Below are 144,179 nucleotides of genomic sequence, written 5' to 3'. Positions count from 1 at the left end.
ACTCAACCCTCAACCAACAACCCAATTTCTTACAGTATGTCGATTGAAACAATAGCTTCACTTGCATGTATGTGTGTGTGTATATACATATTTATATATCACACGGAACCCCTCCAGGATTAATATATATATATATATATATATATATATATATATATATATATATATATATATATATCAAACCAAAGTGCCCTAAGCATTTCAGAAGGCACTCAACAGCGTTTTACCATCAGGCATTAAAATGCAGTTTGTCTCCCTGCTCCAACTGTAATTATTTTTGCCAACGTGTTTCGAGGCTGCAGGGCCTCTTCCTCATGGGCTGCTGGAACATTCATTAAAGGCTCACATCAACTTATTTCTGGCGTTCTTTATTTCTTTTCGTAGCCCCCAGTGGGCGTTTGCTTAGTATAATTATCCTAGTGCATAATGGGACATGGAGTCCGTAGTGTGGGCTAAAATTTCACTTTTGTAAGTTCAATGTTCGTTCCACATTTCAAAAGCAATTATTTATTACCTTACTAGGCATCGGAGCAAAGAGACTCACTAATTAGCATATAAAACGCTGTGCTGCAATAATGTCGAACAGTCCAACATCTCAGCCTCTGCTACTGGCGATGGTGCTCCTCTGCACGACCGGGCCGCCGTGTGTAAGTATCGTCTGGGGGCTACGAAAAGAAATAAAGAACGCCGGAAATAAGTTGGTGTGAGCCTTTACTGAATGTTCCAGCAGCCCATGAGGAAGAGGCCTTGCAGCCTCGAAACGCGATGGCAAAAATAATTACAGTTGGAGCAGGGAGACAAACTGCATTTTAATGCCTGATGGTAAAACGCTGTTGAGTGCCTTCTGAAATGCTTAGGGCACTTTGGTTTGAAATACTTACACACGGCGGCCCGGTCGTGCAGAGGAGCACCATCGCCAGGAGCAGAGGCTGAGATGTTGGACTGTTCGACATTATTGCAGCACAGCATTTATATGCTAATTAGTGAGTCTCTTTGCTCCGATGCCTACTAAGGTAATAAATAATTGCTTTTGAAATGTGGAACGAACATTGAACTTACAAAAGTGAAATTTTAGCCCACACTACGGACTCCATGTCCCATTATGCACTAGGATGATTATACTAAGCAAACGCCCACTGGGGACTACGAAAAGAAATAAAGAACGCCGGAAATAAGTTGGTGTGAGCCTTTAATGAATGTTCCAGCAGCCCATGAGGAAGAGGCCTTGCAGCCTCGAAATGCGTTGGCAAAAATAATTACAGTTGGAGCAGGGAGACAAACTGCATTTTAATGCCTGATGGTAAAACGCTGTTGAGTGCCTTCTGAAATGCTTAGGGCACTTTGGTTTGAAATACTTACACACGGCGGCCCGGTCGTGCAGAGGAGCACCATCACCAGTAGCAGAGGCTGAGATGTTGGACTGTTCGTGACCGTCCTGTTTTCAACAGACACGGTCGCTCCAGACGCTGCTCCCCGCTCCTGTCTGCCTGCTGAAGTACCCCTGCTTCCCCACCTCGCTCCTACGCAAGTACCCACAGAGTGTAACTTTACCTACCTTAAGGAAGGAACCTCGCTGTGTCTTAGCGCTCCGCCTGCATTATAGCGCTGCTGTTGATTACCTGGCATCTAGAGTGTTGTAGCGCTGCTGCATTGGTGTGTCTTAGCGCTCCGCCTGCATTATAGCGCTGCTGTTGATTACCTGGCATCTAGAGTGTTGTAGCGCTGCTGCATTGGTGTGTCTTAGCGCTCCGCCTGCATTATAGCGCTGCGGTTGATCGCCTGGCATCTAGATTATTGTAGCGCTGCTGTCGCTGTTGTCTGCCTGATCTCACCGGTGCCTCTGTTGTTCAGATTGCGCAATTCGACTTCTGTGCCCCATTCTGAATAGATATCGGCTGAGGCCATTTTGGGATCGCTGTTGTTGTTGTTGTTTGCTTCCTGTGCCTTCCCCGACCAGTCCCCGCCCAGCTCCCGCCTCCCTGCTGACCACCCCTCGCCCCTCCCCCCTCTCCATCCACTTATGACAGTTGTAGATTCGCGCAGCGTCCACGCGCAGCGACCGCGCCCCAGCCGCGCCGAAGGTGCGCCAAAGGTAAGCCCGTCTACGCCCGTCCGTGCCTGGACCGCGCCCAGCGCCAGACCCCCTGCCCCTCGCGCTGCCCAGCCCTCCCGCATTTCCTACGATGCCGCCACCCTCCTATCCCTTGACCCCGGTCGCGCCCCCAACTGCGTCCAAGCCGCTCCTGGACACACCCATGGACCTTTCTCTTGCCACTCCTGCAAATTCACCGGCATCGACAACATCTCCGCTACGACCACAACACAGATCCCCGACCCCAATCACCTACAATGCATCCTTCTCAACACCCGATCAGTCCACAGGCACGCCATTGACCTATGGAATCTACTAGACACCATCTCTCCGGACATCGCCTTCCTTACGGAAACATGGATGAATCCTTCCTCCGCACCAGACCTCACCATTGCCATCCCTGAAGACTATAAGATCACTCGCAAAGACCGTACCAGCCACACAGGAGGAGGAATCGCCATCGTCCATAAGAAATCAATCCGCATCTCAACCAGCTCTGACGCCAACCTCGCCAACTCCGAACACCTTCACTTCCAGATCCACATCGACCCCAAAACCACACTCAGAGGCACTCTCCTCTACAGACCACCAGGACCCCGCGCAAAATTCAGTGAAGACATCACGGACTTCATCACTCCACACGCACTCCCCTCCAAAGACTATATTCTTCTGGGAGACCTCAACTTTCACCTTGAAAAGATCAACGACCGCAACACCGCCACCCTCGTGGACAACCTCGCCAACCTCGGACTTAAACAACTAGTCACTTCCCCCACCCACATCGCAGGTCACACACTCGACCCCATCTTCACATCCAGCAATCATGTCTCCTTCAGCCACACCACGGACCTCCTCTGGACTGACCACAGCTGCGTTCACTTCACCTACAACAAACCAAAACCCAACATCCACCTCCAACCTACACTGCAAAGAAACTGGAACAAAATCACCACGGACCAAATCTCCGCATCGCTCCTTCGAAACTCCCCAGCCCTCTCTTCCAACGCTAACGAAGCCGCCGCCAACCTCACCCTATGGTTATCCAACACCGCCGACACCTTAGCACCACTGAAAAAACGTCAAAGCAAACCTGGCAGCAAGAAAGCCTCATGGTTCAACGATGATCTCAAGAAGTCCAAGAAGCTCTGCCGCTCCCTTGAAAAGGCCTGGAAAAAAGACCCAACCACCAGCACCAAGGACGCCTTCAAAAACGCCTCCCGCACTCACCACCAACTGATCCGAAAAGCCAAGAAAACAGCATTCAAGGATCGACTTGACAACAACGCCCACAACAGCAAGGAACTTTTCAACATCGTCAAGGAATTTTCCAATCCCTCGGCCAACTCCAACGACATCACCCCCTCTCAAACCCTCTGCGACTCCCTAGCCTCATTTTTCCACAACAAGATTGCAGACATCCACAACAGCTTTGAAAACCAACCCGGAAACCAACCCACCCTATCATTTGCTGATCATCTTCCCCCCGTGAACACCCTTAACGACTGGAACCCAATCTCCACTGAGGACACCATCCGCCTGATGAACTCCATCCACTCAGGATCCCCCACAGACCCATGCCCTCACCACATCTTCAACAAAGCAGACTCCGTCATTGCACCACACCTCCGAGACGTCATCAACTGCTCCTTCAACTCCGCCACCTTCCCGGAAGACTGGAAACACGCTGAACTCACCGCCCTTCTGAAAAAACCAACAGCGGACCCCACCGAACTCAAAAATTACCGCCCCATCTCGCTTCTTCCATTCCCGGCCAAAGTCATCGAGAAAGCTGTCAACAACCAGCTCGCCGCCTTCCTCGAAGCCAACAAATCCCTTGACCCCTCACAATCTGGCTTCCGAGCAAAACACAGCACTGAGACCGCCCTCATCGCAGCAACAGACGACATTCGAACTCTACTGGACAAGGGAGACACCGTCGCCCTCATCCTCCTCGACCTCTCCGCTGCCTTCGACACAGTCTGCCACAGCACCCTTCTACAACGCCTCAATAACATCGGAATCCAAGGAAAAGCACTTGAATGGATCACCTCGTTCCTCACCGGAAGAACCCAGAGAGTCCGCCTTCCTCCATTCAAGTCCGAGGCCTCTGAAGTCATCTGCGGCGTACCACAAGGATCCTCACTCAGTCCCACCCTCTTCAACGTATACATGAGCCCCCTCGCGGCCATCGCACGCCAACACAACCTCAACATCATCTCTTACGCGGACGACACTCAACTGATCCTTTCTCTCACCAATGACCCCAGCACCGCCAAAACTAACCTACACGAAGGAATGAAAGAAGTTGCCGAATGGATGAAACAAAGCCGTCTGAAACTGAACTCAGACAAAACAGAAGTCCTCATCTTAGGTACATCCCCCTCTGCATGGGACGACTCCTGGTGGCCGGAAGCCCTCGGAAAAGCACCCATCCCGACAGACCACGCACGGAACCTAGGCATCATCCTGGATTCTTCACTCTCAATGAACAGACAAGTCAGCGCCGTATCCTCTTCCTGCTTCAACATTCTTCGCATGCTCAGAAAAACTTTTCGCTGGATCCCCTCCGAAACAAGGAAAACAGTCACCCACGCTCTGGTCACGAGCCGACTGGACTACGGAAACACCCTCTACGCGGGCACTACCGCAAAACTCCAGATGAAACTCCAACGAATCCAAAACGCCTCAGCCAGGCTCATATTAGACATCCCACGCAACGAACACATCTCTGGTCACCTTAAAGACCTCCACTGGCTACCCGTCAATAAGAGGATCACTTTCCGACTGCTCACCCACGCACACAAATCACTCTACGACATCGGACCAGATTGCCTCAACTCACGACTGTCCTTCTACACCCCTTCCCGCCAACTACGTTCTTCCAGCCAAGCCATCGCCACTGTACCTCGCATCAACAAGACCACCATGGGAGGCAGATCCTTTTCATACCTGGCTGCTAAAACATGGAACTCACTCCCCGCTTACCTTCGACTTACCCAGAACCACCTAACGTTCAGAAAGCAACTTAAAACGTGGATATTTGACAAGTAATCCTCCTCCCCTTCATAAGCGCCTTGAAACCCTCTGGGTATGTAGTGCGCTATACAAATTCTATGACTTGACTTGACTTCGACATTATTGCAGCACAGCGTTTTATATGCTAATTAGTGAGTTTCTTTGCTCCGATGCCTACTAAGGTAATAAATAATTGCTTTTGAAATGTGGAACGAACATTGAACTTACAAAAGTGAAATTTTAGCCCACACTACGGACTCCATGTCCCATTATGCACTAGGATGATTATACTAAGCAAACGCCCACTGGGGGCTACGAAAAGAAATAAAGAACGCCGGAAATAAGTTGGTGTGAGCCTTTAATGAATGTTCCAGCAGCCCATGAGGAAGAGGACTTGCAGCCTCGAAACGCGTTGGCAAAAATAATTACAGTTGGAGCAGGGAGACAAACTGCATTTTAATGCCTGATGGTAAAATGCTGTTGAGTGCCTTCTGAAATGCTTAGGGCACTTTGGTTTGAAATACTTACACACGGCGGCCCGGTCGTGCAGAGGAGCACCTTCGCCCGTAGCAGAGGCTGAGATATTGGACTGTTCGACATTATTGCAGCACAGCATTTTATATGCTAATTAGTGAGTCTCTTTGCTCCGATGCCTACTAAGGTAATAAATAATTGCTTTTGAAATGTGGCACGAACATTAAACTTACAAAAGTGAAATTTTAGCCCACACTACGGACTCCATGTCCCATTATGCACTAGGATGATTATACTAAGCAAACGCCCACTGGGGGCTACGAAAAGAAATAAAGAACGCCGGAAATAAGTTGGTGTGAGCCTTTAATGAATGTTCCAGCAGCCCATGAGGAAGAGGCCTTGCAGCCTCGAAACGCGTTGGCAAAAATAATTACAGTTGGAGCAGGGAGACAAACTGCATTTTAATGCCTGATGGTAAAACGCTGTTGAGTGCCTTCTGAAATGCTTAGGGCACTTTGGTTTGAAATATATATATACATATAAATATATATATATATATATACATATATATATATATATATATATATATATGTATATATATATATATATTCACTGAAAAAACCATAGGTTATAGACCATATATAGTTAGGAATTAGCATTTACAAAACCTTGAAAATTCACTGAAAAAACCATAGGTTATAGACCATATATAGTTAGGAATTAGCATTTAAAAAACCTTATTTTACTCACACAAAACCATTGAAATTCCATATATAGTTAGTTGCACTAACTATATATCGCGCACCCGCAATCCACTGCTGATCATGTCACATATTACATCATTCATGACATGGTCAGTGACATCACTGATGACATCACTGATGACATCTCAAATGACATCACTGATGACATCACTGATGACATCATCCAGTGACTGTGTGTTTCTGTAAAGTTTAAATATGTTTTAGATATTGAAGAATGAGTAGATGTATAACTGTCTGGACGAAGGATTTAGTAGGTGCATGACTGAATGTATGAGTGAGTGATTAAATGTGTCTCACTGAGTGCATGGGTTAGTGACTAAACTGTCTTAATTTGTGCATCATTATGTCTGTTGTTCTGTAAACTACTGCATGTGTTGATCAGTAGCTATATGATTAACTATATGGGTTATTGATTGATTGTCCAAGTATTTGTATGGGAGACTGAGTGTGTGTGTGGCTGGCTGGGAGGTGTGTGACTCTGTGCAGATCAATGTGTACTTGTATCAATGATTGTATAAGAAAGTAAGTATGTGTTACTATATGTTTGAAAATGTAAGGTGCTCTATGTTTAACTGTATAGACAAGAAAATGGAAGTGTGATTGATTCTTTACAGGACTGACTAGGTGTGTGAGTAACTCCATGGATGAGTGGCAGAGTGTGAGTGTCTGTATAGGTGTATGAGTGCATATGATAGTGTTGTAAAGATGAGTGATTGTATGTATGAATGATTGTATGGGTGAATGAGTGAATGTGTGTGTAGACGTAGGAATCAGTGAGTACCTATGTAGTAACTAGTATTGGTGTGTCAATGGTTTCAAAAATTATACTCTGTATTTAACACTGGGTGAAACAGAGGTTATATTAAAATGTGAGGAGATGCATTGTATTGTCACATGAATGATATCATCAGTGATGTGGTCATTGATGTCAAATGAGATGTCATCAGTGATGTCATCAGTGATGTCATTTGAGATGTCATCAATGATGTCATCAGTGATGTCACTGACCATGTCATGAATGATGTAATATGTGACATGATCAGCAGTGGATTGCGGGTGCGCGATATATAGTTAGTGCAACTAACTATATATGGAATTTCAATGGTTTTGTGTGAGTAAAATAAGGTTTTTTAAATGCTAATTCCTAACTATATATGGTCTATAACCTATGGTTTTTTCAGTGAATTTTCAAGGTTTTGTAAATGCTAATTCCTAACTATATATGGTCTATAACCTATGGTTTTTTCAGTGAATTTCAATGGTTTTTTAATAGCAAATATCATAAGCTGTCGAATGTCAAGTACGTGGTAAGTGAAAACATTTTCGTGTTTATGCACACTGATCTGCTTTGAATGGTGCCCCCCCCCCTCATTTCTATTAGGAGTACTCTCTCTTTGCAGATAGTGAAAGGTAGTTAACGCAGGCCTTTGCCCCCGTTGTAATCCGTCGTGCCTGCTTCTCTCTCCATTTGATTGATTGTTATCCAAGTATTTACTGTTTTAGAATTAGTTCTCTTTGGTTCATTCTCTATTTACAAACAAACACAGAGTCGCAATACTCTGTTTAGTCTTTGCAGATAACGAAAAATCGTGTAAAAAAAAAGAAAAGGAATCGAGCAAAATCAGTAGGCCACTAATGGGATCTCTTTTTGACCTCGCTAAAATAGAAACATTAGGAACAACCCCTCATGACAAATACAAAACTAGTGAGATGAACTGAACTCCACACAATGATGGCTGCAAAACAGCTCGGCTCCGCCACCCACCCCGCCCAAAATAACGATAAAGAGCGGCTGCCATGATTGGTTGCGGAATGGCCACAACGGAGCTACGAAATGGTGCTGCTCTCATGCTAACCCCAGCTTCGGTCTGAAACATCCAGAAACACTGTAGACTACCAATTCGATCAGTTCCGGTAGCGCCCCAATGTAACCCGGTAGAGAAGAACTAGCCCTCCCCTCTTTGACTGATGGTTCTTGTTGCCTGTCCCTTCTGTTGTCATTTAACAGAACTATTTAGCCTGCTGAAAGGGGTTGTGTTTCGACCGCTGGTTGGTGGAGACATTTTGACTATATTCTGGACCTGCGTTGTCGCGTAATGCGTCATATGACGCGCCGCGTTAGCGCATCCGGAAGTCATCCGGGGCGCGCAGCGCGTAACGTAAGCATAACAAGTCATGTGACTTGTTAATAAAACTTTTCATTGGTTCATTTTACTTTTCTTATTCTAATGATGAAAGCCTTGGTCATATCACCTAAAAATTACGCTTTTAATTACTTCCGAACATTATTTTCTCTTAAATATATGTTATAATGTTCCAGGCTAATGTACTTTCCCGGAAATTTTACAACTGTCCTGCAAGTAAAATATATTCTTTTTTCGAGAAAAAGAGCGTTTCTTCGTCCCATGACGGACCCGTTGAGCAAAAGAGGGTCGACCTGCTGTCTTAGTCGCCGATACGCCTGAATATGAGATTCTTATCGATCACTTTATGTTGCAGGAATAGAAAACACAACAGCCCTTGACCATTTATCTTTACTGCGTTCCTTCGTATTATACCTTTTACCCTTCATGTAATTGGTCTGCTTTATTTCACTTGCCTTTTAATGATTCTAAAACAGTGACTATTATTAAAAACTTTACCAATGTATACACTACTACCATGTTTTCTTTTAAAAACCTTTATTGTGAAAATTTCATTATACAAATACGAGCCTATAACCACGTGGGCCTGCCACGGAGCAAACTGTAATCGTATATGATGAATAGACATTTACACTGTAGAGGAACGTAACGGGCGGGCCATTAGGTTGCAAAAACTAAGGTGTCTAACAGTTACGGAATCGGTGGACGTACATTTTATAATTAAAATACGACAGGGCCAGTTACAATAAAATTATCTAGATATACATTTGCGGGCAAGTACCATGGGTGACGTTAATTCGAATTTTCAACAGTACAGTAATCAATAACACATCAGAACTTAATATCAATAGGGATGTCGAAATATTCAATCAATTCTCGTCCCCGCCCGCCATGTGCTTCAAAACTGCATACGTATCTCGTGATTTCAAGGTTCTGCAACCAGTACACAACAAGGAGTTACGAGTCCCATTTATTCCGGCGCCATTTTGGGCGAGGACGGGCAGGTCCAGGATATAGTCAAAATGTCTCTACCAACCATCGACTATGATGATGTTCATATGCTGTATTTATTAGAGTAACACTCATCTGCCCACATGAAATTAATTTACCACAATCTAAACATGTCATTTTAATCTTTCCAAAGTTCTTCTAAATATTTGGGACCGTTTCCCTTGCCTCTGAAGCTCTCAGTGCCACTTCTTTGATGAATGTACTAGCAGGTCAGGGGTTCTCCTCCAAATCTCTCTTTTATGCAGCACTATAATTAATTGGTGCCACCTCTCCATATGACGATGCATGGTATAGTTACCACAACTATATTTTTTTTCGGTTCCTCTGGAGAGTTCATCGTGGCAGATGAAGCGTGTAACATACCGGGCATTTACCTTTTTTTGCATGTACAGGAAAGGAAAAAAAATCGAGCGTCCGAGTTCTAAGGTGTCCCAGGGCCATTTTAGTGGACCAGGCCCAAATCCAAAGAACAGGCCGCCATTTTGAGAGTCCTCTTGCAGCCGCCTGTCGCTGTAGCATCAAGAGCGGCCGAAACTCAGCTGAATGGCAACTGAAACGGTAAAGGGGCGCCCCACTACATTTCAGCATTGTAGGATGACCACACCAGTACAGCAACTTGCTAGACATCACCTCGGTGCCATCCGGATCTCGGCGCCCCACTGCAGATGAAGTGCCTCTCAACTATGAAACCACCACGGTGACATCCGGATCTTGGCGCGTTGTGCTGCCTTTGGCCTATTCGCACATCGGTCCGCTACTGACGCCATCTCACAGGCTAATGGGGTGACCCACGCCGAGTTTCAGCATTGTAGGATGACCACACCAACTTGCTAGACATCACCTCGGTGCCATCCGAATCTTGGCATCTCAACGCCTAGTGGTATCTTCCATACAGAAAATATTGTTACGCTGCCTTTGGCCCCATTCGCACATCAGTCCGCAACTTAGACATCACCTCGATGCCATCCGGATCTTGGCATCTCAGCGCCTTGTGGTGTCAGTCAGAAAATATTGTTGCGCTGCCTTTGGCCCCATTCGCACATCAGTCCGCTACTGACACCATCTCACAGGCCAATAGGGCGCCCCACGCCGACTTTTACCATTGTACGATGGCCACACCAGTGGCACAACTTGCTAGACATCACCTCGGTGCCATCCGAATCTTGGCATCTCAACGCCTAGTGGTATCTTCCATACAGAAAATCTTGTTACGCTACCTTTGGCCCCATTCGCACATCGGTCCGCAACTTAGACATCACCTCGGTGCCATCCGGATCTTGGCATCTCAGCGCCTTGTGGTGTATTCTCTTCAGAAAATATTGTTGAGCTGCCTTTGGCCCCATTCGCACATCCGTCCGCAACTTACACATCACCTCGGTGCCATCCGGATCTTGGCATCTCAGCGCCTTGTGGTGTCTTCTACTCCGAAAATATAGTAGAAAATATTGTTGCGCTGCCTTTGGCCCCATTCACACATCAGTCCGCTACTGACACCATCTCACAGGCCAACAGGGCGCCCCACGCCGACTTTTACCATTGTACGATGGCCACACCAGTGCCACAACTTGCTAGACACCACCTCGGTGCCATCCGGATCTTGGCATCTCAGCGCCTTGTGGTGTCTTCAAATCAGAAAATATTGTTGCGCTGCCTTTGGCCCCATTCGCACATCGGTCCGCTACTGACGCCATCTCACAGGCCAACGGGGCGCCCCACGCCGACTTTCAGCATTGTAGGATGGCCACACCAGTGCGGCAACTTACTAGACACCACCTCGGTGCCATCCGGATCTTGGCGCGTTGTGCTGCCTTCGACCTATTCACACATCGGTCCGCTACTGACGCAAACTCACAGGCCAACGGGGTGCCCCACGCCGACTTTCAGCATTGTAGGATGGCCACACCAGTGCGGCAACTTACTAGACACCACCTCGGTGCCATCCGGATCTTGGCGCGTTGTGCTGCCTTCGGCCTATTCGCACATCGGTCCGCTACTGACGCAAACTCACAGGCCAACGGGGCGCCCCACGCCGACTTTCAGCATTGTAGGATGGCCACACCAGTGCGGCAACTTACTAGACACCACCTCGGTGCCATCCGGATCTTGGCGCGTTGTGCTGCCTTCGACCTATTCACACATCGGTCCGCTACTGACGCAAACTCACAGGCCAACGGGGTGCCCCACGCCGACTTTCAGCATTGTAGGATGGCCACACCAGTGCGGCAACTTACTAGACACCACCTCGGTGCCATCCGGATCTTGGCGCGTTGTGCTGCCTTCGGCCTATTCGCACATCGGTCCGCTACTGACGCAAACTCACAGGCCAACGGGGCGCCCCACGCCGACTTTCAGCATTGTTGGATGGCCACACCAGTGCGGCAACTTACTAGACACCACCTCGGTGCCATCCGGATCTTGGCGCGTTGTGCTGCCTTCGGCCTATTCGCACATCGGTCCGCTACTGACGCAAACTCACAGGCCAACGGGGCGCCCCACGCCGACTTTCAGCATTGTTGGATAGCCACACCAGTGCGGCAACTTACTAGACACCACCTCGGTGCCATCCGGATCTTGGCGCGTTGTGCTGCCTTCGGCCTATTCGCACATCGGTCCGCTACTGATGCAAACTCACAGGCCAACGGGGCGCCCCACGCCGACTTTCAGCATTGTAGGATGGCCACACCAGTGCTGCAACTTGCTGGACACCACCTCGGTGCCATCCGGATCTTGGCGCGTTGTGTTGCCTTCGGCCTATTCGCACATCGGTCCGCTACTGACGCCGCCTCACGTGCCAACGTATTTTCTCCTAATTTTACACCCTATGCCGCATAACAGGTCATGTGACTTGTTTATAAAACTTTTCATTGGTTCATTTTACTTTTGGTTTCCTAATGATGGAAGGCTTGATCATGTGACCTAAAAACAACACTTTTCATAGGATGAAAACTTTTTTTTTCCCCAAACGATGAAAGCCCCACCTTGTTTCTGGATGTTTCAGACTGAAGCTGGCGTCAGCATGAAAGCACCACCATCTCGTAGCTCAGTCGTGGTCATTCCGCGAGCAATCATGGCAGCCGCTCCCCACCAGAAGCCTGCAGGAGTCGGAGCCCCCAAAACTTTTGATGAATTCTCAAGGCGGAGGGGACGCTTTCGAGAATGAGGTCCAAGACCTAGCAGACAAGCGTCCGATTTCCAAGGTGTCCCAGGGCCATTTCAGTGGACCAGGCCCAAAAAGGAAACAGCCTGCCGCCATTTTGAGAGTCCTGTGACAGCCGCCTATCGCTGCACCGCAAGAGTGGGCGCAACTCAGCTGAATTGCGGCTTTTGACACAGTGGACCAAAAACGGACGGAATGGCAACTGAAACGGTAAAGGGGCGCCCCACTACAACAGACGAGACTCCACCTGGAGAGGCCCGTTCACGCCGCCTCCCCCGGGGCGCTCCACGCCGTTATTCGGAGCAGCATTGTAGGATACCAAAACCAGTGCGGCAACTTACTGGACATCACCTTGGTGCCATCGTTCTGCTGCCTTGGAACTATTCGCGCAACAGTTTGCTACTGATGACCCACCCCCCGCGACGCCCCATGCCGTTATTTGCTGGGTGGCAACTTACTAGACATCACTTTCGTGTCATCTAGATTTCGGCGCGTTCTGCTGCCTTGGAACTATTCGCACAACAGTTTGCTACTGATGACCCACCCCCCGCGACGCCCCACGCCGGAAATCTGGACGTTGTGCTGCGTTGGGACTATTCGCACAGCCGACCGCTACTTCGTTGTTTTTCCCTAAAAATGTTTATATGTTATTACTATTTTTGTTTTCTTGTATATATTTATAAATTATTAAAGTTTTATAATCTTACTACTTTGTCGGAGTGCTATATATTTTTAATGTGACACATAATTGTAAAAACTTTGATGTACAAACAGTCATCCCTGGAATCTTCCGCTTCAGGCTCGGTCCCCTCCCCAATCACAATACAGGATGGTTTTCAGATAATAGCAACGCTTCTGCTGTGACGGATCTCATCGAGTGTGGGCCTTGATCTACTATAACTCCTTTGAAGAGGGGTGATTCTTTACAGCTGTGGCCATAAACTACATCTGCAGGGCTAGCTGATACCCTAGGACCAGCCTGGACAATCGGACACAGAGGAAAAGGAGTGTCAGAGGGTGCGGTAGTGAATAGGGCGAAAGGGAGGTGTCGGGCGGGCACAGGGTGTGATTCTCAGGGAACAGCAGCGCAGATGGGGGAGGTTTATTACCCATGCATAAGACAGAGAGCGGGGGTGACCACTGCCTGGGGGAGATGCTTGCGAGGGTGGGGAGCCATGCTAAGGATCGACAGCGTGCACAGAGTGGGTCTGGTCAAGGCATCTAAAATGGCTGCCGTGCACGACAAAAGTGTGGCATTTGAAAAAAGACAAGATGGCGCAGACAATGTTTTTCAACACTTCCTGATTTCCTTCGAATCGAACGTTAACAGACGTTGGGGCATATTACCAAAGTTAAGCGATATTTATCCCTAACGATGCTTAGCAACGATTTTTTTACCGTCAGAAATTATCGCAGATAAACCTTGCTATTATCAAGGTTTATCGGAAATACGATAAAAAACGACCGCAATGCATTAATATCGCTGAAAACTCAGCGATATTCATGCATTACCGAGCTAATGCTCTTAGCCATGTTATCCACCTCCCATTGGATAACATGGCTAAGAACTGCTCAGGGCAGGTGGTAGCTTTTAGAGATATTCGCCCTTATCTCGAATATTTCCAAAAGTTGATAATAGGAGATAGCGATGTTAGCGACTGTTTCCAGTCGCTAACATCTTGGCATGCCCACTTTGCATGTCATTAGTGATAAATATCACTCACATGCAAAGTGGGGCCCAAGATGGTCGCTATCTTCTACTAGCCGTCGCTAACTGGTGTTAGCAACAGCTAGGTAATACACATATAATTTTATCTCCGCGAAGCGGAGCGCTGTTACAGATATATATCTTGTTTCTGAACGTTAATTTCTCAAAATGCACTGAAGCACATATATTGAGACCTAGCAAAGGCACATCGGGCTACCAGTCCCTACAATTTTGCCAAGTTTCGTGCAAATCCATTCAGCTGTTCGATCCTACCGAGAGACAAGATGGCGGCCGCTACGGACTGTTTGGAATGTTTACAGACACCGGAGAGCCAATGAGCTTCGCTTCGCAAAGCTCCGTAACGCGAAAAGTACGCGAAGCGGTGCGCTGTTACAGATATATACCTTTTTTTGAACGTTAATTTCTCAAAATCCACTGGAGCACATATATTGAGATCTAGCAAAGGCACATCGGGCTACCAGTCCCTACAATTTTGCCAAGTTTCGTGCAAATCCATTCAGCTGTTCGATTATTATTATTTTTATTTTTTTTTGCCCCGCGGGCCCTTTTAAAACCTCCACATCAAACCTAGGGGGTGACCGACAATGTACTATGCCCCCTTATGGTCATTTGCCCCTTCGCTTTGGCCTCCTCTTGTCTCTCGATCCTACCGAGAGACAAGATGACGGCCGCTACGGACTGTTTGGAATGTTGACAGACGCCGGAGAACCAATCAGCTTCGCTTCACAAAGCTCCGTTGCGCGAAAAGTCCGCGAACCAGAGCGCTGCCCGGTCCGCTGTTACAGATATATATCTTTTTTTAAACGTTAATTTCTCAAAATCCACTGGAGCACATATATTGAGACCTACAAAAGGCACATCGGGCTACCAGTCCCTACAATTTTGCCAAGTTTCGTGCAAATCCATTCAGCCGTTCGGGCTAAAAGTGAGGCCAACCGCCCTATGGAAATTAACATGGGAAAAACGCGTTTTGGGACCCCCCTTTTTTCTCGGCCCCCCCTTGACGAACCCCCCCCCAAATTTTCAAGGGCTGCTCAGAAACAAAATGTGCCATTTTCCTGAAAATTTCAGCCAATTCCGTCCACAAACGCCAAAGTTATTAGACATAGAATTTTCAAAAAACCCATAGAGAAAAAATCCTAACTATATATACCTACTGGCGACCGCCAGTAGGTAATATATATATATATATATATATATTTGCTCAAGTTGAATCCCCAATGCTCCACCCGTCCACAAGAGGTGGTGGAACCACCAGCTATGAGAATTTCCTCATGGTCCGGTGGGAGGAATAGATTGCGAGCTACATCATGGCATTTAATGACTATGTGATTCTCTGGATCAGATACATAGATTATCTCTTTGTAGGCTGTAAGAGGGCAGAACAATCTGCCAAAGATTTTGTGCATGTGCTAAATGATGATGAATTGAACCTGAAATTCACGTTTGCTACTAGCAGAAAGAAACTTGAGTACTGGAATCTAGTACTAGAAGTAAAAGACAGTAAACTGGGGACCTATTTTGCTAGAAAACATCAGAGGGTGACTTTTCACACGCCCAAAAGTGCACACCATAGGAATCTTGTCAAGAGCATCCCATAGTGCAATTTCTAGCAGAGAAAAAAAATTGAAGTTCTCAGGAAGCATTGGATAATAAGATAACCTTTATGGCACATAGATTTTTAGACAGGGTTACTACCTCCAATCATTACATTCAGCGGGAGACAAATACAGTGACAAGAATAACTCTCTGACAATCCAAGGAACACAAATCGAGTACACAGACATAAGAGCTGAGATGAGGTTCATTTAAACATACAGTAGCAATTCAAGAAACATTAGAAAGATGTTACTCAAATGCTGGCACTTACTAAATACTGATGAAGTTCTCTCCAAATATATGCCATAACATCCTAAGATTACGTTCAGAAACAACAAATCAATTAAGGATTCGTTAAGTCACAATTTGGTTAAATATCCATACCTATCTGCTGCGCCACTCAGTAGATCAGGTTTTGTTTGATGCAGGAAATGCAAAGCATGCAGAACCAGCACAAATATTTCTAGATTCAACATCCCCATCACTCAATGGCATGTTTATTATAAACAAAATTTGACATGTTACTACCCAATAGATTGTTTATTATGTCCTCCTGATAAAATGTACATAGGGAGCACCATTCATCCGTTTAGAAAACATATTTTGGAACATTTATACACAATAAAAAAACCATGACCAACAAAATCTGGTAGCCAAACACTTTTTTGACTTTTTTACACAAACAATACCCTACAGTCCGTAGAATTTTGAGATTTTTTGTATTTGACAAAGTGGGTGTCGATATCCGTGGTTGCAATATGACAATGGAATTAAGGATATTGAAATCAAAATACATAAAAAGATTCAATGCTCTCATCCCCAGGGGATTGCATTCTGAAGAGGATTTGTCGATCCACCTGGGTTAACATAACACACTAAATACAATGATCTGAGCTGTTTAGAATTGTACTGAGCATCCTTCTTTTCTATGTGCTTTCTCTAGCAACTTTAGGAGTAACAGATGAAAGATGTTTTAAATCGTTTTCATTTTTCCTTTCATCATTCACACAAGGACACTTGGGTGATTATCAGAGTATGGATTTTGGATCAAGATTCAGTCAGGCTGTGGTTTTCATTTTCTTGACAATGTCTGTGGAGAGATTCAACTTCAAGTCTTTTTATGTTTAAATTAACCTCGTCTCTTCTGTACATGAGGCTACCAAGCCAGGGCCCACATTGGCTTTACGAAATAGGGGCTATGTAACTAATTGGTTTATATAACCGTATGGCCAGGATCTAGACTGTTTTCAACTTGAACTTTATTTTGATTATTTACAATGTATGTATGTTACATCATTGGGCTAATAATAGCCCAGTGGGGCATGATGATGTCTATATTTCGTTGGTTGTTTTCAAATTAAACCAATAACAGTTAGATAAGCAATATTGTAAAAGGGCAAATTATTTGGAAGGTATTCATATATACACCTTTGTTTCAAAAATATTTTTTATTTTGTTCAAGACAGGATGAGGATTTTTCTACACTCATTTTGACTGTATTTAAGTAACAAAATATGATATGGTATGCTTACAATTAAATTGGTGCCTAGTAAAATCAAAAAGCAATGATTTACTGATGATGGGAATGCACTTACATAACTGCTATAATACGGAAACGAAATTGAATAATATTGAATGCGCTTATGTTTCAAGATGTGCGCCATAGCATATCGGCATACTGCAGCTTTTTCATTAGGAAATTGGTGTCCTTTCTTTATATTTATGTAACGAAATGATCTATTTGCATTGAGCATGCTTCAAAGGCTCCAAGACCAGTAGGATAGGCTGAGTGCTGAAACGCATCAGGCTGTTAGTCAACACCAAATAAATGCTACATTGGTATTGCAGCAAGTCATGAGTGAGCCCGGTTTGTTTCCGTTTGTTTCCTAAGGCATTGTGGACTCTAACAAAAGTTAAAACGGTGTTATGGTTCGATCAAAATGTCAGTTAAAACATAACATTTTAAATTAACAAACCACTGAAATTCACCACTTATAGTTATCTGAAGAAACTATAACTTGTGCCCTAAAGTAAATATAACTCTCTCCCCGCCATGCATTGTGTTGTTATTAATGATGTCATTTTAGATGTTGCCCTGAAGTTATCAATGATGTCATAGAACATGTCACGAGTGATAAAATATCGGAGGTAATTAGAAATTCATGTTGAGGTCTGTAGTTCTAGTTACTTTAGTAACTATAACTGGTGAATTTCAGTGGATTTGTGTGTTTAAAACAATATTTCTTAACTTACATTTTGGCATAATTATAACATCCCAATAACCTTTGTTTTTTCAGTGACTTTCTAACTTTTTTAAATGTAAAGTAAGATGTCCATCACAGTGTGCGCAGTGGGGTTGAGCACCAGACCCTCCACATGCATGCTACCTCCTACTAAGCCTTCAACTATGCGCAGCCTGGTGTTGGGAGCAGATCTTGACCTGCTGAGCTAAACATAAAATTCATGTTCTCAAATCTCTCATATTTAAATGTATAGAGTGTACACATAGGAATAAAAGGTATCACATCTTAAAATATCTTAAGAGGGATATGAATAATACCATAAGGACTTATACAATAGTACAAAAATTAAAAATCAGGCAATTAGTATTGCATAAATAGTTTCTTAAGCCTTGCCAGCTTGAAGTTAAAAAGGGAAATGTTAAAACTTTTATAACAGATAAAAACCTTTTTTCATGCATATATACTTTAATGATCAAGCACATCAGATCCAAATTTGTATATGTCAATTGGAATAATAATGCTACTTCTTTTAAAAAGAAAAACAGCTCACTGGTTTATACGGTATGAGTTTCTAATTTTCATCTGTTGATAGTTCATCAACATTTATTTCACACACATGGTCCAGATCATCATCCATTTCTCTTACAGCATAAGTATCATGGCAGAGCAGAGCCAATTCACATATGGTATCCACAGCTTTCTCTGTATCCATGGTTTTGCTGTCCCTGGCATCATCGTTGATGTTGTAATTGATGCTATCGTTGGCTCATAAAGTTGAAGTACTATAAGTGGGCGTAACTCTAAAGCATTCAAAGAAGGTGACATTTAGAAGCTCATGTTCAGTAGGTTGCCAATAAGATAACCAATCATCGAGCAGTTCATCCAGGAAATATACTGGTTAGTTGAGTCCCTCATAGCAAGAATCCAATAAAATGGCAACCGCATAGTTTTGCATTGTCTCTGCTGTGTAAATTGGGGTTGAGCAAGGAAAGTCACATTGGGGTAGACCAAAGGAGGCTGCTGCAGAGTTAAATCCAGAATAACATCATTTGGACAGTTCACACACCAGAAAACAGTTTTTACCTGAATAGTGTTCACTTAGCGGAAAGTTAGCATCCAGTTTTCCCTTAATTCAGAAATCCATACATATCCCAAATGGCGTGCCATGTTTTGTCTGCATTCTGGTTCAGCTGGATACCTGTGCTCCATGTTATTGAGCTGTTTTGTTTCAGACCAGAGAAAATATGACAATTCCACTGCCGATCAGCAAAAAGTTGGATGGAGTACCTCAAAAAATGCTAGAGAATAGCTGGAAAAAGACAGTTATCAATCCAAACACCGTTTTAAACAAAGTTACCAGATACAATACTCTTAAAAAAGTGCTCAATAACCATCATTGTTGAAGGGTTAAAGATGAACTTTATGATGTCAGCAAAGTACATCTGATGTTGTTTCTGCAACAGCCTTAGTATCCCTGAAGTGGTTCTGGCTGCTCCTAGGTTCTAAGTCTCTGCCACTGAGGTCAAAGGGACTTTGGGACATATTTACAAGGGCATTGTGCCACAAGAACGTCACTTTTAATGATGTTCCTGTGGCGCATTGCACTGGTTCATATTTACAAGGTGTTTTTAAGTCACTTGAAGTGGTTTAACACTGAGCTTGCAAATATACCCCTTACCGCAGGTGTCCGCTGTGGCAAATGGGTGGGCAATGGGGGTTGCTGTGGGCTTTTCTACACAACACCCTTTGCTTTTTGACACTGCCCCCTATTTACAAGCGTGGCGTAAATAAGCATCAGCGCCAAAAATAAGACCAGGGAAAACCAGGTCTTAAACAGGCGTAATGAGGAGAAATCATTAATTCTGAAACACACATAGAAACAGCAAATCGCCATTAGTGATTGTTCATGTGCAGGAAGGTGTTCCTTCCTGCACATAAACAATCATTAAAAAATAACGTTTTACAACTTCTCTATGCTCTGCATTCTGCAGCACACATAATAGTTATGAATTACCATTAGTGATCGTTTTTATGCAGGAATGGACACCAACCTGACCATTAACAATCATTCCCTGCAACACAGGCACCCTTGCACTATTTAGCACCAGCGCTTGGGGAAATGCAGGGGTGTGCCACATTCTTGTAAATATGGTGCATCCCTGCGTTTTGAAACTGATAGAGTCGGTGTTAGCAATTTTGGCTTAACACTGTGCTCCAACAGATTCTTGTGAATATCCCTCTTCTTTTTGTAAAAATATTGATACTAATTTGCTATATTCATCAAAAGGCATGTTTTTCAAATCAATACTGGGCCAGGGAACACCTTTGACTGCATGTTGTGATGGTGGGTACAATGTTCTTCCACAGCACTGTAATGTCTTAGAACCTGTAGCCATATAAGGTTGCCCTGGCTTTCTGTGTCAGTGTTAAATCATATGGCTAAAAAATGGCTGTTTCATTTAAGACCTACTTGGGTAGATAACCACATCGAAGAGTCTGTAAGGCCTAGCTTAAAAGTATTATGCATCTCAATTGGCCTGAACCTACATCAACAAATCACCCTTTGACAAGGTATACATTTGAGGAAATTATTTTATCTAGAGAATACACTCACTTGGAAAGTGTGTGCATTCCATTGTCGATAACTTTTAAGTTTTTTGATCTACTCGTCTAATCCTTTCTGTAGCTTCTTTTTAATGATATATATTTAATTCAATATAAATGGCATCTTTACCTATTGTTAAAAATAGTTTGTTCCTAGTGGAACGTGGTCCCAGAAGGAAGTCAGAGAAATCTGTGGTTTCGTTAATTAGGGACAGATGTTGTTTTACAATTGGAAGACTAAAATGTGCTAACCAACGTAGGCACAATTCACCAACACATTATATAGTACCTGCTAAGGTTTTTTGACTGTTATATCGCTGATCGGGGTGAATAGCTTTCAGTCCAGGGGTATTGGAAAGGAAAGGATGCATGCAGGTTTTAGAATCATAAGGCCCTAAAGCCTACCGTCCAGGAGGGAAATACATTATACATTAAATTTTGCATCATGTCATATGTATCGGAGTTTGAGAGATTCATTTGTGTTACCCAATTAGTAAATAAGGTGAAATCACCTTTAGGAATGAAAGGTTTCTTAAAACCTTTCATAGTGTCAAACCCCAGACATGTAGTCTACTGGACAGTTTTATTCGGAAAAATATTGGGGCATATTACCAAGCAATAGCGATAATTATCGCTATTGCTTGGTTAGCGGGAGAAAAATATCGCCGAGCACTGAGGATTTTTACCGCTGAGATACCTTGATATTATCAAGCCTTATCTCAAAAGCGGTAAAAATCCTGCGAAATGCATGAATATCGCTGAAAAATCAGCGATATTCATGCATTATCGTGACAATGCTCTTAGCCATGTTATCCACCTTCCATTGGATAACATGGCTAAGAACTGCTTTTAGCAGGCGTTAGCTTTTGGAGATATTTGCGCTTAGCGCGAATATTTCCCAAAAGTTGTTAATAGGAGTTAGAGATGTTAGCGACTGTTTTGAGTCGCTAACATCTTGGCACGCCCACTTTGCATGTCATTAGCGATAATTATCGCTGACATGCAAAGTGGGCCCCTAAATGCCCGCTATCGCCTAAAAGCTGTCGCTAACTGGTGTTAGCGACAGCTTGGTAATAGGGCGATAAAATTATTGCCGCATTAGCGGGAAAAAGTCCCGCTAATGCAGCGATAATGCCCTTGGTAATATGCCCCATTGTCTTTTGGGATAAGACATGCTCCTAACAGGGCGTATTTTCCTTGGATTTGCCATTATTTGGTTCTCCAAACACTTGTCTACTTAATGTTGCCTTTCCGGTACTCATATCCCCGTATTGTCAACTTCTGATTAAATTCACTGAAATAAATTAGTTTATTCCTGGTAACATATTTTTGAGGAGTTTTTTATGGAAAATAATAAGTCGAGGATTGTGACCTATTTTCACTTTTAAAATAGGAAAACGTATTCAAGAAATTAGGATGACTATTAATAGGTGGAGCATCACAATGCCCCTATTATGAGTAATTGTGTATTTATCTAGGATAACAAGTTCTATTTATGTAATAGTGTGTGTAGTGATGAAAACATTCCATCTCATTATAATTTTCTGCATTCAGGTAAGGATCTTCATTTTTGAAAGAAGTATATTTCTGTATATCAGACATTATGGGTTTTACAGTCTCAGTATTCTTGTAATCTATAATAGAACCAGGAATAATCACATTATTCATCAAAACTTTCAACACATATGCCAATTACAATGTCTCAAGAGGTCCTATAATTTGATAAGTAACCTTTTCTCAAACTATGGCCTCAGGCATAGAATTAGCTGTGATTTTGTATGAGTGGAGATCTAGTTGAACTCTGTGAGATGTGATGTGCATTTGCAATTCTTTAACCACAGGTCGTGGAACATAATGATCGTTCAATTGCAACAAGATAACAATTAGTGTTATCAACCATGCAATGAAGAGCAACACTCCTGTAGCAATCCAAAATGTAGGACCACAGTGTTATTAATTAACTGTCACAAAACCAGTGATATGTGTAAATAAATCGCTGATGTTGAGTTATGTGGGGGTATGTGGATAATTCTTCTGTGCACAATCCGGAGCCATTTTCATAGATTGTTTTTTCACGAATAGGGACCATCTCTGTAGTCTTTAACCCTGGTAGTGGTTCATAGTAATTTAAGGAGTTGCTTCTGACATTAGCAACAGAAATGACTCCAGTATCAGGTTCAACTGAAATTGGAGGTTCAAAATCCCTGGCTGATAACTTGAGTTAGTAAAGATGCTATATTCTTCAAGGGGTATTTCCTTCAAAGTAGAAAGAGGTCAAGAGGGTCTACTCTGAATGCTCTTGATGTCCAGAAAGGTCTACTGTACAGAAGTGGCCACATAGTCTTTTTCAGACTTGGGTAATGATCACATGTCAGTTTTTCTTGGCACCAACTGAAGGAAACAGTATTACAGGTCATTGAATGAATTACGCATTCCTATAGGGCATGGCTACTCAAACAGAGTGTCCCAACACTGAACTGTAGCCCCAAAGGTGCGTAACGGGTGGTAGAAGCCTTTGCTGCTTGCTAACCTCTGAATAAAAATGTCTTCAGCTCTTTTTTAAATTTTGCTTCTTCGGGTATCCGTCAAAGGTAATCTGGGACTTTATTCCAAAGATTCGCTGTTATAACCGTGAAGGAAGCACCTCCCTCTGCTGTTTCAAAAAGTGCTGGGACACAGTAAGACTAGCTGAGCTTACCCGCAATAAGCCTTGATACGATCCTTTGAGTACCTAGATCCCTTATTGTAGAAGGCTTGATGTGTTATGGTCAGAGCTTTATAAAAAATTTGCTGACTAACTGGCAGCCAGTGAAGTTTGCTTCGATACTCTGAGACCTACGTGAATCTAGGAATTTTGTAGAATAAATGGACTGCGACATTCTGCATCACCTCTAGGTGCTGGATCAGATATTCCGGGAAACCAAGATACAAGACATTAGTATAGTCCAACCTAGATAAAATTAGCGATCTAACAACTGTGAATTGGGCCTGCGGAGAAAGCAGATAAAAAAAACGTCCTCAGCATGTGGAAAATCCAAAAACAAGTTTTCACCACTGCTGACACCAAATGCAAGCTGGGTATCGAACAGCACACTGAGGTTTCTTGCCACCGCAGTTGATGGGGCGGTGAAGGCACACTTTCAGCCCAGGCCCCCACCCAGCCGGGAATTTGATCCTGTCCAAATAAAAAGACTTCCGTCTCAACAGGGTTGCACTGCAATCTATTAGGCATCAGCCAGTGTAACAGTGCCACCATACAGTTGGTAAATTCAACCTTCGCCCTCTCAGGCTCCCCATTGAATGCGAGTAGGAGTTGCGTATCATCCCTGTAAGCGATGATCTTGATATTATAGGATTCCACCAGATGAGCCTAGGGGGACATGTAAATATTAAAGAGTGTAGGACTGAGAGAGGAGCCTTGCAGCACCCCCATTTCCACTCTTTACCTCCCGAAGCATATTGTTTCATCCAAACCACCTGCTCGTGGCCTTCAAGGAAAGAGCTCAACCAGTTCAGCGCAGAGCCTGCTACTCCCAAATGTTTTAACCTGTGATGATCCATTGTATCAAAAGTTGCTGACATGTCCAACAGCACCAGAGCAACATTGCGGGCTGAATCCAGATTGAACTTGATGGACTCAGAGACATTCAACAGGGTGGTCTTGGAGCTGAGACCGGCTCTAAACCCTGATTAAGAGGGGTGGAGGGAGTTGTTTTTTACCAAAAAGGTGGCGAGTTGCCAGTTTACTCCCTTCTCCAACAATTTAGACTCTACTGGCAGCAGCGATACGGGTCTGAAAGTTGCTAAGCATTCAGGATCAGCATTGGCCTTTTCAATAGCGGAATCCCTATGGCTTTTTTCCAGTCATCGGGCACTACGCCTGTATCGAGGGAGCTAGCAAATAGCTTCTTATACACGGGAGCAATAATGTGCGAGATTGACTTCAATATAGGTGGGGGGAATCGGATCCCTTGGGGACCCTGACCTGCAGTTCAAGAATGCAGCTGATGGTGCCAAAAAGGTACCCAGTGAGGGGTACTGTAACTGCTCCACTGGATCTTCTAGTTCTGGACCTGCCAGATTGTTGTACTCCCCTGCCAAATTCACCTGGATTCTGAAGATTTTCTCCTAAAAAAATCACTCAGACGGGATCAAAGGGACTGGCTGGCTTTCAACTGGCTGGACCTAGCTTTGAAATCAGTTAAATTATTTATAATTTTAAAGATCTCCCTCCCATCATTGTCGGCCCTCTTCATGCAGTGGAAGTAAAAAATGCTACGAATCCTCTTGATATTGTTATGATAGGATTTCATGGAAAGTTTATAAATGGCTTAATCAGAGCCCAAATACATGCGCTGCCACACTCTTTCTAGTTTCTTTTTATGCTGCTCTTTCGAGAGCTAGTTCCTTTGTAAAGCAGTGAGCTGAAAGTATCTTTGTATCCTTTCTAGAGGCTGAAGTGGGGGCTACTAGATCAGCCACCTGCCTGAGCCAAGAGCTGATCGCCCTGTCCCCCTGTCTAACGGGATATATGCTCTCGGTTTAGAGGCCAAAAAAATACTCCTTAGCTCATTCAGGGAGACGCTGCTCCAGCATCTATTTTTATAATGCGGCCGTGCAGGGCGGGCTCTTTTAACCCATCCAATTTCCAACCGAAAGGAAATGGATGGGGTCTGACCAAGGCACTGGCCGGGGGGATCCCACTTTTAAAGTCATGTTAGAGAATGTGCCATCAATCATGTGACCAGCAATATGGGTAGACCCTGTGGTAATTTTCACTAAATTAAAAGAGGCTAAAGATTCCACTAAATACCTAGTTACGGCTCCTCTGCCAACTCTAAGTGGATATAAAAGTTACCGAGCAAAGTGAAATTGACTTATGAAATGCATTTAGAGGCTAGTACTTGATTAAGGGATGAGACAAAGTCTCCTGCGTATCCTGGTGGGGCGATAGACTAAAATCCCAGACAGCAATGCTGTCTGTCAATAGATACGCTAAAGCCCAAGGATTCTGCTCTGTAATCCCATCTGGCTTAAAACATTCACCTCTTAACCCAAGCACTGGAACAGGTGGTCTGTAAAAGGGCTCAAAAACTTGTTTATCTAGATTACTTTCTTTGGACTAGTTTCCCAAACTCAGGGACCCACCTGTCAGCTGCTGAAAATATATATGTTTTCTGGTGGTGGCTTCTGAAGTCTCCAAACGGAACCACTTGTCTCTGACCTCTTGGACTTTCTGTAAAGCAGTCAAATGATGATCCAGGTCGAATTATTTTTTGCCTGCCACCTTCCCAGAATTAACTACGCCAGGCACATGCATGGATTACTCCAAAGAGCACCTCGTTTGTACTGCGTCCTCCCCATTCTAGTCTAGGCAAGTTACTTCATGCTTTCTGGATTCCAACCAGATGATGATATCAACTAAGATCTGAACTTAATAACCTCGGAGTCAAGGCTTATTTAATTGTGCCATTAGTACCCTCAATTAATCCATTACTTTCTGCCCTGTAAGGCTTGCTAAATTGCAGACATATTTTCATCACGGACATAAGATCACGCTAAGCCTTGGAGGTGAATGCAGATTTTCCTGTGGGACACCCTTGGTACATAATGCACTCGGCTGAGCAGGGTTGACCCGACTCACTTGCATCCGTAAGTCACATTCTTGGTGACTGGTGGGTCAGCTGCAGCAGTTGAGGTAGGACTAGTGATACGATTGATATTCATGATTGTTAATGTTATTGCTGAAAGTAAAATGCTTCCTGATGTAAAACCCTTGATTTGCTACTATAACATTCAAAATTCTTCCTCTGAATAGACTGTGCCTTCTATGAGAACACTCAAATACAACCTCATTTAGATATGTTGGTGCTGACAACGTGTGCTGTCTGTTTTAGACAGCTTTGCAGACAATCCTACTTAGATTGTGCTTTGTGACTCATGAATGGATGACTTTATTGTCCATCTCAGTTCCCTTCTCTTGATTGGATCACTTTCCTCCCTATTGTTCTATTTGTATGCCTATTTGAGCATTTTTTCTTTGCCCTCAATTTTGATTAGATGAGATGTATCCTTACTCATCTGATGTCATGGAACTACTTTTCTTTCTTTTTTCCCATTTGATTTTTTGTTTGACATTCCATGTGAATGCATGTTGTGCTCCTTCTATTTCTCTGTGTGCATTTAGAGTGCATTAGCAATGTCCACACTCCCTAATATTACCCCACTCTGGCTCCCTTCTCCCAATCCCATCTCTGAATTCTGGCCCCATGTTTACTTGACTCCTCCACAGCATGCCAGGTGACCGACTTTGTGAAGCTCTTATACTGTCCCTCAGCATTTTGCTGTGCCTCCTGGTACCCCCTTCCTCATGCCTTTACTCCCTTCTTGGCCCTCTCCCACTACACCTCTCCCACCCCCCAGCATCCACTTCATGTTGACCATGGTTATTAGCTTTGCAAGTAGTGGATGCTTTTAAAATATGGCAGCAATTTTTTTTAAAAACATAACTGATCTCACATACACTAACTTTAAGTGTCCAACCTTTTTAAGTAGGGGGCAGTCACAATATTTTTGTTAGTCAGTGGGCCACACAGGCGACTGACCTCGACCCACTTAATAATTGTGTGACTCCTTCTTCAACCCACAAGAAGAAAATAAAATAATGAGCCAAATGGTTCATGTTTCAGCCGCTTTTGTCGATCATATTGATTAAAAAGTCACTTCTGAAGGGACAGTCTGTACCTGAGAACAGAAGTGTTTCGTGGGAGCTCAGTTTTATGACAGTTACTGGATACCAATTCATTATAGAAACATTCAGGAGTTCAGAGGGCACATGACTCCATGTCAGCCTGCCCTCAACTCTCCCACCCACAGAGCCCCCAGGCACCTGCTGTCACTCTTAAATGAATGCAGGTGCACTTGTGCTTTATTACGTAAAACGTGTTGCGCCAATCATGCATTTTAGTAGCAGTAGTAACAACGTTCCTTCCCTACTGCAGTGACTGTGCTTAGAGGCAGACCACAGTGGCAGTTAGTCTGATAGCTCAGTGAGGTCATACAGTGGTTATAGATATATTAGTGCAGCGTGCAGGTCACAATTTCAGACCATGAGAAACAGCTTTGTGGGTTATATACCTATTACAAACATTTTTTTATTTATTTATTTAGATGATTTATAAAGCGCATGAATCGCCCCACATGGGGTATCTCCGCGCTGAGGACAATGGAGGTAAAGATCATCTCGCTCAGAACAGGAATGTCTTCAGCTTCTTCCTGAAACTGAAGTAGTTGTGGGTTAAGCGGCTGAGCCCTTGCATATCTTCATTCATGGATGCTGACATAAAGCATTGCTATTGAGCTGAGCAGCACTTTCAGGGTCGAACAATGTTCTATTTGAACCATGTGCCAAATAAAAGGTCACAATTTGTATAATTTAACATATATATATATGCATATTATTGACTGAATGAAGATATGATACATCAAATCTTTTTTTGTTTGTTTTTTATAGTGCAAACTCAACCTGAAGGTATCGGAACCTTTCAGCCGTGGCCCGTGCAGGTAAGAGGGTGGGTGGTGAGGCTCGGTGTTGGGGGATTTCGACAGACGATGGAAAATTAATTGTTTATTTAATTTTCCCTCATCATCGTCCATCGAAATCCCACTTTGCCTCCCCCCTCCCCCCCAGCCTCCCCACCACCTGTCCCACCCGGCACCACCACTCTTAACTGCACGGGGCTGTGGCTGGAGCCTTTACATTGTGGCCCCCGTGGGAAGTGAAGGTCGCAGACCAGTCTTCCCCCGGGGTATTCGCGCAATAGCGGAAGGACAAGGTGGGGGGCGGGGCTAGAGCGGTTAAAGGAAGGGGTGGGATTGGGAGGCCATATAAGGTGTCAGGAGAGGAAGATCCGGCCTCTTCCTGACACCTGAGCACCACTGGGAGGCTTTAGAAAGTTTGTGGTGAACAAAATTGGTAGTGGCCGATTTGTCGATCGGTGGAGTTTTTTCCTTCGATTAGCACTTGCTTTAAGGCAGGGCTAGGTTGAGTTCTCCATTTCCGGTGCCCCATTGTGAGATCCTTTTTATAACACACAAATTGCCAGCCCCATACTTATTTTTTAGCTTAAAAATACAAGCAACCAATCAGTCTTATTGCTGATTTTGTTAGGTATATTTTATTTTTACCTTTTACTTTTATATTAATTTAGCCTTTCTGCGATTTCATGTATGAGAAAAACACAAAACATATATCACTACACATTTACTACAGATTACACAAATATAACACTTATACTTTTGCCACAAATTTCACGAATATACAATACATTTATATCAAAACAACAAGTACATATTACACATCTTTGTTTGATAGCTTATGGGCCAGCAAATATTTAGTCTTTGCGGAGTGCCTTTTTCTAGACAACATTAGCTATATACTATGTCATTGAAGGACAAAGAATCAACAAGAAGGTGAAAAAAATGAACTCAAAACAATAAATTGGTTGAATTCGTAATTAATACTGAAATTGATCGCCTCCTTTATGCCGACGCGTTTCAAACCCGTTATCTGAGTGTGCGGGTTCTCATCAGGGCTCTGTCACTTCTATCTAAAGATGTGTACGAAAAGAAGAGAGACAACACAGAGTTGATTTTTAGTGTCATGTCTTCGGCCATTCTTTAAAACTTAGCTTCCAAAAGGTCATGCATTCTATACCTGTAACAAAGCGAGTAGCCGGTTCCCCAGGTTCACTCTGTTTTCTTAAATTTCTGTCTTGTTCAGATTCTCTGCAAAATAGCATGAGTATCTGTAAGCGGACAGTTCTTGTGTTGGTTTAACCGTAAAGGAACTCTTTTGACTGAAATGGCGCTTTATCGACATACCTTTTTCCAGTTCGGGTCTTGTCAATTATGAATGTCACATGTATGTCCCCGGGTAACCTGTGGACAATATCATAGCGTTTATTCTCTATCTTCTTTATGATGTGGAACCTATGTCTAAAAGCTTACAACAAGGCATACCTTTGGTTTAATGCTGGGCGTGTGTGCGTCGTGTTAATCGCTTCTTTCACGGAGCGGGCATTTTTCAAACTAGTTCAGGTCTTTGTGATGACCTATGTACATAATTAAAAAACGGGTGTCACAAAACCAGATTTGTTTATTGAGGGACAGCGATTTTATTGCTCTAACACATGACTTTACCTCGTCTGGGGCGCAGCGTTGCGCTCGCTCTGTTATACAAGGGATGTCAGCAATGTTCATGCGGGCTCGATATATTCCTCACATACCTGTTAATAAACGAAGGCTTGTCACATTCAGGTTTAGCCTATTTAATCCTGTCTACAAATATGGACATTACAAGGTTCTTACCGGCGTGATCACTTGTCTGGGTTAGAAACTTGTATCGTCAACAACGGCGGCCATCTTGGTACGCCTGATATTGACGTGATTGCATCACCATGTGGTTATGGGACATGTAGTCCAGCTGTATTCGTCCCACATGTTTTGTTGCAATTTACGGCATAGGAGGCATCGGTTCCACTTATTTCAATGTGTATCAAACGACACCTGCATTTGCTGTCAGATGTCACAGTTTACACTTTGGAAGACGCTACGTATGCTGTCACTCTGTTTGATCGTCTTCCCATGGAGCATTATATATGTGACCACTTCATGGGGACATGTTTTAAAGCCTCGATACCTCAGATAATGTATTCAAACCTGTCTGGGTACTGTTATATTTTAAGATCAAATAAGCTTCTTTTGTCAATAAGACGTTCTCTGTGTCTGAGGGGCATTTTGTTTGATTTATGGTGAACAAAACCGTCCATTTGAAATCAGTCTCGCCATGATCCTTCTCGATGAAATGTTGGACCATCGGAGCACTAAATACCTTATTTTTTATGCGAGATCTGTGCTGGGTAATTCGAGTGTTTATTTGCTGATTGGTTTTTCCAATATAAATTTTATTGCATGGACAGACGATCGCATATACTACATTCCGTGTCCTGCAATTAGAAAAACCAACATTTTTCCATCTGATATTCTTGTGATGGAATTCACTTCCCTCAATGGTTGTGTCGCACAATATACAATTACCACATCTGTGGTGACCTTCAATGGGCTTTAAGCCCCACTGGGAAAGTAAATCATTTTTTGGTTTATGAACCTTCACATCAGCGTGCACAAGCTGTTGCCCAATACTTTGGGTTTTTTTTGTACGCGAATATTGGTCTGGGGAACGGGCATTCTAGTTCCTCAAGAAGATGCCAATTCTTCAGTATCATTTGTCTCATTTTGTGGGTATCTGGGCCGAAGGTGGTTACGCAAACCATTCTATCCAGTTCGCGTTTTTCTTTACTTTGTAGCAAGCACTCACGCGGAGTGCACCGTGCCCTCTTATATGAGTGTTTGAGTAATTTTCTTGGGTACCCTCTGTTGATCATTTCTCCACAAAATGTTGTCGCGTGCTCTTCATAATCCCCGCCATCCGTGCAGTTCCTTCGGATTCGAAGTAGCTGCCCGTACGGCAAGTTCGCTTTGAGATTTCTGGGGTGCGCACTTTGGTGGTGCAGAATTGTATTTTTGTCCGTCTTCTTCTTGAAAAGAGACGATTTCAAATGGCCCTCAGTGCAAGTGATTTCTACGTCAAGAAACGTCATTTTAGTGGTGCTGGATTCTAAGGAGAATTTTATGTCCTAGTGTTTCCTATTTATCCACTGGTGGAATCCCATCAATTCGGTGTGGCTCCCCTGCCACAGGAGCCACACGTCGTCGATGTATCCTAACCATTGCTTGATATGCTTTTGGTATGGATTGTTATTCTCGACAAATCTATTCTCATATTCTGCCATAAACAATACGGCCATCTCTGGGGCATAGGGACAACCCATAGCCGTCCCCTTGATTTGCATAAAGAACTGATCGTTGAAGCGAAAATAAATTTTCTTCAACGTGAGTTCTGCAAGTTGAAGAAGGAATGATGTTGGAACTTGGTGTGGTCTATCCCTGGTTTCTAGGTACAGTTCCATTACCTCTAACTCTAAATCATAAAGAAGATAGAGAATAAACGCTATGATATTGTCCACAGGTTACCCGGGGACATACATGTGACATTCATAAATGACAAGACCCGAACTGGAAAAAGGTATGTCGATAAAGCGCCATTTCAGTCAAAAGAGTTCCTTTACGGTTAAACCGACACAAGAACTGTCCGCTTACAGATACTCATGCTATTTTGCAGAGAATCTGAACAAGACAGAAATTTAAGAAAACAGAGTGAACCTGGGGAACCGGCTACTCGCTTGGTTACAGGTATAGAATGCATGACCTTTTGGAAGCTAAGTGATAAAGAATGGCCGAAGACATGACATTAAAAATCAACTCTGTGTTGTCTCTCTTCTTTTCGTACACATCTTTAGATAGAAGTGACAGAGCCCTGATGAGAACCCGCACACTCAGATAACGGGTTCGAAACGCGTCGGCATAAAGGAGGCGATCAATTTCAGTATTAATTACGAATTCAACCAATTTATTGTTTTGAGTTCATTTTTTTCACCTTCTTGTTGATTCTTTGTCCTTCAATGACATAGTATATAGCTAATGTTGTCTAGAAAAATGCACTCCGCAAAGACTAAATATTTGCTGGCCCATAAGCTATCAAACAAAGATGTGTAATATGTACTTGTTGTTTTGATATAAATGTATTGTATATTCGTGAAATTAGTGGCAAAAGTATAAGTGTTATATTTGTGTAATTTGTAGTAAATGTGTAGTGATATATGTTTTGTGTTTGTCTCATACATGAAATCGCAGAAAGGCTAAATTAATATAAAAGTAAAAGGTAAAAATAAAATATACCTAACAAAATCAGCAATAAGACTGATTGGTTGCTTGTATTTTTAAGCTAAAAAATAAGTATGGGGCTGGCAATTTGTGTGTTATAAAAATTACTGTATGGTCCAGCTGACCCTGCGCCCCAGGACCTAACTCCCCCGTTGTACAAACCATTGTGAGATCCAGTGCTGCGGCTGGCTCCGCCGCGATGTGTCAGCGTGACCGTGCAGGCCAGGAGGGGAACCAGAGCCGGTGTTTGAGCCCGGCAGTAAGGGCGTGATGCCAGTGGGGTGCACAACGGCCTCCAAGCGCTAGCCAGAAGCAGTAGGGGGGTCCGCGGCGGCCTGCCCTCCGTCGGTGGATCGTGCAGTGACCGATACAGCTTTCTTACTCGGACAATGTCACAAATATAATGTTACGAATATAATGCATGAGAGATGGCATTGATGTTGAGGGGAAAGTGGGGGCCGGCTGGCGTGTTTGTGTGGGGTGCAGTGGGGCTCTGGGACATTGTGAGGGGTATGTCGTGCGGAATGGTAGTTGTGTGAGACCGGCTGGGGCTGAGTGGGTTGCTGCGGGGGGAGAGTGGGTGCATGGTAACTGGACTGTTTCTTTATTGTTGCAGGGGTCAAGTGCTGCCACGGAATGACCTGCAGGGCACGGCAGCTATGAACAAACGGAAGGTGTACTGGTTTAATCCTCAGGTACGCAATTACAGCTGCGGCTTGGGGAAGCAGAAAGCTTTTGCAGGCGGGGTCCTTTCCTGGCTATCTGGGGATCATGGGGTCGTGGCGGTAGAGGTTTCCTGGGAGGCAGCCAGATTTTGGTTGTGCGTTGTAGGTTGCGGCATGTTTCACCCCATGGCTCATAAGATGCGCGGGGTAGGGGCTTGTAGGATGGGCTAGCTACACCAGGGTGGGGGCGGGTGTGGTGGTGTAATATGTATGAAGGGAGGATTTTTCTTGCATTTTCAGGAATGTTGATGTTAAGTAATTCCATTCATGTCCTAGAGTGGGAATATTCTGTTAGGGATAGCTATGTGTATCAGTCTAAGGAGAAGACTTCATGAGAGAAGTACTGGTCGTGGGTCTTCACATGACTAAATACTTTATTTGAATGTAGGAGTCTCTATTTGGATTGCTTGGTAGTCAACCCTTACTACAGACGGGTTATACCAGATGGTTAAAGGGCATAGTATCCGGGATTTGTTGCATTGCAGGTTCCTGGGGGTGGGGGGGTCAAGTGAGCGAGTGCAGGTGGCAGGTACAGTCTACGACAGCAGACACAGGTATGATGGCGCTGTGCAAGGGGTCGTGGGGTGAAAGTAATGCAGGTGTCGGGTGACTGACGCGTAGGCATGGGCGGGGTAATTTGGCAGATTCGTAGGGGGTGGTCTGTTTTGGCGGAGGAACGAGGAGATTCTGGAAGCGGGGCATATGTGCCGGGGAGCCGATGGTGGCTCTGGGTGGCCATTATTGGGACAAGTGAGCTTGATAGAGGTATAGAGCCGCTGTGTTATACTGTCTATGAGTTTTTTTGTTGACCTGGGTGTGTGGTACTGCACACCCTGGGGGTGGGAGCTTATGGTTCGGAGGGAGCTACTGATAAAATGGGGGCTGCAGGGGGGCAGGTTGGGTTGTGCTGGGCGGTTGGTGGTGCCCAGATGGGGCGCGGCCATTTAGAGCAGAGCAGCGGCGGTGCGGTACAGAAGTGACAGAGGTGTGCCCGGACATTGGGCAGTGGGGGCCGGATGGAGTGGCATTATTGGTGTCGGTTTGTTCGGGGACAAGGTGTGTGTGTATCAAGCATAATAAGGTATTGGGAGTGGGGGATGTGGGGGGGGGGATGTTGTTTTCCTTCCGAAGGGGAGAGGCGGTTCTCCTGGTTTTATAGGCCTTGTGCGTAGGCAGTCTGTTTGTGGCAAGGTTATCGTGCAGGGGCGTATGGTTCTTGGGCTCTTGGGGGGTGGCTGCTGCCACGGGGGCGGGAGTGCAGTATGGTGTCTGTGGTGACAACGGTACTGGGGGCATGGGTTTTTGCAGAGGTGTTTAGGACGACTGTCGTACGAGGGCTGGGGACCACGATGCATGTCTTGCAAGACTAATTTTCTTTTTCTACCATAGGATCTGGAAGTAGAGCGGGAGCCAGGGCAGTCACCTGGATGGGGTGGTTTTCTCACGGCATTTGGACGGCACAGGAGGCGCACTAGCGGGTGTGCAGACGCCCCTGGAGCAGGGACCACAAGCGTGGACTGTGAGATGATGGGGAACCAGTCGAATGAAATTTGTAGGGGGGATGTTTGTGCCAGTACGATTGTCGTTGGGTCGCAGGAAATGTGAGTTTGCCCTGATTTGCGGATACATGAGGGGGAGGAGTTTGCTGGGATATGTCAGGTCTGGCTTATCCTGGGTCGCTTGGCGGGGGATGTGTTTCCAGGGAACGGAGCATGGGGCATCCTGGTCACGCGCATGGTTTGTGCTTGGGGGAAGACGGTTTGGGGGTTAAGGATTTGGAGGTCCAGGCCATGGCGCTCTGTTGATGGGACTGTTTGGGGTGAGATTTACGGTGGGGGCCTTTTTTCAAGGGGAGGCACCTGTCCCAGTCCAAGAATGGTGGGGGACTGTTACTCATTTGCATTAGGACGGAGGTGCAGATGGTGGATGGTCGTCCACGGGGGGGCACCTCGCATGGCCGAAGTTTGGCCCGAGAACGTTCTGTGTACGGGATGCAGGCCCGGAGTGGTGAATAGTCGTTGACTGCGTGTAGTGGGATCCACAGTTAAATATCCAATGCACGAGGATATAAGAGATGAGGTGAGGATGACCGTGCAGGAGTTTGAACAAAGACCAAAGATTGTTCACATTGAGATCATATGATCATCTGATGATCACATCACGCGCTAAGATGTTTCTTTGTCATCAGGAACTTCTAAGGTTACACATTCCTTAAAGATGCGGTGCAATTACATATAGAAGGGGACAAACTTACATGCTATACAGCGCTGAGGGGGCACCTTTTTATGGACTGAGAGCGGTCTACAAATATTATGGTTTATCAAGGGATGCAAAGGACGGATGTACAAGGGGTAGATGGTCGTTCACCTCGGAAGGGGGGGGGCACTTTGGGTGACCACTAGATTGGTCCAGGACGGTTGCTTGTTTTGCTGAGCACAAGTACAAGTGGTGGACGGTCGTTCGCCGCGAGGGGGGGAAATTATCCAACTCACGAAGCTTAAGAGAGGAAGTGAGGATGAACAAGCAGGAGTTTTGATGCTTAACTAAGACCAAAGTTTGTTCTCATTGGTATCATATGATCATCTGAAGATCACGTCATGCTCTAGAATGCTTCTTTGTCATCATGAACTTCTAAGGTTACTCATTCATTACAGATAAGAGGCAATTACATATAGAAGTGGAATAGACTTACCTGCTACTCATCGTTGAGGGGGCACTTATAATGGACCAGGAGCGATCAAAAAATGTCATTGTTTATCAAAGGATGCAAAGTACGGATGTACAAGGGGTGGATGGTCGTTCACCTCGGAGAGGGGGGACACCTTGGGTGGCCAATAGAGTGGTCCGGGGCGGTTGCTTGTTTTGCTGAGCGCAAGTGCAAGTGGGGGATGCAGGCCAGGTGGTGGATGGCCTTTCACCGCGAGGGGGGGTGGCAAAAAGATTTCAGTCAAATGATTGGGCCCGGACATGTTGCTGGTTCATACGGGCGTTGGTCCAGGTGGTGGATGGTCATTCACCACGTTGAGGGGTGCCGTTTTCCGGCGGGGAATGGCCCCATGGGGGATGTTTTCGCTTACCCGGCATGCAGGTACAGGTAGAGTGATGGACTATCACCGCGTTGAGAGCAATTTTTCCTTGGTGGGGTTTGCCCCGGGGATGTTCCTGAATGGCAGGGGATGCATGTTAGGTGGATGGTCCTTCACCAGGTGTTGCTGAGTGGAGGCAGCCCTTAGGTGCACAGGACTGAGGGGCGTGTGGGCCCGCTGTGGAGGGGCACCTTTCGCGATTCACGTTGTACTAAGAATGGTACTTTGCAGCAGGACACAGAGTGAGGTGGTGGATGGTCGTCCACTCGGAGGCCGCAGGGTCGGCTGGCAGGAGGCAAAAGGTGCACAGGAAAGTGGGGGGTGGAGCAGGTAACCACCCTACGGGGGTTCCCTGGTTGGCGGTACTTTGGAGGGGTGGGGAGTCACATACGGGCGGATCCACCCCTCGGGTGGGGGGAGAACGGTACACAGGTGACTGATAGCGGGGCACGGGAGGCAATGAGCAATGAAGGCAAAGTCAACAGAGGATGCTTGGAGGGCAAGTGAAGGTGAGAATGGGGAAAGGAAGGAGGTTATCGAGTGAATGGGGAAGAGTCAAACAGGTGAGATGGTTTGAAGAAGGCAGAATGGAGAATGCGTGGGGTATGGGATGGGAACGTACATTTCTTGCATTGATGTACTGTTAAATAAGTCTAAATGATTGCAACCTTGTCCTAATAAAATGACCTTTTACGCTTCAAGTAACAGCGTGGAGTGTAGTTATTGTGCGAGAGCACCAGTTGCATTACAGACGCCCATGTTCATTTTGTTAGGCACGGGGAGATTAAGTGATTTGCCCAGAATCACAGGATGTTGAGCGTCCCTGCCGAGAGTACCAAACCCTCTTCATAGGGCAATCGAGGATTTCTTCTACAGGGAATAGGACTGATAAGTTCATGATTCAGACTAGGAAGAGAATCGTATGTGAGTGGATGGGTTCAGTTTATGGCTAAAATGTGATTTTGTATCCCCTGATGGCATACAGAGATTCCGAGTGCGGTGCTGATTGGGTGAAATTTAAATTATGCCGCGTAATTTTACATTACACTTGTCACATGAAATTTCCAAAATTACGACATTACACTATTTGACCTAATTATGCTCTATGTGCAATACAAATGTAGCCCGAATGCACAATTTACCTTAGACTTACCTCCAACAGACAACAGGGTGTAAGTGGCTCATGTTCGTAGTGTTTTTGTTCAAATGTGTCCTTGCTCCAAAAAGTGACGCAAGGATGCATCTCCCACTAAAATATAGCTAAATGATAGATTTGTATTTTGCCTAATTACGTGTCTTATTGCACAATTTCATCTGATTGGGCTGTAATTTTATCTAATTGCTGGAACGCAAATTAAATACATTTTGCAAACCCCTCGTGTTAATGGGTTCCTAACTCCTAATCAGGCTACAGTTAATAACTGGGGTGGCACTGGAGAGGGCTATCTGCTTTGCTCCACTTTTTACAGCTGAGAGCAAAGTCTGGCATGAAGCAACAGGAGGAATAGTCTTTCTTTCCTTTTCAGCCATGAAACCCATCAAAGTGTATTAAAAGAACACTCACAACGTCAGTGAGATGGAAAAAAAATGTATTGAGTGGTGTAGTGTGCACATCCCTACTCAGGTAAAACGATTCCTGAAGAAGCATCCTCACATTCATTCCCCATTGATGAGCAGCTTACCCCTTTAACATAGACCCCCAAAGGCTGCCTCCCTTAAATAGATGAAAACTGTTCAGCCTCCCATTTTAATCTCCCCCACACCCAGGTTACTGAGTAGATATTGTATTTTCCCATTCACTCATAAGGAAAGGATAGCTTTCCACAATAAATAGGCCACAGGTGATAGCACCCCCGTAAATGTGCACAAGAGCCGGGCCCCGTGCTCGCCGTGGCACTGGAATTAAAATATCCCTGACTGATGACCTCTTATCAGGGTGAATCTGGTCCTAGATTACTTGTGCTCTGGCACAGGGAGGACCTGGCTTGGCAGTTCGGGCTCAACTGCTCCTAAGGGAGGCGGGCGGGGGGGGGTCAAGTCTGATTGAGTTCAAAGTGAGGTTGCATGGTAGGTGATAAACGATGAACTAAAATGCAGCCAGAGCAAACACCAGTGACTGAGATCAATTTAAGCATTACGTCCATCACCTTGTTGTTGGGGCTATTTTTGGCCATTAGTGCTTCATTCCATTGTTTTCTTTACTTCATGGTGGTCACTGAAGCTCATTACCGTTTGGAGCTATTAAGTGTGCTACCCTCTGCGACCATTGTTGTACCGAGACTCATTGATGCCTAGCATCAGTGTACATGTGTGCCAGGTACATGTTTGTGCATAGTTGCCTATACTGCTCTGTTTGCAAAATAGCATGACTATGATCTTTGGCATTGTGTATGTAGATATTGTGCACCAGTGTGCATTGCCGCTCAAAGTAGAATCTATTGGCATATTAATGCCTGGTTGTGTATAGAAAAGGGGGTGGTGATGAACAGAGTGCCTGAATTAAGCAGACCACTCTTACCCAGTCCAAAGATCAGGGCTTGATCCATCACCGTTTTTTAGCTCACTGCACCATCCCAGCTCAGAACTTGGCTATATGCAAATTAGGCTGTTCCTGTCCCAGTGCATGATGGGAACAGGGCAAACGAAACTACCAAGCCAATTCTTGTACTGGGAAGGAAACAAGCTTCCGGAGACCGGTTTCTGTCATTTCAGACGTCGTCGGCCCGGCTTGCTTGAATCCTGATGGTGCAATGAGCAAGGGACTCACATCTGAGTATACCCTTCCACGCTTATGGTGGACAAAATGATTCAGAAAAGGGGGTGGTGATGAACAGAGTGCCTGAATTAAGCAGACCACTCTTACCCAGTCCAAAGATCAGTGCTTGATCCATCACCGTTTTTTAGCTCACTGCACCATCCCAGCTCAGAACTTGGCTATATGCAAATTAGTCTGTTCCTGTCCCAGTGCATGATGGGAACTGGGCAAACGAAACTACCAAGCCAATTCTTGTACTGGGAAGGAAACAAGCTTCCGGGGACCGGTTTCTGCCATTTCAGGCGTCGTCAGCCCGGCTTGCTTGAATCCTGATGGTGCAATGAGCAAGGGACTCACATCTGAGTATACCCTTCCACGCTTATGGTGGACAAAATGATTCAGAAAAGGGGGTGGTGATGAACAGAGTGCCTGAATTAAGCAGACCACTCTTACCCAATTTGCATATAGCCAGGTTCTGAGCTGGGATGGGGCAGTGAGCTAAATAACGGTGATGGATCAAGCCCTGATCTTTGGACTGGGTAAGAGTGGTCTGCTTAATTCAGACACTCTGTTCATCACCACCCCCTTTTCTGAATCGTTTTTGGCCACTATAGGTGTGGCAGGGTATTCTCAGACATGAGTCCCTTGCTCACTGCTCCATCAGGAATCAAGCAAGCCGGGCCCACGAGGCTGAAATGCCAGAAACCGGTCCCCGGTAGCTTGTCTCCTTTCTGGTGAAGAATTGGCTTGGTAGTTTGGTCTGCCCTGTTCCCATGATGCACTGGGCCAGGGACAGACTAATTTGCATATAGCCAGGTTCTGAGCTGGGATGGGGCAGTGAGCTAAATAACGGTGATGGATCAAGCCCTGATCTTTGGACTGGGTAAGAGTGGTCTGCTTAATTCAGACACTCTGTTCATCACCACCCCCTTTTCTGAATCGTTTTTGGCCACTATAGGTGTGGCAGGGTATACTCAGACATGAGTCCCTTGCTCACTGCTCCATCAGGATTCAAGCAAGCCGGGCTGACGAGGCTGAAATGCCAGAAACCGGTCCCCGGTAGCTTGTCTCCTTTCTGGTGAAGAATTGGCTTGGTAGTTTGGTCTGCCCTGTTCCCATGATGCACTGGGCCAGGGACAGACTAATTTGCATACAGCCAGGTTCTGAGCTGGGATGGGGCAGTGAGCTAAATAACGGTTATGGATCAAGCCCTGATCTTTGGACTGGGTAAGAGTGGTCTGCTTAGTTCAGACACTCTGTTCATCACCACCCCCTTTTCTGAATCGTTTTTGGCCTCTATAGGTGTGGCAGGGTATACTCAGACATGAGTCCCTTGCTCACTGCTCCATCAGGATTCAAGCAAGCCGGGCCGACGAGGCTGAAATGCCAGAAACCGGTCCCCGGTAGCTTGTCTCCTTTCTGGTGAAGAATTGGCTTGGTAGTTTGGTCTGCCCTGTTCCCATGATGCACTGGGCCAGGGACAGACTAATTTGCATATAGCCAGGTTCTGAGCTGGGATAGGGCAGTGAGCTAAATAACGGTGATGGATCAAGCCCTGATCTTTGGACTGGGTAAGAGTGGTCTGCTTAATTCAGACACTGTTCATCACCACCCCCTTTTCTGAATTGTTTTTGGCCACTATAGGTGTGGCAGGGTATACTCAGACATGAGTCCCTTGCTCACTGCTCCATCAGGATTCAAGCAAGCCGGGCCGACGAGGCTGAAATGCCAGAAACCGGTCCCCGGTAGCTTGTCTCCTTTCTGGTGAAGAATTGGCTTGGTAGTTTGGTCTGCCCTGTTCCCATGATGCACTGGGCCAGGGACAGGCTAATTTGCATATAGCCAGGTTCTGAGCTGGGCTGGGGCAGTGAGCTAAATAACGGTGATAGATCAAGCCTTGATCTTTGGACTGGGTAAGAGTGGTCTGCTTAATTCAGACACTCTGTTCATCACCACCCCCTTTTCTGAATCGTTTTTGGCCACTATAGGTGTGGCAGGGTATACTCAGACATGAGTCCCTTGCTCACTGCTCCATCAGGATTCAAGCAAGCCGGGCCGACGAGGCTGAAATGCCAGAAACCGGTCCCTAGTAGCTTGTCTCCTTTCTGGTGAAGAATTGGCTTGGTAGTTTGGTCTGCCCTGTTCCCATGATGCACTGGGCCAGGGACAGACTAATTTGCATATAGCCAGGTTCTGAGCTGGGCTGGGGCAGTGAGCTAAATAACGGTGATGGATCAAGCCCTGATCTTTGGACTGGGTAAGAGTGGTCTGCTTAATTCAGACACTCTGTTCATCACCACCCCCTTTTCTGAATCGTTTTTGGCCACTATAGGTGTGGCAGGGTATACTCAGACATGAGTCCCTTGCTCACTGCTCCATCAGGATTCAAGCAAGCCGGGCCGACGAGGCTGAAATGCCAGAAACCGGTCCCCAGTAGCTTGTCTCCTTTCTGGTGAAGAATTGGCTTGGTAGTTTGGTCTGCCCTGTTCCCATGATGCACTGGGCCAGGGACAGACTAATTTGCATATAGCCAGGTTCTGAGCTGGGCTGGGGCAGTGAGCTAAATAACGGTGATGGATCAAGCCCTGATCTTTGGACTGGGTAAGAGTGGTCTGCTTAATTCAGACACTCTGTTCATCACCACCCCCTTTTCTGAATCGTTTTTGGCCACTATAGGTGTGGCAGGGTATACTCAGACATGAGTCCCTTGCTCACTGCTCCATCAGGATTCAAGCAAGCCGGGCCGACGAGGCTGAAATGCCAGAAACCGGTCCCCGGTAGCTTGTCTCCTTTCTGGTGAAGAATTGGCTTGGTAGTTTGGTCTGCCCTGTTCCCATGATGCACTGGGCCAGGGACAGACTTAATTTGCATATAGCCAGGTTCTGAGCTGGGATGGGGCAGTGAGCTAAATAACGGTGATGGATCAAGCCCTGATCTTTGGACTGGGTAAGAGTGGTCTGCTTAATTCAGACACTCTGTTCATCACCACCCCCTTTTCTGAATCGTTTTTGGCCACTATAGGTGTGGCACGGTATACTCAGACATGAGTCCCTTGCTCACTGCTCCATCAGGATTCAAGCAAGCCGGGCCGACGAGGCTGAAATGCCAGAAACCGGTCCCCGGTAGCTTGTCTCCTTTCTGGTGAAGAATTGGCTTGGTAGTTTGGTCTGCCCTGTTCCCATGATGCACTGGGCCAGGGACAGACTAATTTGCATATAGCCAGGTTCTGAGCCGGGATGGGGCAGTGAGCTAAATAATGGTGATGGATCAAGCCCTGATCTTTGGACTGGGTAAGAGTGGTCTGCTTAATTCAGACACTCTGTTCATCACCACCCCCTTTTCTGAATCGTGGTTGTGTATAGGTTTCACTAGTTAAGGCATTAGTTCATACATCTACTACATAGAATAAAGATTAGCATAAAAGTGAAACAAATAGGTTTAGCATTTAGAATATTACTACCACTGTGCAGAGCAGTGTTACATTTATGAATAGAAATGTGCACACTCTCCAATCACGGGAGCATAGACAAATCCTACTGCACACACGGGAGGGTCATCCTGTCAAAGTGAATTCAGTAACTTCTGCAAGTAGTTCCAACCGTGAAAGCAATTTCATAGCAAGTAAACAGCTTCATGTGCGGCCTTCTCTTCCACAGCATCAACCTATTTCCTATTTTTAGTATTCTAAGCATATAGATAAGATCTGTCGGCTCGTGTGATCTTTGAACTATGAAGGTACAGACTTTTTCAGAGAGCTAAGCTCTTACGGGGTTAGTCCTGCAAATGACTTTTACATTTACTGTCCCACTTACAGCGAGTGCCTTGAAATAACACGCTCTTTTAATGCACTCTTTGTTCTATTTTCGACTGGTAAGGGGCACTGCGCTTGAAATAGCGCGTTCCATTTATCAGTCAGTCTGCAGCCTTTTCAGTTGATTGAAGTCTTTCACTGCTTGACGAACCCACTTCAAATCTGTTTTGTGTGATAGATTTCTCCAGACAGGATTTGCGATTTGGCAACCAGCCTGGGTATTTTCTTTATACTTAATATATGACTTTCAACTTTATTTACACATGTAATTTATTTTCATTAAAGAAATGAATAATTAAAGCTTTAATAAACATGGCATTAAGTTTGGGCAACGCCTAGAAAAAGATATGTCTAAAAAGCTCATTCATTCACATACATTTTCCTTGAAATTAGTCAACATCACCATTGTCAGATATACACAGTGAACAAATATAAAACACGAATATTCCATGAACGCTTGCTCTTGTGCTCTGGTTATAATTTCAGAGTAAACGTCCATTCTGCTGCTTTATTCTACGTCTTTAGATCCAGAACATGAACTTTATCATGAAACATTTTTATTTGTAATGTTTGTTTACAAAGTTCACAGTCATTTAAGGAAAGTGGGGCAAAGAACAGAATATTATGGCTGTCAATACCTCTACATGGTGATAGGAAGGCTTAAAAGAAAAATAATATTTTTCAGATTTGATTCCCAGAATTGATGAAGACCGTGTTGTTGAATCGGATGTGATGGCGAATAGTTTTAGACATCCAATGATCTGCGTCCTACTGTGTACTTTATATATTTATGTATGACTATGTGGCCCATCTCTGCAGAAGTTTAAAATATATAAAGCAGGTGCATATATAACAACAATACACTATCACCTTGTGCACCAGCACCTCAGAAAAATGGGGGGAAGGACAGAGAAAGAAGTAGAAAATTAGGCAAAAGCAGGAGAAAACACTCAGGAAAAACGAGGAGAAAGCAGAGCAGTGCAGTGGCACTGAAGGACTAGGCCTGATCAATGGGGTCATGCTGCGGCCTCCATTCAGTCTGTCCAGGGAGGAGATAGGGGTGCTGGGAGGTGTTGGTTGGGGCTAGGGCAGAGGTCTTCAAACTTTTTGATGCCGAGATCCCCCTGTCAAAAAATGTTAGGCGTGAGGACCCCCTCCAACAAGAAATTCTAGAACTTGGTACTTATCATCATAGACAACCAAAAGCGCCCCCAATTATTACTGCCCTTATGTGTTTGTTATGTGCATAGAAGGATGCTTCAGATTTATTTAGCTGGGGGCACAGGGTCATGCTAATTCACCTGATATTTTTGGGTTTTTGTTATTTGGTTCAGTTTTTGGTATCATTTTGACCAAGTGAACTGTAACTTCTGAAGGCCACGAGAAAATGCTAAGAGGCTGGCTGCCCTGGTGTCCAGTAACTTGGGCTATAATTATGTTCATGAGGTGAAAGAACGACCATGGGGTATGCCCTTGTGATGTGTGCGCTTGGGCTATACACAAAGGTCATCTTGAAGTAGACTACCTATGCTCACGGTGTATCTCCTGTCCCTAGCAGGTGACCTATGACCTTGTTCATGTCAGTACCCCTAGAAGTGCCCTGCTATGCAGGCCAGGTATTTAGTACAGTGGGAGTCTTAGTGTCTGGAAGGAGAATGGCACCCATTGTAAACACGTGTTCCCATGCATTTGGTGCAGGTGGAGGACAACATGTTGCACGGTCAAAATGGCTCAACTGAGCCTTCGTCTTGGAAAGGCCTTTGCAGGGTGAGGGTCAGAAGAGAGGTTGTGAAAGGTAGCAAAACACACTCGTCTAGAGATGGAAGGCAAAAGGCACCAGTTGTTTCTTTTTTGTGGGTGAAGTTCATTGTACCCAGAGGCCGGTAATCTAACAGACAGGTAAACCAGATCATTCAAGATCACACAGGCAGTTGGTGAGGAGCGAAGTAGCCTCCAAATTAGCACACACAGCAATTCCATGAGAGCCTGCCCTTGACAGGAGACAGAGAGCTGTTTACCGCACACCCTTGTGGCCTCCTTCTCCCCTCCCCGGTATCTGGGTGATTTATGACAATTTATTGCTGACAAACTGATAGACCAGTCATGGAAAATGATGCCACGAGAGAACAGTTTTGGCACATATTGGTATTCAATAACACAATGACAACAGCATATATGCGGAGGCACCATTCAGCGTTGAGTCACGTGTGCTTAGTTTAGGACACAAAATCTCATTGCAAACAAAATGGCGGGATGTGTTCTATATGAACTGAAGACCCACGGAGCATTCACTGCTGCAGTGTGTCAAAGATATTGTATTTTATTGTAATTGCATTTATATAGCGCTTATCACCCCTGACGAAGTGTCAGAGCGCTTTTTTTCAGCAAGTAGCAAGCTTCTCTAGAACCCATAAAGCATTAGTGGTAAATTAGCATAGTGAAAAAGGCAAGTAATTTGAGTGGTGGATATGGTATTATGTTATTTGGATTGAGAAGGATAGTGGAGGTATGTTTTGGAGCTCACAGCAGTAGTAGGAGGCTTGGGATGAGTAAAAGGGAGACTGAATGGGAAGAGTTTAGAAAGACTTGTTTTTGGGGGGATCAGAATAGTAAAAGAGGTATGAAAAAGTTAAGAATTAACTAAATGGACATTTCTAGAGATAGTGCTTGGCAACGTTTGCTGACTAATGCTATGGTTTTACTCATGAGAAGATACTTATGCATTAAAACTGAAGTTGTATCTACATGCCTGACTAAATGTTCTGGCATATTCTTATGTTTTGCTGTATTACCGCAAATAGTACTTCTATTGCTCGTAATTTATAGAAGCTGTCTTAATACAATTGAACTACACAATTTTAAATACTCCATGTCTTGGAATCTTGTTTCTTTGTAAAACACATGAATAAACATATTTTTTTAATGACAAATATCATAATTTTTCTAATGTGTACAGCACCAATATCTTTCTTTGCAGGACATAATTATCTGTTTCTAACCACAGCTGAAATTCAGAAGGCTATTTAGGTTTCTATGAGCTCATATTCACCAATCTATTTAGAACTTTTTGACAAAAAATGATGTCCTCAGATGAACTCTTCCCAGACCGGTTTTAAATGATTCCTCTACGTTACAAAGATTTTTGTACTACAAAAACCACCACATCAAGTAAGGTGCAATCATGGATGCTTTACACATGAACAAATAACCATCATTTTTGTTTCGAGTGTGTCAACTGTAGTTGGACAAAGGCATCATATTAATATGCTGTGTCAAACATAAAAACGGAAAGAACATGGAAAATAAACATTTCAATATTACAAAAATAAATATGAAACTGCTGCAACAAAACCAGAAAGTAAACCGAAAACAAACACAATTCCACAGTCATAAAATTTAACTGGAGCCTTATTCCTGTACGCCTCCCACCCCCCACCCACATTGCTCAATCGAGGTATAACGTTTTGGATTCGAAGCAGCAGCGAGGCAGGTGAATGCGCGACCCCCTTCCAATGACTCCACGCCCCCTGGGGGTCGCGCCCCATAGATTGAAGACCTCTGGGCTAGGGGGAAGGCAGGAAATTGGGTGGCAGGCGGGAGCAGCAAATGAGGAAAAAATGAGAAGCCGTGAAAAACATGGAAAAAGCAGGTAAAGCTCTCACAGCCATGGGGGAAATGAAGGAGAATGCAGTAAAAATTGAAGGAAATGCAGGAAAAAGTACTCAGAAAATGGGGAGGAAGCAGAGCTGTGAAGCAGCATGGGATAGCTGGGCCTAGGGCCTGGTCTAAGGGGTCACGTTGCAGCCTTGATTAAGTGGGCCCTGGGAGGAGGGAGGTGCGCTGGGAGACCGTGAGCGGGAATAGGCAGGAGGAGGGAAAAAGTGCTTGGAGGTGATCCAGCGCCCCTAAGGAAAAACTGTCTCACCAATGCTACCCAACACCACAATACTTACCATTAATCATGATTCACTCACATAGGCCCATATACCAACGAGACAATTTTTGGGTGACTAAATCATGTGACCTAATTAAACAGAACTATTCACAAACGATTTACACATTTATATACATCTGCAGTTTATCTTTTCTCACCATGGTTTTAAACATTTATCATTTAATTAAGTCATTTAAGGCAAATGGATCAGCTGATGGTAACTAGACCATGAATAAACAAGACCAGCTTGTCGTTTCAAAATCTAATTTTTATTTAACTTTATTATTCAAGAAAGAGCATTTTATTAAGAATCTTTATTTATTAGCAATAAAAGCAGCATTTTTAAAGGAAATGATTTATTAGACTGACATTATCAAAGCAAATCAGTAAGCATGAATTTAAGCAAAATAACAGTTTCCTTTCCCTCAAACTACTTCCCTGACTATTCTTGCTTCACCTGAAAAGGAAAATCAAATTAAGACTGCTGTCCTTACGTGAGTCAAAAGTCCGACAGCATGTCACGTCAATTATGAATCGGAAAGCGAGAAGCGCCCTCCTGCCCATGGGGCCAAGTTTTATACCTTTCTGACTAGCTAATCTTCTCAAAATTGTACACATTTCTTTGCCATCCAGTGTTCTTATTGGCTGACTTATGTCAGTTCATATTGTGTCATCACCGTTCTCCAAGCCTAGATCGGGCTTTTCTTAGGCTCCATTGTCCTTTTCTTTCGAGTCACGCAGCTTCCATAAAAATGTTACTTTACACTCGAGTTACAGATCATTACATCCTTGGCTTGGCTATCTTGCCACTTCCTGTCCTTGAATCTTTCTCTCTAAGAGCACGTTTAGCACAATTTATTAAATTTGCTTTCTCTGACAAAGCTTGTCAATGTGGTAAAAGTTTCCACTTCTGTGCAAGGCTCTTTCTGGACAGGATTCGAAAACACCATCTTTTCACAGGCCTTAAGCCTCTTTCAGAAACTATTATTCAAACAAACACAAAACATTAATTAATTACAGAATTGAGACCCATTCTGTTACCCACCCCCTTTGCTAATAATTAACCCATTAATTTATGTTACCTAGCTGTGCACACAAAGCTGCATTTTACATCTACCTTCTTCTTTTAGGCCGCAGGATCCTTCACGAGCTTTTGCCACAGAAAAGACGTAAAGACATAACATAAGCACACAAATAAGCACATGCCATTAGTTATACAGCTGCATTTAATACTGACAAAGACAATAGACAAGGTTAGTTTATTATTTTTTACGCACTTGCATTTGCAACATTAAACACATAAGTTAGTCCCTCGTGTTTCTTGTGTATATGCATTTTAAAACTAAGTTGGTTAATACTTTTCATCACATACTTGTTAATACGGTTACGGTTTTTATGGAAGTTTAACTTCGCGAGTTTGAACGAAATTTCATTCAGCACCTCGCTCCATCAACTCCCTCATCTGGTGATTTCAAAATCACCAAACTACACACCCAAAAATGTTAGAATTTTTTTTAACCCTTGAACATGTTTTGGACAATCACAGTATTAGTGTTTCTAAACCTTTGATTCAGCCGTTTGTTTGTAACTCTCATATTGTGACCTACGAAACTCTTCTAATTCTTTTTCTTTTTCTTGTTCTTTTCTGAGTTTATAAATTCTTTTCTTTACCCTTAGATATTTCTTTCTTTTGTATCACATGCAACTCATTTTTAATAAAAGTATCACAAAGACTATAACTAATAAAGGACACAATATTTTGCCTAAAATTGAACTACCAATCTCTTGAAACCAGTTTTTGATTGCTGCAAATCTTTTGCTCAAGCGTTCTGAAAAATCTTCATCTTCTAAAGGTACAACTTCTGTATGTAATTCGGTAATATTTTTAATATACATCTCGATGTCTTGACTCCTCCCTCTTTAGCTAATAGTATGTCTAATGCAAGACGGTTCTGCATAACCATCGTTCTCATGGCAATAAGTTCAATATTGACTAATTGGAATCCAATAGCAGTATCAGTAGACAATCTGTCAACAATTGTAGACATTTTGTTTGATTTTAACTGCATTCATGGTTATACCCACCAAAAGTATTACTGCACCAAAAATATCTCCCAAAATTTCTAAAAATCTTTCCCTTTTAAATCTATTCAAATGATTGCTTATTTCAGATGAACCCTTTACATTTCTGTCTACATGAAAAATCTTTGTTAAAACTAAACCAACGTAACAGGTCCCATACCAGTGGTCTGGGAGATTATAGTAGGCTTTGTTCCCACACACAAAATATATTCCAGGAAAAATTGGATCTTTACCACCTTTAAATCCCCAACCCCCTAGGCTTTGATAAGTATCTTCACATTGACTAGCACCTGCAAAATAATTATCAAATAGAGTATTATCTCTTCTAATACAAAGCTTTCCACTAGCAAGTTTATCTATGTGAATAGCAACATTTTCAGTTCTACCATTGAGCTTTTCATCTTCAATCTGCCAAAACTTAGATTTGGTTTGTTTCAGCATCTCGTTTAGTTTATAAATTGCCCTTCTCTCTTCAACGAAGTTTAAGAAAGATTTTTCTTCAGTTCTCAATTTACATATTAAATTATTTCTAAAAGCATACTCATAAGTAAGTTCATTAGTTACAATGAAAAATTCCCTCATCGGTTTAGCATGCTTATGTTTATTCAAGCTTTTATCAACTTTAAAATTTGCAAAAAAATGTCATCATAATTAGAGTAATATTACTCTAAACGACCTGTCTGATAAAATAAACTAGCTATTACACTACAAGTAATGCCATAAGTAAGAGGAAGCATATTATAAGTGACCCCCTCAGAAACGGAAGCGGGTAGTTTCACACAAATGTAACAATCTTTCACATCCATTACTTTAACATATTCAGATAAAAGTCTTGAAAAGGTATTACTAGAAAAATCACCAACAGATCTATCTTGGTGGATCTCTGGTTTGTGATCAATAACTTTATTAGACTTGCCTACTACATCATGATTATCTTGTTAGCCACAACTTTACTAGTCATATTAGTCTTATACTCTTCCTTAACGATTCCAAAAGGAAAAATTACAGCTAAAATTAACCACACCAAAATTATTAGAATCACACATATAGAAGACATTTTACAACATCTTCTTAAAATAGAACATCTCGAATTATTATTAGTAGAAGGCATCTTTACTCTGACACAAGAGCCTTACAAAAAAAAATCAAAAATTTAAAAATTAATATACACCCCCCTGTTTTTACTTTTTTTTAAACGAAAACCCTACTTTCTAACAGCTTTTCTTCGAACTTGCGTCTTACATCAATGTGTTTTTCCAGCTAACACAATTTCTTCGACCTTGTGTCACCTAACACAATTTCTTCAGCCTTATGCCAAACACAAATTTCAACTCTGTTTGGAAACAAAATCAATCATTATCACTCGTGTCATCTAAATCCTCCTGACTACTGCTATTCACTTCCACTACTGGTGGTATTATGATCTACGTCCATTCAGGCGACTTGTACTTTTGATCAGGCTTAATCACCCTCTTTGCTCTATTGCTAATCACTTCTATTTTCTTTCCTACTTGATTTTTCTTATCTGAGTCTCCTTTCTGACTTGAGACTTCATTAACTTGCTCTTTTGATCTGTTAACTAATTTGAATTTTAGGCACTCATTTTCATTTGGCCAATTATCTCCTTTTCTTAATAATTTCTTCTTTGGTTCAGTCAGGTTACACTCTGCTCTCCAAGCTCTTTTCCTTGAGCTTTTCACTTTGGATTCATCATCACTTTCATCTGTTCACTTTCAGTGATGTCAATTCTAGATTCAGGTACTTCTTTACTCGGCAGTTTCACTCTGTTGGGAACATCATCCTTACAGCTGGTGGTCGGAATTTCGTCTTCTTCTTCAATTACTTCCAACTTCCCAGTTTCAGAACTTCTGTTCCTGCCTTCAGAGCTTCCAATCTGCTTTTCAATACTCTCTTGATCTTGAATCACCACTTGATCAGACTCTTTTTCTGCTTCTTTTTCTAGCAGATCTTCATCATTTTCAGAGTCTTGTATCACAATTTCTTCAGCGTCTTCATTCAACGCCTCATTCGCAATTGAATTTTCCAGATGTCGACCTTCAGGATCTGGATCTCTTTCAGGTTCTTCTTCAGAATCTGAATCAGATGTAGTATCACCTTCGTCAGGATTATCAGGTGGTGGTACACGAATGGTGTGACTAGCATGAATCCATCTCTTCAATCCTCTGCACTTTACTGCATTTGTTGTGACCAGTAACACCTGTCTTGCCTTTTGCCACCTTGGTACTAAGCAGTTTCTTGTTCGTTGTACTTTTGTCCTCACCCAGTCTCCGGGTAACAGATCATGAGCTTGTTCCTTTTCTTTGGTTATCACTTCAGTTCCCACCTGATGGAACACAGAAGTCACCACGTCAGCAAGGTTCTTGCAGTACTCCAATATGACACTATCATTAATGCTCATAAGTTTACCAACTGGTACAAATGCTTGTCTCATGACTCTGCCCATGAGAATGTCGTGGGGGCTTAAACCTGTCTTTTTATCTGGAGTACTTCTTAAAGACATCAAAACAAGTGGAAGTGCGTCAATCCACTTCATTCCTGTAGCTAAACACATTTTTTCTATTCTATTTTTGATTGTGCCATTCACTTGCTCAACAACACCTGATGCTTCCGGTCTGTAAGCACAGTGCAGCTTTTGCTTTATATCCAGTGCTTCACAAATCAATTGCAACAATCTGTTTTCAAAATGTGTTCCCTGATCAGTCTCGACCGACACCGGAAATCCATACCTAGGTATGATATCTCTTAAAAGCATAATTTGCCACAGTAACCGAATCATTGTGACGAGTTGGGAACGCTTCCACCCATCTTGAAAACAGACAGATTATCACCAAGACGTATCTCAATTTGTTATGGGGTGGCATGTCAATGAAATCCATCTGCAATCTGGTAAAAGGACCACCCTCCTGTCCTATGGTTCCCATGCTCACAACTGTTTATCTGTTAGGGTTAATCTGCTGGCAGATTAAGCATCTCTGACAAAAAGATTCTGCAATCAGTCTGAACTTTGGATTGTACCATGTCTGCCTAAATAATCTGATCATTGAATCTCTTCCCAAATGTCCTGGAACATGATACATTCGAGCCATGTCAGCAATCATGCTATCTGGCATAACCGGTCTGTCATCTTTGTAAACCCAAATCTCATCTCCTTCTCTCTGTCTGCAACCTGCTTTTAACCATGTGTCTTTTTCCTCATCATCTGCTTCATCTTGTAAATCCTTTACTCCTTGCCATGTCTCAACTACAGATGTTAGCATAAGTGAGTTCAAAACATGTTCATTGTCTTTTTCCCGATTAATTGACATATTGTTCTTTGCGCAGAATTTTGCGATTTCATCAGCATATACATTTCCTTTTGTCATGTAATCATCACCTTTTTTGTGCGCTGTGCATTTCACGACAGAAATTTTCTCTGGAAGCTGAATACCATCGATCAAGCTTTTTTATCAATTTTGCGTTCCTGATAGGAGTTCCCGCAGAAGTTAAAAAACCTCTTTGAGACCAGAGCTGGCCATAGTCATGGACTATGCCATATCCATACTGACTATCAGTCACTATGGTAAACTTTAACTCTTTTGCTCTTTCACATGCACGAATCAAAGCAATCAATTCTGCCACTTGAGCTGAACGAATTCCTTTGAGACAGGAAGCTTCAACTACATCTGCAACTGTGCAGACAGAATATGCTGCACTCAGAACACCATCATCTGTTCTTAAGCATGAACCATCAACAAAATAAACAAAATCTGATTCAGCTAATGGTACATCTTTAATGTCCTGCCTAGGTTTAGTGCAATATTCTAAAACATCTAAGCATTCATGATCAATATCATTTTCATTTCTGATTTCTGTAAGAGCATCATCAGGCAATAATGTGGAAGGATTTAAATTCACACATCTCGCAATTGAAACATTATCTGATCCCAGAATAACTTTTTCATATTTTGTTAACCTGTTACTTGTCAAATGCTGTGTTTTGCTTCTGATAAGAAGAATTTCAACTGAATGGGGTGCTTATACTTTTACAGGAAATCCCATTATTATCCCCTCACTCTGTTCAAGACTTACACTTGTTGCAGCTACTGCTTTTAAGCAGCCTGGTAATGCTTTTGCAACAGGATCTAGAACTGCTGAGAAATAAGCTATTGGCTTTCTCAGTTTTCCATGTCTTTGAATCAGAACTGATAAAGCACATCCTTCCCTTTCACTGCAATACAGCTCAAATTCCTTCTCATAGTCCGGCATTCCCAATGCTGGAGCTTCACATAAACTTCTTTTTAACTGTTCAAAAGCTTCTAACTCAGTTTTTGTTAGGGTAATCGTGTCTTTTATATCTGCTTTTGTCAATCTCTGCAGTGGTTTTGCAATTACTGAAAATACACTAATCCATTGGCGACAATAATCTACCATCCCTAGAAACATTCTGACCTGTCTCTGTGTTTTTGGAGGTTGCATTCCCTGAATCATTTTAATTCTCTCAATTGTCACTTGCCTGTTTCCTTTTGCAATTCTGAGACCAAGATATTTCACTTCTTGTTTGCAAAACTGTAATTTTGCAGGACACACTTTATGTCCCTCATCTGCTAAATGATTTAAAAGAGTAATGGTATCAGTTACACAGTTATCTCGTGTTTTTGCAGCCACAAGGAGATCATCAATATACTGCACTAATGTCGATTTTCCAGGTAAATCTAGATTTTCCAAGGATTTCTTTAGCAACTGATTAAAAATAGATGGACTCTCTGTATACCCTTGAGGGATACGACACCATGCTAGGATACGGTCCTGGAACCTGAACGCAATATTTGTTGGCTTTCTGGATGCAATGGAACAGTAAAGAATGCGTTACAAAGATCTATAACTATATACCATTCTGCATCATGTGGAATCTGATAAAGAATTACCGCTGGGTTAGGCACTACAGGGCAACATGGAACAACTATTTGATTAACCTTTTTCAGATCTTTAACTATCCTGAAAGTTCCGTTTGGCTTTTTAATTCCCATAATCGGTGAATTGCATGGACTACTTTCAATTTCTTTTGTAACACCTTGTTTTATGAATTTGTCAATTACAGGTATAACACCTTCAATAACTTCTGCTTTCATTTTATACTGAGGAATGTTTGGAAAATCTACTCCTTGCTTTACTGTTATTTTTACTGGGTCTACATTCTTCATCAAACCCATTTCATCTCCAGTTAAATCCCAAATGTTAGCATTGACTGTCTCTTTTAATTCTTCAGGTAGATTATTTTTATCAAATGCAGGAAATAATTTACTTTCTTCTGCTTCAACCATTAACATCGTTAATCTGTAAAGCCCATCTTCTTCTTGAGTTTGGAGCTCTATACCATCCGGTGAGCAATATATTTTACAAATCATCTTACAAAGTTTATCCCTTCCTAACAAGTTTACAGGACTGCTGTTACAAACTACAAATCTATGTTTGTCTTTAAATTTGCCAATCTCAACTTTAACTGGTTCTGTTAAATCTGTTTTAATTTGTTGATTAGCTACACCAAATACTTGGATTTTCTCACCTGAGAGAGGCAGGTTTTCTATTTCCACTTACCTAACAGTAGAACGAGTGGCACCTGTGTCCACAAGAAAAGTGATTTCTACATCATTCACCTTTCCATTTACAAATGGACCAGACTGATCTACCTCAAGAGTGGCTCCAAGCACACACTCTTCCTCCTCTCTCAGGCACCGTCATAAGTAAACCTCAGAATCACTCCCTCCATTTTCTTTCAACAAATACTGTTGAGAAACATTTGACACATTCACCCTTGGCAATCTGTTTACCTGTTTACCTCCGCAGAATCCCGTTTCTGTATTGTATCTCTGCACATTCACACAATTTGGAAGTGGCGGTTGTGGAATCTGACTCACTACCTGTCGCTGCAGCTGTTGCTGCAGATTTATCTCATTCTGCATCTGTGGATTTAATGATGCATTTTTAAAATTTCTGGGCGGATTCTTACATTCGCGCTTCCAGTGTCCAATTTCGCCGCAATTAAAACATGGGATTTTCTGCTTTAACTCTTCAATATTTCCCATCAATTTTGGCTTATTAAAGTTACCTTTAAATTTCCCTTGATTCTGAATAACATTTTTGTTTTCTAGAGTGGCTATTTGCTGTTCAGCTACCTTCACCTGTGCCCACATAGCTTTTTCTTTTAGCTTCTTCTGTTTAGCATCTATTTCATCACTACAGTATTTTGCTTTTCTCAAAATGTCATCAACCGAAAGTGATTGCCAGCCAACTATTCCAGATCTTATCATTTCACCAATTTCAGGTCTTAAGCCATAAACAAATCTGTTGTTAAAGTGGCTCATATCTTTCTCACTCAATTTTTCATAACCACTGTATTGTTTAAATACCAGTAGTAATCTTTCATAGAATGAATGTACTGATTCTTTTGGCTCTTGATTTGTTCTATCTATTTTAACTTCTTTTGGGGGAATCTTATTTTTCAACCATACAATTACCTTATTGTACAGATTCATAACATCTGCCGAAGGAGCACCTGTTACTCTATCTCGGGTAGGTTCTTCAGTGGGCCAATCTATCGAAATTTTACATTCTGTCCAAAGATCCGATGGGACAACGATGTCAAAGAATCCATCAAGATCAATCCACAGAACTTTTGAAACCTTAACAAATCTATTCACCTGTCGATACCATTCCACAGGTTTTTCTCTCAGCCGAGGAAAATCATTTGTAAACAGTAAAATATCCTGTCTTGACCAAGTAACATGCACATATCCACCTCCTGCTATTTCTCTCATTGGAAACTCATTTGCTACTTCTCCTCTTTCTCATCTGTCTTCCTCTCTTTTCTTTGTCCATTTTACTCTCCACTTACTTAATTCACCTAATCTTTTTAGGAACACAATTCATTCTTTTATATGAATAATTCTTCCTGTGGTACTCATGTTCTCAATGTCTTTTTCAGAGAAATCCACTCTGTAACCTTTCTGCAAATTTTTCTGTCTACTTAAATCTATTTCTAATACAGCAGCCATTTCTTCTAATTGATCATACTTGTTTTTTGATTTCCATTGTATGCTTTTGCAAATGAACAATAATTCATCATCCTGATATAGCTTTAAACTGTCAGGTCCAATTGTGCAAATAATCAATTCCTCCAAATCTGCTTTCAGTTTTGCAACATCAAGTAATTTAAATTCTGGGCTTTGAGGGGTATGCGTTAAATCTATTTTATTTATGCTCTTCTCCGGAGTTCCTGAATCAGAATCTGCACCAGATGGAGTTTTATTCGACAAACTTTGATTAAAAGTTAAATCAGGCATCATTGTTTTCTCTCGGTGAATTTCTGATAAATCTGAATAAAATCTTTCAGCCACTTTCTGAATTTCTGCATTTAATGGAACAGTCAAGGCTGAATGTCTAATTTCTCTTTGATCAAATACTGGAAGAACAGGTCCAATCGTTACTGGTACTGTTACTGCTTCCATGCTTTTAGTTAACTGCTGTAATAATCCATCTTTTGATCGAAAATATTCTGAAGTGTTTGGCAATTCCTCACATCTTTCTGTTCTTAATACATTTCTGGGGTTTCATTTCTTTGAATTGGGGTTTCAGCATAATTTCTGTTTTCACAAGATATACTAGAATTAGTTCTTGTTTCTACTCTTTCAGGTGTTATTGCATTATTCGGATTTAATCTGGGTGATGTCTCATCAATAATTTCTCTAGGAGGAGCACTTGGGGAAGTTCCTGGAGGAACTCTCGGGGAAGACCATGAACAAACTGGTTGATAAGGGGGCGGTTTGCGGTTTTGTAATATAAATCTCTTCTAAAACTGCATCTTCTAATTCACTTTCTTCAGCATTATTATCATTCTTTTGAACACCCTTTTGATCAGTTGCCTCACCAAATCTCGCTGGATACAGACCATCACACATGTTACGCCTCCATCGACGCATTCTATCCTCATGAGTTTCCCTATTAATGTCTAATCTAGTACCTCTTGTTATACCTTTATTCTCTCGTTCCAATTCAAACATCTCATCCTCCCATTCAGCTAAAGCCTCAAATTGTGTAGGTCTAGGCTTTGGTTCAAGAGTCGTCATTCTTTCTCTTAGGTTTTTCAAAACCTTATTATTAAATGATCCATCTTCTGGCCATGCTTAAACACCATCATTCTTGGTATAATCCATCCAATTCTCAATCCAAAGACAAGTATGATAACCATATTCACCTAACATATAAGCTGCAGGTGTTTTGTACTTATGAAGTAATCTTCCACCTCGAGTTTCAATTTTCTTGTCAGGTTTCAATTTATTTTTCAATTTCTGAAACCAAGAAAGCTTCTTTTTCTCTTTTATGTAATAATAATCCATGTTTTTAAACAATTCCGCTTACTTCGGAATGAATCGTAAGTATTTCCTTGTTGTTCCGTAAAACCAACCAATCCGTGCGTGAAACTCACCAACAAGCCAATCAGGTTAAGCTACGTCACTGCTTTGTTCAACCAATAGAATTACTGCTTTTCAGGATAAGCCAATCAGCTGCAAGCTTGCCTAGTCACATGAGCCAATCAGTGCGCGAATACTGTTACGTATGCTAGCCAATCACAGCGCGACACTAGTGACGTTTACTGCCGCTGCAGCCTCTCTGTCCTCGCTCCGCTGTGACACTGACACCTCCTTTACAAAATATTTTCACAGCGCCATTTTTAACAAAACTTTCAATAGAATTCAGTTAATACCTCCACAAAAACAAACCATTTGTCTGATTCGCTAAATAAAGTGATAGCTTTCCCAGTCATTCAAGTATTCTTTGCGTGAAATAGACAACGCTATTCTCACAGTATATTTAAATTCGTTGATAAAGTAAGGCTACTCTACCCTTCTAGCAGGTAATAATGAACTTGTTACTCTCTGAATGCACATATAGTAACAATTCAAAGTTTCACTCGATCGTATATTACAAAATCATTTACGCACATTCAAACGGAAAAATCCCTAACCATACATACATGAATCTTGTTAGGACTTTAACCCACACTAGAAAACCTCACTCACCAGTAAGAAAAATGACGCCTGCTTACCCTTCACTCAAGCTTGGATAAATTCTACTACTCTTTTCACAGTGAGTTTTAAAACAGGACAGGTGTCCTTATACTCGAAAGCTACAATTTCATAGACAATCCTCACTATACATTTTACCTTGCACACTTAAAATCCCTAAACTTGTGCTGTACGTTCACAACACTAGTGATATATGACAATACCACTATTTAAAACAGAACAAATGCACTGTGCAACTTCACCTGTTACACTACTCTTGCCGGCACAACTAGGAATTTTCACACTGCTGGAAAAAACCTTTCGACTACATATAACAACTGAACAGACTCAACATATGTTAAACATCGATCCTATGTAATTACCACGTAGCATGACAGTTACCATAGCAACCGTAACTCTGCTACCAAGGAATTGATCCAGCGCCCCTAAGGAAAAACTGTCTCACCAATGCTACCCAACACCACAATACTTACCATTAATCATAAATCACTCACATAGGCCCATAAACCAACGAGACAATTTTTGGGCGACTGAATCATGTGACCTAATTAAACAGAACTATTCACAAACTATTTACACATTTATATACATCTGCAGGTTATCTTTTCTCACCATGGTTTTAAACATTTATCATTTAATTAAGTCATTCAAGGCAAATGGATCAGCTGATGGTAACTAGACCATGAACAAACAAGACCAGCTTGCCGTTTCAAAATCTAATTTTTATTTAACTTTATTATTCAAGAAAGAGCATTTTATTAAGAATCTTTATTTATTAGCAATAAAAGCAGCATTTTTAAAGGAAATGATTTATTAGACTGACATTATCAAAGCAAATCAGTATGCATGAATTTAAGCAAAATAACAGTTTCCTTTCCCTCAAACTACTTCCCTGACTATTCTTGCTTCACCTGAAAAGGAAAATCAAATTAAGACTGCTGTCCTTACGTGAGTCAAAAGTCCGACAGCATGTCACGTCAATCAGGAATCGGAAAGCGAGAAGCGCCCTCCTGCCCATGGGGCCAAGTTTTATACCTTTCTGACTAGCTAATCTTCTCAAAATTGTACACGTTTCTTTGCCATCCAGTGTTCTTATTGGCTGACTTATGTCAGTTCATATTGTGTCATCACCGTTCTCCAAGCCTAGATCAGGCTTTTCTTAGGCTCCATTGTCCTTTTCTTTCGAGTCACGCAGCTTCCTTAAGATTTTACTTTACACTCGAGTTACAGATCATGACTTCCTTGGCTTGGCTATCTTGCCGCTTCTTGTCCTTGAATCTTTCTCTCCAAGAGCACGTTTAGCACAATTTATTAAATTTCTTTCTCTGACAAAGCTTGTCAACGTGGTAAAAGTTTCCACTTCTGTGCAAGGCTCTTTCTGGACAGGATTCAAAAACACCATCTTTTCACAGGCCTTAATCCTCTTTCAGAAACTATTATTCAAACAAACACAAAACATTAATTAATTACAGAATTGAGACCCATTCTGTTACCCACCCCCTTTGCTAATAATTAACCCATTAATTTATGTTACCTAGCTGTGCACACAAAGCTGCATTTTATATCTACCTTCTTCTTTTAGGCTGCAGGATCCTCCACGAGTTTTTGCCACAGAAAAGACGTAAAGACATAACATAAGCACACAAATAAGCACATGCCATTAGTTATACAGCCACATTTAATACTGACAAAGACAATAGACAAGGTTAGTTTATTATTTTCTACGCACTTGCATTTGCAACATCAAACACATAAGTTAGTCCCTCGTGTTTCTTGTGTATATGCATTTTAAAACTAAGAGCCGATTATGATGGCGGACGGACCTGAGTCCGTCCGCCACCATAGAGCAGGAGGGAACCTCCGCATTGCCTGCGGAGTTCCCTCCTGTGCAATTAGGATGTGGCCGCCACCCTAGCGGTCACATCCACTATTTTTACCATTGCGGCGGGTGCGGCTTCAAGCTGCATCCGCCGCAATGGTAAAAATGCATACATTGCATTTGTATGGAGAAAGCGTGCCTGCCGATTTCTGCATACAAATGCAGGGGGGTACCATAGGTACCCCCCATGTGCACCCCCCCCCACCCCCCCCTTCACCTAGGGGGCCCGCAACGGGCCCCCGCAGTGAAGTTACACATGCTTTTCCATGGCGGAAAGCCCGCAGCGGAAAAGCATTTTTTAAAGCCCTTCCTAATATGGTGGACGGTGTCTGAGAGACACCGCCACCATATTAGACCTTTTCCGCCGCGGTTGTAAGCCAACCGCGGTCGAAAAGCTGCGGACGGAAACCAGGACCCACCAGCCATCCTAATGTGGCGGTGGGTCTTTGGTGGGTCCTCTGCGTTTTTTCTGCATTCTCCGGGACAGCGGTGGCTTCCGCTGGCCCGGAGGATGCGTAAAAAACGCAATCATAATAGGCCCCTAAGTTGGTTAATACTTTTCATCACATACTTGTTAATACGGTTACGGTTATTATGGAAGTTTAACTTCGCGAGTTTGAACGAAATTTCATTCAGCACCTCGCTCCATCAGAGGCAAGAGCTGTAAATGAAAAAAACAAGGAGAAGCAGTGAAAAATGAGGGAAAAGCAGGAGAAATCACTCATAAAAAGAGAGAAAGGACAGAAAAATCAGTAAAAAGCAAGAGAAAGCATACAGAAAAACAGGGAGGAAGCAGAGCGGCACGTTAGTATGGGCGGGCTGGGCCTGGGACTTGCTCAATGAGGTCGCACTGGGACCTCCATTGAGTAGGTCCTGGAATGAGGGGGGAAGGGATGAGTGGGGCTATGGTGGGTGGCAGGAAAAATGGGAGGCGGGCGGGAGCAGCAAATGAGTAAAAAAAACATGGCGAAGCAGTGAAAAATGAGGGGAAAAGCAGGAGAAAGTACTCAGAAAAATGGGGAGGAAGCAAAGTGGTGCAGCAGCACAGGAGAGCTGGGCTGGGCCATTGGATAAGTGTTCTCGTTTTTTGGGTAGCAATTGGAAGACATGATTAAAATAGACTGTGGAAAACAAAATCTGGCTGCGCCAGTTAAATCTTACCCTAAAGGCTGGGTGCTTTGCTAAAACACAGCCTTCCCACTAGCTGCAGGTAGGGGAGGATTGCAGCCCTTTAAAGTAAGGGTCGAGGCCAGGGGACCCCAAACCTAGATAAATATCTGTCACAGGCTCCTGGCGGCACCGCTATCATTCCAAATCCCTCAAAGTCATGACAATCAACAGCATTGTCCGACTGAGGTAATCTGACCCTTTTTCAAGGATTTTTAAATCAGACAGTTTCAGATCGATGGATGGTCAATTTAGTGTCCGAGGATTATCACCTGGAATATACAGGTCTGCATTCAGACCCCTTCTAGCCAACTCCTCTTCCACAAGATTCGAGGGTACATGTGTCTCTTGAAAGGGATACAAGCTCTGTTAGAAAATAATGTAATTTGTCTTGTACCACCCCAGGAATGGGGTAGAGCATATTACACTATTGTTTTTTTCTGGTACAAAAACCATAAGGTGAGTATCATCCTGTCTTGTAATGCCTTTGACCACTTCCCTTGTATGGTAAGTTCAATTGACTGCACTCATGTGGTACTTCAGCTACCTACTTTGGTCATTTCAAAGAAACACCTGTTCTAGCAGCTATAGAGATTAGAATTGCAATCGACTGATATCACAAATCTGTAGACGTTTTTAGGAGCACAACTGCAGCTACATCAGAGTTATATACAAGAGAATATACCATACCAGGAAATATACTTTCTAGATTTGACAAACTTACAAATCGAGAGAAATGAGTTAGTAGAAGGTTAATGATGAAATGCAAAAATTAGGATCATAGGGTCCCATACCTACCTTATAGATTTATGGTAAAGGGCCTAATAGCAGCTGCTCTGAGGCCTCCTGATGTCATTGTTGTAGATGTTCCTAAGGTGAACATTAGGGGCTGTTTTGTGAGATAAACTGACAGGAGAAAAAGACATGCAGTGTCATTGTAATTAACAGAAGAAGATGCTAAGTATATAGTTTCAATGCTCATTTAGAGAGCCGTCAAAGTGTTATTATATAAACTAAAACGAGGCCAACAGATACTTTTTATTACTACATTTACATTTCTAAATTGAAGGACAATTTCTAAAACAATATATATTATATGAAAATATAGGGTAACATTTGAGCATGGTGCCAACTGTGATGTATGACATGCACAGTTGTAAATAAAGAGGTTATATCCTTAGGCAAACAAGCAGACATGTATTTATCCATCTGCTGTGTGAAGCTAGTCTGAGTGTTGATTCACTGGTAGGAGCAGAAATCAATGTTGTGGCAGATCATAGATGAGACAACAAAACAGAGCCGTAGGTATGTTAAAATTAAAGCATGAGTGTATAATAGTGTAACCATATAAACGAATATGTTCAGATGACTACAATTAAAAAACAATTTAAAACACATTGTCAAATATAGGGTTAGGATTTAGCAAAACAAGTAACATAATCCTCGATAGTGACTTAGTGAGATTGTTAGCATAGGGACATATATGTGTGAGTTAATTACATTGCAAGATCTGCCCTGTGTGTGGCCCTGATGCAGTTGCAATTACATCTGCCTCAGCTGAAACAACATTAAAATCGACATTAACACAACATGTACAAATATATAGGACATGTGCTACAGGGCCTTTAGGATGGGTATATATGTGATGAGCGACTAACAATGCAGGTATGAGTGAAGGGGAGATATGGATGAGTGTGTTTTGTTAGAGAGAGATGGCCTTGTGGGGGTTATAATCTTACACTTACCACATTATTGTTTTATCGAAGAAGCACTCTACATAGCGGATGGGGTTGCATTGTAGAGAGGAAAGCCTTCTCCAATGGGGTGACAGAGAGACAGAGACAGGATCCAGTTGGCAGTCTAGGAACAACATCAGCCAGCTGAATAATGGAGAACGTCTCCATCACCCTCCTCCTCTTTTCCTATCTCATAAATTTTTATATCGGCCACGGTGGCAGCCTCCTTTGCCAATGCATTCACAGATTCTGTGACCTTCTGCCTTAAGACGTCCTTCTGGGTTCCACTGAGGTTGAATGGAGGCAAGCCTAGTAGCTGTTTGAGGTATTGTACCACAAAATTCCTCTTCCTCTTGAACTGATGAAGAAAAGGAATTCAGAAGGTCATATGAGGTGGGCAGTATTTATCTTGTAAATGAACATGTGTCAGGCGTGTCTGATTTCTTTCAGGTTTTATAACATTTTCTTATTCACTACCATGCGGACGTCTTCGCCTTGAGTACAGAGGTTCGGCCACAAGTGCAGAGGTCTCATCACATCTACAATACGGGTGTAAGTTACTTGTAGTAACTATACATCATGAATTACATTTATTTTGACTCCCTCTTCTAAAGCGAGGTGGTGGAGAAAAGTAACCCTACATTTTTTAGTAACTTTACACTCGGAAATGATGAAAAGCCAAAAGTAGCAAAGTTACTCAAAAGTGTAAAAGTAAATTACACATGTAACTTACTTACAGGTGTAACTTACATTTTTGATTTTCCTGACTGATTTTAAAAATCATACACATTAAATCATTTGCTTTCTCCTATAAACCAGCATGCTGTATTTTTGTTCCAATAGTTTACCGTGGCATTAACCAAAATATTGACTCCTCAAATGTTACTGTGTTACTAACCAGTATAGTGCATGCAAATGAATGAAACTTGTGTGAACCAGTGCAGCATGCAGAAAGACATGTTCAATTTGTTTCAAATTTAAACCTATGTAATTGCTATGTCAACCATTATGATTGATATGAACCAATATCTGTTACATATGAGGTAATTGATTTGTGATCTGTTTAGAATGTCATGCAGTTCAGAGTGCATGACACTACTCTACAGAGCACTGCCTTCCAGAATGAGGACACCAGGGTAAAACAAGGGGATCTCAGACACCAACGCTTCAGGGCACTTCTGTAACTATGGATACTTAGCTAGGAAGAAGGACTGCTGTGCTGCTGACAGGACGGCCACTCTGTTGGACTGCTGCCTTGCTGAAATGCTGTATTTTTGCACTGCTGCCCTCTGGCCTGGGGGAGAAGTACTGCGCTTGCAACTTGAACCCAGGAACACCAGAGTGACTCCAAGGGCCTACTTTCCTGGCCTCCTGATCTGAGCCACAGGGCGCAAAAGGCTCCCTTCACCTTGGACTCACACCTGAACCCATCCTGAGTGAGTCCTGACCCCCCAAGCGGTTCCCCACAAGTCCTGGGCCCTTGCAGGTGGGGCTAAAGGTAACCAGATAGCCACAACTCAAATGTGGGACTTTGTGGCTAAAAACTGCTCTGAGAACCAGGAGGAGAATAGGGCCAACCTGTTCCACTATCCGCTTGAGGTGCATCACAGGTTGGATTGACTTCGAAGCTTTTCCCGCTGTGATCTTCTCCGCAGCAGCAAATCCTACTCAGTAGGCCTTCACCATAGTGTATATGGAATTATAGAACTGCTACAGCCCTCTGCCTCTCCCCGCTGGAGATTTTTACCTTCAATTTCAGAGACTAAGTCTGAACGTGGAAATCTTCACCACGGCTTGACCCACGGCTACCCCATGATGGCTATCCTTCCTTGGACTCCTCTTGCATCCTTGCCTCACTGAATTTAACCTTCTCAGAAAATTTTTCTTAGAAATGTTTCTAGGTCCGAAGGTAAGCACTGACTGGTCCACTGCACTTCTTGTATCTGAATCGTGCTCCAAGGTAGTCTGCCATATTTTTCGACTTTGACCCAGTTTCGCACAACTAGATGTCCACAGTTGGGGCTTTGATCTTTTAGACGTTAGTTTTTACTAAAAGATTTTGAAAATTCATAACTTTGATTCTAATAATTTGATTTTTGTCATTTTGCTGTCACATAATTCATCAAACTCAACTCTATTTTTCTAAATTGGTGTGGGATTTTTCTTGTGTTGTGCTTATATGTTATAACAGTTTGTGTGCTGCATAAATACTTTGCACTTTGCCTCTAGGTTAAGTCTGAGAGCTTTTTGTGCCAAGCTACCCAGGGTTAGGCACAGTTTAATTTAGTGACTTTTTTTTGGTTCTCCCTGCAATGTATTGTGGCTGTTGCTTGACCAAGGGCTCACACTCAAATCAACCAAAAACAAATTTCTCAGATGTATGACATCACAACGCATGCTTTTACTCCGCATGCCATTACAACGCAGTTTTTACAATGCAAGTCGTAGCAACCACTTGCGTTGGGGGGTGCTGGATAGTTTAATTTTCTATTCCATCTCCAGTCCCCGTGGATAGTAGGGACGGTGTTGAATTGAAAATTAAACTATTCCCTATCCTACAGCGCCCTCCAACGCAAGTCGTTGTAACGACTTGCCTTGTAATAGCTGCGTCGTAATGGTAGTGCAGAGTAGAAGTTGCGTTGTAAAGGATGTTCCCCAATTTCTCTCAAATATGTAAAACAAACACACAATGAAGTAGGAAATCTCTGCACCTGTTTGTCATCAGCCTTCCTAAATTAGTAATCAGGGACAGACAAAAGAACATACCTAATCTAGCACATTCCTCATCTTCGGCAACAGAAGGTTTAGTCCCAACTCTCACCATTAACATTTACTAAATGGCAGTGCTTAGGAAGAACTAATCAGCAGTCTATTGCTTAAAGGTTCTCATAGATTTGTAAAGGGCAGCGCTGCCTCAATCCTCCCTGTTAGAAATGGGATCTCTGGTTGGCTGAGGCTTGCACCAAAGCCAGGCAGAGACCACCACTCTAGTTAGGGCAAGGGAGTTACACTCCAAAGATAACCCCTGCTCACCCCCTTGGTAGCTTGGCACGAGCAGTAAGGCTTATCCTGGAGGCAATGTGTAAAGCATTTGCGCATGCACACAACAGCCACAACATCCCAGGCACCCTACAAAAGGAACTCCACACAAGGTTATATCAAAAATAGCCTTTGTATTCTTAAAACACATTAGAATAGTAAACATATACTATACACTGTGCCAACTGGCACTGGGCAATATTTACAATGGATTATGTACACCTGACAGGGCCACATGGACCACTGTCAGAACCATCACAAAGTGAACTTGGTAAAAGTAAAGTAGATAACTGGGTAAAAGTAAAATAGATCATAAAACGTACAACCAGTAAACACCGGTAATCACTGTACTTTGATCAGTCTGTGACATAAACTACATTATGCCCACAAGTCTAAATACATTAGACCCTAACCACCTAAGTATAAATCACACTAGGAGCGTAAATCATGCAGTGAAGTATAATCTCACTAACATAAACCAACATAGGTAAAACAACCTCATAATCATAAACCATATTTAGAGGTATCAAATAGGGTGCGTGAAACATATTATACACAATACATTTCCTAGTACCAAAAGCATATGTAGCACACAAATCACATTAGGCCCTGGTGCCCTATAAATGTAATCATCCCCCTGGCCAACTGGCCATCTCAGAAAGGGGGAGCTTCAATGCCCTATGCCTAGGCAGCGAAAGTCAACATTGCGCCACTGCGTAAAACCTAAAGGTTGCAGCTGCCCACTACCTGCTGGGTAGCTGAGAACAATAACATTGGGGCCTAAACAATGCAGCTGGCACTAAGTGCTGCACAGCTGTGGAAGGCCTGGCACCTCTGTGCCACTTCTCTCCCTCTCAGGGACTCTCTTGAGAATTGCATCTAAATGGTGCAGCTGCCCACTACTTGCTGGGCAGCTGTGAAAGTTACAAATGTGGCAGGGGCTCTGAATGGCCCTCAGGAACAATTTTGCCCTACGGTGGAGCAATCTAGGCTCTAAAACTAAACATGTGTCCCCTGGAGCACACTGGCTCCTGAAGTAATCCTGCACCATATAGGGAGCAAGAACTGGCACCCAGGCACTGTGGGGCGCGCTGGCGCTCTTAAATGAAGGTGTACTGGGTGGCTCTAGGAACAATGATACCTTACGTGGGAGCGGCCCGCTCAGACTGCCATCAAGGGGAAGTGGGAGACCCTCTGGGTCCTTGTGGGGAAGTACTCAAAATGGGGCCCGTCATTGGAGGGGCCCGCTCCCTGGCAGAACCACTCTGCACTGCTGCCCTACCGGGCCGTCATCGGCCAGGGCAAAGCGCCTACGGAGTCCCCCAACTCTTCTGAACTTACCGGGCTGCTCTCGGAGGACTCCGCTTCTGCTCTCGAGACTGGTACCATTCTCAGCATGCGGCGGGGGCAGGCACCGGCAATGTGCCTCGCGCCTACTCCGCATAGATCACGCTGCTGCTCTTGCGGCTGCGTACTTGCTTCACCCGGTCCCTCCTTCTGGGACCGGGACTTCGGGAGAGAGCCTGCCAGGCTCCGGGCGGCTTCAGGTGACTTCCCCCAGGCTACCGGGCATGCATAGGACCTCCTCCTTGAAACCGGAAGTCCTGTCCGCCGTCAGGCACCTGGTGGCCAGACTTTCTTGTCGCCGTGGGCCGCGGCAGTGAATTCTCGCCTTGCGAAATGAGGGGTGAGCTCCCTCGAAGTGAAAAATAAAACTGGTATGTGGGCTGGGCACCCGCTAAGGCTCCCATAAGCGGGGTAGGCACCGGCGTTAATTTATAAAGTAAAACGAAGACGCAGGGTGGACACCTGTGCACTACAGATCATCAAATAAGCGGGATGGGCACCTGCGCTGCAATAATAAATGCGGCAATGAAGGGTACGCTCTCTCCACATAAGGGGCAAAATAAGATAAAGTGCTTCCCAGGTGCTAAGGGTAAAAGAACACCCAGTTTAACAGAGCATCTGGAGAAAAAGGTGCTCCAAGAAGTCCTGGGCATAAAAGATGGAGCAAAACAGCTCCTAGCAAGGAAAGTCCTCCTGGTATCCAGGGGCTGGGCAGGGCCCACGGAGGCAAGCCTTCCCCTGGGCCCCAGCAGCAGCACGCCCCTGGTTGTTTCAAGTCAAAAGCAAGAACATTTACTTGGGTTCACAGCCCCTTATTTATACAGCTTTTTCCCTTTGTGACACAGCACAGGCCTAGAAGGTTACCAGAAACAACTGGTTCAGGAGCACTTGAGCACTTTGTTTTGCTCAGCTCCTCTCCTCTATTCACAGCTCAGGCCAGGGACATCAGATGCACCACAGGGGGTGGAGCCTGCATTGTGGAGGAGAGGCCCAGCCCTATTCAGGTCCCAGGTAAAACTCCTCCCTCCCATCTACATGCAGATCCCCCTATTCACCACCGGGCAGACCCATCCTGGCTCCTGGAGCTAAGCACACCAGCCAGCCCCTGTCAATCACAGGCCAGATATACAATTCACATCAGGCAGGCAGACACTGCACACAGAAATGCCAACTTCTAAAAGTGGCACTTTTCCACTAGACACAATAAATCTGCGCACACCATTGCGCAGCATTTAATCTCACGAGTTCGCACATACCAATCTCGCCCCTGCACTCCTCTCACATCGGGAACTACCATGGACACTCATGTCCCCCATGCATTCCTGTGGGAGGGCGGGCCAATCTCAACACACGCACTCAGAGAGTGCATGCACTTTACACTGGCCCATAGTGCCAAAGTGCGCAGAGACCAGAAATCACTACCATTATGTCACATTAAATGGCAAAAAGTTCAGGGGTGAACCTGCCAAAAGGGCCAAGTCCAACACTCCCTTACTTCAATCTCTGTGTTTCCACCATCTAATCATAGAAATGCAGTCAGTACTCTTTGGGAAGCTCTCATCACACAGAGGGTCCTAGTACTATACATACTATACACCACATCACATCCAAACAGCTGATAGTATACCAAATATTTGGACAAGGATCAGGGTACACATAACAGTGGAACTTTACATGAAGGGGGGTCAACAGACTACCCTCTCCCTGAAATAGAGAAAAAAGTCTGGTCACAATAATGATCCTCTAAAATTTAGGGCCTAATTGTGACTTTTGGAGGTGCAGGTGTGGGCGCAAGCCATCACTGGGCTCCCACACCACCAAGAGTCTCCGCCACCCACCAGCCAGATTACATGTGCTTTTGTGGTTTGGGGGCAGACAGCATGGCGTCCCGTGGTGGTGCTGTGTGAAGGCTCATTGTGAGCCTTAAACAGCACTGCCCCGGGACAGTAAAGGCACGTTCCTGCATGGAACTGGGAGTGCAAAGCTATAGGGGGCACAACATGTGCACCCCTGCATGTTCCCCTGTGCACAGCTGCAGGAGGTGATCCTGTAGGGCCCCCTTTCTATCATCACCACCAGAAGTTACATGGAGGAAGACTCTCTATGTAACTGCTGGCAGTGAAGAAAGTCATTATATGATTAAGTATGCCTCAAGGCACCGCCAAGCATATTGCAGTCCTCAGACCACTGCAAGAATGCCAGAGAACGCGATTCCCTGGTGGTTGCAGCAGTGCAATGGTGGTCCAACTGCCAAAGTTGTAATAGGGCTGCCAGACACGTAATCAGGCCCTTAGTACACTACTTTCATAACTTTAGCGGATTCACCCAGTAAACAGGTAGCATTCCTAAATCCAATCTGAGGCAATGTCTTGAGCACCCCTAAACGTTGCAAAAAATGTTTTGGTGCTAACTTTACCAAGTAGAGGCTTGTGCAAACATGCTAGATGCGCATGAAAAAAGTCAGGATGAGTTTCACAAGCATTCAGGGAAGGGGTACACGCTATTTGCCTCAACTCAAGGAGACAGGCTGTTTTGGTGTTCTACCAACCCAGATACTCGCCAATAACCATGTCACACACGGAGAGTAGTCTTATATGTCTTTATTCTACTGCGCGTAAGTCAGACCTCAACATTCTAAGCCTGCCTTCAACTCATCCTGTCATTGCTTATGTCACAGGGCTATGGTGTAGAGTGAGAACTAAAAGAGTTCCAGCATTCCTTTATTTACAAGACAGTATGGGGCCCATTAGGATGTCGGGCGGATTGCCTCCGCCAGGGTAGCGGTGGCAACCGCCACCCTGGCGGAGGCAATCCACCCGACATCCTTCCCTGCATTCCCCCCTGCCATATTACGATGGCGGAGGGGACCACAGCGGTGGGAAACACCGCCCGCCTGTTTTTCGCCCCGGTCGTCTTGCGGCCGGGGCGGAAAAGGGATAACATGGTGCGTTGTCTATCAGACACCGCCAGCCATATTAGCATGGGTATTTCTCAATGCCTTTCCGTGACGGCAATGCCACCACGGAAAGGCAGGCGGACTTCACTCTGGGGGCCCCCTGAGGGTCCCCAGAGTGAAGCACAGTAGGGGGGTGCACACGGGGGGTACCTATGGTACCCCCCTGCATTTGCATAATGAAAGCGGCAGGCACCGCGCGGTGCCTGCTGCTTTCATCATGCAAATGCTGCAATGCATTTTCAACATTGTGGCGGGCGATGCAGAGAGCACCGCCCGCCACAATGCTGAAAATACAGGATGTGCCCGCCACTGTGGCGGGCACATCCTAATGGTGCGTGCGGGACCCCCGCCCTTAGGGCGGGCGGTCCCGATTTCCGATAGGATGGCGGGCGGGCAAAGCCTGCCCGCCATCCTAATGTGCCCCTATATCTCCAGCTTTGTTAAATAATAAGTTGCAACGTTTCCAAACTCGATAAATAAATATAGGAAAAAACACACAGCTGATTACAGATATATAGGCAGTTATAATTCTTCAATTATTCATTGTGACACCTAAATCACACATCTTGATCAGGTCACTGGAAACCGGGAACTGGCAGTAAAAGTGTCAGTGATCTGCACAGGTGAGGTGGAATACGCAGCAGACACCAAGTCATCAACAGTCTGTTTTGACCCAGTTACTACATTGACTTCAATATTTGTTGAGTGACTGGCCAGATGTTGAAAATGAGAGGAATTTCTCATAAGGGATTTCCCAGGACGCTTAGCAGTCACCCTGTGTCCTTTGGTATTAGTGATGGCAAATGGTTCAAAAGGAGCATCAGACTTTCTTTTTCAGGGTTGTCTGACAATCACTCGATCTCCTCCTGCACAAGTGACATCTTTCACATGATGTTTTCTGTCAGCATATATTTCCATTTTCTGTTTGCGACCAAAGTCTGTGGTATGAATGTCTTCCTCATTCTTGGATCTAACGTTGGCCCATTGGGGCAGCTTGGTCATAATGGCCCTTCAAACATTAGAATTGCAGGGCTTTCCTCTGTCGTTGAGTGAGGGATCGAACGGTAATCTCAAGAATAGTATTTAAACCAACTTTGACATTGACCTTCTCCAATGCAGCATGCTGAATAGCTTTCTTTAGGGTACTCATGAACCGTTCTATCAGGCTATTGAGCTGGAGTCAAAGAGGAGTGCTTTTTGATGCATTGTATTGAGGTGATTTAAAAGTCTTTGAATTCTCAACTATTAAACGGTGGGCAGTTGTAAGATTTTAAGATTGCAGGTACTCCTAATGCTGCAAAGATGCCATCTAATCTTTGAATAGCCTTTTCATGTGAAGTGGCAACAAGTACTAGATGATGATGTCCGTTCTCAAAGAATGAAGAAATCAACAGCAATTCTCTCCCAAGCATGATGGATGTGGCAATTTTGGCATGTTCAAAGGGTGCTAAATAACTTGAGACAAAAGACAGTTGCATATATAACAAATCTTAATTCTTTTTTGACCCTTTCGTCAAGATAAAGAAACTAGACTCGGTCATGGAGCGCTCTCGTGGTAGCAGCTATTCCTCGATGTCCCTCATGGGCAATGTCGATCTCTTGTTGACATTGACTTACAGGAATAACAATTCATATACCTCGCAGAAAGAGACCTTTTGAGGTGCTGAAAGGTCATCTCTTGCATTTATTGAACCTCAAAAACTCACTGTCACTAGTGAGAGGTATAGAGTGCAGGTTCCACAAATTGATGAGTAATAATATCTTTTAACATTAACATGTCACCATCTTGACTCGTAGCAGTGACAATTTTTTCTAAAGACATGGCAACTGGTGTGCTCAATTTCATAATAAAATTAATGTGGGCCTCTGCTGTCTTAGATGCCATGTCATTGCAATGGCACGCTTAAAAAATAATCAGCAGGATTTTGATCTTTCCACGGATGATGAAGAATTGTGTAGCTGAATTCTTGTAGCCTCAAACCTCAACAGTAAATTCAAGGAGGCATTTTGACTTCGGGATTGCGAAATATTATCAACAGTGCTTGATGAACAGTCACTACTGTGAAAGGCTTTCCGTACAAGAAAACACGGAAATATTCACAAGCTCAGACCACTGGTAAACCTTCTTTTTCAGGTTGCGAGTAAGCACGTTCCATTTGTTCAACAAAGGGTCGTTGGTATAATTATAGGGATACTGGCACTACAAGGGTGAAGCCACAAAATATCTAGATCACTGTATTGTTACAATGGTGATGAAGGGTGGAGAGAACCTCCGCCTCCCTAAAACTTGTGGTCTAGGCTACAACTATACGAAATTTCAATCCCCAGCACTCGTTTCCTAAATTCAGAAAAATTACAGCAGTAACATACGTACATCCACTTAATTACAAACAAACATAATAATGAGGTTCTTTGTTTCTTGAATTCTTTTCCTTCATTTCTTTTTTATTCGGACAGGTTCTTAGCCAACTGGCCACGCCCCCCCGCCCAGCTTGAAAAGGCGCTGAACACTAGCGCGCTTTAGACTCACTACTCCTGAGGTGGAAGCCGGGAGATGCATTTTGTTGCTTGTTTTAATAATTGAGTGTCACTTTAACGGTGCTTTTTAAAAACTATTTTACCTGTGATAAGCCCTTGGTACACGACCTGGGACCCTGCTGAAAGCGAGCAGCGGCCCCCAAACGCCGACAACGCCCTCTGGCTGACGCCATTGACGGCGTGTACCGAGGCCACGCCCCCTTTCTGGCCACGCCCCCCCCGCCCAGCTTGAAAAGGCGCTGAACACTAGCGTGCTTTAGACTCACTACTCCTGAGGCGGAAGCCGGGAGCTGCATTTTGTTGCTTGTTTTAATAATTGAGTGTCACTTTAACTGTGCTTTTAAAAACTATTTTACCTGTGATAAGCCCTTGGTACACGACCTGGGACCCTGCTGAAAGCGAGCAGCGGCCCCCAAACGCCGACAACGCCCTCTGGCTGACGCCATTGACGGCGTGTACCGAGGCCACGCCCCATTTCTGGCCACGCCCCCCCGCCCAGCTTGAAAAGGCGCTGAACACTAGCGCGCTTTAGACTCACTACTCCTGAGGCGGAAGCCGGGAGCTGCATTTTGTTGCTTGTTTTAATAATTGAGTGTCACTTTAACTGTGCTTTTTAAAAACTATTTTACCTGTGATAAGCCCTTTGTACACGACCTGGGACCCTGCTGAAAGCGAGCAGCGGCCCCCAAACGCCGACAACGCCCTCTGGCTGACGCCATCGATGGCGTGTACCGAGGCCACGCCCCCTTTCTGGCCCCGCCCCCCGCCTCTTCCTCAACATAAAATGTGCCACTGGCGGAAGCGCAGCGGACGAGCGCAGCGGGAGCGCCGTTTGCGCGCTGAAGGCGCGCTTAAGGCAAGCCCGTCTGCGCCCGTCCGCGCCAGAACGAGCCTAGGGCCAGGCACTCTGGACCTTTCTCCTCAAGCAAGGCTGTCTTACTCTAGGGACTTTCTGCTACAGATGAACCAGCCCCTACAGGCCTCCTGCTCCAACTCCCTTAAAGGTGAGAACCACTGCACCCAATGTCTATACTGCTCATTCAAACTTTCTCCTACATTGAAGAACCAACTACCCCCGACTATCATTAATATGGCTCTATTAAATTGTAGATCTCTACCCAAACATTCCCAAGAAATGTATGCTACTAAAAGAGGAGAAATTTGAAATCTTGTTTCTTACAGAAACATGGCTCACCCCAGACTCGGACTATGACATTGTTCAGGCGTTACCTCAGGGCTACCTCCTGCAACATTTAGATCGAGCAAAGGGAAAGGGAGGAGGGATTGCTATCATCTATAGGGACCAATTTACATGTCGATTTCATGACAGTCCCATACTGCATTGTGAAAATGTACATTTTAATATCCAACTATCCCCATGCAAATCCCTCTCTGGACTCCTCATTTACCGCCCACCAGGGTCTCTGGGCCAATTCTGTAGTTCCCTGGTGGAATTTTCAACTATACTGTCCAGCACCTCGTCCAACATGATAGTCCTAGGGGACCTTAATATTCACTTCGACAATAGCGAGGACAACACTGCCTCAGAATTAATTGCATACCTAGCGACTCTTCAGCTCCACCTACAGAGCAATCATCCCACGCATATGCTCGGACATCTACTTGACCCCATCATAAGTAACATGAACAATTTTAAAACCAAGGTCCCGATCCCACTGCCATGGTCGGATCACTTACTCGTCCCTTTCAGTTGGGAAATACCTCATACCCTCCCTCCCAACAGACCCTCAGACAAACCCACGCGTCCATGGGCCGAATTAGATACTTAGAAGTGGAAGCAGGCCTTGGAACTCCATAAACCACCTCAGGAAACAGACCCTATCAAAGCAGATATGAAGTTCTCCTCCTGGATTGAAAACTCCCTTGACATGACCCTCCCAAAAAAATTACATCTTACCTCCCGTAAAAAAACATCTGCTCCTTGGTTCTCCCAGGAGACCCGCCAGCAGAAGAAACTTTGCAAAAAAGCCGAGAGAGAATGGCGGAAATACTTCGACCTTAACCGCAAGAAGGACTACAGATTGTCTATTCTTGCATATAAAAAAGCCCTGAAACATGCCCAGACCGCTTTTTTTCAAGATAAAATCAGCTCGGCATCATGCTCATCGAGGGAGACTTTCCGAATCGTAAAACAACTTCTCAAAACACCAGAACTCACCGGCTCTATTGACCCCTCAAACAACCACTGTGATGAACTGGCCATGTTTTTTGATCAAAAGATCCAAAATATTTTACAGTTACTCCCACCCCTTTCCCCGACAGACCAGGCATTGCCATCTGTACTGCAGGGCAACGATCTTAACACGGGACTTGATTCATTCATCCCGATAAGTCCTGATACTTTGCCCCCCATCTTCCACTCACTTAAAAGTGGCTCACCTTCGGACCCTGCTCCAGTCAAAATTTTAAAGCTGGTTGCACCCACTATCCTTGAACCACTGGTAAATGTGATCAATGCCTCGCTAACCAACGGATTGGTTCCCCCCAGCTGGAAAAAGGCGAAGGTGAGGGCCTTACTAAAAAAAACTAACCTAGACCCCCTCAACCTCTCCAACTTCAGACCAATCTCCCTCCTTCCATGCACCAGCAAGATCACAGAAAAATTCATCAACTCTCAGCTGTCTAAGTATCTCGAATCTAACGAATTACTTAAATCATCACAGACAGGCTTTCGCCCGGGCCAGGGCACTGAAACCGCGATGGTGACAGTGGTCGAGGAAGCCAGGAAGATCAAGGACACAGGAGGATCAGTGGCAGTGATCCTCCTGGACCTAAGCGCGGCCTTCGACACGGTCAACCACCAGATCCTGGCCCAGCGACTAAGGGACCTCGGGATTACAGGCATCGCCCTGTCTTGGCTGAAATCGTTTCTGCAGGACCGCTCATTCCAGGTTATAGAGGGCAACTACACATCTAAAGAGACCCCTATACGTTGTGGAGTGCCTCAGGGCTCTTCCTTGAGCCCTACGCTCTTCAACGTATATATGTCCCCCCTGGAAAAGATAGTCACCCCATATGGGATAAAACTCCTGACATATGCGGATGATACGCAGCTGGTGTTTTCTCTCGCCCAGCAGGAAAATCCCATCATAGACCTCTACTCCTGCTTAAGAGACATAGTCAGCTGGATGGATAGGTCTCACTTGAAGCGGAACAGCGACAAGACTGAGATCACGGTGATGGGGAATCAAGCCCACTTCCATCCAGACTCCCTTTGGCCCCCCTGCATGGGTAAACCTCCAACTCCTAAGCCTGAGATTAAAAGCCTCGGTCTATGGCTAGATAAAAACCTCACCATGCAAACCCAAGCCAGGAAAACGGCGGGAGTCTGCTTTGGTCTCCTACGCTCCACCCGAAAAATCCTACCTCTGCTCCCTTTCCAGTCAAGGAAACTCTTGATCCAAGGCCTTGTTTTGTCAAGGCTGGATTACGGCAAAGCACTGTACCTGGGTGTACCCCAGAAAGTTACAACCAAATTACAAGTAGTACAAAACGCCGCCGCCAGGATGTTGACCATCACTAAGACCCGTTGCTCGGCCAAACCAGCTATCCGTGAACTACACTGGCTACCCATCATAGAAAGAGTGCAGTTCAAGGCGCTCTGCCTGACGCACAAAATTCTCAATGGAAAAGCCCCCCCCATACTCAAAGATATGGTCACTCCTTATATCACCTCCAGACCCCTTCGATCCTCTAATGCCCACCTCACACGAGTTCCCAAGATCAATAGAGCACGAACAGGAGGCCGCTGTTTTTCGTACAATGCGCTCAAATTGTGGAATTCTATGCCCTCGCACCTTCGTGCACAACCCAATTTGCTAGCATTTCGAAAATCGCTGAAGACATGGCTGTTCCCGTGAGCTTCCCTCTCTCTTTATCACATCAGTAATGGGTCAGCGCTGGGACGCTTACGGGCAGCTATGCGCTCTAGAAATCCAGAAATAAAATAATAAAATAAATGTGTTTCATCTACACAGTGGCAGTATAAACCTGCAACTTTTTTAAGGCTAAGTAAAAACAAAGAATAAATAACCAATGTCACAAAGCCCAGAAAGCTAGTACATCATAAACAAATCCCTTAAACATTACACTGTGCCTCCGTCTGTTGGAGGAGACCAAATAGTAAATATCAGACTGCACCAATCATCGTGTGACATTTTGCAAGCCATTGTACATAATTCACTAAGTGTGTAGAAAAGGAGGTCTAATACTACGATGGTAAAAAACCACAAAAGTGTAACTGATGTGGGTAAAAAATGTGCGTGTATATAGCTCCTACATGAGACCTAAGTCACCATTACTCCGTACTCCGTGTTCACGCAACGGACAAGCTAATGCTGTGCCACGCTCTATCATAAAAAGCACCACCTGTGTTATCAATCTCATGAGTGCTATAAAATTTGCCATAAACCTCTAATGTCACTTGTTCCAAAATGTCTAGAGAAAAACAAAAGGAATACAATGCAAAAATGATGAGAAAGGCTACTAGCATAAGTGACCTCACAAACACTGAGGATAGTTCCATCTCAATCTCTCACTTAGCCTCCTACTTTAAATGTGGTGATAATTCCAACCCACAAGATACTTTGACGAAGAGATTCTTACTTTAAGTAATTAGTTTCCAATATTCATCAACTGACAACCGAAATCTCAGTCTGTCATCTGTAAAAAGGAAAATAATTTACCTCCCACGCTTATACTTATTCTAGAACTCATGTAATGCTGCCCCTTAATCAAACCGCTCTCATCTAGGTAAACACAAAACTCCAGTTATTTATATCTGTAATATCATATGTTCAACAGAACCCAGTTTCAGTAAAATTCTATAAAATATGACCTTCATTGCAAAAGAGTTTGCCATTGACAACACACCACAACCGTGTCATTTGTGAAATGGGCCCTGGAATTGTAATTCTAAAAATACTGTATACAATCTCCAGTGATCTATATAGCTTAGCTCTAAATTCTTCAGTTTTAGAAGTAACATCTTTGCTGATGATAGTTCCGATGCAAAGCAACGTAATTTAACCAACCTGCTTCAAATTGCAAGAACTCACATGTACTGCTTCTATCACAGTTTAAATACCAAGAAGCAAACAATACATTAATTACACTACTCATTAACATAAATATATGTATGCGCAGGTGTGTGGAGTGGGTTACAGCACTTTAGCTGATCACTAAAAACCGACTATATAATGGAATAAAGAAAGAGGCTGAAATATCGACCAATGTGTGCTCAGAGGCCCTACTTTTTCACTAGGATGGGAGTTTTATGTATCCATCGTCTTTCCCCTTCTTAAGGATATTCTCCATATACAGTTAGGGCCATTGGGAATCTATAATAAATGAAAGATTGCCTCTATACCAGCAATGCAGTGGCAATATTATTGTATGCATTCATATTTGCTTTCTACCTCAGACTAATATTTGAGCATACTAATTCTGAAATACAAATGCATTCAGTTTAAATCATGCATCAATATAAAACCACCAAAAGCCAGTAATGGCAAAACTAATCAGAACTGCCCTGACAGTGAATCAAATATATTAGTGTTGATAGATTCATTTTGCTATGCCAGAAGGTACTGCACAGAATCTAATTACATGTGAAAGGCACAGAAAATCACCTAGAGCGCAAACCAGTACAGTACATCTGCACCTTTGATCCCCTTATTTTATCTTTGTAAATATATCATTGCCCTCTGCTGCTGTGGGTGTCACAAGCTAATATTTGTAATAAGCAATCATGATGCCTGTGACAAGTTAAACCAGATCGGGTACTCACATAAGCCTCTGCCATCTGTATTATTAATACACACAAATTTCATTTTCAGAAAATAATTACAGCCGAGTGTTTATAAGCAAATCATATATCTGTAGCAAACCGTTCGAGGTGATTTCTGAAAGGGTTCTGAGTATCATTCAGATTGACTCAGGCAGGTTTGCTATGATGCAGCATTCACTAAACTTCAGTGGGTAACTATGACATGGACTCAATTAAAGCATAGAATGCCATTTTAAGTGTGGTGGTCGGGCCACTACACCAGTGCCCTGGAGTAAACTGTCATTGACACAGCAGAGATGGTACGGTCACCAAATTTTGAGTTTCTTTTGTTATGTTGAGCATTTTCTCCAAAATGGTCTCCTGCAGGCATAGTCAGAGATGCTTAAAGTGAAAAGAGGAGGTAGGTCCATAGCAGAATGGTGGACCTGCCATCATAAATGTAGATCTCACAAAGGGTCCATGACACATAATCAGTTTTCTGATGAAACCCGGGAGACATTTGTAAAAATTCCTTTGTGAGACCGCAGTGTTTTTTTCCCTGGGTGTCTTGCATAAAAAGGACGCATGTGAAAACAATATCCAATGGAATACCAGGTTTAGTTGGACATTTGAGACAATATACATCAAGTTAAAGGCATCCAGTTGAATGCCGAAACAACAAATGCATTTACCACGCATGCTTTTACAATGCAAGCACTATAACAAACCTAACAGTACAACACACGTCTTTACCGTGCATGTCACTACCATGCATCAATCAATCAATCAATCAATCAATCAATCAATCAATCAATCAAGACATTTATAGAGCGCACTACTCACCCGTAGGGTCTCAAGGCGCTAGGAGGGGGGGGGGGTGCCGTTACTGCCCGAACAGCCAGGTCTTGAGCTTCTTCCTGAAGGAGAGGTGGTCTTGGGTCAGGCGCAGGTCGGGAGGGAGGGAGTTCCAGGTCTTGGCGGCCAGGTAGGAGAAGGACCTTCCTCCTGTTGTCGCTCTTCGGATGCGGGGGACGGCGGCGAGGGCGTGGCTGGCTGATCGGAGGTGGCGTTTGGGAGCGTAGAAGTTGATTCGGCTGTTGAGGTAGCTTGGGCCTTGGTCGTGAAGGGCTTTGTGTGCGTGGGTGAGGAGGCGGAAGGTGATTCTTTTGTTGACGGGGAGCCAGTGCAGGTCTCTCAGATGTCCGGAGATGTGGCTGTTTCGTGGGATGTCGAGGATGAGTCTGGCTGAGGCGTTCTGGATCCGCTGGAGTCTCTTCTGGAGCTTGGCGGTGGTTCCGGCGTAGAGGGCGTTGCCGTAGTCCAGTCGGCTGGTGACGAGGGCCTGGGTGACAGTCTTCCTGGTCTCGGTGGGGATCCACCAGAAGATATTCCGTAGCATGCGTAGGATGTTGAAGCATGACGAGGAGACGGCGTTGACTTGTCTGGTCATGGAGAGGGAGGAGTCCAGGATGAAGCCCAGGTTGCGTGCGTGGTCCGTCGGTTTGGGTGCGGTGCCCAGGGCGGGGGGCCACCAGGAGTCGTCCCAGGCGGAGGGCGAGGAGCCCAGGATGAGGACCTCCGTCTTGTCTGAGTTCAGTTTCAGGCGGCTGGTCGTCATCCATTCGGCTACATCTCTCATCCCTTCGTGCAGGTTGGCTCTGGCGGCGGCGGGGTCGTTGGTCAGGGAGAGGATCAGCTGGGTGTCGTCGGCGTAGGAGATTATGTTGAGGTTGTGTTGGCGTGCGATGGCCGCGAGGGGGCTCATGTAGACGTTGAAGAGGGTGGGACTCAACGAGGATCCTTGAGGGACGCCGCAGATGACTTCGGTGGCCTCTGACTTGTACGGTGGTAGGCGGACTCTCTGTGTTCTTCCGTCGAGGAAGGAGGTGATCCATTCCAGTGCCTTCTCCTGGATTCCGAGGATGAGAGCCGCTGTTTCTCCATTGTCCATCAGGGTTCGGATGTCATCGGTGGCAGTGATGAGGGCGGTCTCGGTGCTGTGGTTGGCTCGGAAGCCAGACTGTGAGGGGTCGAGGGATCCATTCGTCTCGAGGAAGGCGGCCAGCTGCATGTACATAAGAGTACATTGCAGGCACCTTTACCATGCATACCATTACCAAGCATACCCTTACCACACATACCGCTATAACGTATATATTGTAATATAGTTAAAATGTAATGTTACACCAAATAATGTTCTGAATTATATTTTTATAAAACAGCACAAAAATATTATTTACAACTTTTTTCAGATCTCGACATTATCATGAAAGTTTGGTAAAATACACCTAATACTTAGAAAAACAGGTTTTCAAGTATCCTGTTTTCATAGTAGTCCTTACTTTATTTTAACCATACATTATATGTTGTCCCAAATTAAAATGGCTGTTGTTCTATGTGGGGAACACCAATACACATAATTTTTCTACCAAACAAAATAAATATACAATCTGTCAGAATCAAACGTGTGTTAAATAATACGGTCCAAACATATTGTTGTTTGAATTATGGAATACCACCTAAAACACGTATAAACTCAGACATCCATCATTTTGTGGTCAGTGGCACACTCACTTTGCTCGTGACCACATACACCGTTGAGATCAGGAGACAAAGATCCACAACCATTTGAAAACATTGCCATCTAGCTACACAAGTACGTATAAACTTAACACAAAATGTTGTCTAACAAGACTAACATTACCTCAAATACATATACTTTTTCATAATTGTTCAAGTTTCATTACTTATTTAACACCACAGGAAGGTAAACAACACAAACTTATTATAAGGCTAGGTATCATGATGTTATTTTTTTGTTTTTGAAAATGTCCACTACTCAGATTTAAACATAGACAGGGCAGGTGCTGGACAGTGACTTGGGGTGCAAAATTACTATTCTAACTATGCTGGGTGCTTACGTCAGAGCGGGTGATGGACAGTGACTTTGAGGCAAAATTACTATTCTAACTCCGCCAGGTATTCACCTCAGGGAAGGTGCTCAAATGTGTCTGGGGAGGAAAAATACAAACTCTGCCAGGTACTTACCTCAGGCAAGGTGCTAGACAGTGACTGGGGGGGCACAACTGCTATTCTATCTCCACTGAGTACTTACCTCAGGCAAGGTGATAGACAGTGACTGGGGCCAAAACTACTATTCTAACTCCTCTGTGTACTTACATCAGGGAAGGTGCTTGACAGTGTTTTGAGCAAAATTACTATTCAAACTCCACCAATCCACAAGGTACTTACCTCAAGACAAGTGCTTGACAGTGGAATGGTTGTAAAATAAATAATACAATAATTAATAATATCACCTTATTTTTTCCTATTGAAACTTATACATCTACCTTCAAAACCACAAGAAAATCTTCAAATTGGACAACACATTCTTCAGAAAAATCCCCTATTTCCTTGCAAGTATTGTAAAAATGCATTGCAAAAAAGAAGAAATTTACCACATTTTTCAAAAGATATTAATTTTAAATTGCATTTTTCTCATTTTAAACAGGTAACAACAACAATACTTAAAATTACCATCATCTGGAAAAAATATTCAAACTAGAAGTACCTACTACCAGTTCTTTTCTTCAACAAGCCACAAGACACCAATCTCCAGGTAAAAAGTGCACATTTCATTTCTTCTAACATAACAAGCAATTTATTTCAGCTGAAAAAGATTGCAAACAAATATTTTTTTTCATTTCAACAGGGCATCTCCACAGAGTGCAAAAATGAACAATAATATTTTTTGTTTCTCTTACCATATAAAACAAGAAAACACAAAAATACAGCAAAACAGTAAAAACATATCCTTATACTTTTTTCTGTCTCTCTTTTTTACAGACCCAACAGAAATGGCATGAGCTCGTCAAGCTTTGGTGGCTCTCTTTATTGTAAGGAGAGGTTAACTAAGCCCAGGAGTCCTTGGAGGTGTGTAGAGTATTTTCTATTTCATTGCACAGGCAGAGCACGGTTATCCTGGAAGGCACCATTGTTTTTTTTATAAACATTTTTATTTGCATTTTATCATGGTAAAACATTACGGTCACATCATCTTCGGTCTCCACTCCCTTCCCCTCAAACCCCCATCCCTCCATGTCTCAGCAGAAACTCCTTCCAGTTCATACCACCCATAGAGTGTCCGGTTAAATCCGGGGCGGTTTGCTTGTCTCAGTTCCCGGGTCTCCGCAAGAGAGATCGGTGGTCCTTTATATGTCCATCCACCTTAAGCCCCATCCTACAACCCCCCCATCCAGCCCATGGAATTTTCTCCATTTCCCCCATACTCTGCCAAATTTCTTGTGGCAACCTCTCGCCTTGTATGTGACCCTTTCTGCAGCCATATAGACATCTATCACTTGTCTCCACTCCCCCAATTGTGGCGCCGTGTCCGATCCCCAGTACTTAGCTACATTCCGTTTTGCTATTACCAGTGCTAGGACCACAAAGATCAGCAGGGGACGGGCAAGGTCCACATCATTTGTCATTCCTAAGAGGACCAATTTACGATCCGATGGCAATGGGACCTCTAGAATCTCCCCCAACCCTTTCAACACTACGGGCCAATATTTCTGTATTGTAAGGCATGACCAAATGACATGGTAGAAGTCTCCTTCAGCACTGCCACATCTCAGACATCTCGTATCACTAATCCTACCCATCTTGTGTAGTCTCACCCTATCGTAGTATGTTCTGTGTAGCACATTGTATTGTATAAGTCTCAGCCTGGATTTTATGGTTACTTCGCTAGGATGCATTAGGACTGTGTCCCAGTCTACCGTGTCCATTTCACCCACTTCGGTCTCCCACTTCCTCTTGAGGTTGCCCAGGTCGCCTGTCATGTTATTCATCAATGTTTTATAAGTGAGGGAAACTACCTTCTCTGGGATTTGTTCCTGCAATAGTCTGCCCTCCAAGGGTGCGTACTCTGGGAGTGAGGCCAATTGGATTTTTTCTGCACGCCACGTGTGTCGTAGTTGTGTGTATTTAAAAATCTGTGTGCTGTGTAGGCCAAATTCCCTTTGCAGTGCAGCGAAAGATTTCAACTCCCCTTAGCTAATATGTCACCTATATTCGAGATCCCAATATCATCCCATCCCTGGAAGCCCTTTAATTTATGCAGTTCTGTCAACCACGTACATTGCCAGATCGGGGTCTGACGGGTAGGTTTTTTCTTCCATCCCGTGCGTGTCGACGCTTTATTCCACACCGCCAGGGTGAGCCCCGTGGCCGGAAGAAGTTTCGTCCTATCCTTTCTCCCATGTAGGTAATAGATAAAAGGGCCGGACGCACATTTGGTATCTTTCTAGGGAATATGTGGGGTGGTCAACCGGTGCGTGTAACCAGTCATTAATAGGGGCTAAATGTTCTGCCCAATGATAGGCTTCCAAATTTGGGAGAGATATTCCTCCACTATACTGATGACGTTGGAGAGTACTCAGCGCGACCCTCGGTTGTTTGCCCAGCCAAAGGAAGGACCTAAGTTCCACATTTATTCTCCCGAACACCATATGCGGCAGGGGGTAATACTCATTTTGGAGTGCATATAAGAATTTTGGAAGCATTATCATTTTAAACATGGCTGCTCGCCCTAGTATGGTGAGAGGGAGCGGGTGTCGCCATCTATGCGCGTCCTCCATAAAGTTCTGTATTATGCGTTCGACATTCTTATCATATGACTGTTTGTTATCCAGCGTCACATAAACCCCGAGGTACTGAAACCCCTCAGTTGACGTTAATAACCTATCGGGCAATTCCGTCCAGCTACCGCGCCCGCTGGGGTCGTAGAGGACTGACTTGTGCCAGTTTATCTGGTATCCCGCGTGCTCTCTGTAGCTTGTACACTACATGATCTCCATGCTTCAAGATGCTACATTACGCTGAGACTTTCATAGCGCCTTGAGCTCATATGTATACTATTTGCTAGATTGTATGTCTCTGACATGTCGACTGTTGTAAAGCGCTCCGATACCTTCGGGTCTGGCCAGCTCTATAGAAAACTCCTAAACATAAATTAAATTAAATTAATAAGATGTCGGGCGGAGGAAAGGCTGCCTGACATCGTATTGAGGCCCTTCATTTTTAACAGTGATACAATCCCAAAAATGGTAAACAGTCAAAATATCGAGTAGAAAATATCGAATGGACATAATATCGAGTCCAAAATATAGAATGGACAAAATATCGCATGGACAGAATATAGACATCAAAAATATCGTTTTTAAGGTAAGTAATGTAATATCGAATGTTAAAAATATAGAAAGTTAAAATATCGAAGTATATAATATAGGTTAATAAAATTATCGAATTTTTAATAATATTGAATTTTTTATAGTGTTTTTTTATGTTATTATATGTGTGAAAAGTGTGTATTTATCTTCTAATTTATTTTAATTAATGAATTTAGTTTTTTTAATTATTGCGTAATTTAATCCTGTAGCGGGTTGTGGGTTTATAGGGGAATAGGGTGGGAAGTAATTTAATAATAATGAATTAAATATGTAAATTTATTTATTGGTATACATTTTTAATTAATTGTTAATTGATTTATATTTGGTAATTAATTAAATTTTACTTGGCAATTAATTTTAATTAATTGATTATTTGCTAATTATGTTAAATTTACTACTTTATTTTCTGTAGTGGGTTGTAGGTTTACAGGGGAATTGGGTGGGAAGTAATTTATTTATAATTAATTAAATATGTAAAATTATTTATTGGTATTTTTTTAGAATTAATTGTTAATTAGTTTTTATGGGTAATTAATTAAATTTTAATTGCCAATTAATTTTATTTAATTGATTAATTGCTAATTATGTTAATTTAACTAATTTATTTTCTGTAGTGGGTTGTGGGTTCATGGGGGAATAGGGTGGGAAGTAATTTATTTATAACTAATTAAATAATTCAATTTATTTAATTGTATTTAATTTGAATTAATTGTTAATCAATTTTTAATTGTTAATTAATTAATTGTTAATTTGTAATTAATTTGTATTAATAGGTAACTAATTGTAATAATTAATTTTAATTTGTAATTTTAATTGATTAATTATTCTAACATATTAAATTGGTAATTACTTTTAATTCATTTTTTATAGATATTAATTTATATTTTTTTAAATAATATATGAAGTATTTACTTTCCTACTGTTGCACTCTCTGGAGTGGGAATAGTAATTTTTACCCCTACTCTATCCAACGCTTTCCCTGCTGTTGCACTCTTTGGAGTGGGAATAGTAATTTTAACCCCTACGCTATCCAACGCTTTCCCTAATGTTGCACTCTTTGGAGTGGGAATAGTAATTTTTACCCCTACGCTATCCAATGCTTTCCCTACTGTTGCACTCTTTGGAGTGGGAATAGTAATTTTATCCCCTACGCTATCCAACGCTTTCCCTAATGTTGCACTCTTTGGAGTGGGAATAGTAATTTTTACACCTACGCTATCCAAAGCTTTCCCTACTGTTGCACTCACTGGAGTGGGAATAGTAATTTTTACCCCTACGCTATCCAACGCTTTCCCTACTGTTGCACTCACTGGAGTGGGAATATTAATTTTTACCCCTACGCTATCCAACGCTTTCCCTACTGTTGCACTTACTGGAGTGGGAATAGTAATTTTTACCCCTACGCTATCCAACGCTTTTCCTACTGTTGCACCCACTGGAGTGGGAATAGTAATTTTTACCCCTACGCTATCCAACGTTTTCCCTACTGTTGCACTCTTTGGAGTGGGAATAGTAATTTTAACCCCTACGCTATCCAACGCTTTCCCTACTGTTGCACTCACTGGAGTGGGAATAGAAATTTTTACCCCTATGCTATCCAACGCTTTCCCTACTGTTGCACCCACTGGAGTGGGAATAGTAATTTTTACCTCTACGCTATCCAACGCTTTCCCTACTGTTATACTCACTGGAGTGGGAATAGTAATTTTTACCCCTACGCTATCCAACGCTTTCCCTACTGTTGCACCCACTGGAGTGTGAATAGTAATTTTAACCCCTACGCTATCCAACGCTTTCCCTAGTGTTGCACTCTTTGGAGTGGGAATAGTAATTTTAACTCATACGCTATCCAACGCTTTCTCTACTGTTGCACTCTTTGGAGTGGGAATAGTAATTTTTACCCCTACGCTATCCAACGCTTTCCCTACTGTTGCACTCTTTGTAGTTCGAATAGTAATTTTGACCTCCACGCTATCCAACGCTTTCCCTACTGTTGCACCCACTGGAGTGGGAATAGTAATTTTTACCTCTATGCTATCCAACGCTTTCCCTACTGTTGCACTCATTGGAGTGGGAATAGTAATTTTAACACTTTTGCTATGCTACGGTAATAATATTGTATATTTTTTAATAATATTCTGTTAATATATATATGTTTTAACAAATAAAATTCTATTTTTTTTAAAATAACTTAAATTAATTATTTAATAATTTGAAGGTTATTTAAGTATTTTTAAGTATATTTTAGTTATTTATTTTTAATATTTTTTTAATTTTACATTAATTTTAATAAATTCGATATTTTTACAAAGTACATATTTTTAAACGATATTTTTGACTCGATATTTTTGTACTTACCTCTTTGTAGATAGGACTTCGATATTTTTGTAGTCGATATTTTGGAGTCGATATTTTAACTGCCTATATTTTTGTAGTCGATATTATGTCAGTGATCCCCCAAAAATGAATAAAAGTCCTAGAAAAGTGATAATTGACTTTGAATTGACAATGATTATTACAATTACCAAAATTTACTCTGCAACCCAAATTCAAGGATGTTTTTTCACTTTTCACAGGCATTTTGGAGAAAAATTCCCAAAGCATCCTTAGGTGAGGATAAAATGTCAAACAGTAAACTGCAGTATGAGTTAAGAAAACTAACTGTGTTATGCTTTGTACCTCCTTTCACTGTAGATGATTTTCACACTTCAATTACAGAATCAGATTTTTGTACCTAAAATGAAAACAAATTTGGCCCCCCAACTAAATTATTTTGAAGATACATGAATTGGCTGTCTAAGCAGATTGAGTCGCAAGAGGAAACCAAGGTTTCCCATTGAATGGTGGTAACTGTTAAGTGACCTGCTTAGAGGGAGGTGCAACGACTACCAAAGCCATTGAGGGATGGCATAATTCCTTCAATAGATCTATTGGCATACGTCACACACACCTGTTTTATTTTTGGGAGATTTGAAGAAGGAACAATGGGTATCATTATGATTTTGAGCGATGTTTTACGATGTGTACGCCAGTTTGCCAGTTGCAAACTCGTCGGGGCATGCTGCAGCCATGATACAGTGCTGCATCATATGCCGAATCTCTACAGCACATCCTGCACTTCCATGCACAGTGTGCAATGCACCATGTGGTGCAAATCAGATGGTGCACGGAGGTGAGTGGGGGCACTACATGTGCCCCCAGGGCCACTTTTCAGCTGCCCTTTTTGGGGCCCCAATATCCCTTTCTGACAACCTTTTAAGAGCGGTGTTCCTGCTATGAAAATGCTGTTAGAAAGGGATACTGTAACCCTGATGAGGGTGCCTGCTTCAGCACTGCCCCCATGCTAGGATGATTTTCTGACCGCCACCCTGTCGGGATCTCTGATCCTGGCAGAGGCAGCAGTCTTTCGTCCAGCAACTGTGGGTCCGACTGCCAGCATCGTAATGCTGAAGGGATGTTGGTGGTCGGAATGCCACCGACAGCCTTTCTGTGATCTGAGTGCCTGACATCAAATTCAGGCCGAACGTTTCCAAGAAATGAGAATTGAGCTATCACTGCCAGGTATTCAGAACCCAGAAGAGATGTTCAAGAGTCTATTGGCAAAAATGTAAAAAATTTTGTTGCTGGTGGCTTCAGACTACCTGGACAATCTATACTACATTTCTAACCCATACTAATAAATCTCTAATGTACCTGCCTGTTTTAACAATACAATACAATACAATTAGCATTTTTAAAATAGTTTTTAACTAAATTAAATGATTGTTGGGGTTCCTACCTGCAGTTGACTTCTTTCTTCAACTCTTGATGATTGTACCAAGCCCCTAATCTCAGAGATTCATGATTATTCTAAAAATCCAAACAGGAAAAGCAACACCCAAATAAAAGCCAATTCTTATCAACAAAAAAGATTTGATTACTAAATACACAATTTAAAAATACAAAATCACAAAAAGCAAAAAAGTAATCAGAAGATAGATCCCAGTTGCGTTCCATGCATGAGAAAATGTGCAATCCCAAATTCAGAATTCAAAAGAAAATGTCTGCTTGGCTAAACATAGCCATCAAAAAGCAATCATTTCCATTTTGAAATTCCCCCAAAACAACCTTGTTGTAGGCAATGTAGGAATTCCAAGTTACCCTAGCAGCCACATGGTCTTTGTCCCGAGAAATTACCTAACACTGCAGGAAACATGTTGAAAAAATATTAAAACGTTGCTTTTCTGTCAAATAGGTATAAAAAAAAGTCTTAACCATTTGTTTTGCAACTTTTTAAATCTACTTTGGAAAGAAAACAAAAAACAACTGTCCCAACGTGGGCCTATGAATGCAACCTGCATGGGAGAATGGAAAGGTGGTAAAAGCCATAAAAATATATATATTATTACTATCTATGATCTAACTAACTACCCCCTCTCTCCATACAGTAAACATAGCCACCTATATACTTACAAATGTAAAGTACATTTGTTTATACTTGACTGCAGCATTTCCTTCCTTCTGATCTTAACTGCGACCCTCCACCAAATGCAGAAATAAATGCACAACCCTGTATGTAAAGCCTGCAAGTCAATGGAAAATCATGGGAAAATACATTTTTTTTAATTATAAAGAAATATGGTATGCACTGCTAATAAAATATGTTATAATTTTTACTATTTTATTTGAAAAATCTTACTTTTTTACTATTCATTATTAAATAATTTTAAAGATATAGCTGGTGTGATTATTTATCCTACATTATAATCCTTAAAATAAATATGTTTAAATGTAGAAATATTGTTCAATACTGCTGTATGCTATTTTAGGTAATAAACAGAATATTACCACTATGGACCTAATTACGATGTTGGGCAGACGTATGCCCCTCCAATCCCATTGGCATCTTGGGACCGACTGACCTCCGGTCGGCGGTCCTGACCCGGGGTTTACAATGTGACCGTGCATGGTGCAGTCTCATACTCCTATTAGTCTATGGGAACGTGTGCTATGCCCGTGAACCATCCTTAGCACAAGCTCCTATAGACAAATGAAAAAATCTGTTCATACCTGCACTATGTGGCAGGTACCTCTGAGATTAACAGGGGGCACCAAAGGTGCCATCTAAGCCCCAACCAGAGGCAGCAGGGTGAAGGGGGCCCCAATGTCGGAAAGCCCGATATCGAAAGCCTTACGGAAACCGGCATCGTAATCCCTATGGCAGAAACATCGTCCATAAGGTTTGCTTGCTGGTCTACCACTGGCCAATGAGCTCCTTGAGCCTGTTGGAATTCAGCAGGCATGACAAGCCGGTTTAACTTTCAACTGCCTGCATCGTAATGCGGCGGTCAAAACTGAAACCGTGATGAGGCATGGAAAGGCTCTGTCTGACCTGCTGTCAGAGGCTTTCCAACTCTCATCGTAATGAGGGCCTTTGTTTTTAATTGTCTATCTAAATTTATAATTCATTAACCTGCCTTTGGTAATTAATACACAGGTACTAAAAATAATACCCGAGTTTTAATCAATTTTTCCACCTACTACTGCTATAACCATTGCATCCTGGCCCTAAAGGTTAGTGCTCTCACCCGATACCCAAATAATTCTTGGATCCCACCCCTACAGGTTAGTTTGGCAAGTGTAAAAAATATTTTAAGTAATTAATATCTAATAACATTTATTATTGTATTTAAATATTAAAACACAGGTTTTTAAATCAATACCTGAATATTAATACACCCCCACCTAATACCCTATATCATATGCAATCCATCTTCAACGGTTTGTGTGACAGCTGTAAAAAATGTAAAATAATTAGTATTAGTAGGAAATATTATGCATTATAGTATTTAACCCGTTGCGTGCACGCGTCGGCCAACGGCCGTTGGCCTACGCGGCCCCGCCCACTCTTTAGAACTCCCGCACCGCTGCAGAATTTGCGCAGCAGTTAAGGAGTTAAACATGATGAATCAGGTATAAAAAGTATTACCGGAGTATTAATACATGTCCAATAGCCCTCAATCCCTTGCATCCTGTCCCTAAAGGTTAGTGTTTCAGATGTAAAACATATTTTAAATAGTTAATTTGATATATTTAATATATTGTAGTATTTAAATAGTAACACTGAGGTAGTAAAAACCCTTGTATCCGGTCGTTAAAGGTTAGTGCTATAATTCCCAGATTTATTTTTCAAAACTAATATTATTATTTTAGAATATATTATAATTTTCAGATATTAATACTCAGGTATTAAAATCAATCACTGCGTATTAAAACACTTACCCAGCCAAAACCCCTTTTCCCTTGCATTCTGCCCCTAAGTTAGTGTTACTTTTAAGAAAATAAGTGAAAATATTTATAATATTAATAATATTACTTATAAATTAATATAAAATATATCTATAACATACTTACCCAAATACTTATCTTTAGACTTATACATCAATGTGTGATTAAGGCAAGGATCAGCAAAATAATATTGAATGCACACATAATTTGTGACACACAAATATTGTGTTTAGTTGACACGAATATCAATTTTCCCATACTTATAAACGTAAGTACAAAAATATTGCGCTACAAATTTTGTTTACACTCATATAGTTACAAAAACAAGACAAAAATATAGATAATCAATGAATACACAGTTTAAAATAGTAAAAATTAAACATTTTAATATATAACTATAATATAATGTATACTACATAAATGTAAGTAACATGTATTATATAAAATAAATATATACTTATGTAAAAACATACACACATGTATGTATGCTTATATATACATATCTATGGTGTGTATGTTTATATATACATATCTATGACAAACCACTAATTCTCAATATAAATATTTTACATTATATTACGTTTTTGTGTTTTTTAATGTACTAATATAAAAAGCATATATAATATATATAACTTCCGGTGCACCAACGCATCCTTCAGCACCTTAGGGCTATAGTGAACTGCGACCAGAGTCACCCAGTAGCTCGGCACTTCGACCAACATCACAATAGAAATTTGGCCCATCTTAATTACTTTGTGATTGATGCCGTGAGAACGACCAAGAAGGGTGGCGATTATGAAAAGCAGTTAAGGCAATTAGAGTCATTGTATATTGTTCGATTGAACAGTAAAACCCCGGGAGGTTTGAACATGGGGGAGGATTTGAGTAATTTTCTTTAATATGTCTCCCCATTCTTTTGAACAAAAGGTCATTAGTTAAATTCACTTTATGAGAGCTAAATAGTCATTTTTTGCAGGATCCCAAGACCCTTCCCCATATTCCCAGCTCTTACGATACCCCGCAGGTAATCTAAAAACATAACTGTACATAGGCCGGTGGCAGCGGCTATTCTTCGTCAAGTTTATTAAATGTCTAATCCACTTTGTCACATACTGCAGCAAATTAAGATGTGAAGCAACATCTTAAGACTAAGATTTTAATGTTATTATTGTTAATCAAAGGAAGTTTTTATTTTACTTTTGGTCATTTTCACTAATTCACTCATTCACTATTAATTTTGTGTATGATTATCATAAATAATGGACTTATATATTCACAACTATAATAGCACAACATATTTATTTGGTGAGTCTTGATCTGCATATTATGCGCATAAGCCCTGGTTGGAAGGCCATGATATAAACTATAAGCATTAGGGCTGTATTTCTAGAACTTTAATTTGGATACATGTGATCACGAACAATTTGTTATGGGCATTTATTTTAAACTGAAGATTGCATGTTTGTCTTATGATCCATTTTTGATCATGCTCATTACCATTGCGTATTTGCACAGATATTATTCCAACAATTGTATACAACGTATTTGCACATATGGATCATATGTATTATGAATAAGACAAAAATTGTATTTAGTGTATAGCAATTAGTATCCATACTCATATACAACCCATGTTTGCAACGTTATATTTGGGAAAACTCTAACCATTCAAAATGGCCCCCACAGATGTTGTTTGGGCTATGTTGAGTTTTGGCCTAAGTCCTTCGTATATGTTGATGTACTTAATTTGTATTGGGCGCGCTTTTTCAAATTTACTGTGTGCTATTTATATGTGAACGAGTCCATTCCCCCGCTGACAGTGAGCAAGGGCGTTCACGCTCGAAACGCGTCTGTTCAACGTTTTTTGCACCCCTGCACTTTATGTTTGAAAAATAAAAGCAAGAATCATAACCTGAAGCCTGGCCTTGGACGTTTTTATCGTTGTTTGCATACTGGAGAACGTGCATGAGGCGTTGTTTCCACAGTGACCAGTTGGAGTTACATTTGTCACAGGACGAGGTTGGTTCCTGTTCACGCAGACCCTTTTCCTTGCAAGTTGGCTGACGAATAAACGAACCAATCGGGACAGTTTGCTTGGAAGCAAAATACATCAGCCCCCTGTGCACGAGGATTTACACGGGACGAGGTTCCGGCAACCAGAGATTTTCCTGCTGAGGAAACCATCGGAGGACAGAGTTATCCAGCGGGGAACCCAGGACTGCTGGACACAGACGTATGTGTATCCCGGAACTGGTTGGAAAGGTGTCCTACAAGCCAGCGGTAAGGAGAGGCATTTGTGATTGTGCCGTTCCTTTGAACTTTGCATATCTACAGTGCATAACCAATAGGGGTCGAAATGTCGGAAGAGCGGGAACGGGAGGAGGCGTTCAACCAACTGTTTCTAAATTTGCCAACAGTAAGACAGAGTGGTAATGGCAATAAAAACAAAAATACTGCAGTGGATAAAGACAGCGATGTCAAGAAATTACTCAAAGAGCTGGAAAAGCACATGAGGAGCGAACTAACAAAGTGGTGGGAAATCCGCTCGTTGGAAAAATACCACGAAGTGGGTAGGGTCCCAAGAGGCTTAAGGATTATGTTGGTGCCAAGTTTCGAGAATCCAAACCCCCTACTATTGAAGGACTGGGCTGAGAGCAACCTGGAGGCATCCAAGAGGTTGCTATGCCTTCTAGTCAAGTATGCTAAAATTGATCGTGATAAGGACCTCATTGAAATAGTCCGCATAAATGAGGAACTCACCAAAGACCATTTCTCAAAAGACAATGTTTTGATCGAGCAAACACGCAAAGTCATAAAAGATCGTCTAAGCAAGCATGAAAACACGATTAAAACTAGAAAAGTATATAAATTTGCCCGAGATGAACAGGACTATAAATTGGGGCAAATTTACACGTTTGCACGAAAATACGATCATCTACGAAAGCAACGGGTACCTGGAAGCAACATGCCCAAACAAGCACCAATTCGACCACAAGCCCAATCCACCTCAGTTGGTCTATGTGATTCCATCGCCTCAAGCTCCAATGAGAGCTTAGTGCCGAGTAGTGAAGAATCTGATGGTGGAGCCCTAGGTGCAGAGGAAGGGGATATGGGCCAACTAACTCTGCGAGAAGAATTGGAATTTATGAGATTACAAAGGAAGAGCACTTTACGCTCCAGAAACTTGCAAACAAACAACGCAGGAATGCAAGGCGGAGAGAACGCAGGAAATGCGCCAAGAGGAAGGGGGCGACAACAGAAAAAGAAAAATTGGGGGAACAAAAAACAGTAAATGATAACACCATCATTAACCTTAGGAACATTGAACTAGACCAGGCTGAAAAACAACTGCTTGCTTTGGGACTTTCCTACTGCCCGGAGAGTAATTTCAACTATGGTAACACCAGAGTAGATGTGTTCAAATTTATCAGAAAATTGAAATTGCGAAAATATTATGCCATAAAGGATGGCCTAGCAACAACAACAAAATCTGCAACTACTGCCCCTACTCCAAAGAGGAGTGGATTACAGGCTAAGGATGTACCTTTAATGAAAACGTTGCACACATTGCGCAATGAGAACACATGTAGCTCAAGTACCCAAGACATTGCCCATGAGGAAGATATCGACATAGGGCAATCTGTGGCAAGCTCCTTCAAACTACCATCAACCTTTATCCCATCAATGCCGAAAGACTCCATAGACACATATGCGGAGCTTTTAACTAATGGCTTAAAGAAACTGCACACCCAAGTCAAAAAACAACAAGGGTCTACAAATGTCATCATGAGGCCTTACAATGATTTGATGAAAAAGCTGAAAACTAACCAAGCAATAATCATCAATCAGTCTGACAAGGGGGGGAATGTGGTGCTTTGGGGTAGGACACAATACATGGAAGAAGCTTTCAGGCATTTAAATGATACTGTCTGCTATGCCCAGATAGACCTAAGGACTGCCAAATCCATCCAACAAGCATATTATAAGGAACTGAATGGGTGGAAGCGAGAAGGCCTTTTGTCTAGGGATGAGATGAAGTTTTTGTACAAAGACCATCCGTGTTGCCCAACATATCTTTCATCCCTAAGGTTCACAAAGGAGTGATACCCGTTCCAGGCAGACCGATAGTCTCGGCAATCAATAGTCTGTTCGAAAATACCTCCAAATATATAGATCATCATTTACAAGACTTTGTCACCACCCTCCCTGCTTACATCAAAGATACAACGGAATTCCTGAGGAACATTAATCAATGTGTGTGGTCAGCGGATTTTTTGCTAATTACTATGGACATTGCTAGTCTTTATACTAGTATTTCACATGCGGATGGCCTCAAAGCTATTAAGTTCTACTTAGACAAAAGACCGGTGGAACTTTATAAGCATAATTCCATGTTGGTTACCATGGTGGATCATTGTCTGAACAATAACGTTTTTTTGTTTGATAACAAGGTCTACAAGCAACTGAGGGGTGTGGCCATGGGGGCATGTTTCTCCCCCAGCTACGCGGGGCTCCACGTGTGCTGGTGGGAGGAACATGTCCTCAGGGTTCAGCACTCGGAGGCTTGGAACAACAATATTGTGAAATACATGAGGTATATTGACGATATATTTATCATTTGGAGAGGGAATCTGGCAGAGGCACAACATTTTGTGGAAGCCATCAATGTTAATGAGTCTAACCTGATATTTAGTGCTGAAATAAGTAAAGAGAAGATCAGCTTCTTGGATGTGCTGGTAGAAGTAGTGAATGACACACTCACCACGAGCCTGTTTAGAAAGAGCACGGCAGGCAACACCATCCTGCATGCACGAAGCTTTCACCCTGAACACACCATCAGATCAATCCCATATGGGGAATTCCTTAGAATTCATAGGACCTGTAGCACGGTGGAACTTCGGGATCAACACCAAAATGAAGCAAAAGAACGGTTAGAAGCTAGAGGCTATAAGTCTAGTGCCCTTAACAAAGCAAGGTTAAGAGCCAATAAGTTAGATCGGCACAGTCTATTGAATGCCCCCATTCCAGATTCCCAAACGACCAATTCCAATGAGAACACCAATACCATAAGACTAATCACAGGTTACAGCCGCCAAGCGCGCCAAATTTCCAATTTGGTCAGAGGACAGTGGCCCGTTATTCTAACGGATCCTGTACTTAAAGACATTTTGCCTAACAAGCCCACAGTGACCTATAGGAGGGCATTTAGCATGCGGAATGAGCTAGTTTCAAGCTCTCCGGACACACCCAAAAACGATGACTGGTTGTCACCCCGTAAAGGTTTTTTCCGATGCATTTCATGCCGCGCCTGTAAATTTTGCGTAAATAGCATATCCTATTTGACCCCTTTTGACTCTAAACCCGTTACCATCAAGGCCCACTATACGTGCAAAACGGAGCTAGCAGTATATGTACTCACCTGCACCTGCAATATGCGTATGCAACCAGAGTTACCCAGTAGCTCGGCACTTCGACCAACATCACAATAGAAATTTGGCCCATCTTAATTACTTTGTGATTGATGCCGTGAGAACGACCAAGAAGGGTGGCGATTATGAAAAGCAGTTAAGGCAATTAGAGTCATTGTATATTGTTCGATTGAACAGTAAAACCCCGGGAGGTTTGAACATGGGGGAGGATTTGAGTAATTTTCTTTAATATGTCTCCCCATTCTTTTGAACAAAAGGTCATTAGTTAAATTCACTTTATGAGAGCTAAATAGTCATTTTTTGCAGGATCCCAAGACCCTTCCCCATATTCCCAGCTCTTACCATACCCCGCAGGTAATCTAAAAACATAACTGTACATAGGCCGGAGGCAGCGGCTATTCTTCGTCAAGTTTATTAAATGTCTAATCCACTTTGTCACATACTGCAGCAAATTAAGATGTGAAGCAACATCTTAAGACTAAGATTTTAATGTTATTATTGTTAATCAAAGGAAGTTTTTATTTTACTTTTGGTCATTTTCACTAATTCACTCCTTCACTATTAATTTTGTGTATGATTATCATAAATAATGGACTTATATATTCACAACTATAATAGCACAACATATTTATTTGGTGAGTCTTGATCTGCATATTATGCGCATAAGCCCTGGTTGGAAGGCCATGATATAAACTATAAGCATTAGGGCTGTATTTCTAGAACTTTAATTTGGATACATGTGATCACGAACAATTTGTTATGGGCATTTCTTTTAAACTGAAGATTGCATGTTTGTCTTATGATCCATTTTTGATCATGCTCATTACCATTGCGTATTTGCACAGATATTATTCCAACAATTGTATACAACGTATTTGCACAAAATGGATAACGCAGCACTTTTGCACTTTATTTATAAAGGCAAAATTTGCATTGATTATATATGTTTACTACTAGTATTTGCACTTTATAATGTGGTTTAAAACAATTTATGGATCATATGTATTATGAATAAGACAAAAATTGTATTTAGTGTATAGCAATTAGTATCCATACTCATATACAACCCATGTTTGCAACGTTATATTTGGGAAAACTCTAACCATTCAAAATGGCCCCCACAGATGTTGTTTGGGCTATGTTGAGTTTTGGCCTAAGTCCTTCGTATATGTTGATGTACTTAATTTGTATTGGGCGCGCTTTTTCAAATTTACTGTGTGCTATTTATATGTGAACGAGTCCATTCCCCCGCTGACAGTGAGCAAGGGCGTTCACGCTCGAAACGCGTCTGTTCGACGTTTTTTGCACCCCTGCACTTTATGTTTGAAAAATAAAAGCAAGAATCATAACCTGAAGACTGGCCTTGGACGTTTTTATCGTTGTTTGCATACTGGAGAACGTGCATGAGGCGTTGTTTCCACAGTGACCAGTTGGAGTTACATTTGTCACAGGACGAGGTTGGTTCCTGTTCACGCAGACCCTTTTCCTTGCAAGTTGGCTGACAAATAAACGAACCAATCGGGACAGTTTGCTTGGAAGCAAAATACATCAGCCCCCTGTGCACGAGGATTTACACGGGACGAGGTTCCGGCAACCAGAGATTTTCCTGCTGAGGAAACCGTCGGAGGACAGAGTTATCCAGCGGGGAACCCAGGACTGCCGGACACAGACGTATGTGTATCCCGGAACTGGTTGGAAAGGTGTCCTACAAGCCAGCGGTAAGGAGAGGCATTTGTGATTGTGCCGTTCCTTTGAACTTTGCATATCTACAGTGCATAACCAATAGGGGTCGAAATGTCGGAAGAGCGGGAACGGGAGGAGGCGTTCAACCAACTGTTTCTAAATTTGCCAACAGTAAGACAGAGTGGTAATGGCAATAAAAACAAAAATACTGCAGTGGATAAAGACAGCGATGTCAAGAAATTACTCAAAGAGCTGGAAAAGCACATGAGGAGCGAACTAACAAAGTGGTGGGAAATCCGCTCGTTGGAAAAATACCATGAAGTGGGTAGGGTCCCAAGAGGCTTAAGGATTATGTTGGTGCCAAGTTTCGAGAATCCAAACCCCCTACTATTGAAGGACTGGGCTGAGAGCAACCTGGAGGCATCCAAGAGGTTGCTATGCCTTCTAGTCAAGTATGCTAAAATTGATCGTGATAAGGACCTCATTGAAATAGTCCGCATAAATGAGGAACTCACCAAAGAACATTTCTCAAAAGACAATGTTTTGATCGAGCAAACACGCAAAGTCATAAAAGATCGTCTAAGCAAGCATGAAAACACGATTAAAACTAGAAAAGTATATAAATTTGCCCGAGATGAACAGGACTATAAATTGGGGCAAATTTACACGTTTGCACGAAAATACGATCATCTACGAAAGCAACGGGTACCTGGAAGCAACATGCCCAAACAAGCACCAATTCGACCACAAGCCCAATCCACCTCAGTTGGTCTATGTGATTCCATCGCCTCAAGCTCCAATGAGAGCTTAGTGCCGAGTAGTGAAGAATCTGATGGTGGAGCCCTAGGTGCAGAGGAAGGGGATATGGGCCAACTAACTCTGCGAGAAGAATTGGAATTTATGAGATTACAAAGGAAGAGCACTTTACGCTCCAGAAACGCACAAACAAACAACGCAGGAATGCAAGGCGGAGAGAACGCAGGAAATGCGCCAAGAGGAAGGGGGCGACAACAGAAAAAGAAAAATTGGGGGAACAAAAAACAGTAAATGATAACACCATCATTAACCTTACGAACATTGAACTAGACCAGGCTGAAAAACAACTGCTTGCTTTGGGACTTTCCTACTGCCCGGAGAGTAATTTCAACTATGGTAACACCAGAGTAGATGTGTTCAAATTTATCAGAAAATTGAAATTGCGAAAATATTATGCCATAAAGGATGGCCTAGCAACAACAACAAAATCTGCAACTACTGCCCCTACTCCAAAGAGGAGTGGATTACAGGCTAAGGATGTACCTTTAATGAAAACGTTGCACACATTGCGCAATGAGAACACATGTAGCTCAAGTACCCAAGACATTGCCCATGAGGAAGATATCGACATAGGGCAATCTGTGGCAAGCTCCTTCAAACTACCATCAACCTTTATCCCATCAATGCCGAAAGACTCCATAGACACATATGCGGAGCTTTTAACTAATGGCTTAAAGAAACTGCACACCCAAGTCAAAAAACAACAAGGGTCTACAAATGTCATCATGAGGCCTTACAATGATTTGATGAAAAAGCTGAAAACTAACCAAGCAATAATCATCAATCAGTCTGACAAGGGGGGGGAATGTGGTGCTTTGGGGTAGGACACAATACATGGAAGAAGCTTTCAGGCATTTAAATGATACTGTCTGCTATGCCTAGATAGACCTAAGGACTGCCAAATCCATCCAACATGCATATTATAAGGAACTGAATGGGTGGAAGCGAGAAGGCCTTTTGTCTAGGGATGAGATGAAGTTTTTGTACAAAGACCATCCGTGTTGCCCAACATATATTTCATCCCTAAGGTTCACAAAGGAGTGATACCCGTTCCAGGCAGACCGATAGTCTCGGCAATCAATAGTCTGTTCGAAAATACCTCCAAATACATAGATCATCATTTACAAGACTTTGTCACCACCCTCCCTGCTTACATCAAAGATACAACGGAATTCCTGAGGAACATTAATCAATGTGTGTGGTCAGCGGATTTTTTGCTAATTACTATGGACATTGCTAGTCTTTATACTAGTATTTCACATGCGGATGGCCTCAAAGCTATTAAGTTCTACTTAGACAAAAGACCGGTGGAACTTTATAAGCATAATTCCATGTTGGTTACCATGGTGGATCGTTGTCTGAACAATAACGTTTTTTTGTTTGATAACAAGGTCTACAAGCAACTGAGGGGTGTGGCCATGGGGGCATGTTTCTCCCCCAGCTACGCGGGGCTCCACGTGGGCTGGTGGGAGGAACATGTCCTCAGGGTTCAGCACTCGGAGGCTTGGAACAACAATATTGTGAAATACATGAGGTATATTGACGATATATTTATCATTTGGAGAGGGAATCTGGCAGAGGCACAACATTTTGTGGAAGCCATCAATGTTAATGAGTCTAACCTGATATTTAGTGCTGAAATAAGTAAAGAGAAGATCAGCTTCTTGGATGTGCTGGTAGAAGTAGTGAATGACACACTCACCACGAGCCTGTTTAGAAAGAGCACGGCAGGCAACACCATCCTGCATGCACGAAGCTTTCACCCTGAACACACCATCAGATCAATCCCATATGGGGAATTCCTTAGAATTCATAGGACCTGTAGCACGGTGGAACTTCGGGATCAACACCAAAATGAAGCAAAAGAACGGTTAGAAGCTAGAGGCTATAAGTCTAGTGCCCTTAACAAAGCAAGGTTAAGAGCCAATAAGTTAGATCGGCACAGTCTATTGAATGCCCCCATTCCAGATTCCCAAACGACCAATTCCAATTAGAACAGCAATACCATAAGACTAATCACAGGCTACAGCCGCCAAGCGCGCCAAATTTCCAATTTGGTCAGAGGACAGTGGCCCGTTATTCTAACGGATCCTGTACTTAAAGACATTTTGCCTAACAAGCCCACAGTGACCTATAGGAGGGCATTTAGCATGCGAAATGAGCTAGTTTCAAGCTCTCCGGAGACACCCAAAAACGATGACTGGTTGTCACCCCGTAAAGGTTTTTTCCGATGCATTTCATGCCGCGCCTGTAAATTTTGCGTAAATAGCAAATCCTATTTGACCCCTTTTGACTCTAAACCCGTTACCATCAAGGCCCACTATACGTGCAAAACGGAGCTAGCAGTATATGTACTCACCTGCACCTGCAATATGAGTATGCAACCAGAGTTACCCAGTAGCTCGGCACTTCGACCAACATCACAATAGAAATTTGCCCCATCTTAATTACTTTGTGATTGATGCCGTGAGAACGACCAAGAAGGGTGGCGATTATGAAAAGCAGTTAAGGCAAATAGAGTCATTGTATATTGTTCGATTGAACAGTAAAACCCCGGGAGGTTTGAACATGGGGGAGGATTTGAGTAATTTTCTTTAATATGTCTCCCCATTCTTTTGAACAAAAGGTCATTAGTTAAATTCACTTTATGAGAGCTAAATAGTCATTTTTTGCAGGATCCCAAGACCCTTCCCCATATTCCCAGCTCTTACCATACCCCGCAGGTAATCTAAAAACATAACTGTACATAGGCCGGTGGCAGCGGCTATTCTTCGTCAAGTTTATTAAATGTCTAATCCACTTTGTCACATACTGCAGCAAATTAAGATGTGAAGCAACATTTTAAGACTAAGATTTTAATGTTATTATTGTTAATCAAAGGAAGTTTTTATTTTACTTTTGGTCATTTTCACTAATTCACTCCTTCACTATTAATTTTGTGTATAATTATCATAAATAATGGACTTATATATTCACAACTATAATAGCACAACATATTTATTTGGTGAGTCTTGATCTGCATATTATGCGCATAAGCCCTGGTTGGAAGGCCATGATATAAACTATAAGCATTAGGGCTGTATTTCTAGAACTTTAATTTGGATACATGTGATCACAAACAATTTGTTATGGGCATTTCTTTTAAACTGAAGATTGCATGTTTGTCTTATGATCCATTTTTGATCATGCTCATTACCATTGCGTATTTGCACAGATATTATTCCAACAATTGTATACAACGTATTTGCACAAAATGGATAACGCAGCACTTTTGCACTTTATTTATAAAGGCGAAATTTGCATTGATTATATATGTTTACTACTAGTATTTGCACTTTATAATGTGGTTTAAAACAATTTATGGATCATATGTATTATGAATAGGACAAAAATTGTATTTAGTGTATAGCAATTAGTATCCATACTCATATACAACCCATGTTTGCAACGTTATATGTGGGAAAACTCTAACCATTCAAAATGGCCCCCACAGATGTTGTTTGGGCTATGTTGAGTTTTGGCCTAAGTGCTTCGTATATGTTGATGTACTTAATTTGTATTGGGCACGCTTTTTCAAATTTACTGTGTGCTATTTATATGTGAACGAGTCCATTCCCCCGCTGACAGTGAGCAAGGGCGTTCACGCCCGAAACGCGTCTGTTCGACGCTTTTTGCACCCCTGCACTTTATGTTTGAAAAATAAAAGCAAGAATCATAACCTGAAGACTGGCCTTGGACGTTTTTATCGTTGTTTGCGTACTGGAGAACGTGCATGAGGCGTTGTTTGCACAGTGACCAGTTGGAGTTACATATATATATATATATATTCACTGAAAAAACCATAGGTTATAGACCATATATAGTTAGGAATTAGCATTTAAAAAACCTTATTTTACTCACACAAAACCATTGAAATTCCATATATAGTTAGTTGCACTAACTATATATCGCACACCCGCAATCCACTGCTGATCATGTCACATATTACATCATTCATGACATGGTCAGTGACATCACTGATGACATCACTGATGACATCTCAAATGACATCACTGATGACATCACTGATGACAACATCCAGTGACTGTATGTTTCTGTAAAGTTCAAATATGTCTTACATATTGAAGAATGAGTGGATGTATAAGTGTCTGGATGAAGGATTTAGTAGGTGCGTGACTGACTGTATGAGTGAGTGATTAAATGTGTCTCACTGAATGCATGGGTTAGTGACTAAACTGTCTTAATTTGTGCATCATTATGTCTGTTGTGATGTAAACTGCTGCATGTGTTGATCATTAGCTATACGAGAGGCTATATGTGTTATTAATTGGTTGCCCAAGTATTTCTATGGGAGATTGAGTTTGTGTGGGGGTGGCTGGAAGGTGTGTGACTCTATGCATAGATGTGTGAGCAGTTTATTCACTAGGTGTATGAGTTCAAGAGTGCATGTGGAAACAGCTACATGGGCAGTTGACTGTGTGCATGAGTGTATTGATGAGTGAATGGATATCTCAACGCTACATGTCATAGTAAGTACATATGTAAAACACAGTACATGTGAGAGTTGGCATATATAAATAACTGTGCATGAGAGCCACTGAATGAGTGAGTGGTTGTATCGATCATTGTGAACTTGTATCAGGGATTGTATAAGAGAGTAAATATGTGTTAGTATATGTTTCAATAAGTAAGGTGTGTTTAACTGTATAGTTGAAGAAATGGAGGTGAGATTGTTTCTTTGCATGACTGACTGGGTGTGTGAGTAACTCCATGGATGAGTGGCAGTGTGTGAGTGTCTGTATACACTGAGTGTATCTAAGGTTATATTAGAGTCTGAAGAGGTTTATCGTATTAGCACAAGAATGATGTCAAATGAGATGTCATCAGTGATGTCATCAGTGATGTCATTTGAGATGTCATCAGTGATGTCATCAGTGATGTCACTGACCATGTCATGAATGATGTAATATGTGACATGATCAGCAGTGAATTGCGGGTGCGCGATATATAGTTAGTGCAACTAACTATATATGGAATTTCAATGGTTTTGTGTGAGTAAAATAAGGTTTTTTAAATGCTAATTCCTAACTATATATGGTCTATAACCTATGGTTTTTTCAGTGAATTTCAATGGTTTTTTAATAGCAAATATCATAAGCTGTCGAATGTCAAGTACGTGGTAAGTAAAAACATTTTCGTGTTTATGCACACTGATCTGCTTTGAATGCTGCCCCCCACCCCTCATTTCTATTAGGAGTACTCTCTCTTTGCAGATAGTGAAGGGTAGTTAACGCAGGCCTTTGCCCCCGTTGTAATCCGTCGTGCCTGCTTCTCTCTCCATTTGATTGATTGTTCTCTTTGGTTCATTCTCTATTTACAAACAAGCACAGAGTCGCAATACTCTGTTTAGTCTTTGCAGATAGCGAAAAATCGTGTAAAAAAACAAAAGGAATCGAGCAAAATCAGTAGGCCACTAATGGGATCTCTTTTTGACCTCCCTAAAATAGAAACATTAGGAACAACCTGTTGATAATACCAATGTGTATGTACATAAGCGGCGTTCATTTGTGTTCACAGTACCCCTTGTTGATTGTTTGAATCGAACATTGAATTGTTCGAAGTTGGTTCTCTTAAGAATCTTCTCTGCCTGCAAACGAGGAAGAATAGGAATATTCTCTCTCCCTTTGCAGATAGTGAAGGGTAGGTAACGCAAACCTTTAACACGTTGTGCCTATTTCGTTCCTCATTGATTGATTGTTTCCCCAAACATTGACTGTTTGGGAATTGGTTCTTTTTGGAGGTATTCCCTGTTTGCAAATATACGTAGGAAAATCTTTGCAAATAGTGAAAGGGTACGTAATGCGGACCTTTCTCCCCCGTTGTAATCTGTCATGCCTATCTACTCCCCACTGATTGATGCACCTGTTTCACCCGGACCATTTACTAGAGATACGTCATCTGGCCCGACCAGAGAGCACCCCTAGTGAAAAGGACATATGCAATAATAACGAAGTGATCACTGTAGCCTGTTAACAGAAACTTTAGCATGAAACAACCTGGAAAGAAAAGAATAGGAAAACGAAAATCAGTAGGCCACTGATGAACATGAACTTTTATTAAACAACGAACAAAGAAACGATAACATAACGTAATGATAAAACCTATTAATGTCCTAGAAACAAGAAAACATTAAAATATGCCAGTGGTGAGAGACCAGAAAAACAGTAAGAGAAACCAAATCACCCCTCGCTGTCCCACCGCCTGCCACGCCAAAAAAATCGATAGACTAGGGAAAATGCAAGTCAGTAGAACATCCGCCCCCACTCTGGAAACTTCCAAGGTGGGGCAGGGTTGCGGCTACGCCCAGCCGGGAGCAGCCCATATAAGGCGGGTCCTGCTGCCACGCCTCGGCCAGGAGATCCTAACGTAGGGTGTAGCCGGAGGAGAGGCCGAGGCCAGCGGGACCCAGCCAGGGGATTGCCTTTACAATGCTGAAGAGTTGCAGGGGGGGGAATATCTCCTCGACCCTCCCCTCTCTCTCCCAGTCCGGCCGCGGTGGCCCTTGACAGTTTCAGGTAGTCCCGCCACATGCTCTTCCGGTCCGGCCACCAACGGTCGGGGGGCCGAGGCCGACGGGATCCGGCTGCAGCCGATAAACCAAGGAACCCGTTCATGGGGCCAGAGCCAGGGGCGTCCGGCCGACATCCACCGGAAGCCCGGCCCGAAGACGGATGGGACACTTCTTCTTTCTTGAATAATGGCTGCGACAACACTGGGGGGGGATGTCTTGCACATGCCTCTGACCCCCCCCCCCTCGTCCTCATCGCCTGGTCCGGCCATAACAAATCTCAAGCGAGACGCCGTGGGGTGCACTGGGAGGGAGAGACGGTGCGAACAGGCCTCTCCCGCCTTCCCAGGTGGAGGCTTCCCAGCTGCACCCTCAGCGCTCCAGGCGCCCGGAAAAGGGTTCTTCCACTGTGGCCATGCTGCAACGTCTCGCCCGGCAGGGTGGAGCCCGTCCGCTCATTTGACCCCGTGATCGCCAGTAGCTACCGAACTCTCAAAATGGCAGTCGACCTGGCAAGAGCGGGCCCAGCATAAAGAAATGGCCCGGTCACTGGTTGACTCCACCACCGTAGTCCTCCACGACCTTGAAGATTCTAGAGGAGCCGCGGGAGTCTCCGACCCCCGATGGGGAATGACTGCCATGATCGCCCGTGGAGTGACGAAACTGTATCCGCGGGACGTCGGCGCTCCCATGCTGGCGCCAGCCTCACTTTGAATTACTAGAATCCTGCAGACCTCAGTTCCGGTGAAAGCACAGTGTGACCCGGTAGGAAAAATTGTTGCACCCCCTCCCCTTTTTGACTGATAGTTCAAACCACCGATCCTTTCCTTTGCCCTTTTAACGGAACTTTGGACTGCCTCCCCCTCTTTTACATTTTCTAGAGAAAACAAAACATTAACCACTACATTAGCATAGCAGTTGACACCAGAACTGTTTTCAAATTGAAAACCAACAACATCTTCAACAGAATCCTTTTTGTTTCTGCTGTGACACTGCTACAGCACAGGCATTGTCCCCAGCAGTAATTCTGCAATGCCGGTAAGAATAGCTGTGGTGCCTACTGGACTCACTCACCCCCGCGGCGCCCCACGCCGTTATTTGCTGGGCGGCAACTTACTAGACATCACTTTCGTGCCATCTAGATTTCAGCGCGTTCTGCTGCCTTGGAACTATTCGCACAACAGACTGCTACTGACGACCCACCCCCAGGCAACATCTTCTGAATTTTCATAATTTGAAAGAACTAGTAACATGTCCTCATCAGGAATTCAAAAGAAATTGCCACGGTCTCTTCGTTGTTTAAATGTTTTTACTGTTTTTGTTTTGTTGTATATATTTATATGTTATTAAAGTTTTATATTCCTACTACTTTGTTGGAGTGCTATATATTTTTAATGTGAGACATAATTGTAAAAACTTTGATGTACAAAGAGTCATTCCTGGAATCTTCCGCTTCAGGCTCGGTCCCCTCCCCAATCACAATACAGGATGGTTTTCAGATAGTAGGAACACGTGTGGTGTGACGGATCTCATCGGGTGTGGGCCTTGATCTACTATACCTCCTTTGAAGAGGGGTGATTCTTTACAGCTGGAGCCATAAACTACATCTGCAGGGCTAGCTGATAGCCTGGACAATCGGACACAGAGGAAGAGGAGTGTCAGAGGGTGCGGTAGTGAATAGGGCGAAAGGGAGGTGTCGGGCGGGCACAGAGTGTGATTCTCAGGGAAGAGCAGCGCAGATGGGGGGAGGTTTATTGCCCATGCATAAGACAGAGAGCGGGGGTGACCAGTGCCTGGGGAAGATGCTTGCGAGGGTGGGGAGCCATGCTACGAATCGACAGCGTGCAGAGAGTGGGTCTGGTCAAGGCATCTAAAATGGCTGCCGTGCATGACAAAAGTGTGGCATTTCAAAAAAGGCAAGATGGCGCAAACAATGTTTTTCAACACTTCCTCATTTCCTTCGAATCGAACGTTAACAGACGTTGGTGCATATTACCAAAGTTAAGCGATATTTATCGCTAAAGATGCTTACCAACGAATTTTTTACCGCTAAGCATCGTCAGAAATTATCGAAGATAAACCTTGCTATTATCAAGGTTTATCGCAAATGCGATAATAAATGGCCGCAATGCATGAATATCGCTAAAAAGTCAGCGATATTCATGCATTACCGAGCTAATGCTCTTAGCCATGTTATCCACCTCCCATTGGATAACATGGCTAAGAACTGCTCAGGGCAGGTGTTACTTTTTGGAGATATTCGCGCTTAGCGCGAATATCTCCAAAAGTTGGTAATAGGAGATAGATATCTTGCATGTTGTAATGCAAATTATTGTGGTATATGGAACTCATACCATAATCTCTCAGGAAAGCAGAAACTGATCCTTTTGGGACCGCCTGAAAAGGCCTAGGGGGTGAGGGGTACTCTACTTTGCCCCCTTTTCACGTTCCGAACTATTTTATTTTACTCTCTTCTGTAATTACACAAAATAGCAGCGATAAGATGCATCGGAGACACACAGTGAGAGAAAGGAGGCCGGAGATGAAGAAGAGATGTCAAATACACATTGGAGATAATATAGTGGCAGAAGGGAAGTAAATATGAGTAAACTTACCATGTAACATAAAAATGTTGCACTCTATACTATAAGTCTCATTTTATACTACAATCACTTCGCTACAACCTCATAAATTAAAAATAAAAATGAATAATGTCTCAAACAATTTTTGATTTCTAAATATAAATTTATTCTTCAAAATTTTCTAAATTTGAAAGAGCTAGTAACATGTCCTCATCAGCAATTTCCTCATGAAAAGTCTGCAATGATGATTCTTGTAACTCTATGGTCTCCAAACATTCGATAAATTCGCCATCAACAGATTGATCAAAAAAATCATTCAAGTCATCTCCTCCTTGTGACAATATTTCATTATTGGTGCTGTCAATTTCAATCAATGTAGTGGAATCATTCAAGTCATCTCCTCCTTGTGACAATATTTCATTATTGGTGCTGTCAATTTCAATCAATGTAGTGGAATCATTCAAGTCATCTCCTCGTGACAATATTTCATTATTGGTGCTCTCAATTTCAATCAATGTAGTGGAATCATTCAAGTCATCTCCTCCTTGTGACAATATTTCATTATTGGTGCTGTCCATTTCAATCAATCTAATGGAATCATACAAGTCATCTCCTCCTTGTGACAATATTTCATTATTGGTGCTCTCAATTTCAATCAATGTAGTGGAATCATTCAAGTCATCTCCTCCTTGTGACAATATTTCATTATTGGTGCTGTCCATTTCAATCAATCTAATGGAATCATACAAGTCATCTCCTCCTTGCGACAATATTTCATTATTGGTGCTCTCAATTTCAATCAATGTAGTGGACAATTCAAAAGAAATTGCCACGGTCTCTTCATTGTGAGCCATTTTATTTTGAAATTGCTTGCTGTAAATTGCAGAAAAAAATAATCACTTTCATTTATCGTTTTTAGTAATACATAATATAAAACTAACTTTATCAAGTATTTAGTATAACAGAAGGACTGCAAATAAATAACAGAAAACATTTTTCAAATTATCTTCAAGTGTACAACATAGTTCCCCTTACAAATTAACAACTCACCTTTTTAAAAGTAGGAGAAGTGTTAGTACTGTGTAAATCAAACACCAGAAATTCACCACCAAAAATTCCTCACAAATGTACCTCAGACAGTAGTATCACAAAATGGCTGTGGTTTCCTCTCATTTGACATATATACATAACCAATTAACTTTCATCACACACAAATACAAAACCAAAGTAACATTTTAATTGGTTCTAAATTTCAACACTTTCAAATGTGTTTTCCCCATGCAATTTTCCATAGGACATTTAGATACGTCTACAGCCTGAATGGCTGAACGGAATTACACCAAACTTGGCAAAATGGTACATCAAACCTAAGAGGTCAGGAAGGATCTACTATGCCCCCTTATGGTCATTTCCCCCTTCGCTTTGGCCTCCTCTTGTCTCTCGATCCTACCGAGAGACAAGATGGCGGCCGCTACGGACTGTTTGGAATGTTGACAGACGCCGGAGAACCAATCAGCTTCGCAAAGCTCCGTAACGCGAAAACTACGCGAAGCGGAGCGCTGTTACAGATATATATCTTTTTTTGAACGTTAATTTCTCAAAATCCACTGGAGCACATATATTGAGACCTAGCAAAGGCACATCGGGCTACCAGTCCCTAATATTTTGCCAAGTTTCGTGCAAATCCATTCAGCCGTTCGATTATTGACATTTAGATACGTCTACAGCCTGAATGGCTGAACGGAATTACACCAAACTTGGCAAAATGGTACATCAAACCTAAGAGGTCAGGGAGGATCTACTATGCCCCCTTATCGTCATTTGCCCCTTCCCTTTCGCCTCCTCTTGTCTCTCGATCCTACCGAGAGACAAGATGGCGGCCGCTACGGACTGTTTGGAATGTTGACAGACGCCGGAGAACCAATCAGCTTCGCTTCACAAAGCTCCGTTGCGCGAAAAGTACGCGAACTGGAGCGCTGCCCGGTCCGCTGTTACAGATATGTATCTTTTTTTAAACGTTAATTTCTCAAAATCCACTGGAGCACATATATTGAGACCTACAAAAGGCACATCGGGCTACCAGTCCCTACAATTTTGCCAAGTTTCGTGCAAATCCATTCAGCCGTTCGGGCTAAAAGTGAGGCCAACCGCCCTATGGAAAACTCAATGTTAAAAACACGTTTTGGGACCCCCCTTTTTTTCTCGACCCCCCCTGGACGAACCCCCCCCCCAATTTTCAGGGGCTGCTCAGAAACAAAATGTGCCATTTTCCTGAAAATTTCAGCCAATTCCGTCCACAAACGCCAAAGTTATTAGACATAGAATTTTCAAAAAACCCATAGAGAAAAAATCCTAACTATATATACCTACTGGCGACCGCCAGTAGGTAATATATATATACATAAAACATAAAAACTTTAAAACAAATAAAAGCATACAAAAAATGTATTAAAAATATTAATAAAGAAATTTAAAAAGTATATACACACACACACATAGATATATATCTATATCTATCTATCAATATAAATATATATATATATTTGATGTGATCAAGGCCGCCTGGACGGCCGAAACGGGTAGTGACTACATGCTGAAATAAAATAATGCTGGCACACTGAGAAGGTCTGCTCTTGTCATGTGCGTGTAAGCAGAGGAACGTTGTAACAAGTTTGAGTAATATATATATATATATATATATATATATATATATATATATATGTATTACCTACTGGCGATAGCCAGTAGGTATATATAGTTAGGATTGTTTTCCATAGGGAAATCGCAACATTCTATTGGGAATAACTTTGGCGCCGGTTGAGGAATCTTCCTGAAATTTTCCTTAACTTTGCCTCGCGGCGCTCCGCTCCTTCCCTGAAAGTATGGGGGGGATTCGTCAAGCGGGGGCTGAGATAAAAGGGGGGTCCCAAAACGTGTTTTCCCCATGTTAATTTCCATAGGGCGGTTGGACTCACTTTTAGCCCGAACGGCTGAATGGTTTTCCACCAAACTTGGCAAAATTGTAGGGACTGGTAGCCCGATGTGCCTTTGCTATGTCTCAAGATATGTGCTCCAGTGGTTTTTACAAAAATTAACTTTGAAAAAATATATATTGGGCTACATTGGGCTATATATATGTTAGAGCCCAAATGTAGCCCAATGTAGCCCAATGTAGCCCAATGTAGCCCAAAGATGGCCACCAGAGACAAAAAAAAATATGTAGCCCAAATATCAGCCAGATGTAGCCCAACTATAGCCCAATGACAGAATGTCCCAGAGTGTTCTAAAGAACAACTAGAGCGCTAACAGTCTTACTTATGACAAAAGTGTGGCACACCTGAAGTCATCTTGATTGGAATAAAGTGGTAACACTTAATACATTTAATTTGAAAAGGAACAAAATGAGGGGTTTCATTTTGCCATAGAAATTTTATATATATATATATTCACTGAAAAAACCATAGGTTACACACCAGTTATAGTTAGGAATTAGCATTTAAAAAACCTTTGAAATTCATTGAAAAAACCATAGGTTTCAGGCCTTATATAGTTAGGAATCAGCATTTAAAAAACATCAATGATGTCATTTGAGATGTCATCAGTGATGTCACTGACCATGTCATGAATGATCTAATATGTGACATCATCAGCAGTGGATTGCCGGTGTGCGAAATATAGTTAGTACAACTAACTATACAGGAGCAATTTCATTGGTTTTGTATGAGTAAAATGTCCAGCTAACTATAACACCACTAAAACATATAGTTTTTTGAGTGAATTTCAAAGGTTTTTTAAAAACTAATTCCTAACTATATAACTCCTGAAACCTATGGTTTTTTCAGTGAATTTCAAAGGTTTTTTTAAATGCTAATTCCTAACTATATAAGGCCTGAAACCTATGGTTTTTTCAGTGAATTTCAAAGGTTTTTTTAATGCTGATTCCTAACTATATAAGGCCTGAAACCTATGGTTTTTTCAGTGAATATATATATATATATATATATATATATAAATGTACTATTCCCACTCCACTGTGTTCATCAGTAGGGAAAGCGGTGGGCACCTGAGGGGTATAATTTGCTATTCCCACTCCCTCCAGTCTATGCAACAGGGGAGAAACCATTGGACTTGGAGCGATCATTTTAATATATACATACATAATTATCAATGAAATAATTCATTATTAATAAAAAATGAATCTATAGTTGATGATACTTAATTAACTTTCCACCTTGTACCCCTGCAAACCTCACAACCTACTACAATATTATGAATTACTATAAATAATTACATTGAAAATTTAAAATAACTTAACATTAAAAACTATATTTAAAATTTAGTAACAAAATATTCAAACAACATCTAACACATACAATAAAAATATGAACTTAAAGACATTAAAATAATTAGAAAAACTATATTTTTTACCACAATATTATTGCAAACGATAGTAGAAACACAGATGGAATTGCAAACAATATTACTTACCTAAAACTCGATATTCATATCCACAATATTTCTGCATCATGATATTAATGTGTCACGATAATAAAAACTCACTATTTGTGTAGCTCAATATTAATCACTCAATATGATATCCAAGTTCCAAAGGAATGCTTGATAACTGTATATACCTATAATGCACGGTAAAAGCATGTGTGGTAATGACATTTGTGGTAAAGGTTGTTTCCCAAGGCAGACACCTGCTTATGCTGCCCTCTAAGTGGAGTAATCAAAAGAGGAAGAGTGACTAAGAGACATCTGTCTTTCTTCAATGGCTATTGTGCTACCATTCACATCGAAATGTTGTTTAAACAAGTTTCCGGTTTGTTTATCCCTTACGAATTCTTATTTTGCATCCATTTTTTTTACCAATGATCAAAAACAGTTGAGGTATGGGTGATATAATAAACTGAGCTGGAGAACATTATCTTCTGCTACTCACTGAATAAAACTGTAAACATCACATCAAACTATATCAAACATCTGGGTCTTCCATGTTGTGAGTTATACCTCCGACTTTCAGCATATATTCCTGTGTTTATATTCCTGCCCCCAGTTCGTACAGTTTAAATATTTAGGTTGGTACACTGAATGAATGCCTTAGTAAAAATCAGTGCATTAAACATTAAAGATCAGCTGCCAAGTAGTAAAATCCATAGTCTGTGATCACAGAATTCGCGCCATGACTAGAAGCCCAATCTTATGTACAGCTTCTCTATGCCTCCTTTGTTCCAATATCAGGTCATCTTCTAGCATGATGTCTAGTTACGGGAAGAGCTTGCCCTGGCCAAGTACTACAATAAGTGAGAGAGCACCATCATCTTGGCTACTGCCACCCATATCAATACTGACAAAAAGTATTCCAAAATTCCACACATCCTTGCATGGCTGGCATTGCTGCTCTGATACTTCCAGTGATAAGGCCATCAGTAAGGTATGTTTAGGGCCTGATTACGAGTTTGGCTGTCTTACCACCATCCCGCCCCAGTCCCAAGAAGACCACCACAGCAGTGGTCTCCCACCCGCCATATTATGATGTCACCGCTGGGCCAGCTGTTGTGTTTCTGATGGCTGTGTCGATGCAGATGTGTATATTTTGACTGCACAAGGGTTAAATATGCATGACCCATGTGAAAACTAACCCTAGGCGTAGTTCACGAAGTAGCACTACGTGAAGCTATGCAAAGTGCATTTTCGCACTACGCGAGCTACGCGTAGCACTACGTGAACTATGTAGTACCCTATTTGCGATGATTGCACAGTGCCGGATGCTTGTCCGCACTGTGCAATCATTGAAAACGGCATCTTGCACAGTGCGAGATGTCTTTTACTGCCGCTCGAGTAGATTTTTACTCAAGCAGCAGCTTTCTCAACGCGGACTGGTAGTTTCCCATCGCAAGGGGTCGCGAGCATACGCGACCACTCGCAATGAGAAACCTGACCTCCCCGCGTTGAGAAGCTCACCGGGAGGTTTATTTTCCACGCTCGCCATCGTCAACTTGATGTTGCTGATCGCGAACGAGGGAAAAGTCCCACCGGTATGTAATTTTGCTTGCTCGCGGTCGCCAACTTGACTTTGAGGACCGCGAGCAAGCAAAAAATGACCGCTGCACTATCCTACGCTTGTTTGCACTGTGCTACGTGCAATTTGCGTAGTGCGAAGTAGCGCAAACTTCGCAAACTACGCAAACATAGCGTAGTACTTTGCCCAGGGTTAGTGAAAACATACCTACTACGAATGCTTTCCCATAGCTGGAGGCCGGACCATATGCGCCCAGTCCTGTCACGTCATAAATAGTGCAAAACGGACTTACATGGATTTTGGCACCAACAGGGCTGTTTTCTTCAGGGTCAAGATGCTGTTGTGAAGGGGGACCCTGGAGAAAGTGATCCACATGGGAGACTGAAAGGAATTTGAGAGTACGCACCCTAATTCCTTTGAATTCACTGGCTCGAAGCAGGCGGTCTTCCCGCCATAGTCAGCTTGATGGAAAGCCAACTTTTAATTTTGATGGTGGTGAACTTGTCTGTACTGTCCTCGACAGCTGCTTTCCTTCTACTGCCGTCATAGTGCTCTGCAAATATCTAGCTGCATCGGTGGGACTCCGGCTGTCTTTCTTCCAACAGACCGCAAACATGGTAATTTGACAGGTGGACAACCAACTTTGCAGTGGGGTATATAACGCTGCTCCAACGGTAGTTCCCTTACCACTGAACTTGTACTCAGGCTCTTAGTCTATGAGTTATTTAAAAATGTTGGGTCCCATCTGTGCATTCAGCTATTAGCTACAAGAGCCTGATTTAGAGTTTGGAGGATGGGCTACTCTGTCACAAATGTGACAGATATCCCGTCGCAATATTTCAAGTGCTATAGGATATAATACACCTGCAATACAGCAGACGGGATATGCTTCATGTTTGTGAATGGAGTATCCCATCTGCTGAACTCAAAATCAGACATATAGGCCCGATGTAGGTAAATCTAATTTACCGACTCATAAATACTGAATTTTACCGATTCGGTATTTATGAATCGGTAAATTGGAAGTATGCAGATGTAGGTAATTTTTATTGGGGGGGGCGTGGCTAGCAGCCGATGCGAACGGACGCAGCCTAGCGAGGCTCCCGTCCTTTGCCCCGTTAATCCGCTCTATTATCCGGAATTCGGAGCGGAATCCCCATGTAACCGGGTTGATTCCGCCCTAATCATCGGCGCCTGCTCAGGATCTGTCTCTGGCTTGCAAGCTGCCCGCGTTAGGCGCTGGGGTCCCTCCGGACCCGGGGACGGCCGCAACCAACATGGCGGAATAAGGACGTGGCGAGCCCTGACACTCCGGGCGAAGAGGTCCAGAGCTCGGCGATCGTCATCCGACACCAGCGGAGGGTAGGGGCTGCTCTCGTGGAGCGACCTGGTGCCCGGGGTTGATGGAGCGGTGACGGAGGCGCTGCGGAGCGAGGTGAGGGCCGGAGCCCGGGGAAGCCCGGAAATCGAGACCCCGGCTTCTGGACCTGCTCCCATCTGAGGCCGGCGCAAGCAGAGGCGCACACAAGAGCCGTGCGGGCGGACCCCAAGCAGACCACCGGGTGAGTGACCCTAACCGGACCACGAGGGGAATCCTTCCACGGATCGCCAGAGGTGCCGGAGATGGGCTGGCGGGAGACGCTTGGAGGCCGTAAGTGAGGGCGCCCGGGGGCAGAGAGCTGAGCGCGGGCCCTGCTGTGAGGCCCGACCGCCTATCCCTGAAAGCCCGGGGGGGGACCCGGCTGCCGCTCAGACGACGTGTCGGCTCTGGGACATGCACCCCTGTCCCGGTGACTCGGCCCGCCCGGACTGCCGGCTCCCCCGTTGTCCACCTACTGGGGGGCCTCCGCGGAGGCGATCATTGATCTGCGGACAGCGGGTGTGGCATAGTGGTGTGACGTCGGAAAGGGGGACAGTGATTGCGAGCACTGCAACTGTGGTCAAAGCGGGCCCGGACAGGGGGCTCAATAACCGCCTGAACAGCTGGAAGTAATGACGGCCTAACGATCCCAGGCTGCACAGCCTAACGGCCCTGTTGGCCCAGTTGGCACATAGCGACGGAGACTGGCTGACACCTCGAAGTGTTGATGTCCCAGCCCCCCACTGGCGGAGCTGCACCGGCAGGAGCGCGAGATCGTGCGCACAGACGCCCGGCACACAAACTGATCCATTGGCGACCCACGAGGTGGGGGGAAGAGTGGTGGTTCGGCACCGGGGTACAGAGCGGGAGCCTCTCACTGCGAGCCCGCTCTACAGAGGAGGCCGGGTCGGGGCAGCACCCCCGCCACCGAAGTGGTGGAACGTGAACACCCGGGTGCAGAGGCGAGACCCCTGGGACGCGTCTGCCGCTGGCCGCTCGCCCGTGGACTGCCCCCCACCTTGCAAGTATCGAATCGGCCTTGAAGCTGCGACCGATCGTCCCACTGAGGATCCTACCGGTGACATCTGACCCCGCCGACCCGGCGGCCGCCAGGGGGGGGGCCATGGGGAAGCCGAAGGGACCAAAAGGGGAAACAGGCACGGCCACGGAGGCCCCGGAATCCTTGCAACCACCCCAATCGGACTTGCTGGCGATGCAAGACAAAATCCTGGAAGCCATAGCGGCCACGAGAACCGCTCTGCAAGACGACATTGCCCAGGTGTCGACGGGCCTAGGGCTCTTGCGGGCGGATCATGGGAAACTCGCCGACAGGGTCAAAGAAACCGAAATGACTCTGAAAGAAATGGTGCTGGGACAAAAGGCTTTGGAAAGTAAACTGACGGACGCCCTGGAACGCATACAGACACTGGAGAGGAGAGCGGAGGATGCGGAAAACCGAAGCCGACGGAACAACGTACGTCTGGTGGGCCTTCCGGAGAAAAGTGAAGGGACGGACATACTGGGCTACGTGGACAAGTGGCTGAGGACTGTTGTGGCACCGGAGGGCTTGTCCCCATTCTTCACGCTGGAGAGGGCGCATCGCGTGCCTGCTCGTCCCCCGAAACCGGGACTTCCACCGCGACCGGTGGTGATTAAGGTACTCCACTACAGAGACAGGGACTGGCTCCTCCAGCGAGCAAGAGAAGCGGGACCCTTCCAGGTCGAAAATAGCAGAGTGACACTGTTCCCAGACTACACCTTTGAAACTCAAAAACAAAGGGCCTCCTTCCTTTCCATTAAAAAAGAACTGCGTACTGAGGGCCTACAGTACTCATTGTTGTTCCCGGCGAGGCTTCGAATCTCCTTGGATGGGAAAGCGCTGTTCTTCACATCGGCAGCAGATGCTTGGGATTGGTGGGACTCTTATAAGGCAGGTTCGGATGGGGCGCGCCTCAGAGCTGCAGAGGACTTCCAACAGAGACCAGTGCGGCGATCCAAACGGCTTCGGAAACGTGGCCAACACCATAGGCGGCCGCCGGAATCGCAGACGGCACTAGAACGGAAGGCGGCATTGCAAGCGGTGCAGGAAGTCTCTGGTGAGCTACCGCCTCGGCAACGGGAGGAATCGCCTTCGGAGGACAAACAGTCGGGATCGGAAATTGAACTGTCGGAGGTGGACAGCACGCTGGGCCCGAAGGTGACGCCTCAAACGGCGGATGAAATATTTGGCAGTTGAGGGTTGTGCTTGCGGGGGGTTGGTGGTAGCAGCCTGGATCGACTGGCGAGCCCGGACGCTGGAGCAGGCAGCAGTGAGACTGATTAATCGTGAGTTTGGATGACCATTGTGGGGCGGTAAAGGACAAGGGAGGCGTATTTTGCTGAGGCTCCTAGTTAACGCACCCAGAGGCCCCTAAGGCCGCCACAGTACAGACTGTGGAGTAGACTGTTTTGAGAGCACTTTAGCTCTACTGTTTGGACGGGGGCGACTCTTTGTAGTTGGGTCCTGTTCTAGGGGGGGGGATGTCTAGAGATGGCGGGGTGACTCAGGACAGGGTGGGGAGGGGGGGGAACGGGGAAGAGCAGAGTGGAGATGGAGAACTGGGGGGAAGTGAGACAATGCGGTTGGGGTTGGGGGGCGGGGGGGGTGTTACTGGTGTCTGGCCGCTAAGGGACAGTGTCCTTAGCAAACAGAATCGAGATGATGGATAGTGTGGGTTCCTTAAAATGTGTGTCCTGGAACGTGCGGGGTCTAAACTCAATGACTAAACGGCATAAAGTTCATTCTTACCTGGTCCGCAGGGGGGTCCACATTGCCTTCCTACAGGAGACCCATCTGACCAAACAGGAAGGGGCAGCCTTACAGAGAAGATGGAGGGGGCACCTGTTCTACACCACTTATTCCGCATTTGCTAGGGGTGCGCTGCTTTGGATTCGAGCGGGGGTCCCACTCAAGGTCACTAGGCATACTGTGGATCCGGAGGGCCGATTTGTCGCGGTTGAGGGGTTACTGAGGGGTCGTCACATAGCGCTCTGCAGCATCTACGCACCGAACACTGATCAAGCGCCCTACTTCACCAAACTGTCCAAGCACTTAGCGACCTACTTTGCGGGCCCGGTGTTACTGGGGGGGGGATTTCAACTCCATAGAGGACACCACATTAGATAGATCTCACCCGCCGCTGCATGCATCCCCGATACACAGGCTAACGAAGCATAGACTACAATGGCAGGGACAGTGGGGCCTAACGGATGCATGGCGGGCACAACACCCTACTGACAGGGACTATTCATTCTACTCCTGCATGCATGACCTACATGTTCGTATAGATGCGTTCCTATGCTCTCAACACGTATTGCCCTTAGTCACCCGCACGGAGTACCTAACACGCACGATCTCAGACCACAATCCCTTACTACTCACCCTGGCCTGGATGAACGGAAACACGCCAATCCCAACGTGGCGGCTCAGACCAGACACGCTGGATGACCCGCCGTGGAACTTAGGATCACCCAATACTTTATCGAAAACGAGGAGACTGCCTCCTCCAGGGCCACCGAATGGGACGCATTCAAAGTGGTGGTAAGGGGTCACTGTATTGGGAAGTTTGCAGGCGCGCGACGAACACTGGTGGAGGATCTAGATAAGGCGGAACGGACGCTGCGGGACGTGGAGAAGTTGCGACCCGGCCATCCCGAACTGCAGGGCAAGGTTAGTGCAGCGCGCGAGGCGGTAGCAGTCGAAATGGAAAACCTGCGCAGCTTTGACTACAAATCCTATTTAACTAAGACTCTCGCGGAGGGGGACAAAACGGGAACACTCCTGGCCTGGCTGGCCAACCCCCATAAAGGTTCTTCCCCGATACTATCCCTGACTGATACGAGCGGGGAAGTGCACAACACCCAACCGGGCATAGTGCAATGCTTCACAGACTACTATAGCACGTTATATAGGAAGGGCACGGGGGCTCCACCTGAAGCGACGGAAGCCCTATTGGCTGAGATCCATCTACCCAGTCTTGACCCGGAACTCGCTCTGGCGATCGGAGGTCCAATCGACCTTGCAGAAATTAGAGGGGCCATTAAGAAAATGGCACGTAACAAAACGCCGGGGATAGATGGCCTACCCATTGAGTTCTATGCGAAGTTTGCGGAGACACTAGCCCCGAAACTTAGGACGGTGTACAACGAAGCCAAAGAGAGAGGAGAGCTGCCCCAATCGATGCGCGAAGCAATCATGATTCCGCTGCTAAAGCCGCGTAGGGATGGCACGGATCCAGCTTCTTACCGCCCGTTGTCAATGTTGACGACGGATTACAAAATCTTGAGTACGATCCTAGCAGGGAGACTAATAGCGCATATGAGGGGTTTAATCCACGAGGACCAATCGGGGTTCATCCCCACCAGGAACACGTCCCACAATATTCGACGACTGCTCAGATTACTAGCAGACCCGCCGCAAGCTGCAAGACGCCCGGTGGTGTTGTCTGTCGACATTGAAAAAGCGTTCGATAGTCTGGGGTGGGACTATCTCTACGCGGTGATGCGGGGTTTTGGCCTGGGGGATGACTACATCAAATGGACCAGGGTGCTGTATGCGCGGGCAGGTGCAAGGGTGAGAGTGGGAGCATTAATATCAGATCGCTACGAGGTGGACAGGGGAACGAGACAGGGCTGCGCTCTGTCACCTCTTCTGTTCGCATTGGCCATGGAACCGTTTGCACTGTTAGCTCGGAGGGGAGATGCGTACTGTGGGCTTGAAGCTAGGGGGTATACCATCATATATCGTTATATGTGTACGATCTCTTGCTATTCTTAGATAACACCGAAGAAGCGGTTAGAGGTGCGGAGGGACTGCTGCGGAGATTCGGGGCGCTGTCAGGCCTGCAGGTGAACTGGGCGAAGACTTGCCTTTTCCCGCTCCGAAAGCTAGAGACACAACCGCCAACGAACATTGGCATGCGCTGGGAACCAGATTGCCTGCACTACCTAGGGGTTTACGTCTATCACAACCCCGCCAGCCTGCTTGACGGGAACATTGGCCGCTGTATCCGATCGCTGAAGGGCAACATGGCCTTCTGGGCTACCCTTCCCCTGTCAATGACGGGACGGGTGTCCCTCCTCAAAATGGTTGCACTTCCGCGCTTATTGTACCTCTTTAGGACCCTTCCGGTATGGATACCGGGAGAAGTATTCCGGCGATTGAAATCAAATGTGGTATCTTTCCTCTGGGGAGCAGGTAGACGGCGAATAGCATTGGCGACTCTCATGCGCCCCAAAGACCAGGGAGGGCTTGCAGTCCCGGACTTCGAGCTCTACTATCTAGCGGCACAACTTCAATTCTTTACGCAGGAGGTGGCGAGAGTGTACAGGGGACGCGACCAGGAGAGGGAGGTGGGCACCCCCCGCCACATACTGGCATATATAGCCCTGCAACAGAAGTTGTTATTGCAGGGGTTGACCCTAGAAGAAAGAACTCTACGTATGTGCTGGAATCGCATGCAGCGGCGTGCGGGTCCGGGACGTCCATACGCAACCGAGATCCCGTTGGGGATGGTGACGGCGCTTCCGCACGGAGGGGACTGGTCGAACCTCCAAATATGGGAGGAAGCGGGCCTCCACGTGATAGGAGACTTATACGCCGACGGGGTGTTGACGGACTTCCAGACTCTGCAAGACCAGTATGACCTCCCACGTGGGGACTACTTATTGCATGCGGCAGTGGTGGGGGCAATTCAGAAACACTGGGGGGAGGGACTGGCAGAACCTAAATTGTCATTAGCGTGTCAATACACGATGATGACAGCTGGCACTTTCAAGGCGGTCACGTGTCTCTACTCCCGCATGTGCACCGAAAACATTCTGCCTTTGACGCGCCTCAAAAACCGCTGGGAAAATGACCTGCAAAGAGAGATCCCGGACGCGACGTGGTCCCATCTCATCCAACGAGCCAGGAAAAGCACCAGAAACGCCCGTTTCCAATTAATACATCTATACATCCTGCATAGGGCCTACCTCACTCCGAGTAAAATAATACAATACTTTGGCGCGACGGATGCAGCATGCCCCAGGTGCGCGCTACTAGGTGCTGACTTACTGCACATGCTCAGGGACTGTCCGACATTGCGGGAGTATTGGGAGGGGATCGGGGACACCCTCAATGAAGTCACCGAACGATCCCTGCATTACGATAGCGCGGTCACCCTCCTACACTGGTTCCCGCACACACGCAAGACGAAAACATCAAGCAAATTTATAGACATGGGCTTACTGATCGCGAAGAGGGAACTCACTAGGGGGTGGAAATCTAAAACTGCACCAACGCACCGTAAATGGCTGCATGAATTTCTAAAATGGGCAACAGCAGAGAGCACACTCCGGTACCAGCTAGCCCGGCGCACGGCGAACGAGAAAGCGCAGGAAGCGGCTCTAGCATGGGAGACCCTAGTCCAGGAGCTGAGGGACAGTGTAGAAACGAGGGAGGAAGGAGGGGAGGTACCACGCGGGGAGACCCCTGAGGAGGCAGAGTAGGACACCGCACTAACACCAGACACACACACTTGAATTTTGTTTCCAAGATCCTATCTCCACCGATTCACCCGAGTTTACTAATATGGCACTTCGGTCCAGACACCAGGAACAAAGGGAGGGGGGCGGGGAAAACACTTACACAGAGCACTACTGCGTAGGGAGATTATACATCACCATGGAACCAGAGTCCGCATCGAGGGGCAGAACACCCAAAAGCAGAGGGGGTTAATTCACTGACCCATCTGGGACTGGAGATTGTACGTCATGATAAGTGAGTAACTGCCGCCCAGCCTCCGGGATGTGGGTTGTAAGGCTGTGTAAGCAATGGGCGAAAGCATAGATGTGGTAACAATACTGAGTCCAAACTGGTATATGACTGATATGACCCGCATTACCTCTGCAATAAAAATTGTTTTACAAAAAAAAAAAAAAATGTAGGTAATTTTTATTTTTCAATTACCGAATCTGTAAGATTCGGTATTTACCGATTCTGTAAATACAGAATAGGTATTTCCCATTGATTCCTATGGGCCTTGCAGCCCATAGGAATCAATGCGAAATACAGATTCTGTATTTACAGAATCAGTAAATAACGAATCCTGGCAGGGGGAACGGGGTGTCACTTTGACACCCTGTAGCACCCCAATTGCAGGCTTGTGTGCCATGTGGCACACATACATGCCCTAAGGGCATGTCTGTGTGTCACATGGCATAGGTGTACATGCACAGATGTGCATGTACACTGGAATTCGGTATTTTACCACCCAGTAGGGTTGGGTGGTAAATACCGACTCCTAAAGGGCCTGTGGCATTCTTTGAGGTGCCAGCTATATCTGGATTTAGAGAATCGGTAATTTTACAGATTCCGTATTTTACCGACTCTGTATATTTACCAAATCGGTAAAATTACAGATTCTGTAAATCAATGGCCCCCTACATGTCAATTCCCAATTACCGGTCGGTAGCGGCCAAAATCGGCCGTTACAGACCGGTAATTGGCGAGCTACATCTGGGCCATAGTCTTTAACCGCATGTCAATATATATAGATATAAATGTTCTACTGGACCTCTTCCAGGCAGGCTTCAGACACGACTGTAATCACAAGACGGTTGTGAAATCAGCCTTGGTGTCCTTAAATTTGTCAGTGGAGCTCTATACCATGGATAATTTCATATTACTAAGACGCTTATCTGATGTTGGCCTTAGTGGAACAGGGTAGGCTTGATTACACAGTTTTCTTAGTTATAATTCAATTTGATAGTTGTCTTTCGGGGAATAACTCTATAACATGCAGAGGTTCACAAAGCTCAGTACTGTCCCCATTACTTTTCAACATTTAGGGCCTGATTACAAGTTTGACGGTGCTGTGGCAGGTCCGTCTCGCCGCCGCACTGCCAAACCTGTGGTCAGGCCACCCGCCAGATTACGAGCGAAACCTGCCTAAGTGGCAAAACACCTAAATCATACATCTATCTGACCTTACCGCCAGGTAACAAAATCGATCTCTTCCATGTGGCTATATCACGTGACCTGTACGAGCTACAGAAAAGTAATCCTAAAGACAACCTCACTTAAAGCGAAACAGAAGTCATGAAAGCACTATATCAAGATGAAACCATCAAAATTAAGCCTGATGATAAGGAAGCAAATAGCCAACTAGCAGAAAAAAGTGCTTTACAAAAATTAACATGCATTCCAACACAACAATATAAAAAGGAGTTACAAGTGAAACAAACCCAATTGTTGGAACAGAATTTAATTGACATGGATGGACATAAGTACATGAAAATAGAAAATCCGATAACACCTACAACATATCTTCCACCGAAAAGCCATAAAAACCAGAGGGACCTACCAAGAAGACCAATAATCTCTATTTGCAAGACACAAGTGACCTATTGCAACATCTACGAGACACCATGGCGGGAAACATACAAATTAAGCACAATGCATGTAAAATTGCTATACACAAGTATAGAAAACAACATAGGAATCCAGATATGTGAGAACTTTCTGGAAATATAGAAATATTTACTTCTACTAACACTACCAAATGCTGTTGGACATGATAAAAATGGGTTTAGAGAATTACATATTTTTGTACAACAAAGAAATACATAAATAAACAAAAAGGGACTGCTATGGGGTTTTTCTTTTCCCCAAGTAACTTGTACTTAACAATGGGCTGGTAGGAACAAAAGGTTGCATGGGCCCTGGAAAATGATAAATATGTGTGCAAAATTGTGATGTGGCTGCGTAATATCGATGATCTGACAATTACCGGAATGGAAGTACACAAGATTCTGAAAGATAGTGTACCACTCTGAACAACAATGCAGCAAATCTTAAACTGACATATGAAACAAGCAATTCAAAAGTCACATTTTTAGAAACGGAGGTCTTTATATCTGAAGATCTGATCCTCATGACGTTACACAGAAAAGTAACAGCCACAAACTCGGTGCTACATGCTGAGAGCTTTCATCAGCCCTGTCTAAAATGGAGCATTCCCCATGGGTAATTTCTGTGTATTAAACATAATTGTGCACAGAAATTGAATTAGAGAAACACAGCATGGAAACTAAGAAACAATTCAGAGGAAGAAAGTACCCAAAACAAGTAATTGATTTAGGCTTTGAAAAAGTGAAATCAACCAACAGATCAAAAATAAAATGTAAGGGAGAAGAAATGAGAAACCAGGTCAATCAATCAATCAATCAAGACATTTATAGAGCGCACTACTCACCCGTAGGGTCTCAAGGCGCTAGGAGGGGGGGTGCCGTTACTGCTCGAATAGCCAGGTCTTGAGCTTCTTCCTGAAGGAGAGGTGGTCTTGGGTCAGGCGCAGGTCGGTCGGGAGGGAGTTCCAGGTCTTGGCGGCCAGGTAGGAGAAGGACCTTCCTCCTGTTGTCGCTCTCCGGATGCGGGGGACGGCGGCGAGTGCGTGGCTGGTTGATCTGAGGTGGCGCTTGGGAACGTAGAAGTTGATTCGGTTGTTGAGGTAGATCGGGCCTTGGTCGTGTAGGGCTTTGTGTGCGTGGGTGAGGAGACGGAAGGTGATTCTCTTGTTGACGGGGAGCCAGTGCAGGTCTCTCAGATGTCCGGAGATGTGGCTGTTTCGTGGGATGTCGAGGATGAGTCTGGCTGAGGCGTTCTGGATCCACAGGTTAAATTAGGTTGATAACTACCTTCTCAGTGGAATCAAGTAAACTACGCAAAATTTTAAGGAAACACTGGGGGTCTGGTGAAATTGGATCCAATGGTCACCAATATAACCACCCAAACATTACCTTCAGAAGAGCACAAAATTTGAGAGATAAATAAAGTTGGATGACACCTACAGGGTTCTGAAGGTGCCGTCAAAGCAAGGGTTGCACAATTGCAGTCAACAAACAAGAATTTCCTGCAGCTAGCAAACAAAATGGAAAATCAAACAAAACATCACTTGCAAAAGCAAATACGTTATTTATGCAATTAAATGACCACGTGGTCTGAAATATATCGGCAACACATTTGTGAAAGAAGGAAAAGAATCCTAGAACATGTAAGTGCAACAGCCGACAGAGACAGAAGCAATCCGGTTGCAAAACGCATGGAGCCAAATCACCAAAGTGACTAGGGAAAAATATCAATTTTATGCCATTGAACAAGTAGAGAAATCTGTATACGGGGATGACAGAGAAAGGATCCTTAGACAAAAGCAATCATGATTTATTAGGTTGCTAAGCATACTCACCACAAAAGGATTACATCAAGATGAAGAATTATATGTATAAATGAAATATAACAATCGCAATAAACAGAACAACAAAGATCACAAGTTACAAGCCCTAATAAGCCATTGAAACAAATGTTGATGCATCAGTAGAATTATTTACTAATTTGAAAACTGAATGTGAGGTTAGACATAAAAATGTATAGAATGACAAACAGACAGAATGCTGAGATGGTTGGACTAGAACAACTACTTGGTGATGCAAGTAACGGGTAAAATAATGACAGTCCCCTCAAAAAAACTGCCCACCAGAGGGCACATAAATGTTAAGAGGATAAAGTTGAAACTTCTAAAATAAATGAAATAAAAGAAACAAGTAGAATAAATAGATGTATTATGGAAACCATAAACACCATTGGTCACAAACCATAGGATTTTAAGATACTCAATAAGGAACTAAGGGCCAGATGTATCAAAATTGGATTTTGCAAGTCTATAATAGCGAATTTTACAGATTTGCCATTATAGACTCGTAAAATGCACTGTATGTAGGTTTCTGCAAATATTTGCGATTCATATGCATTCCTTAATTGTGACCCGCAAATTGCGAGTCACAATTAAGGGATGGCTTCCTATTCATTTCTATGGGCCTAGAGGCCTATAGGAATGGAATGCGCAATTTGTGAGTACCCAATAGGTACTCGCAAATTGCGAATGCAATTTCAAGGGTGCCAAAAGGACACCCTGTTGCACCCTTGAAAATATGCATGTGTGAACATGCGGATCACATACATGCCTTAAGTGGCATGTTTGTGTGCTACATGACAAATGCAAAATTGTTTATTTTTCTAAGGATTTGCAATTTACCACCAACTTGAAGTTGGTGGTAAAATCTGATTCCTTAAAGCAGGGTTGCAAATTTAAAAGTGCTTCCTGTATTGCATTTAGAGAATCGCAAATTGCGATTCTCTAAATGCATTTGCAAAATAGATAATCACAAAAATTGTGATTCCCTATTTTGCGAATGCCTTTTGGAATGATACATTCCAAAAAGACTTTTTTCCCATTCTCAAACGGGCCACTTTTGTGAATCAGCCCATTTGGGAACAGGAAACGCTTCATACATCTGGCACTCTATCCATTAGGGGACTTAGGGCCAGAGGCATCATTGTTGGTATTTGCGATTCCTAAATTGCGAAAATTAAGGAATCGCAATTTAGAAATCGCAAATACCTATACATTAAAAATTCGCAAATATTTTTGCGATTTCTTATTTTTCCTTATTTGCGATTCCCAATTTTGCGAATCGCAAATAAGGAATCCCATTACATTGATTCCTATGGGCTTAGAGGCCCATAGGAATCAATGGGAAGGCATTCTCATTTTGCGATTCGCAATTAAGGAATCGCAAAATGAGAATGCAATATCTAGGGTGCAGGGGGGTTTCACCCCTGTACCCTAGAAATGTAACATACAGTCCATCTTACACACATACATGCCCAAGGGCATGTGTGAGTGTAAAATGAAAGTGTCAAAAATGCACTTGACTTCATGCTAATTTTAACACTTCTAATTTGCGAATTCGCAAACTTTTTCAGATAATGCATTGCATTTAAGAAATCGCAAAATAGCGATTTCTTAAATGCAATCGCAATTTAAGAAATCACAAATAATTAGCGATTTCTTAAATTGCGAAAAAACAAAAAAAATTAATGCATCCAAAAACAAAGAATTGCATTCGTAAACGGCCGAATTTTGCGATTCGCACCGTTTGCGAATGCAATTCTGTTTGATGCATGTGGGCCCTAAAGTGCACAAATCCCTGAAAAAGAAATAATGGACATAACACCAAATAGCCTACACCCACCGGAGGATCTAATGATAATTAAAGAGAAATTGAGCCCACCAGGGGACGGTAAAGACTTGAACTAAAGAAATGAAACACTTATAACATTTCGAAACAAATGAGTGGTAAAAAGCCATAGGAAATATCATTATATGGTGAAAACAATGGGCTTTTTAAGGCATTACAGCCAAACTGCAATATTTAATGGAAAGACGATGCATAAAATGTAAAACATAATACAATCTGAAAAGAGAGAAAACCATGGAAATGTCAGCAAACATGAAAATGGGAGAAATAAAATACAACAATCAACATGCTAATTGAAAAGGCACAAGTAACATGATGAAAAACAATTGCAATATAGCATATCATCAATGGTCTACAAACATCTATAAATGGTAATGGCAAGTCGCATTACGTGTGAAACCTTGCTCCATCAATCCCCTCTTTGATGATATTTTATATCATCACCAATTAATGAAACAGATGCCAACTTTTCACAATTCACCCAACTCTATTGCTTCAATCTTTCTTCTAGGATTTTTCTCATTATTTAAATGAAAAGTTTTCAATTTCTTATACATTTTGCCATTTAATTCTTCAAGCTCCATTTCATTACAATTTCTTTTCTCCCCTCTTTCATTTACTGTATATCTCTTTCTTTGTTTACAACATTTGCAACAAATTATTAACCCTAAAATCAGTAGGCCTATTCCCACCATTGGCGTCAGTATTCTACCTACAAAACGTTTCCCTACATTAGAAATCCAACTACCTATTGAGGAGAGACCATCAGTCAGTCTCTTCCATGCACTATCAACATTCAGTGGTTTGAGTTCTTTTTCCAAATGTGTAATATTTCTTACATACCCTTTAAATTCAACACTCTTGTCAGGTATGTAAGTGCAACAATGTTGTGCTTTCAAGATTCTACAGACTCCACCCTCTTTTGCTAATAATGTATCAAGAGCAAGTCGATTTTGTAAAACCACTGATCAGATTGCAACCAATTCGGTATTGACCATCAAGAACCCTCCAGCAGTGTCAGTTGATAACTGATCCACTACTGTTGACAATTTGCTAATTCTTTGTGTATTCAGAGCCACTCCCACTGTAGGTATCAATGCACTAAATATATCACCCACTATTTCTCCAAAACTAGCTATTTTTCTACGTATTAATCCATTAGTTTCTTCATTGTTTCCAGTGATTTTATTTACATGATATATCTTTGGGAAGACTATTCCAAAATAACAGCTCCCATACCAATGATCTGGCAACTTGTAATAAGCCTTGTTTCCGCATATAAAATAAATTCCAGGACACACAGGTTCAGTTCCATCTTTGAAACCCCAGCTCCCAATTACCTTATAATTGTGTTCACATTCACTGGAACCAATGATTATATTGTTATAATAACTAGTTCTTTCCTTATGGAGACAGAGTTTCCCCTTCTTTTCGAAATCCAGCAACATAGCAGCATGAGTCTTGCCATTTGGGGTGGACCCTATATTTTAAGCCCATTTAGGAAATTTTATGATTCTTGTCATTTGCTTTTCTTTGGAAAGTCTCTATCCTTTTCTCTACCATATTCAAAAATATTTTCTCTTTTTCTTGTAATAAGCATGTTAAATTATTCTTGTGTGCTTCAGCTATATTTATTGTACCTATAGTTAGAAAGTATTCACGCATATAACGTGTTACATCACTCTTAGTATGTACAGGATTCAGGTTACTATGTATAGGAAGTTCAGAGAAAATTACATCTGAATTAGAATAGTAATACTGCAAAGGTCCTTTCTTATAGAATAAACTAGCTAAAATACTATATGAAATACCATATGTTAGTGGTAAATGGTGATAGGTAACACCTTCGGCTACTGAAGTAGGTAACGTCATGCAAACATAGCAGTCTACTATTTCCATAGCTTCTACATAGTGTACTAATAGGTTTGCAAATACATTTAAGTGAGCTCTGTCTTTAATTCCGGTATAATGTAGTCCTTCCTCATCTGATGCTTCTAAATCTACCTTTTGTTTAAAGCTAAGTGCCTTTTCTTGTGTATCTATTATTTTAGGTGTATCTATCATTTGTAGCTTATTAGTATTATTCTTCATGTCTCTACTCATTATGTAAGGAATAGCTATTGTCAGTCCTAACCATACTATGAGTACTATCTCTATACTACATGTGCATATTCTACAGCATCTTTTTAGACAGTTTCTTTTCAGTCTTCCATTAACATTACGATCAGCCATTTCTGACTAAGGAGATGTAACCCCTCTTTGTAGCTTTAACACAGTCTTTTTACCCTTTGCAAGTTTCAAGTGGGTCTCACTTCTCAGTCTGTCTGATCAGCAATCAATTCGTCATCACTATCATCACTTATCTCTAGGTTTTCAAAATCTTCCAGAACAATGTAAGTCCATTCAGGGCCTCTGAATTTATTATTCAATCTTTTCAGTCGTGGACTTCTCCTTCTTGGTTGTATTACAGACTGTTCAGTTTGACTTGTTATCTCATTCACTTGCTCAGGTTCTTCATTTATGGTCTTTAAACGGAATTTCAGTCTTTTGACAAACCTAGGCCATTTGTCTCCTTTTCTGAGTCTTTTAGCTGGCACTGTGCTTTGGGCTTCTTCCAATGCTCTTGTATATTCATTCAGTTGTGGCACATCTATTTCAATGCTGTCTTCTGTGTCCCTCTCTATCTGACTAGGTCCAGGTCTTATTTCCGTCTCTTCTGCCTGGTTACTAATCTGGCCTTGTTCAGGTATCTGCTGAATTTGACTTTGATTTGATTCACCTTCTTCTTCCTAAACACGTTTTTCTATTCCTATCTGGTCCTGCTCAAGCTCTTCAAACTCTTGATTTTCTTCTGCCTGAGCTTTCGCCCTAGTACATGTCTGTCCCTCCTCAGACTCCGGAGTTCTTGGTAAGGTATCAATTATCTGAGTATTCTGATCGGGCCCTATCTGGTCCTCCTCAGAATCACTTTTGACTTGTATTTCTATGATCTAAGTACCTTCTTCTATTCCTTTCTCATCCTCACTTTCACTCTGACTGTCTAAATAAGTTTGACTTCTGGTTCTCCCGTATTCTGCAGGAATCTCGACTACTGGAATCCAATCATCTTGGCTGGAGCTTGGTTGTTCTTCTTCAGCTACTTCAGGATCGACATCTCGAGACCCCTCAGCTGCACAACCTTCAGCTACAGTTTCATCAGATTAAGTCACTCTTTTTGTATGACTGGCATGGATCCAGTGTGGAACTCCTTCGCATTTTACAGCTGTGGTGGTAACCAAAATCACTTGACGTGGTTTTCCCCACCTCGGTGCAAGGCAAGATTTTCGAATATGTTTCTTTAGCACTACCCAATCACCTGGGTTCAGGTCATGTGCTGGAGTGGCTTGTCTGGTGACATCGTCTTCCCCAACCTGGTGAGAGATAGAACCCGCTTGGTCAGCCAGTTCTTTGCAGTACTCCAGTACTAAATCATCAGATGTATTTATCAACTTGTGTCCTGGCACCTGCGCTTGCCTCATTGCTCTTTCCATTAGTAGTTCATGAGGACTCAAGCCTGTGTTCCGGTCTGGAATACTTCTGAGTCCCATCAGAACAAGAGGTAAAGCATCTGGCCACTCTATTCGGGTAGATTCATACATCTTTCCCAATCTTGACTTGATTGTGACATTCAGTTGTTCTACCACTCCAGAAGCCTCTGGGGGGTATGCACAGTGCAGTTATTGTTTAACATTGAATGCTTCACAGATTAGGGCCAATATTTCATTATTAAAATGGCAGCCTCGGTCTGATTCAATTGTCACTGAAAAACCGAAATGTGTTATAAGTTCTCTGAGTAGGAGTTTGGCTACAGTGATGCTGTCATTCCTACATGTAGGGTAGTCTTCGACCCATTTTGAAAACAGGCAGACAATGACAAGAATGTATTTTAGTCCTCGACAAGGGGGTAACTGAATGAAATCAATCTGTAATCATATGAAGGGACCCTCTGCTTCTCCAATCTTTCCTGGTAGCACTACAGTTTTCTTTCGAGGATTCATCTGTTGACAAATTAAACATCTTTGGCAAAGTGCTTCTACTATGTTCCAGAATTTTGCATTGAACCAACTCTGTCTGAACGATCTAATCATAGCATCTCTTCCCAGGTGGGAATCTCCATGGAACATCCTAGCCATAGGAGCAAGCATACAGTCTGGTAACACAGGCCTACCATCAAGGTAAACAATGATACCATCTTCAACCCTTCTCTGACAACCTATCTTTCTCCACTCTTCCTTTTCTTTTGGTTCTGCTTCATTTTGTAAGTATCTCACTTCTTCCCACGTTCTCACACCTTCAAGCAACATAAGTTGGCAGCTGTTCTCACCTGCTTCAATTTTCTTGTTTACAGCCATTTTAAATGTTGCACAATGTTGGGCTAACTGGTCAGCATATGTATTACCAGCTGTCACTTTATCATTTCCAGATTTGTGAGCAGCACACTTGACCACAGCCACTTCTTTTGGTAGTTGAGTTGCTTCGAGTAAATCTTTCACATAATGACCATTTTTGATTGGAGTACCTGAATAAGTCAGAAACTCTCTTTGCATCCATAATTGGCCATAGTCATGCACAACCCCGTAACCATACTGGCTATTAGTGTTTATGGTTACTTTCCAATTTTTCCCAAATTTGCAAGCTTTTGTCACTGCAATCAATTCGGCTACTTGTGCAGACTTGACTCCAGGTAAATAGGATGCTTCAATTGGCCCACCCAACATACATACCGCATAGTCAGCGCTTAAACCTCCTTCCTCATGTCTCATGCATGAGCCATCTACAAATAGCTCATAATAGGATTCAATTAATAGCTCTTCTCTTATGTCAGGAGGTGGTTTTGTACTGTATTCAGTCTAGTCGATACAATCATGTTCGACGTCTCCCTTCGCTTCTGCAAAATGTGAATTGGGTAGCAATGTTGCTGGGTTCAAAATATTACACCTGGCAATGGTTACATTTCCTGCACCTACAAGAATACGCTCATACTTACTCAGCCAACTAGGAGTGAGATACTGGGTTTTTGTTCTGGTCAGTAAAATCACAACTGCATGTGGAACATACACTGTTACAGGATGTCCCATAATGATTGACTCACTTTGCTCAAGACTCATGCAAGTTGCGGCTACTGCTTTGAGGCATCCTGGTAATGCAGATGCTACTGGGACTAATGTGGAATAAAAATATGCCACAGGACTTCTAATCAGACCATGAGTTTGGGTCAAAACTGAAAGTGCACAATTATTTCGTGTGTCACAGAATAGTGCAAAATCTTTTAAATAGTTAGGCATTCCTAGTTCTGGAGCTGTACACAGACATTCTCGTAATTTCATGAAAGCAGTCATTCTTTCGTCATCCCATTCTACTGGGTCTTTTGCCCTCCTCTTTGTCATCGGTATTAATGGTTTTGCTAGGACTGCAAATCCCATAATCCATTGCCTGCAGTAACCTACTACTCCAAGAAACATTCTGATCTCTTTCTGAGTTTGGGGTAAATTCATGTTTCTTATTATTCTGATTCTCTCTGAGGTAACCCTTCTGACACCTCTTTCTATATGGTGCCCCAGATATTTCACTGATGTGGTGCAAAACTGTAGTTTTTCAGGTGACACTGTACGCCCCCCTTCACCTAAGTGGTTCAGTAAGGCAATGGTATCAACAACAGTCATTTAGATTTTTAGATGCCACCAATAGGTCGTCTATATACTGGATTAGGACTGACTGTCCTGGCAGCACCAAAGACTCAAGGCACTTTTTCAGAATCTGATTAAAAATCGATGGACTCTCTGTATACCCCTGAGGAACGTGGTTCCAGGCGTACACATGACTGTCAAATTTGCTATCTGGGTGTAATGGAATCGAGAAAAATGCGTGACACAAATCGATCACAGTGATCCATCCAGCTTCCCACGGTATCTGATACAGAATCACTGCAGGATTTGGCACAACTGGACAGCATAGGACAACAATCTTATTAATCTTTCGGAGGTCTTGTACGACCCTGTATTTGCCACTCGGTTTCTTTATTCCAATTATGGGCGAATTACATGGACTGCTCAATATTTCTTGTAAAATGCCTGTTTCAACCAGACGTTTGATTTCTGCTGCAACACCTGCTTTTATTTCTGGGCTCATTTTGTACTGTGGAGTATTTGGGTAAACTGCACCTTCCTTCACTGTCACTTTTATTGGCTCGACATTTGCCATTAATCCTACATCTTTTCCAGTAAATTCCCACACTTTAGGATCTACAGTCTGTCGTAATTCTTCAGGTAAGTCTTCTACGTTAACTTTTTTTTTCAGTTTCCTGTTTTGCTAACATTAATTTATAAACTCCGTCTTCGTCTGGGGTTTGAATTTCAACACCACTTGGAGTGCAAAAGATGGTGCAATTCATTTTACACAACAAGTCTCGGCCTAACAAATTTACTGGACTTGAATCACATACAACAAATCTATGCTTCTCCTTAAAATTGCCTATTCTGATTTCCATTGGTTCTGTAACTGAGGTACTAATTTGTTTATTAGAAACGCCCACTACTTGGATCTCTTTTCCCGAGAGGGGTATGTTTGGAACGTCTGCTGTTCTCACAGTAGAACGGGTAGCACCAGTGTCCAATAGAAAGGTGACATCATTTCCTTCAACCTTTCCTTCAATGTATGGACCTGACTGCTCTACCGGCAAGGAGGCGCCAAGTACGCACTCCTCGTCCTCCCCTCTCAGGCACCGTCAGTAGGTGTCCTCACTGAAAAATGTATCACTCAAAAGAAACTGTAATGTCGCTGAGTCTCTCCTTTCACTTCCCTCCCAATTTGTGGTGTCTACACTCTGTTGTACTTTGCTCCTATAATTTTGCATAGGTGCTAGGGGTAACTGGTTTTGTATTACCTTCTGCTGTGGCTTCCGTGGCACCTCATTCTGCATCTGTGGATTCAAATCATTAGTTTGCATATTACCATTTTGCACAGCCTTACACTCGTTCTTCCAGTATTCCAACTGGAATATTGGATTATTGTTTATTTGGCTCAATTGAAGCTCTTGTTGCTCTGCTAATTTCACTTGTGTCTACATTACCTTTTCCTTTCATTCTTTATGTTTATTGTCAAGTTCGTCCTCACAATACTTTGCATATTTAAGGATTTCATCAATCGGTTTGGCCTGCCAACAAATCTCATGGTCCTTTATCCATTGTGAGATTTCTGGCCTTAATCCTGACACAAACCGATAGATAATATGCGTCATATCCTTCATATCTATGTTATCCAACCCACTGTACTGTTTAGAAACCTGTAACAAATGTTCATAATATGCATGTACAGATTCATATTTATTCTGAGTGGTTCTATCTATTCTAGTCCAATCAGTCTCCTTAGCAGGCACCTTCCCTCTGAGGTAGAGTATTACCTGGTTGTATTTCTTCATCACTTCATCAGAGGGTGCTCCTGTCTTTGGGTCTCTAGAGTACTCATCACTAGGCCAATTAACAGCTATTTTGCATTCTGTCCAAAGATCTACAGGTACAACAATATCAAATAATCCATCTAAGTCTTTCAATAGACATTTTGAAACCTTCTCAAATCTCTCGACTTGTCTGTACCATTCTACAGGTTTTTTTCGAAGTTTTGGAAAATCATTTATAAATGACAAAATATCCTGTCGGGACCATGGGACATGTACATAACCTCCACCTGGTACTTCTCTCATAGGACACAACCTTTCTACTTTTTCTGTTTCTCTTATAACATATTCAGGTGTAACTTTTGATCGAGCCTCTTCTTTTTTCTTTGCCCATCTAGTTCTCCATTTTTCTATATCACCCCATTTTTGCAATAAGGTCAAAAGCTCCCTAATTTGTACTTTTCTTCCTGACACATTCATATTTTCCGAATCTTTGTCAGAAAATTCAGCTCGATATGGTTTCTGTAACACTTTAGATTTGCCAATGTCAATTCTCATATTAGCAGCCATATCTGTTAGTATTTCGTGCACCACTCTGGTATTTCTAGTAATGCTTTTACATATGAATAATAATTCATCTTCACTGAGTGTATTTAACCTGTCCAATCGCACATTTCCAGCCATCAATTCTTCTAATTCGAGTCTTAATTTATATATATCCAATACTTTTGGCTGTGACTTAGGTTTCTCTATTGATGCTGAGGGAAGGGTGGCAGCTGAGGTGTCCACTTATCTGGGGCTCGGTTGAACTATGAGGGGTGTAGGAGTAGGGCGGCAGCCTGTCGACACACAGTCCCCCCTCGTCGCCCTTAAGGCGTGCCCTCAGTGTCTGCTGTTGGGCTTAGATATGTGCTAAAGTTAGTATTGTTTTGATTGGGAATTAGATGGTTGTTACTAGGTCCTGTTCTTGGGGGGGGGAGGGTAGTTGGGGGTGTTTGGAGGGGAGGTGGGGAGGGATAGTCACCGATGGGGACGCAGAACCGCGAACTAAACTGTAATGGTTACTATTTGAGAATGGGTGATACCGCCGATTTACAATGTATTACCTGGAATGTGAGAGGGTTACATACTATGGCACGACGACATAAAATACATGCCTACTTAGTCCGCAGGGGGGTACACATAGCACTACTCCAGGAAACTCACTTAACTAAGGTCGAGGGCGTGGCACTGCAGCGTAGATGGAGGGGCCAGGTGTATCACACCACATACTCAGCATTTGCAAGAAGGGGTTCTGATCCGGATTAGAGCGGGGGTCCCTTTTAAAGTGGTTCGACAGACGATAGACCCTGAAGGCAGGTATGTGGCCATAGAAGGTAGGCTCAGAGGCAGGGATATAGCACTTTGTAGCATTTATGCGCCTAACGCCGATCAGTTGGGTTTCCTGGCGAAGCAGTCTGGTTCTTTGGCGCACTATCTCGCAAGCCCTTTGGTGATGGGTGGAGACTTAAATTCCATAACAGATATATCGCTGGATAGGTCACATCCCCCACTGACCGATTCCCCGATACATAGGCTGACCAAAGGTAGACTAGAATGGCAGACCAGGTGGGGTCTAGTAGATGCGTGGCGTACACAGCATCCGCTGGACCGGGACTATTCCTATTTCTCTGGGATGCATGAACTGCATCTCAGGCTGGATACGGTGTTGTGCTCCCCCACGTTGATGCCCGCGGTTGTGCAGTCTGAATATTTGACTAGGACAATCTCCGATCATAATCCGTTGCTGTTCACCATGCACTGGATGACCGGGATCTCAAGCATCCCAACCTGGAGACTACGACCTGAAACTCTGGAAGACCCGGATTTCCAAAGTGCAGTGAGGGAGGGGATCACCCATCATTTTGAGGAAAACGCTGGCTCAACCGCCACGAGGGCTATAGAATGGGATGCCTTTAAGGTGGTTCTGAGGGGGATTTGCATAGGGAAGCATGCAGGAGTGCAGAGGGTGCTTTTATGTGACCTGAACCGAGCTGAGGATAGACTAAGGACGGCAGAATTGACCAGGCCTGGTCACCCTGAACTACAGGAGGAGGTTAAAGCAGTGAAAGAGGCAGTGGCAGGAGAGGTAGAAAGGTTGCGCTGCTTTGATCATAAGGCTTATACGACGAGGGTTCATGCAGAGGGAGACAAGGTGGGAACCTTGCTGGCTTGGTTAGCCAATCCGACAAAGAGAGGCTCCCCTATACTTGCGCTAGAGACGGATGGTGGGGAGATAGTTCACACCCTAAATGAGATCCTGCAGAGTTTGTTGCACTATTATGAGGAGCTCTATAAGAGCTCAGTGATAGCCGGGGACCCTGCCATCGACGCTTTTTTGGAAGAGCTGCCACTGCCAGGGCTGGAAGAGGAGCAGGCGAAGAGCTTGGGTCAGGACATAGAACCGGTAGAGATTCGGAGTGCTATTAGGAACATGGCCAGAAATAAAACCCCGGGAATCGACGGATTGCCAATAGAGTTCTATGAAAAATATATGGATTTGCTGGCGTTGAGACTCCAGGAGGTATATAGAGTAGCGAAAGAGCTAGGACAGTTGCCTACTTCCATGCGGGAAGCCCTAGTAATCCCGCTTTTGAAGCCGGGTCGTGAGGGAATGAATACGGCCTCCTACGGCGCGTTATCGATGCTAACCACAGATTACAAAATATTGAACAGTATCTTAGCGACCCGCCTTTTGAACTATATGACCATGTTAATTCATGAAGATCAAGCTGGTTTCATACCGACGAGGAATACGACCACGAATATCCTGTGATTGGTGCGCCTGCTGGAGCACGACCACCCAGAGGCGCGGAAGCCAATGGTATTGTCGGTAGATATCGAGAAGGCGTTTGACAGCTTAGAATGGAGATATTTATATAAAACAATGGGCGCTTCGGCTTGGGAGCGGACTTTATTCAATGGACAAAGGTACTGTACACGTCAGCTGTAGCCAGGGTGCGAGTTGGAACGCTGATATCGTCACAATACCCGGTAGCTCGGGGAACGAGGAACGGATGTTCACTTTCCCCTTTGCAGTTCGCCTTGGCGGTAGAACCACTGGCAACAAGAGTACTATTGGGGACCTGCTATGAGGGTTTGCAAAGCAGAGGAGGTCAGCAATATATATCGCTGTATGCAGACGATCTACTCCTATTTCTTGAGGATGCTGACAGAGCGCTGGTGGGAGCGGGGAACTTGCTCTCAGAATTCGGAGACATCTCGGGCCTGAGTGTCAATTGGTCAAAGACATTCCTGTTCCCAGTGAGGCAGGGGGAGACCCAGCCAGATACAGATAGGGAAGTGAGATGGGAGCCCACCTGTTTGAAATACCTGGGAGTGCATGTCTATCACGCTGCCACTGACATGCTAGAGGGGAACGTGGGACGTGGTGTGCAGGCTCTGAAGAGTAGCATGGCCTTTTGGACCACCCACCCGTTGTCGGTGACGGGTCGAATAGCTCGTTTTTTATACTTTTTTAGAAGGTTGCCAATATGGATACCGTGCTCAATGTTCAAATTGTTGAAATCGCTCATAGTGAATTTCCTATGGGGAGCAGGTATACGCAGGGTCGTACAGGCGACTCTTATGCGCCCCAAAGCCGAGGGAGGGCTAGCAGTCCCGGACTTTGAGATGTATTATTTAGCGGCTCAACTTCAGTTCTTAACACAAGCCACAGGAAAGGAATTTAGAGGTCCGGAACAGCAGAGAGGTAGGGGAGTACCACGCCACATCCTGTCATTTATGGTACTGCAACAAAAGTTGGACCTCATGGATCTCCTAACGGAAGAAATAACGGTCAGACTCTGTTGGAATCATTCCCAACTTAGGGCGGGAGTCTTACATCCATATGCACCCGAAATCCCGTTGGGAATGGCAACGGCGTTGCCACACGGAGGAGACTGGTCGCACTTGCAAGAATGGGAAAGCGCAGGAATCCAAATGATTGGAGACCTGTATGAAGATGGAATAATGCTGCCCTATCTGGCATTACAAGAGAGGTATGACCTTCCGAGAGGGGGGTTCTTCTTACATGCAGCGCTGATGAGGGCACTCCAGGCACACTGGCGCGAAGGGCTGACGGAACCTAAGACGACAATGGCGTGCCAATACACCATGGTAGCAGCCGGGACTTTTAAGGCAGTCACGTGTCTTTATTCCAGAATGCTTAATGAAAGATTAGCGCCTCTGGAAAAACTAAAAGAAAAAAGGGAAACGGACATAGGGAAACCCATCCCTGACGCCAGCTGGACACAGATAGTGCGCAGACCCTGGAAGAGCACAAGAAACGCGAGGTTCCAACTAGTGCATTTCTATATATTCCGTAGAGCTTACTTGACGCCAGGAAGGATCCGGAAATATTTTAAGGAGGAAGAGGCGGCGTGCCCCAGATGTGCACGAGCCAGGGTAGAATTAGAACACATGCTATGGTCTTGCCCGGCGATGGAGTTCCTACTGGGAGGAGGTGGGAGACGTCCTAAACACGGTTACGGAGAGACAACTGACATTTGATATGGCCACTAGCGTTCTACACTGGTTTCCACATACATCAAAAAACAAAGTAACGAGTAGATTTGTAGATATGGGACTCATACTAGCGAAGCGAGAAATCACGAAACATTGGTAGGCAACAGTAGGACCTAGCAGCAGGAGATGGAGGGGTGAGTTCATAAAGTGGGCAAGCAGTGAGAGCACACTGAGATACCAGCAGGCGAGACAGCGGAACAATGACAAAGCGTTGGAGGCAGCAATGGCATGGGAGACGTTAGTGCAGGCATTACAAGAGTGCGAGACACATTGATGAATGAGTAGGCATGGCAATGACAAAGGGGGCGCCCGAGCCATAACAGGTACATCAAGAGACTAAAATATAGTGACTCCTGCATACACATGACAGAAGGGATTGATACTGCAGTGCAGGTTGGTGACGAGGGATGGGGAGCGGGGAGGGGGGAGCAGTAAAAGTTTAGGAAAATTAAGGGTATGCAAATAGACGGGCGCTGTATAGTATGGTTGAGTAATTGCAATGCACTAATTGTATGCCATAACATGTAACGAACAATGGGATGGGGGATTATTGCCGGACTTAAGATGTTATAGTGACTATTGGTTCGTATGTGTATGTGCGAGAATTGTACAAAAACCCAATAAGCTACGTTTTGAAAAAAAAATAATACATTGTAAGTGTGTACTGTTCAATGATGAGAACTGGCCTTTGCCATTGATACAGCATGATGTGTCCATGGGTGGCTTAAGCCTGCACCGCCACCGCAATCACAGTCATTGGTACCAATTGAAAGATGCTTGAATGCGGTAGCAACCACCTGGGCCCCGCGGTGTGACACCGCCTATGCCAATGCCTTTGCAGCCAATGGGAACCTCTATCGCGGTAGTGAAATACATATGTGAAAATCACGGTAGGCATGCTCCGCTACTGTGGGCCGGTCATTGGATACAATTGAAAGATGAACATTGCGGTAGCGACCACCTGGGCCCCGCGGTGTGACACTGCCTATGCCAATGCCATTGCAGCCAATGGGAACCACTATCGCGGTAGTAAAATACACATTTGAAAATCACGGGGCTGGTCATTGGTTACATTTGAAAAAGATGACCTGGAACACCAATCGCAGTGGCTGAGTGTCACTGAAACAACCCCAGGGGACTATATATCTTTGTGAGAGAGCCACACATTTCCACTGCATCCAGACACTGCTGTCTGCCATTCTTCCTCCCCAACTGCTGCTATTACTGTCTCCTGGACCCAGTGATGGCAAGAACTGAGAACATCAGCTCCTGTCCCTTCACCACAGAGGAGCTGGAGGTCCTGGTGGACGAGGTGCTTTCACTGTATGGAAGGCTATAGGGTGCTCCAGATGTACTGGTAAGTGTTTCAGAGTGAAAGTTTGAGAGTGCAAAGAGTGCTCACATGATGTTGCTCTGCAGTAGTATGTGCCTGTGAGTGCAAGTTAATGTGGATGCAACCTCATTTTTCATATAACATGCTCCATACATGGCCTAGTGAATATTGCACTTGAGTATTTGGGGAGGATGGCAACATGGACATTTCTACAGCCATTCTTCAGCAAAAACAATACAAACGTTGGTCTGAGGCTGGGTGATGTATATGTGTGATACACTGCCTAGCATGCTGAATTCATGTAAAGAGGGTTGTCACCTTATTTCCACAAATCCATGGCTGCATTGAAGGATAGGAGGGACATGCAGTGTTTTTGAAGCCATACAGTAACACTGCTGGTTTGTACAGTTGAAGTCTGAACAAGCATAGTCTGTGCTGTGTGATGCCATAGGCCATAAGGTCTTCACATGCTCATTTGCAACATTACAATAGTATTTCATCCAGAGGGTACTGAAGAATGTGTGCACATTTTTCATATTACCCCTATAGATATATGTGCTTTATGCACAAGATTAAAATGCCTGAGTGTAACACTCATGGTGTGAATTCACCCATGACACATCAGATAAATGTAATTTGGAGATATCATCCTTTCATTTATTTCATTATGTGTTCTGTCTTGCATGTGTAGGTATTTTTTGTCCTCTCATCTTGTATATGCATGTGAATTTTCTGATGGCCCACGTTTCACCTCAGTGTGAGTCACCCTGGCCTGCACAGAGGCTTTCCAATTTTAAAAGGACCCATCAGTATATGGACTGAGTGAAACATATGTGTTGTCCACAACCCCCACAACCCTATTTTTCAATGAGCCATGTTATGCCTGAGTATTGCACAAGACATGCCTACACATTGTGAGTAGAGTGTGAGAATGTAAGATCATGTCTATAAATGTGACCGCCATGACACAGGTAGCCATTCACTGGCCAAGGACGTTGACGGATGTTTAGTGTTGGACACAGAGATTCTGCCCCGACACATCATGCCAAATGCATTGTATGTTTTGCTCACTCACATACTGCATCACAGAGGAGGCCCTTCTTCACAATGGTATCTGTGCTGGCACGCTGCATGTGTATGAGATGTCCAGGTACTCTGTCCATCATCATACATATACACATTTCCATGAGATTACTTGATGCAAATGCACTATGTCGCCTGATGTATGGGCTCTGCTCAACATTTATGAATTGGTGTGCTATGAATTTTCATGCTCCTGTACTGACACACAGTGGTACATGGCACAGTGTCACTGAAACTTCCTCTTCTTGTCTCCCATGTCTGCAGCTTAAAGTCCAACATGTATGGCCATATGGAGGCGTAAGGTGCGGGCTCTGGGTGTCTCCAACCGACAGCACACACACTGCCACAAGAGGTGGGACGACATCTGCGGCTGAGCAAAAACATGGCAGAGATGATGCTGGGGATGCTCCCTCAGACTGTAAGGTTGGCGCGCAGGAGCATGACACTACTAATTGCCCGCATCTTGGCAGTGACACAGCCAGAGCTGGATGGACGTTTGAGGGCCCATCAGCATCAAGTTGGGGTTGAGTATTCTGCGAAGGGTAACTTTGGGTGTGAGTGACTGCATGTATCCCAACCCTGAGCCAGTGTGGAGCTATGTGATGTTTCTAGTGTGATGCAATGGGTACTAAGGGGCTGTGTTGAGTGCAACTGTCATGCATTTTTGCTACATGTACATTCTCATGTGTTTAATACAATGGCCCTTGACATTACAAGATGAGATGTGGCCTTATGACATCAGCTGCATTATGGGTGTCATAGACATCACCGGGTAGTTAACAGTAGTGTGCATCATCTTAGTCTGGTTTCGTAGATGTGTGCAGTGCCTGACTTAGAAATTGTGAGACCTACACATCTGACACCAATGTGCATCAGTCATTGTGCTTCAAAGCACAAAATGGTGGGTATCAGTAGCTCATGGCCATTGCAAAAGGACATTTTGGAGTCAGTATTTGTGTTGTTCCCTTAAAGTGACTCCATATGTGACTGAGACAACATGTTGAGCTGTATATCTATCTCACCTACAGGCACATAGGTATGCTTACTGAGATCAGTATGTTAGGTTACAAGGAGGCACCTGTCTCCCCTGCTGCCCTCAGTGTGGAGGCGGTAGACCTTTTTTGCCAGCTGTGTGTGGGTCAGACTACTCCTGAATGCCTTCCAGGATAATGAAAAGAAGCTGGCACAGGTAGTTGCCTTCATGGAGGGCATTCATTCTGACGTGGGTGGGCTACACAGAACTGCTCAGTCTCTGTCCTCCACAGTGACGGCAGCCATTCAGCTGTCACAGGCTCCCAGTCCAGCTGCAATACCTTCAGCAACCACCCAGCCAGTGGCACCACCTGACAAGAGTGCCCACACACCACAGCCCTCAGGCGCCAAGTACTCCACACAGAGCACACAACAGCAGCACTCTAAGTGGCTCAGAGCACAGACACCATCCTCAAAACACAAAACAGGCACACAGGAGCGCAAAGGCAAAAGCCCTTCATGTGACACTCAGGGGCATCAGGCCAAGAAGCAGGCCTGAAGCTCACATTAATCCAAATCACCCCCACCCAAGGGCTCTCCCATCCCCACACCTGCTTCCAAAGACAAACAAACAGTTGCACTGTCCGCTGTGAAGCTGGTGCATGCAAACAGTCAGCACAAACAGCTCTCTAAGGCAGAGATCACCCACAACATCAACTCCCACCCACACCTCTATGAAGCTGCAGAGCAAAGTGGGGGGTTTATCTGAACAACAGGGGATCGAGGGGAAAAGACAAGCCACTCCAAGCGTGCCACCAGATACAGCAAGCCCCCACAGGGAGAGCCACCTGCACTTGATACACCTTTGGTGGAGAGTGAGGCTATTGTGCCCACCCCATTTCCCACTCCTGCCAAGACAATTCTTGCCTATCGAATCCCCAAGAAGTGGAGGTCCAGCCCTCCACATTCACCCTCACACAATGTGTTTCCCAGCAGCATGTCTCCGCCTCCCCATGCCACCATGCCACCCTCAGACTCCCACAGCCACTGATGCCTCTACCTCAGCTGGTCCTCTCTCTCCCAGGTCCAGTCCTCCAACTGGCCCCGACAA

This window comes from Lissotriton helveticus, chromosome 6, assembly GCF_964261635.1.
Source record: "Lissotriton helveticus chromosome 6, aLisHel1.1, whole genome shotgun sequence".
In the NCBI taxonomy this organism is placed as follows: Eukaryota; Metazoa; Chordata; class Amphibia; order Caudata; family Salamandridae; genus Lissotriton; species Lissotriton helveticus.
This window is presented reverse-complemented; position numbering follows the sequence as displayed.